The following is a 117,832-nucleotide window of genomic DNA, read 5'->3' on the forward strand; positions in this document are numbered from 1 at the left end:
TCTGTATTGCATTACTAAAAAAGGGTGGTGTCTTATTTTGGACACACTGGGATGCGTTGGCAACCCTTTTTTTTTTTTATTGGCTGCCTTAAGACAATGTAAGGTAAAGCGCAACATAACATTCATTAATGCAAGTGTGTTACTGCACTGAAAAAAAGTAAATGGGCCCTTAGGGCATAGTTAGGAAGAATGCAGGAATGCCTTAAAGGTACATAAAAGGAAAAGGCATTGTACATCACCTGCCAAACACTTGTTGACATAGTCAATGGGTGCCGCTTTACAGTGTATGGCTTGTAGTATAGAGGTACACACTACACGCCACATACAAGATTACCAGACTGTAGTGATTTTTTTTTTAAGAAGATAAGCTAGCAAAGGCCCTATAAAAAAATAATGAAGGTTTGAAGTTCGTTACACATCCAAATTGTCAGTAAGAAAGGAATAAGATGCAGCTCAACCAACCCATTAGGTGTGAATAACGGTCTCAGCCATCTGCCCACAGGGGCTTTGTCACCTCGATGACTAACTCCTAGTGGGCATGGTCAGTGGAGCAGTGCTGACTGAGGCCATCATTCACACCTAACATGGATCGGATTGGTTGAGCGGTGTTCAGTGTACTGCTGTTTCTCCTCCCCTAGCTCTTATGCAGCTGAGAACAGTGGGAATGTGATCACTTATCGAAAAGGAAAAAAGAGATTATATTTTTATTTATATCTATACACAAATGTTTTGCCTTTCATTTTTTTATTTTAAACTGAATTGGTAGCTTTACAAGCTGAGGATTTACATATACTTTGAGAAAGCAAGCTTAGGCAATGCAGGGTGCAGGGGTCAGAATTATGTAATACAGAGCTCAGGGGACATGAGCAAGTAATGCAGCGTTTAGGGATCAGAAGTAATACAGACTTCAGGGGTCAGGATTGGATAATGCAGAGTTCAGAGGTCAGGATTAGGCAATGCAGATGTCAGGGCCTGGACCCAAACCCGAGACCTCTGCTGTGTCTGGCAGTAATTCTTCTCGCTGAGCCACCTAAGATGCTGGACAGCCCCTTGGACACTTCCTTGACTGATTCTGCCTTGAACCTCATTTCTCTTGATCTTTCAACCTTTTGTTCCTCCCATGAACTTCCTCATTTAAGCCATATCTCTGCACTTCCCGTTGGCCAGATTATTATGCATTCTCCAGCCAATATCTCGCTCGTCACTCTTGCTGCCGTCTGTATCTTTGGCTTGTTCCTCAACTACACTTCTGCTTGATACCTACTTGCTATATCTGCTACTGGGTCCCCGGCTTGCTCACCTCCTGGTGGGGGGATCCTGAGGACCACAACCTGGTACTAACATGCAGTGAAACCCATCTCCACTATAAGGAGCTCTAGTGAATATGGTTAATACTTAGACCCTGCACCTTGGGTGAACCCACGTCATCCACAAGGGTGGCCTGCTTGTACACCTGTCCTTCTGGTCAGTGGGAGCTTCTCTTATGCTATAGCTATTGGACGCCGAGCCTGACTCCAGACCATGCCAGAATAATCTGGCCCAAACATGAAGGCCACTATAGCAAATGCTGTGGCTCCTTGCAGTCAGCAAGTTTGGTGTTATCCAACTCACAGTATATCTAAGATCTATAAAATACAATCTAGTTTTGACTCACCAGGTCTACCTTTGTACAGGGCAAAGTGGATGATGGAACTAGGTTGTTCAATGCAGGAAGAGGAATGGGATCAAACGTTTATCAATACCCATAAATTTTCAATGGCTTGCGATATTTAAGAACCCAATTTTAAATTGCTATCAAGATGGTACTGCAATCCAGTTAAGCTACACTGCATCTTTTCATCTCAGTCAGAATTGTGCTGGTGCTGTCATGTCTCTTTGGGTGATCTTTTTCATATTTGGTGGGCCTGTCCGCTTATTAATAAACTATGGGAACATGTAATTAATCGTTATAATTTAGTCACAGGTAAGTTATTTCCCAATTCTGTAGAAGTGACCCTTCTTTCTCTTTTACCTAAAGTTTTACCTGAGCTAAGACATCTCTTCTTTGTCTCAGCAGTTAGACAACTAATTCCTAGATATTGGAAGTCATTGACCACTCCTTCTGGAATGGTTTGAGACTCTAAATGGCATTATGCATATGGAAGAACTGGTAGCTGAAAATAATGATACTACTGAGAAGTTTAAAAGTGTGCGGTTGATTTGGCAAACACTTAAGGACTCATCAGTTATTGGATTACTTGGCTAAGCTTCATTGAGTCTCAAAACCTGTGAATAACGAAGAGATAAATCCCATTCCCTTTCTCTCCCCCCCCCCCCCTTTTTTTCCCTTTTTACCGCAATTATTTATTTCAGATCATTGATAGGTTCTGACATTGGTGTATCACTATATATTTGATTTTAGTATGTCACATAAAATCTGAACTAAGATATAATGATGAAGAACTGTAGATATTCTTCCATTTGTTATGAAGCTAAGCGGATTATATTAGTTAAATTCCTTTTTCTACATGTTTGTGAAACTATTTGAAAATTAATAAACCGATATATGACAAAAAAGAAAAGATGATTTATTCGTAGAGCTGGAGAATTTGGGGATTCATGACTTAACGGCAGAACTGGGTTCAAGGCTTGCCTTGGAGGCACAATAGGAATTTTGACTCACCTGTAAATTCCATATATTGGAGTAGATCACTGGACACAGGCTTAATATTCATAGACCCTGGGTTATATGCTGGTCCCTTGAGGTGACTGGATACTGGTAAAGTTTTGCCAGGCATGTCCCCTGGGTGTTCCCCTATAACCCTACCCCACCCTGTGAGTCCTCAGTTCTTTGAAAGCAATGCAGAGTAAACCAGGAACAGATGACGGGGCGGCCTGTATCTTGTACTATACTTCCAGATAGGAAAATTTGACTTGCCTGTAAATTCCATATTATCTTAGTTATACACTAAAGGACACAGGCTTGTATTTATAAACCCTGGGACATCCCCAACCAATAAAAAGGAAAGGGTTGGCAACAACAAGGCAAACAGAACTGTGCCAACAGGTCAAAGCAAAGGGTTAATGAACCCATCTCAGAGTGTGCAACAAGTACCTTGCAGTTGAAGGCTGCATCTGCAGAGACTTGAACGTCTACGTGATAGAATTTGGAGAAGGCATGAACTGAAGGCTAGGTGGCGGCTTTCCAAATTGGGGAACAGACGCTTGGCTTGATGTCTGAAAGCCCAGGAAACCCCTATCGACCTAGTGGAGTGAGCACAGAATAGTGCTGGTGGTGGCTTTATCCTTTTGAACGTAAGCTCTACAGATGAGTAGTCTTATCCACCTAGCACTGGTGGATCTTGAAGCAGCAATCCTTTTCCAAGGTCCTGGTGGAAGGACAAGGCGGGAGTCCATTTTTAATATAGAAGGAGTTGTCGTAAGGTAATAATAGCTCTGACCACATTCAGACAGAGAAGAGAAATATTTTTTGAGTGCTTAAGAGCAAGGCACAAGGTTGAAAGAACTATATCTTTATTTAGGTGAAAGGATAATATAACTTTTGAAAGAAAGAGGGCTGTGGACACAAGGCTACTTTATCCCTGTGAAGAATTAGAAATGGCTCCTGCCATGAGAGAGCTGTCAACTCAAGAGACACGTCTGACATGATAGCAATAAAGAAGGCAACTTAGCAGGAGAGATCAGTCAAGTTAAAACAAAGGCAGAGGCTCATGGAAAAGGCAAAAACCTGTCCCTTGAGGCCCCATTCACACTTTGTGATTTTGAGACACAGGCATAATTGGCGTAATTCTACCTGGGAATCCAAGTCATACTAAGATCACAGCAAAATGCACAACAGACATTTGGGTGCCATGCATTCTTAATGGCACTCCAAATGCAGTGCAATTTTGCCACAATTGTCACAGTACAGAAATGGGTAGGAAAAAAATGGAATGAAGACGTAATGATGAAACACGTCGGGGCGTGACCACGCGACCCTACAGCTTCACACACCAAGCGTCATCCCGGGACTCATCGAGGTGGGCGGTACGCCGGCACTCTGACCAGCGGTGAGCAGACGTGATTGTTGTGACAGGCTGATTTTAACCTTAAACACTGTAAGCACATTTTGTATGGGGGGGGGCAATGTTATTAAAATAAACAATATAACACTGTGGAGAGCCTCCCCTATTGTTTTTCATTATACAACGGTGCTAAGTGAATGTCGGGAGCATGACGGAGTGTGATTAGCTGCAGTTGTAGAGCGGATCATCACAGTGAAGGAGACTACAGGCTATATTAATCCACAGTTTTGGTAAGCATATATGCAAAAGGGGCTGACCACGAGGTGATATGGTGAAGGTTTATCATCCTAAGGACGGTACGCTATATTCATATTAGAAGCCCTCTCCCACTATTGTCAACTCACACATGCATGGGACTTATCACTCTTTGACGTGTGTGGATATATTTAACACGCTACACATCTAGTCTGGTCTATGGCACCTGGAACTGTTTATCATTTATTTTTTAATCTTTTATAATCTACTTTGCACCCATATTATTGCTGAATCTGTATAAGGATCAATATTTTATTATTGTTTCATATTTTCTTTCCAGGTTGATTGGTTTTGATAATATTATTATTCAACTATAGCTGTGTACCACGAGTTATAATGTTGAACAATGGATGGGTATAGCACTTAATGATACATCATTAGTATGAAAGAACATTCATTATAAGCACTGTTAATACTTCCTTCTTATAAGAAAGTATACATTTATTGGAAGCTGTAAACAAATTGTGCATTAGATCAGTTTGTAATATTATAAAACACCTTTCTGCGGGATTATGATACCCAGTCACATGGTCATCCTTTACTTCACACTGCACTGAGAACTGTGGGTAGAGCAGGCAGGCAAGCCGTGACAGTACCTGTAGACATCACACACAGTAGAAAGTTTAGATGCCATTTCTGTGGATGTACACTGCTGCTTGGTGCTGTTGTGGTCACGTTGATTTAAAAAAAAAAAAAAAAAAAAGTTAATTTTGAACTGGTGTGGATGGAGTTTCTGCAGATCTACACTTGCAGTCAGATCCTTGAGCCTGCACTGTTAGAGTTCCAGGGATGGGATGGGATGGGATGGGATGACTGTCAGTCTCTGCAGTACCCACCCTACAAGATGCAGAAGTTAATAACTTGGTGCTTCGTGCAGGACAAAGGAAGAATCTATCAATCACATATGCTGGAGTCACGTGGGGCAGCATTCAGAGGAGTAAGGGGGAAACGAGTGGGGCTTCCTCACAGAGAATAACTGGAGCATATGCACCAATTGTGGCAACGGAGATAGAAGATCTGCTCGGAGAGGGTTGCCACACAGGAAGAAGACTGGAGAGATGACAGAAACAACCAGGCATCTACAAGAACTGAATATAATAATGGAGGCAAGGTTAAAGACACAGGTAGAACAATTATCATTTGAAATGACCAAAAAAAAAAAATTGGGTTTAATGACAGCTGCAGGGGAAGCATCAACACTGATGTGGTTTGGGTGTTTTTGCAGGCTTTCAGGAGAGTGAACGTTAGGCTTGGGCTTTTGCCACAATTCCCTTGCACCTGGTTTCCGCCATTGCTATCAGTGAGGGTATTCCCCTGTGGGGTAACCACAGATATGGGGAGTAAAAATACAGTCTTGAGTATCTGTGAATGGGAACAGAGCAGCACAGTGTAGCCCCAGCCTGTAGCAAAGGTTATAATTCTGGGCGATATGAACATCCATGTTGACACCCCTTCTTGCCGTTTTGCAGCTGAATTTCTTCAACTACTGGATTGTTTTCATCTAAAACAACTTGTTGATGTCCCCACACACACCAGGGGGCATACCTTGGATCTGGTCATTACAAACTCTGCTCTTCCTACCAACTTGCAGGTGTATGACCTAGGTGTGTCTGCTCATAAGGCTATTTCCATGGATTTGCCATCCTCATCTAACCTTTGCAAGTCTAAGCGGAACATCAGTTTCAGGAGTCTAAAAAACATTAAATCAGGAACTCTTGGCAGTAGACTTTCAGTATCTTTCCACACTTTTTTCATCAGCTGACGTGCTGAGTGGATTACTACAATAGTCAACTTAGCCCCGTTAAAACTAGAACAGTCACCTTCACCCGCTCAGCTCCCTGGTTTACAGATGAGCTCCGTAAGATGAAGGCGGCAGGGAGGGTCCTTGAGCGGCGCTTTAAAGCATCTGGCCTTACTGGCCATAAACAAATTTACCGGGAGCAACAACAAAAATATGCACAGTACCTCAAAGAGACAAAGGTCACAGTTTTACTCCAATGCCATCAGAAGTAGCCCAGGAAATTCTAAGCAGCTTTTTTCCACTTTAAACCACCTTCTTAAACCAAAATCCCCTCCACTTACTGCCTCTACAGAAGAGCAGTGCAATAAATTTATGGATTTTTTTACATAAAAAAATGCACATATTCGCTCTTCCCTTTCTGGCCCTCCCACCGAAATTGACCCCCCCCCCCCCAACACATATCTTCTTCAAACCCTTAAACTGCCTTCCTGAGGTGTCGTTCGAAGAGGTGAAGATCATCATCAGGGAGATGAAACCCTGTCCCCTGGATCCTCTCCCAACGTCCCTGGTAAAAACTCATATCACTGTCCTAAGTCCCCTGATCACCGCTGTCATAAATCATTCCCTTCAAACTGGTCACGTTTCTTATGTTTTAAAAAATGCCATCATCAGACCATTGCTCAAAAAAACCCACTCTTGATCTGGAAGTACTGCTTAATTATACGCCTATTTCCAATCTCCCCTTCATATCAAAAGTACTTGAGAAAGCCGTTGCCTTTCATCTTCAGGATCACCCCAAACATAACAATCTTTTCGAAAAATTCCAGTCAGGTTTCCGCTTTGCTCATAGTACAGAGACTGCCCTCGTCAGAGTTACAAACGATCTCCTTATATCATCTGATACTGGCTTTCCTTCCCTTTTTATTCTCCTGGATCTTTCGGCTGCATTCAATATTGTTGATCATGGCATTCATTTAAACTGGCTCCATTGCACTGTTGGACTCAATGACACAGCTCTCGGTTGGTTCAAATCATACCTCACAAACAGGACAGAATACATCTCCCTGGGCCACTCCAAATCAAATCCGCATAGAGTCAACTGCGGTGTCCCCCAGGGCTCAGTTCTTAGCCCCATTCTTTTTATTCGCTACCTTACTCCCCTTGGCCAAATTATTAGCCGCCACAAAATTTCATTTCACTGTTATGCCGATGACACACAGCTATATGTAAATGCAACAGCTGAAACCCCATCTTCACAGTCAACCCTATCAGTACTCACCACCTGCCTGGAGGAGTTAAAAGGTATGGATGGAGCACAACTTTCTTCAATTAAATAGTTCCAAAACTGAAGGTATGATTGGCAATCCTTATCAGACCAAATCATCATTCATTACCAGCATTACTTTTTCTGGTTCTAATATCCCTCTTTCATCAACAGTTACAAATCTAGGTGTAAAAACGGACTCCTAACTCACTTTTGAAGCCCATATAAATCATCTATGTAAGACCTCTTTTTACCACCTTCGTAATATTTCAAAACTCTGTCCCATTCTTTCCTTCCCAGATGCTGAAAGGCTGGTTCATGCCTTTGTCTCCTCCAGACTGGACTACTGTAACTTACTCCTCATCGGGATTCCTAAAACGAGGCTGCAGAGGCTTCAGTACATCCAAAACTCTGCAGCAAGGTTCCTGATGGGAGTGCGGAAACATGAGCAGATTACTCCTATTCTCCATTGGATTCCTGTCTCCGCCAGGATTGAGTACAAGGTTTCCCTCCTTACGTACCAATGTATACATTGGACATGCCCCTTCTTACCTCAAAGAACTTCTTAGACCACAAAACACATCACATTCCCTCCGCTCCGTGCACTCGAACCTTCTTCAAACACCTAGAACTAGACTTAGGACAATGGGAGACAGGGCTTTTTGTGCAGCTGCCCCGCGCTTGTGGAATGCCCTACCTGACACTTTCAGGGCTCCTCAATCCATTGACTGTTTTAAAAAAGGTCTTAAGACATTTCTTTTTAGCAAAGTTTTTTGCTCTTCTTAGATGTTTGTTTCTTTATATAATTTTTTTTTTTTTTTAACTTGTAGCACTTTGAGATCTTTTGATGTAAAGCGCAATATAAATAAAATTTATTATTATTTATTATTAAGTCCTTGTTGTACCTTTTATAAGGGTTCTAGGCAGAAGTGGCGGTAAACTGTGCAACCTGTGGCTTGATGCAACACCTAGTCATCCACCTAAAGCTTTGAACAGTGAATTTTTGGTGTTACATTCGAAAAGTTTACACTGTATAAGTGAATAATTTTTAAACACGTATTCAGTATCCTGATCATATTCATTTATATGAAAAAAATCTCATTAGGATAAACAAGTGTAAAACACATAATACAGGTATCTTATATTTGGAATAGAGCCACAGTAGTCTAAAAATAGGGAGATCCTATTTATCCTTGTCTATGTCCCTGAGCTCCATATAGAGTCGGTGGGCATACACCTAAAGGGGTCTTCAGGTTTTGGGTTTCATAGGGATGGACCAAGGCCCTAGATTCTGTAGAGCACTACATATGTTGCACCAAGAGCCAAGGTGATTGCGTAATGCAGGATCTAGTGCCCAAAGCAACATTACAGGCCATCCCCACAGTGCAGAGTCTGGTTATGGCTCCCAAGGTTGCGCCTATCCAGATGCACGGTTTCCATTGTTGTATTAGAAAAAAAATACAGACTAAAGAATTCAAAGAAAAATAGCAAATTAAGCTAATTTCTCCAAGAAGGAGAGGAGCTCCATCTTTTTGAGACACTAGCAAAAAACGAAATACTCACAAAGAGTTACAAGACCAGGAGTTGTCCAATCACCTAAAGGTACCAAACTAACTCAGGATCTACAAATATCAAACCTGTGTCCTATACAGTACTATTAAGAAAGGAACTCTTCTTGGGCTGAAGGTGGTTTTTCCTTCTTTTCCTGGGTACTTTTACCACCATTGCTTTTGATAAAATGATCCGGGGATTTGCAAGTGGCATTCCACTTTAAAAAGACATACGCAAGAGTTTTTTTTTTTTTTTTTGCACTGAAACTCTGCAGACCAACATTTCAGCCAAAAGGGTTCTTCACACATGCACCCAAATGTCTCTTGCACACGGTACTGATGTTTGAGCATCTGCTTTTTGGATGTAATTTCAGGCATTTGTTTTGCGTGTATTCAAGTGCATAATACATTCCTAGGGAAAATGTATTAATAATAAATGCTCATATATGCACAATAGGAGCCTGCAAGTTAAGTATTTGCACAAGGGTTCCTCACGGGACACTGTTGTCTGAGTAGGAAGGACTAATGCCCTCTGTGACTAATCACTAGAGGCAGCAGGGAACCTGATCATGTTCTGGAGGATCAGAGTACTGGAGTAGCTGAGCAGATGGTCGAACAGCCGGTCAGCGTGCAAAGTCTAAAATGGCATGCGCAGTACAAAACAACCAGATGGAGGATGCACAGACTCAGTAAAGGTGGTTAGACTTCCTGCAGTCATCACCAGACAGGAAGGTAGGATCCAAGGAACATGCCCTAACCAGCGCTCCTAACCCTTCAAGTGGGCATGCTCCCTAAAAAGTCTTCAGGGACAGGGTTCCCCTGGATGGTTGGATAGCAGCCCTGGACCTGTAAAGGACAAGGATAACTGGCTAACTCAGCATGGTGCGCCAAGGATTCCTAGGTGAGTGCCTAAGGTACAGTCCAGTGCCCAGAGGGCACATTACTGACCAGCAGGATTCAGATACAGCTTTCAGGGCTAAGCTGAGGATTAGCCAATCCATAGGCTGCAAAAATGAGTCAGAGTAGCTCTGCAGCAACTTACTAGTAGAGAGAAAAAAAAAAAGTTAAAAAGAGGTTTGCTTCTCTCAGAGAAAAGGAGACATATGTTCCCCTAGTACACTAGCAAAAAAACGAGGCATGCCTAGAGTGGGAGGAAATATACTGGGCCTTCCTTACAGCTCATTTGCCAGGGTTACATATCCTGAGGCAGCAGTACCTGAATACTTCTCCTGTGTCCTGTAAAGTAAAATTAAGTAGTAAGGATTTGCTTTAATATACTTTTCAATTAAGGGCCAACAAATGGATACATAGATAGATTTTTTTTTTTTTTTTTTACTATAATTGCAACGCCCTCTGCAAGATGAAGCCATGTGTCATATTAAATGTCATAAATATTTTAAATGCTGACATAGTGGTCATACGATTGGGAACCAGAGTGACTAGTTCTCAATTGTTAGTGGGTCCCACACTGCCAGCGGCAGCATGGTTTGACATCTAGCAGCTGCGCAAAGTGTTGACTGGTAGCAGAGGCAATCTAATACCATATCCTCAGATTGGGGCTTCGTGTTGAGGAACGTTTATATAAAAAAACTTAAAGCAAAAGATGGTAATACTTTTTGAATCTGGACATAAATGTTTCCAGCAAACACATTTGTTGCTTTTTAACAACTGTAAATCTCACTGGTTCATACTGGATGCCAACACAATTGCTCTTTGAAACAACTGCATTAACATAAGTCCATTTACTAATCACCAATTTTGATCTCCAAACCTACTAATTTTATTAGAAATATATATTTATGATCTACATAAAATCCTGTGAAAAATATAATAAAATGGATAAAAAAAGTATATATTTAAAAATTATTTGTTTATAGTATGTCCGAATTTGCAGAAATTCTGAAAATCACACATACTACACTATGCATTGTATGTTGACCATATCATAGAAATGTGTGAATTTTACTTCTACTGGATTGTACATAGATGTGGCTTTCTAATGAGTTGCAGAGGGTGTTGGGATACAAAACTGGTGATTAGTATATGTGCTTGCTGTTTATTTCAAATCATCATATGGGTTGACTGTTACAGTCCTTTGAATTATACTTTCTTTGAAAACGATTTGAGTATTGAACCCTCAATACACTGCAAGCAACAAGAAACATCAGTACACTCCTTTGCTGTACAGTTTATTTTTTTTTTCTTTACGAATAAGAGGCCAAAAAACGTATGTACACAGAGAATCCAAAGAAACCCAAAGCAAATCTGCATGAAGCGCAGTGTTTACCCCTTCACCCGAGGCTTTGGTTGTAGCATTTTTCAGGGCGTATCTAAAGAATTTCTGTGAGGGTGGTTGCTTAATAGGAAACAAACCACACGCACTACTACTGCATGCACGCACCAGGCTGAAACCTCCTCACACAAATAAAGATGCAGCAAAAGCATTGATGTTATCCTAGACCAGTGATTTCGACCCTTGGTACCCCAAATGTTTTGAAACTAAATTTCCCATGATGCTCATGAAGTCTGCAGTGTATTTGAGTATCATGGGAAATGTAGTTCCAAAACATCTGGGGTGCCAAGGTTCACCATCACTGTTATAGATGCTTTTCCCTACGCCTAATCGTTTAAAGCCAAAATCAGCATTTTTATTTTTTTTTTAACAAGATGTGTTCTTTTGTTCCAGATAAATACACTTAGTATAGCAAACATTGCAATGTTTATTAAACAAGGCTACCCTGCTACATTCTCCATTTGCATGCTCTCATTTATAACTGCAGTCAAACATATTGCACCACGCCATCATGCATACTGCCACACTGAATTACCCAATCCCAGGTGACCTTTCTTCCAGCCACAGCGTTTATGGCACAATCCACATGTCATACTCCTACACAGTTGGCACAGGTAAGTAGTCATTCTGGTTGGCTAAAGATGCACACAAACCTGCAACATATGTTCTTGGTGGGTGTTAGAAATGCAATGTGTTTGCCAAAGCAATTATATATGACAATGAGGAAGATGTATGTCATGCTGAATTTGGTTTTCCAGGGTGAAGCAATAAATCACATTTGGCCTCATTGCCACTCTTCTCCTTAACATTTGAGAATACATAATGAGAGGCCAAACTTTCTGCAACCTCCCTGTGGGGTTTGAAGTAACATGGTATGTTCAAGGAAAAAATACTGTCTGCGTAAGGCTCTACATCAAGCCTAACATTTGTGAAGAACCACAAATGGATGTTTACAAAGCTACTTCCCATACTAGGACCAAAGTAGCTGCACTGCCTCAGCCCTGTAGCTATTTCCCTCTCTCTTTGAACATTGGTTACATGCATAAGCAGTGTACAGAATGGTGCCAACGAGTCAGCAGAATGTTCCATACAGATGACATAAGATGCTGCTTGTTTTCCCCAAACCTCCTCTTATGCAACTGCTAAAAACAGCAAAACACACTGCCAAGGAAAGCAAGAAAGCAGTTGAAGGGCATATATAATGACTATACACTCGTTTTTACATGAATCCCTCTGCATCAAGCTCCTCCACTCCACACTTTTAAAATACATAATGAACGCAGTATCAATCCATTCCTATTCACACCCCTCCCCTGCCCAATCCGCAATATGGAGTGGTACGTGCCACTCCATGGCATTAAAAATAAAAGCACTGCACTGTTGTATTTTATTGGTTGTTTCTGTTTGAATTCAAGGCATATTGTTGTTTTAAATCTAAAAGGTACCACCTATGCACAGATTAAATTTTGTGCTCAATCCCTCTGATAAGTTTATGTGCAAATATGCTGATGAAAACCAGAATTTTGTGGGTTATTTTTTCATTTTCTCTGCAAGCATGCCATGCATTGCATTAAAAAAAAAAATAGTAATAATAAGAGAAAAAAAAATATTAAGTACAAGTATACCATCTTATCCAAAACCCAGACTATTAGCTCTACACTCGCCCGAGATTCTACAGCCTCCTTTGTGTCAATGCACTTTTTTGCCCTGATACTGTGATAATGAGCAAGTCTCAATCCCGTGCTGATGCAACATGGAGAATTAGGGGTAAAGAAAATCCATCTTGCTCTATAAATGTGCAAGGGAGGGAAAGAACGAACATAAAAAGGTAGTTATGCATTCATTTTACCCACTGAGCTGCAGCAGGATTTGTGCAGCACCTGGGTTCTTCCTTCAGGGAAGGGGTTACACTTGGACTAAAACTTCAAATGCAATGGAATAAGGTGAAACTGTTCGGGGTAGAAGTGAGGACGTTGCTCGCAAAGTCCACGGGATGCTGAATACTCTCGCAGCAAGCGCTGGGTTTGGGCTCCTCCCTCCTCCCCACCCCTTTCCACTTCAGGGTTCTTGCTGCGTGGGTCTTTTCAGATCCCGGATCTGTTTCACTAGGTAGGTTTTCTCATCATTAAATTGCTCATCTTCAGTGCGGTCATTCTGAAATTTGCTGAGGAATTCAATAAGCTTACTCTGGTTTTTCAGGAGAATATCCAGGACAGGCTGTGTTTTGTTCGGGTTGGCTACAAATACCTGTAGATAGGAGAACAGTAAAGAAAATTAAAGTACAATTAAGCTTTCAAGATAGAGAAGTAAAAACAGATAGTACAGTAAGTAAACTAAAAAACAAAAGGGTGTGTATAAAATGTACCGCAATACAACAAAAGCCCTGAAAGATTTACCTGTTAAAACATCACATTCTTTTAATGCTCCATCCCATATTTGCTAGGGTATTGACCATGTGGTCAGAAAACACAGCCATCGTAACTGCCTGCCTTTAACCTCCCTGGCGGTATGATTATTTCAGATTTTAGGTGCTGAAAGCGGTACAATTATTTTGCACAGAAATTTGGCGTTTTATATTGTAGGCCTGTAATTCTTAGGAATAGTTCACTTAAATCTGTCCAAACAAGAGTCTAGTAGACATCCCGGGTATGATAAAGTTTGAAAAACGAAATAAAAAATTATAATATAATAAGTAACTATAAATAATTAAAACACATAATAATATAATAATAATAAAAATTATATAATAATGTAATCAAATCAAAAACACTGAAATTTGCACAGTTGCAGAATTTTAGCTTTTATTACTTTTAGTGTTTGATGACGGATCTCCCCACAAATCACTATCGCTCAATTCTGCAAGTGATTATAATTTATTATCGCTTTTTTCTAGCTGGTCTAAAACCACTTTTGATGTAAAGAGACAGTTTTGGTTGCTATGGACAATCTCCAGTTTCCTGGCAGAAAGAACAGTTTTATATATATAAAACTGCATGCAGGACACTGGGCAGACCACTAGGGACAAAGGGGATGTGTAGTTATTTGATACAGTACTGTAATCTGTAAGATTACAGTATGCTGTATCTATACTATGTGTTTCACTTTTGAATTTACCGCCGAACTCCATCCCTGTGCGTCGCAACGCTCGCAGGGAACGGAGCTCGGCACTGTGAATCGAGCGAGACACAGCGGCTCGCCGATCACAGCGGGGAGACATCGCAGGAACCAGGGGACAAGGTAAGTAATCTCTTCCTGGATCCTGCGATGCAAGCCCGAGTCTGGCTCGGGGATACCGCTTTTGGTATGTAAAATCCACCCCGAGCCAGACTCGGGAATACCGCCAGGGAGGTTAAGCATCAGTTGCTACAAGATTCTTTGCGACCATAGGGTTGGGACATATTTATTAATCTTTTTTACTCCTTAATGCCTTGTGAGAAGGCACACATATGCAATAATCAACCAGAAGTTGTAATAGCAATAGTAAACCTAGCCAGACTGCTTTTGCTCAGGAATGTAACCATCAGAATACGCCACCCAAACCCTCTTAGTGGAGATGAGCACTTCTGATGGTCTCCTGGCTTTCCCCGATTTACATACTCCTTTTAGGTCTGTTACTCAGAAAGTACTTAAACCAGTGGATTATACCAGTCAAGCACCTAACATTTTCAGGAAGTCAGCATCTAGAGGCTCCAGCTTTTTCTCCTAACAGATTTTCTTTATCTTCTCTGTCTACAATGGATGCAGATTTTCAGTTTAGCTATACCAATACCTGGTTTAAAATGATAAATAGCAGTATGCACAAATGTTAAAGTGATTCTAAACCTTTCGTTTTTTTCTTTCACATAAACAAACATAATTACCTGCTCTGTGCAATGGTTTTGCACAGTTGCCCCAATGCTCTTCTTTTGGGGTCTCTTGCCTACACTACTGGCCCCTGAGTAACCCCCTAGTAGGCCACTATGAGCCCCGCTGCTTGCATCTATAGACACAGGACTGAGAAGCAAGGCATTGTCCTGCGCTCGCCAACCCCCCCCCCCCCCCCCCCCCCATAGGATTTGATGGACAGCAGCAGGCATCAATTGCTCCTGCTGCTATCAATCTGGCCCTATGAGGAGGGAAAGATTGGAGAGCCGCTGCTCTCGTGCACTGTGCTGGATCGAGATCAGGCTTTGACAAGTATAAGGGGGGCTTGAAATCCTGAACACAGAAGGTTAAAAAAGGTAAGGTAAAAAACTTTAAGGTTTTAGAACCACTTTAAATGATTTATATAATTTTTAATTTGCATTAGCCTCTATTATATTGCCTACAACAGAGCCAGCTCTCTGAGGATAGCAGCCGCCTTTGAACAGCTACCATACTTGCTTAAACCCTTGAACTGCCAGTCACCTGTTTAACTCCTGAACTGCCAGTCTGATTGCTATGGACTAACTGCCTAACCATTTTACATCCTAAGTATTGTATGCACCTGTGTATTTGCGCTTATACAGTTACCTGTACTTTTTCTATCATATTGCACAGCCAGGAATGATTATATCTGGGATTAGCTTTTTTCAGTCACCTTCTGTTTTCACTGAAATAAAAAGGTGATGCTGACTTTTTTTTTAAAGTGCAGTCTGGAGATGGAGAGACGAGGAATACCTATATAGTTATGCACTGTAGCAGGGAGTAGCATTACAAGTATGCAGTAATAATTTTATTACCTTAAACACGTGGAAAGCTTCAAACTGAATGTTGCGGCTTTTGTCACGAAGTAGGTTCATCATCAGCTTGAGGTTTTCAGGTTTACTGATATACTTTGTCATGATGGTGAAGTTATGTCGGTCCAGGAGAAGTTCACCAAGTAGCTGCAAAAGTATGAGTAAATGGGGAGGGGGTGTAGAACAAAGACAAATAAGAGAAATAGGTAAAAAAAAGAAATTGTGGTATGGAGAGAATACCAATCACCGAAATTCCAGTGACACTTTGATACAAAGAGCAGTTAATAACCAATTATCCATGTTAGGTGATTCCTGTACAACATTTTTACATATGCTCTGTTGATTCAAAGATTTGTGGAAGATTTAACATAACAAATATTCCAGAGTGCAGCCAAATTTTCCCTATTGTATATTTGTGGACCCTGAAAATTTGAAGACATATGAATGATTTGTAGACATATGAATGCTGTACCCCATATACAAACAGGCAACAAGGAGCTACCATTTGTTTATGTTCCCTGGGTGGATAAACTGCAACATCACTGATACAGTACGATTGACTGATCATTGTGCAACTGCTGCTACAGAGTAGACCACCTTCCACAGAGAGGGCACTACCAGCTGGTCTGGTTAATAAAAAAAAAAAAAACTGAACATGATTAACCTAGTTATGCTAATCCCTATAGTACCTGCATCAAGACTTAGACCTAAAACAAATATCCACATGCTGGGTATTCTGTGGGTACATATGCCTCTACAGGCATCTACTATAAGACATCACTGGAGAACAAGAGTGTTTACACACACAAAAAAATAATATATATAATATAATACACACACTATGGGCAATACCCTCCGCACAGCTTCCCACCACACAATCCTTCTGTACATGATGCTGTTACACCCTTCATACTTCTTTCCTGCACATGCTGTCTTGCTTACATACCCTTTGCACTCGTCCTTCACATACTTCACATCCTCCTTCACATACTGCCCCGTCATACCTACCGCTGCACATACCACCCCTGTCATACTCACAAGACTCCTCTCCTACACATACTAGACCCAGTCACAACCCCTACACTCCATCGCTAAGACACTTTAGTGTTGTTTGCTATATTCCTAACCTGGAATGGGCACACTTTTGCTAGTCTAACTAAAAAAAAAAAAATCTTCTCTTGAAAATGCACATACCTTCAATGACTGCCTCTTTGTCACATAGTTTTCTGAGTGCAACAACTTTTCATATTCACTGAAGAACTAAAAAAATAAAAAAAACCATGGAGGCCATGAAAAACGTAGAATTGCACAGTATATAAAAAGCAGGAAACCTAAATCAAGAGTATGGCACAAAATATAAAAAGTGTTATATGGGAAAGCTGTAGAGCTGCCAAGGACTGTGGTTTTGGCAAAATTAAATATTTCATATATGTTTAGGTGTATGTCCACCCTGACAGCAAGGCTGCTAAAGAAGAGCTGATGTGAGGGTCTGATACGACTGAAGCGCAGTAGGACAATTTGGGACAGCTGTCAGTGTTGGCATGTGTCCTGTGTATGCCTGTCAATAAACCTGTTACTTTTGCATAGGAGGGAGGAGGAAGAAGAAAGAAGAAGAAAGAAGAAGAAAGAAGAAGAAAGAAGAAGAAAGAAGAAGAAGAAAGAAGAAGAAAGAAGAAGAAAGAAGAAGAAGAAAGAAGAAGAAAGAAGAAGAAGAAAGAAGAAGAAGAAGAAGAAGAAGAAAGAAGAAGAAAGAAGAAGAAAGAAGTTTTATCCACAGCTTACCTTGTCGTAATGATTTTCAAGAAATTCAGCACTCAGGAGCTTGTGTCTAGTCAATAGGTCCTGACAATAAAACAAAGGAAACCCATACTAAATAATAGAGACCACCAGTACCCACAATACATCTACAGCCTGCTAGATTTTGCTTGTATTCACCCAAGACCTTTCAGCACTGGTTTTCAGAACCACACATTCAGCATGCCTACGGTGTACAAAGTAACTGCTGACTGTAGCCTGATGCGCACAGATGTAAGTATGACTAGCTTGCATTAAATTGCTTAAAGCGGGTTGCATAGGTCAGAAAAAAAAAAAAAAAAAAAAAACACACCACCTATAAAAGGCAAAGGCATAATGAGCTAGTATGCACCGTATACTAGCTCATTATGAAACTTACCTTAGAACGAAGCCCCCCGCATCGTCTCCCGGTCACCCGCCGAGGTGGCTGACATTTTGCCCTAGGCGGTTTTGTGGCTCCGGTGCTGCGAGTAGCTGGAGCCGCTATGACATCACTCCCGCGCGTGGGAGCCCTCCGATCCGGCAAGTTCCTGCACGATACCCCGGACTTTCACTGCGCATGAGCAGCTGACGTCAGCGGCTGCACACAAGGCGAATATCTCCTAAACCGTACAGGTTTAGGAGATATTCATTTTTACCTACAGGTAAGCCTTATTACAGGCTTACCTGTATGTAAAAATGTGCTTAAAGTGGTATAAAACCACTTTAAGGTAGGTATGACAAACTCTGCAGGTAGTTTTTCAACTCTGCATAATGAATCAGTTATCTCAATTAACCTTAAGATCTTAATATTGACAGAGCTTGGGCATCCATGTATGCTAAGCCTTACCATCGTCTAAGTTTTCATTTGTTTGCGTTATGTAACGAAGAGTAGACCTCGATAACAGAAGAGACTTATAGCATTTCTCAGCCAAAAAAAGAAGCCGTGCAGAGCATTGGAACGCAATCAGCAGATCACAGGTGCAAATGTCAGGCTCCTGCAGACTGTCAGTACAGCTGCCTGTTCATACCCCCCATACGGGCAGTTACTGAAGACCAGGAAGATCAACGAACTATGAGAGCACTCACAGTGCCCTCTTATTTCATTAAGAATACAAGCCATCTGCCATAGTTGCAGACAGTACTTTTAGTTCATTCACAGAACTCTTTGAATGAATGACGCGGCTGTTTGTGCCAAGCCCTGCACGGCTACGCTGTTTTTGAATTGTGATCCCCTGCCCTTTGTCACAATGGGGGATCGGGTCGGGGTGCAGGCAGGTGCTTTAGTAACAGGTTACACCCTGACTACAGGTGTAACATGGAACGTGTTACTAAAGGTGAACTTATCCTTTAATCATGATCTACGAATGGCTATACAGAATGACCAATCTTGTAGCAGGTAAACCAGAAAATACATACGTGTTTTTGCTATGTATTTAAACTAGAGATTTTACTTACCATATAAACTAAAAACAGTTGTAAGTATACGCAGTAATGAATGTGTTGCCTAACAGGAAGGGATACTTTGGGGGAATAAGGACAACTGACACCCCAAACCTTAATTTAGCATAAACCCCCAAAAAAGGCTTACCTTAAAAGTTGCAAAGGCATCTGAGGCGATATCAAACGTTGACATCTCCACATATCGGAAGAAGTCATAAAACTGTTCAGAACCCAAAATTATTTTGGCAAGTGGTTCGTGCCTGATACATTCCCGTAGCATGATCCCACAATTCAAAGCAATTTCTGGGGATTCATACCTTCAAGAACAAAAACATCTAGTAACTAACCAGTAAGTAAACAAAGACAATAGATGGTCAGGGCCTTTCACTCTAGTTTTTACTAATTTTTTCTAAGAAGGAGAAAATACTGTGTATTTATTCAAGTTGGCCACATGCATTCTGATTTTGTGCAAAGAATGACAGTCAATGATAGCTGTGAAGGGTAAAGGTTTATAGGTGCCCATAGATATTTGTTGACAATTTTCAGATCCAGCCAAAGTTGTTTATGCGGCTACTGTAGACATCACTAGCTGAGGCTTTTCAGGAGAGGAATCAGTCACACATGCTAGAAAAACACTGCTCTATGTTTTTACAAATCAGCACAGGAACATTTAAAATTACACAGGGATCAGGAAATAGTGTAGACTTAAAATGAGAACATTATATTATATATATATATATATATATATATATATATATACACATATACACACACATACACACACATACACATACACACACACATACATACATACATACATACATTCGTTTTGATTCTAAACAAGTCAGTCTTCATCCGGGGGACGAGAAGCTGCTGTGGTTAAAATGGCCAATTGTTGGGGAAATTTCTCTGAGAAGCAACAGAGGTGACGATATTGGTGATTTGGTTTCCTATAATCAACTACATTGAACAAGTGGTGAGAGGACTAGAACCCCTGTTCTAGTTTGATCACTCTTGTAGCGACAGTACTCCCCGCTGCCCAACTCTCCCCTCTCCTTTGACCATCTAACTACTTATTTGCAATACGGCACATCAGGTTCTCTAACGTGCTTAATTTTAAAGCAATAATAAAAGACAAGTTTTTTTTTTGTTTTTTTTAAACAAACATGTTAAATTTAGTAGCTTGGGAGATAGATTAGGTTACATAGTAAGTGAGGTTGAAAAAAGACACAAGTTCATCAAGTCCAACCTATGTGTGTGATTATATGTCAGTATTACATTGTAATCCCTGTATGTTGTTATGATTATGGGATCACCAGTATGGCATTTATAAATTGAAATCACGTCCCCTCTAAATCGTTTTTTCTCCAGAGAGAATAAGTTCAGTGTTCGCAACCTTTCCTCATAACTAATATCCTCCAGACCCTTTATTAGCTTTGTTGCCCTTCTTTGTACTCGCTCCATTTCCAGTACATCCTTCCTGAGGACTGGTGCCCAGAACTGGACAGCATACTCTAGGTGTGGCCAGACCAGAGTCTTGTAGAGCAGGAGAATTATTGTTTTATCTCTGGAGTTGATCCCCTTTTTAATGCAAGCCAATATTCTGTTTGCTTGGCACTGCATGCCATTGCTGAGCCTATCATCTACTAGGACCCACCTATGGTATCCAGCATCTTGTCCCTGGTAAATAGAAAAATGGTGGCAACAAGGTAATTGGGGATTATAGTGGTGCCCAAAATAATGAAGAATACAAAAGTTATGTTAAACTTACCTGCTCTGTGCAGTGGTTCTGCACAAACCAGCCCAAATCCTCCTCTTCCCGAGTCCACCACCGGCGCATCTGGCCCCTGCCCCTTGCCCAGTGCCACCACAGCAAACAGCTTGCTATGGGGGCACCCAGGCAGGCTCACTCCCAGACTGCTGCTCTGGGTCTCCATTCAGACAGAGACACAACTGGGCCATGCCCCTCTCTCTTCTCATTGGCAGCCAATGAGGAGGGAGAGTGCCCAAAGAGCCGAGGTTCTCTTGCACATTGCCATCTGGCTCAGGTAAGTATTGGGGGGGGGCTGCTGCACACAGAAGGTTTTTTATGTTCATGCATAGAATGCATTAAGGTAAAAAGACCTTGAGCCTTTAGAACCAGTTAAGTGGTAAAACACTCAAATTTTTGTAGTTGATAGCACAGCAGGAAACTCAAGCCCCTGACCATTATTGTAGGCATTTCAGTGTTCTAATACTACTTACAGCTACTACTCTGCATTAGCTGTTCTGTAAGTCACACCTTTCCACATCTCCCTGTGGCTTAATGATATTAATCCTTTACTATACCATATGTCCAGTGGTTACTTTTGTGAAATCCACTATCCAATCAGCCCTAGAGAAGACAGAACCAGATATTTCTGGACCACAGGTTACACATGTTCACACTAGTATCTGCCACTGACAAACTACTACAGAGAACACACTGCTACATCACTTCATGTACATCAATTCTGAGCCTTGCCCAAAAACCTCCACAATGAAGGCATGACCTGCCAGACCCACACTTTGTAAAACACAGATATAATATCATCTACATTTTACAATTCTAAAAGCAATACACACCCTTTTAATAACATAAAGAGAATATTCTGCTGGGTGCATATATATTCCACAGTTGGGGTTCGCGTGCCAATTTGTCTTCGTAAAATGTTGTTGAAGATTTGAGCCACATCCTTTTTTCCCTGGAAAGAATGCAAAAAAAAAAAAAAAAAAAAAAACTTTTATTAAATTGCTGCATCTTAAAGTGGAACTTAAATCAGAAAATTAAGTCCTGCTAGATTACTTCAGACTGGCCCATTTTGCAGGCATAGCTATGCATAACATTAAAAATAAGTGCCTATACTGTTTAATATCCAGTAATAAACAGTTTCACCCTGCTCTGCACATACTCAGTTGCTCTCTATTTTTAGGCAGTGTGCCAAGCCTAAATATTTACTGCTGTTCAGGGGCTCTGGGCTTCAGCAAAATGGCAGCCTCCAGCAAGAGGAAACAGGAACAATGATGGAAGCAATGTACAGCACACACTCATTTTGGTAGCATAATTATTAATGTGGAATGTATGTTCCTAGCTAAAGAACATTCTTTTTTTATAAAGCCGTTTATGGGTAATTTACTAATGGATTGTACCAACAATTATAGTTTATTTTCTACCAAGGAGACACGCTTCAATGAAAGTGTTTTTTTCTACCATGTGTACAAAATGAACCTACTATGTTACTAGTATACTATACTATCATTAACACTGTTACATATGTCCTAATGTATCTGTTTTATTTTGTTTTTTTTTATGGTTTACATTGTGAACTTCCTATGTCACTATTTTACTATGTGAATGCTATTACTGCCATATATTTTATACAATAAATCAGTGATCGCCAAATACCCGTTTTACAATGTTATGTTCATGGTTTCAGTATTCCTAGTATTGTCCACTTTCATTTGCATCATGGTATCTCCAGGGATGCACGTTTCATATAAAGTCCCACCCTTTCTCTCATTTGTTTATGGTTAAAGTTTCACATTAGGAGGATAAATCAGATAAATTGACAGATACACTGCAGATCTCACCTATAGGCTGGGAAGCCTTTAAGAAAAAATGAAAAATGATCTCAGCTTCCCAGCTGAGGTGGCGCAATTTTTTTCAAATGCAGAGGCCGGGCGTGATGTCCTAACATCCAGTCCGCCAGAAATCTCTATCGTCAGCAACCAGCGCCTCCCTTCTCCGACTCACCGATGGCAGGGGTGAGTCGGTAGAAGCACCTATGGGCGGCGGGGGTGCCCTCTCGCTGCCTGTAAGAACGATCGTTCTTATAGTGCAGGGAATTGCTGGCACTAAAAGAAGATATCCGAGTGATGTCTGTAGCTGCAGGCATCAGATATCACTGCTCAAACCCGACAATGTCATATGACATGCGGCGGGCGGGAAGTGGTTAAAGCAGGGTTAGGATATTAAAAAATGAAAAATCCCAAGCATTGAACATCTCACGGAGCACTGTTCAATCCATCATCCGAAAATGGAAAAGGAGTATGGCACAACTGCAAACCTACCAAGATATGCCACCTAAACTGACAGGCAAGGGGAGCATTAATCAGAGAAGCAGCCAAGAGGCCCATGGTAATTCTGGAGGAGCTGCAAAGATCCACAGCTCAGGTGGGAGAATCTGTTCACAGGACAACTATTGGTCGTGCACTCCACAAATTTGACCTTTATGGAAGAGTGGCAGGAAGAAAGCCATTGTTGAAAGAAAGCCATAAGAAGTCCCATTTGCAGTTTGCGAGAGGCCATGTGGGGGAAACAGCAACCATGTGGAAGAAGTTGCTCTGGTCAAATGAGACCAAAATTGAACTTTTTGACCTATAAGCAAAACGCTATATGTGTCGGAAAACTAACACTGCGCATCTCCCTGAACACACCATCCCCACTGTGAAACATGGTGGTGGCAGCATCATGTTGTGTGGATGCTTTTCTTCAGCAGGGGCAGGGAAGCTAATCAGAGTTAATGGGAAGATGGATGGAGCCAAATACAGGGCAATCTTAGAAAAAAAACTGTGAGTCTGCAAAATACTTGACTGTGGCGGAGGTTCACCTTCCAGCAGGACAATGACCCTAAACATACAGCCAGAGCTACAATGGAATGGTTTATATCAAAGCATATCCATGTGTTAGAATGGCCCAGTCACAGCCCAGACCTAAATCCAATAGATATCTGTGGCAAGAAAATTGCTGTTCACAGACACTCTCCATTCAAACATACAGCTTGAGCTATTTTGCAAAAAAGAATGGGAAACATTTTTACTCTGTAGATGTGCAAAGCTGATAGAGACATCCCAAAAAAGACTTGCAGCTGTAATTGTAGTGAAAGGTGGTTCTACAAATTGACTCAGGGGGGCTGAATACAAATGCACTCCACACTTTTCAGATATTTGTAAAAAATGTGGGAAAATCATTTTCCTTCCACTTTGTGTTGGTCTAATGCATAAAATCCATTTACAATTTTGGTTGTAACATGACAAAATTTCAAGGGGCATGAATACTTTTTCAAGGCACTATAAGTTGCCATACACACACACTATAATATAAATATATATAAATATATATATATATATATATATATATATATATATATATATATATATATATACACATACATATATACACACACACACACACACACACATACATACATATTAGGGCTGAAACAACTAATCGATTATGAAAATAGTTGTCAACTATTTTCATAATCGATTAATCGGCCAGCCGATTATTTGGCCTGCATACAGAATGCATTATTTGTTTACATATCAGGAAATACAGTGCAGCACACATACAGCTCAGTACACCATCCATACATACATGTCAGCAAGTGCCTGAGAACTTGTGAATGTGTGAGGAGCAATGCCTCATGGAACATGTAGTCCTGGGCAGGAAGTGAGTGGGTCTAAAAGCAGAAGTTTTTTTACCTTGCTATAGGGGCACACTATACTATAATTTGCAGCTTGCCATTGGTGCACTCTAAAGGCAGGAGGAGCCAGAGGCATCGGTGGGGGACTCCAGAAGAGATGAATCGGGGCTGCTCTGTGCAAAACCATTACACAGAGCAGGTAAGTATACCATGTTTGCTTTAAAAAAAAAATTACTGTATTTATTGGCGTATAACACTCACTTTTTCACCATGAAAATCGGGTGCAAATAGCGTGTGCGTGTTATACACTAATACACTAATACTTCAATTTTAGCTGCCTCGGAGGCAACGGGGGGGGGGGGGGGGGGGGGGGGACGAGTGCCATCAGATTACATACAGTGAGAATCTCCTGTTCACTTGGCGGCCTCTGTAATAGGAAGTCAATAGATGGCAATGGCGAGGCTGCTGCATTGATGGCAATGGCGAGGCTGCTGCATTGATGGCAATGGCGAGGCTGCTGCATTGATGGCAATGGCGAGGCTGTATTGATGTGGACTAATAAGGCTGCATTGATGGCACTTGTGAGGCTGCAGGTGGGCATTAATCAGGCTGCATTGATGGCAATGGTGAGGCTGCAGATGGGCACTGACCCTTATTTTGCTTCAAAGTTCCTTATTTAAAATTTAAGTTTTTTCCTGAAACTTCCCTCTTAAAATGAATGTGCGTGTTATAAGCCGATAAATACGGTACTTTAAAGACTGTGCAGGGAAGATCAGCATCTGAACCCAGAGAAGGTGGAGGCTGATAGACTGGGGGTAATAGAAGGCATTACTATTACATTTAAAGTAAACTTTTACATGGAGGCAAGCCACATTACATGGGAGCAGGGCACATTTCAAGGAGGCAGGGCACATTACAAAGAGGCAGGGCACATTATGTGGGAGCAGGGCACATTTCACTGTGTTGTCGTGTCACCTCAAAGTCTATGAGCTGCAGGTCAGCCACCAGAGTTCCCAGGAGTCCACTGTTGTACAGTTCCTGAGCTAGCTGGGCCACAGCTTCAGTCTGAGGTTCCTTCTCATTTGTGCCATACAAGATCTCCTTCATAGCCACAAGATTTTTTGACACTTCTTCGGTTGCCTGTAAAATTAGGAGAAAAGTAAAAAAATATGTATGTGGTAAATGTGAGAATGTGCTGATGTTATAATTAGGGGAACTGTATTCATTTACATTCCTCAGTCCATGTTACAATGAGTTCTGTATTGAAGAGCATTCAAGTCCCCAGCACCACAGGATTCAGCTAAAAATACCTTCTGCAAACAAATCATGCAGACAGAGACACACAAACAAACATGATAATGTCTGGAGTGCTGACCTCCTGTGGTAGGTTAGGTTAAAGACCCTGTTAAAACTAAAATCAATATAATTTAAAAAGGAAGAAGGTTAGTGGGAAGAGAAACAACGTTATAAACCGTGACTAAAAACACAGACTCAGCAGCTTATAATCTATATAGTGCATAATGAACGTAGAACAATTTAAATACAATAGATATTTTGACTGCTTGATTTGCCACATATGGTTGACTGGACAACAAAATATTACTCTCCCTATTAAAGATACAAAAAAAAAAATTTTTTTTTTTTTTTAGCAATGGTGAGGATTAAAAAAAGCTGCATTGCTATACATATCTCTGGCCACTACCTAAACATGCTTCCCCTCCAATACCCACAATGGGAAGTGTCATCCCATGTTGGTTACCTGAGCAGCCAATCGCCATGCCTGAAAGTTATGTGGGAAATACAGGACAAAAGAGGAGCTGTCTGGGCTATGAGCAAGGTTTAAGTGACAAAGGTGGAAAAGACTTTCTAAATGGTTACCATGTAGCGTTAAGCACCAGTAAAAGCAGTGGTCAGGACATTTAATAGGTAATTTAAAACAGCAGTCAAACTGCAGCCCACTGGTTGCATAAGACTGCCACCTGCAATAAAATGGCCTTGAGCAGAACAGGACTTAGCGCCTAAAAGAAGGATCACACTAATATGTGCTGCCCTATTCGCATCAGCCTTCATAGGAAAAAAGAAAATGTTCTGGCTGGCCGCACAACTAAAAATCACCTTTATTGAAACATTTTTTTAAAAAGTCCATCTTAAGACTGGGAAATGCAGCTCATGCATTTCATGCCAAATCATTTAATCGCAAGGTTTTTTTTTTTTTTTGTTAACCCACAACACTACTGCTGGATATTCCTTTTATTAGCCTACTGACACCAATGCCAGGGTGTAGGAGTTCATTTATCAGCCCACTGACCACCAACATAGGGGGATTTATTCACTTTTAGGCTCCTTTCACACTGGGGCAGGAGGTGTGTCAGCGGTAAAGCGCCGCTATTTTTAGCAGCGCTTTACCGTCATTTTAGCGGCCGTATTCGGCAGCTAGCAGGGCGGTTTTACGGTTAAAAACCATCGCAAAAGCGACTCTTCGGAGGCGCTTTGCCGGCGGCATAGCCGTGGTGCCCCCATTGATTTCAATGGGCAGGAGCGGTATACACACCGCTCCAAAGATGCTGCTAAGCAGGACTTTTTTTCCCGTCCTGCCAGCGCACCGCTCCAGTGTGAAAGCCCTCGGGGCTTTCACATTGGAGACAAAGCAGCGGCACTTTCAGGGAGCTCTGCAGTTGCTATTTTTAGGGGGTATTGCATTTTACAGCACAAAGCCATGATTTTTTTTTTTTTTTTACAGCACACAGGAGGGAGGGCTTGCAACTCCATGACTACATAGGCACTGACCATTAGCAATGTTGTCCAGTCAAAAATGTGTACTTGATAGCAATTTTCCAGTTTGTGTTACGGTTGTATATTATTTCTGTGTTTTTAGTCACTGCATACCATGTTACAATGGGGGAAAGGGGGTTGCATAAATACTTGCAGATACACCCCTATGAAGTAGTGTTTCTCAAGTCCAGTTCCCCAGCATGGCAATGCATGTTTCCCCAATTTGTTCTGTTTGCTCAATTAAAAAATATCAATAAATTTGGTTAAACAATTACTAATTAACATACCAGTGCTCCTACAAAAAAAAAAAAAAAAAAAAAAAGTCTGAAAAGCATGCACTGCTAATGAAGAACTGGATTGGTAAACAATAAACCTATATATGTTCTAGGATTTCATTTCTCTTACAGTTGTGCTCACAGGTTTACATAACCTGGCAGAACTTATGATTTCTTGGGCATTTTTTCAGAGAATATGAATGAGAACACAAACATTTTTTACTCATGGTTAGTGTTTGGTTAAAGCCATTTATTATCAATCAACTGTGTTTACTCTTTTTAAATCATAATAACAGAAACTACCCAAATGACCCTGATCAAAAGTGTACATACCCTGGTGATTTTGGCCTGATAACATGCACACAAGTTGACACAAAGGGGTCTGAATGGATATTAAAAAGGTAACCATCCTCACCTGTGATCTCTGGACTCCTGACAAACCCTTGCATCCTTTATCCAGTGCTGCACTGACGTTTCTGCATTCTGAGTCATGGGGAAAGCAAAAGAATTGTCAAAGGATCTGCAGGAAAAGGTAGTTGAACTATATAAAACAGGAAAGGGATATAAAAAGCTATCCAAGGAATTGAGAATGCCAATCAGCAGTGTTCAAACTAATCAAGAAGTCAAAAATGAGGGGTTCTGTTAAAACCAAACCACGGTCAGGTAGACCAACTAAAATTTCAGCCACAACTGCCAGGAAAATTGTTGGGGATGCAAAGAAAAGCCCACAAGACTTCAGGTGAAATACAGGACTCTCTGAAAACATGTGGTGTGGCCGTTTCAAGATGCACAATAAAGAGGCACTTAAAGAAAGATGGGCTGCATGGTCGAGTCGCCAGAAGAAAGCCATTACTACACAAATGCCACAAAGTATCCTACTTACAATACACAAAACAGCACAGAGACAAGCCTCAAACCTTCGGGCACAAAGTCATTTGGAGTGATGAGACCAAAATTTAGCTTTTTGGCCACAATCATAAAAACGCTACATTTGGAGAGGAGTCAACAAGGCCTATGATGAAAGATATGGAGGTCGATCGCTGATGTTTTGGGGATGTGTGAGCTACAAAGGCACAGGAAATGTGGTCAAAATTGTTGGCAAGATGAATGCAGTAGGTTATCAAAAAATACTAGAGGAACATTTGCATTCATCAGCCAGGAAGCTGCGCATGGGACATACTTGGACATCCCAACATGACAATGATCCAAAACACAAGGCCAAGTCGACCTGTCATTGGCTACAGCAGAATAAAGTAAAGGTTCTGGAGTGGCCATCTCAGTCCCCTGCCCTCAATATCATTGAGCCACTCTGGGGAGATCTCAAACGTCCAGTTCATTCAAAGACAGCCCAATAATTTACAGGAACTGGAGGCTTTTTGCCAAGAGGAATGGGCAGCTTTACCATCTGAGAAGATAAAGAGCCTCATCCACAAATACCACAAAAGACTTCAAGCTGTCATTTATGTTAAAGGGGGCAATACATGATATTAAGAACTGGGGTATGTAAACTTTTGATCAGGGTCATTTGGGTAGTTTCTGTTGTGATTATGATTTAAAAAGAGTAAACACAGTTGATATTAAATGGCTTCAGCCAAACACTAACCATGAGTGAAAGAAAAATTTGTGTTATCATCCATGTTCTCTGAAAAATGGCCAAGAAATCAAATTCTGCCAGGGTATGTAAACTTATAAGCACAACTGTATGTCACATATGCATGTGGCATTAGTAGATTGTCCCATGGAGAGGTTAGTAACTCCATCACAGTGAACACGTCCTCCACCAGAAGGCCCTACAAAAAAAAAAAAAAAACACTGTGACAGAGGACACATATTAACCGATAAAACTGCAGTTCTGTCCATCTTCTGCTTCCCAAATGAGCTCCTTTTTGCTTTGGGCCAGGCCACTTTCTTTGGGTCCTTGTTCCTGCTGCTAATGTGCATGTCATCAGAAGCATACGTGGTAAGTGAGATGTTTGAACCAGAAGTGGGACGGGTTAGAGAATTGGATTGGAGGGTAGGGGAGCTGACCGAGTGAGGTACAAGTAGCTGCGAAACAAAACAGCATAAAAAGCGATATATATATATATATATATATATATATATATATACACACACAAATAGACACAAAAGCAGGATCATTCCATCCATGTTACATTGTCCAAGGGGGAGGTAGGTTAGGTGGGACACATCCAATGCTCCCCCAGCCACAATCTATTGAGTTGAAGGTTCCACAGAATATAGACACATTCTTTTCTCAAAAGACTGTTTCCCTATACACATGAATAGGGAAATCTGCTACCACATACCATGGACAGAAGTATGTGTCTATTGTGGGACTTTTAATTGAAGTAGATTGCAGCAGAATCTGGAGAGCAGAGGTAAACTTACTATGTGGTACACCTAAACCCCTCCATCAAATAAACGAATAATTAATAGCACTATTAAACTTGCCATAAGAGAGATATGGTAACTAACATCTAAAATTGCATTTACCTGGTTATTGTACTTGTTTTAATATTTTATAAGATGCTGCAAATTCAAACTTTTGACTTTTTTCTAACTTTGTTGACCTGGATGCTTGTTGTTGGTCTGCATCTCAGAAAATGTAGAAGCCAGAGACAACCAGGCTACAAGCCTTTTCACAAATGACAACCCCCACATTTCAATCATTGCAGGTTTATCTTAATAAGTAGAACTATAGGCAAAACTTTTTTTTTTTTTTATCTTGGATAGAGCAAAGGAGGGTTATAACCAATCAGATTTTTTTCCCCGCCATCTGTGTCCCATTGCGGAGATTTCTCTTTACTTCCTGTCCACAAGCCAAAGAGGAAGTGAGAGGAAATGCCTACCAATTAAGGGAATCCCTTGGGGACCCCCAGGTAACCATAACCAGTGTGCCCATTAGAAGATTTTCCCTCTATTACATTTCTGGGGACAACCCAAAATTTTGGATTTTTTTTACTTTCAATGATAATGGACAAATAGAGGGTGAATCTCCTTATAGGGAGCACACACAGCAATAAAAATTGACAAGCATTCTAATTCCTGTCCACTCTATCCAAAACTAAGAACAAGTTTTGCCTTTCGCTATACTGGTAGTTTCTCTGCCCCAAAGAAGCTGTACACGGGTAAAAGCAGGCACATATAGTTACCAGCACCACAGCCAGGCCGTCACTCAAAGCTTTTCAGAGCTAAAAATTTGGATTTTGTGTATTCTTAAATCATACCAAAAAAAAAAAAAAACCACAAAGGCCAGAAGATAAAAATCATCAACTAATCAAGCTCCTGTATATTTATTCAAGTGTGTATTCACGCTTCATGTTATCTTTCTGAGAAACACTAATAAAATGCTCATCCCAGTCCTCATACACACACGTTAAGGTTCTTGGAGTAGCACCAGAGGCACTCTACCTGTATTTCTGGTGTGCAGCACAGACATGTCTTGAAGTACATTTTCTCAGAAATTGCCTTTACCTTTGACATATATGATGTCATTGTTGAGTACTTAGAAATAAAAAAAAAATAAATAAAAAAAAAAGTAGAAATCTTAAATTTCACAAATAAACCCTAAGGCTTAAAAAAAATAATAATAATTAGGACCTGAAAAACAGTGAATGGGGACACACCAGACTCCTGCTGGGAGCCGGAGCGTGCTGCGGTGTGAACTCAGCCCTAAAGTGTTTGCAAAGGGGAACTTCACGTTAAAGAAAAACGTGTCTTCCCCTGCCTTCTCCCCCCTCCCTCTCTCACATTTGGATATTCTTCTTCTTTTTTTTTTTTTTGCATGTGCAGTGAAGGCGAGAACAATGTTCGCCCCCAATTCTGGGCATGCACATTTGTGAACACATCAGTATGGAAATTCCAATACTTGGCATGTCTTTGCATGCCCGAAAACGTGCCAGAAAAAAAAAAACATGGTGGTAGGCAAATGGGTCGAAAATTAAGACTGGAAAGTAGAACTATAGGCAAAACATTTTTTTTTCCCCCATTTTGGGTAAAAGGTTTATTTTTGCCAACTGTCTCATTGGGGAGATTTACCTTCACTTCCTGTCCCATAGCCAAACAGAAAGAGAGAGGCAATCCATGCAAATTAAGGGAATCTCTTGGGGACCCGAACTAGTGTCCCCATTAGAATATTTCCCCTCTATTAACTTTTCTAGGGACAATTCCAAAAATTTAGATTTTCTTTACTCTCACCTTCAATGATAATGATAAACAGGACAAATAGAGCGGGCAAATCTCCCTAACAGGGACACAAACAGCAAAAAAAAAAAAAAGTTTTGCCTTTAGTTATACTTGCTTATACTCACTCTTTAATTTCCATCTGTTTAGCAGGAACCTGAATGGAGTTGGGAGCCTTCACATAAGCACTGTAGCTTCCACATATAAACTATATTGTCTAGCTTTACATGCACATTAACTTTTTGGCAACCCAGTCTTGGACAGTAGGGTTAAATATTGAGCTGGCCTACCCTTTTCAGCTATAACAGCTTCAACTCCTCTGGGAAAGCTGTCTACGAGATTTAGGAGTGTGTCTATGGGAATGTTTGACCAGTCTTCCAGAAGCGCATTTGTGAGGTCAGGCACTGATGTAGACAAGAAGGCCTGGCTCAGGTCAGAACTCTGTGCAGGCCAGTAAAGTTCCTCCACCCCAAACTCACTCATTCATGTCTTTATGGGATTTGCGATGTGCAATGGTCCAAATCATTTGGGGGGGGGGGGGGGATGGGGTGTATGGTGTGGGGTTGTGTTTCAGGGGTTGGGCTTGACCCTTTAGTTCCAGTGAAGGGAACTCTTAAGGCGTCAGCATACCAAGACATTTTGGACGATGTTCCTAACTTCGTGGGAACAGTTTTGGGATGGCCCCTTCCTGTTTCAACATGATTGCACACCAGTGCACAAAGCAAGGTCCATAAAGACATGGATGAGAGCTTTTGGGGTGGAGGAACTTGACTGGCCTGCATAGAGTCCTGACCTCAACCCGATAGAACACCTTAGAGATGAATTAGTGTGGAGACTGCAAGCCAGGCCTTCTCAGCCACATCAATGCCCGACCTCACAAATGTGCTTCTGGAAGAATGGTTAAGCCTTCCCATAGACACACGCCAGAGGGCTTTCACACTGGAGCGGTGCGCTTGCAGGAGGGTAAAAAAAAATCCTAAAATCAGCATCTTTGCAGAGCTGTATACACCGCTCCTAAAGCGCCCTTGCCCATTGAAAACAATGGGGCAGCGCAGCCAAACCGCTGGCAAAGCGCCGCTTTGCGGGCAGTTTTAACCCTTTTTCACCCGCTAGCGGGGGGGGGGGGGGGTGTAAAACCGCCCTGCTAGCAGCCAAAAAGCGCCTCTAAAACAACGGTAAAGCGGCGCTAAAAATAGCACCGCCTGCCCGCCGACGCCTGAAAGTACATTCAAAGATGAAATGTCAGAACCTAATCTACTGCCACTGACGTTTTGGTATTTCACAATTGAATAACGAGGTTGGGGTCAATTCCAGACTTAGAGAAAAGTCAAGCCTGTGTGTACCTCTAGAATCTAGGGAAATTCCACAGGGCGAGTGATGGATGGATTGGTAAACTAACATGGGTACTTTAAGACACTACTGTTGCACTTCTATACTGTTTTTTTTTTTGGGACTAGTCAGGTTTACTTTGTACACACCACCAGTCAACCAAGTCACCTCTAATTATGATTAGCCTAGGCCTAGATCATAGGTTCATTAATGCCGGAAATTCAGTTCTATACTTCGCCTACTGAAGATCTCATACAGTAAAAGGGATCCTATAGTTTATCTACCCCATCCTCATCCATTCACAGAACATATAGGCACCCTGTGACTAGACAAGGGGAGAGGAGGGGTGGAAAAATTACTGAGTGGCTTCTGTGTAGGAGAGTCGCTGGTCTTATCACAGCTCTGAAAGTAGTGATGATCATAAATTAGATGAACTTTTTTTTTTTTTTTTTTGTATACATAAGTCAAACAATAAGTTCTGCTTAAAGGGGTTGTATGCATTAAAGTGAAAAACCTCCGGTCATGCGCAAGCCCCCCCCCCTTTACTTACCTGAGCCCTGTAATTCCTGTGACAGGAACGAGCACACCAGCTCCAGCCAGTGTCTCGTGTCCTGATCGGATAGATTGATAGCAGCGCAGCCATTGGCTCCCACTGCTGTCAATCAAATCCAATGATGCGGGCGCCGGGGCCCGAGTCCTGCTGTCTGTCAATAGGGTGTTCTGAAGGAGAGCGCTTCTTCGATGGGGCACTCAAAAAAAAAAAAAAAAAAAAAAGAGAAGAAGGAGCCACCAGCGCCACTGAGGGACCCCAGAAGGGGAGGATCGGGGCCACTCTGTAAAACCAACTGCACAGAGGAGGCAAGGGATGACATGTTTGTTATTAAAAAAATTAAATTAAAAAAAATAAATAAATAATAAAAAAAAACCCACACGTGAGGGTTTAGTAACCCTTTAAGCCAGAGTTTTTTTTAATGCTTTTCATTTGAGATGAATGAATGGTCATCTTGTGTGGCACCTCAGAACACCCTGTTCTTCCTCCAGAAATAACTAGTTTTAGAAGCACCTACATGAACAGGCAATCGTCAACATTGGTAGTCAATGGCCAACAAATCATGCAGGTGCTTAGTAACTGTCTGCAATTGGTACTTGAAAGGCAATACTGCAGACCGATAGTCACACATGTATTTGATACATAAATGTCATACATAAAAACAGGTTGAGGCAGGACAATTAAGATTGACGCATCTAGGTCAATATAAACAGCTGCAGAATCAGACATGAATCACTTCCCATGCTCACACCCATGTGGCAGGGAAGTCCAAACTCTCCTATTAAGTATGTTGCCATAATACAGGGGGATGATTACATTTACATATTCAAATATGGCAAAATGGAAACACCACAATTGTATGTAAAAACAACCAGACTACAAACTTACATATTCAAAATCCCAGGGCTCATATACCTTTTAAAAGGAAAAAAGTTCACTTACTGTAACATGTTACACCTTTATTTAAAGGTGTAACATGGAATATGCTATTATAAAGCCCCTGCCCACCCCCCCAATTTCCCCTTTGACAGCAGGTGGGGGGGGGGGTCCTCTCCCCTTACCTTTTGTCACAATTTAAAAAACTGCTCAGCTGTGCTTAACAAGTTAATTGATAACTAAGAGCTGTCTAATGCCATGGCAGAATGGACTTGTAGTTTATTCAGATAACTCTGTGTGGGCAGCGCCCCGTAAACTACAAGTCCAGTCTGCCATGGCAGTAGACAGCTTGTAGTTATCAATGAACTCTGAGGGCACTGGAGCTCCCACATAGTTCATGGATTCTTCCTTCACTTCAATAACTGTCTGCCTGGACAGGAAGACAGCTGTAATGAGTCTGCAAGAGCCTGGATATTGCACCCATCTGCTAATCGCAGATTCAATGTAATAATAATAATTATAAAAATAAATAAATAAAAATAAAAAAAAATGTTTTGCTATTAAAAGGTGAACTTATCCTTTAATACTGAAATGTATTTCATCAAGTAACATCTGACAAAACATGACCCTGTGATAGTAAGTAGCACATCAGATTTTATAGCTGTTAACACAAAACAGTATAACCAGTTGTAGATTGTTCAAATTTCTATAATAAAAAAGGAATTGATATTTATATTGCATGTATGATGTGTCTTAGTGGGGGAATACCTCTCTAAGATCTCTAATTACTCTTGTGATGCAAAAGTATATAATTAAATAAATACATTTTAAAATTGTTCTACAAAATTACCTAATCACAGAGATTTGCCTATACTGCACCACTTGCAATTTTACAGAAGGCAAGAATACAAATACCATTCTGGGACTTAAATAGTGTAGGAAAGGTTTACAAACCCTTGCAGGTCTTTTCTGCTGCCACAGTGCAGCACGTGTTGCAGTAAAATGATTAGAGATTGTAACCACGCCCACTTCACTAATGAAAATGTTTACTGCTATTGTGTTACATTAAAAAGCCATAGTTCACCTTTACCAAAAACTGCCTATGCAGATAAGGGACATCTGCCGGTGAAGGCAGCTTTCACCAAAGTTAAATAATGTCCTTGCTATAGGTGTAGGCCATTTATATACCTCATGAAGCCTGACTGAAATACTTCTAGGATGTTGCTAAGAGAAACCTAGTGTTACTGCCCATCTCCATCATCACAGGAGCACGCTCTGTGATTAATACCTCCTCACATGCGCTCTCTTTCTCACCCCTGATACAGTAGGTCTGAGCTCAGAGTTTTGGAGCCCACTCCTGTGATGGTGAAGGTGAGCGGTTAAAGTGAGTTCCACCCAAAAATTGAACTTCCGCTTTTCCGGTTCCTGTCCCCCTCCGGTGTCACATTTGGCACCTTTCAGGGGGGAGTGGGAGCAGATACCTGTCTAATACAGGTATTTTGCTCCCACTTCCGGGAATAGATATCCGAGCCACCCGCGGGCATCTACGGCACTTCCGGCACCTTCTCTGTCCCCCCGCTGTCTTCTGGGAGACACACAGGTCCCAAAAGACAGCAGGGACCAGTGGGATAGCGCAGTGCGATTTGCGCATGCGCAGTAGGGAACCAGGAAGTGAAGCCTTCACGAAGATGGTGGTGGCAGCACCCGACAGCCATGGGATAGATCGGCTTCAGTGCCAACATCGCAGGCGCCCTGAACAGGCAAGTGTCCTTATTTTAAAAGTCAGCAGCTGCAGTATTTGTAGCTGCTGACTTTTTTTTTTTTAATAAAATCGGCGGACCTGCGCTTTAACACTAGGGGTCTCTTAGCAATATTCTTAGCAACATCCTAGAATTGTTTGTCAAGCTTCATGGAGGTACGTAAATGGCCTACACCTATAGCAAGCGCATTATTTACCTTTGGTCAAAGCTGCCATTTGTTTTTATAGAAAGGTATGTAAACCCATCAAAATCTGGTTTTCTGCAGTAATTTGTCATTAAATGTGATCTGCTCATCTAAGTTACAACAAAAGAAAAAACATAACATGTTTAAGTTGATAACACAAACAACTTTAATGTATCAGGTCTTTATTGAACACACCTATTAAAAACATTCAGTGTTGGGGGGGCGGGGAGTAAGTGAACTCTTTGCGTTAATAGCTGGTCAAACCTCCTTTGGCAGCAATGGCTTCAAGCAAGCACTTTCAATAACTCTGGATCTGACCTGCACAACATTCAGGAGGAATTTTTGATCATGCTTCACTCAGACACATTTGTAGGATGTCTGCCGTGAACAGATCTCTTGAGATCTTTCTACAGCTTTTTTTTTTTTTATGGGGTTAAGGTCTGGGCCCTGCCTGGGCCACTCCAAAAGGAGCATTTTCTTCTGAAGTCAGTCTGTGGTAGATTTACTTTGATGCTTAGGGTTCGCTGTCCTGCTGATCACCCAACTTTTACTAAGCTTCAGCTGGCAGACAGCCACCCTGACATTATCCTGTAGGAAATTTTGGTAAACTCAGGAATTCACTTTCCCCTCGATGATGGCAAGCGGTCCAAGGCTCTGAGGCAGTGAAGCAAGGCCAACTCATGATGTTCCTTCCACCATACTTCACCGTTTTGATGTTGGCAAGCTGTGCCCTTTTTGCACCATATATAGTACTGAGTATTCTTTTAGAACAAATCAATTTTTGTTTCATCAGTCCACAAAAAAACATTTTCCCAGTAGTATTGTGGTTTGCTAAGGTGCCCTTTGGCAAACTTCAGGCACACAACAATGTTTTTTTGGAAAGCAGCAGCTTCCTCCGTGATGTTCTGCCATTGACACCCTGCTGGTTCAAAGACATATGTATGGTAGACTCATGAACAGGGATATTTGCCAGTTCCAGTGAGGTCTTCGGGCCTTTAGCTGTTAGAAGTGTGTTATCCTTTACCTCATTGAGAATTCTACGTTGAGCCTTTGGAGTCATGTTTGCTGGGCGTCCACTTCAAGAACAGTAGCCACAATACTAAAATACCATATGCAGATAAAAATACTCTTGATAATATGTCTTAGAGAGCCCTTTTTGTGAGGCATGGTTCACTTCAGCTGATGCTTCTTATAAAATCGCAATCTTAAACTGGGTATATCAAGGCAAGGATTGCATTAAGGTAAAAGACCTTTCATGTTCGGCTCCCCTCCAAACACTTACACAAATCCTATCTCTATCCAGCACTGCTGCTCTATATCTCCTCACAGGGACTTCGGTAGCAGTGTTCACTTAACTTTTTCCCCCATGAATGTTTAATGAGGGTGTTAAATAAAAGCATAAGAAATTAGAATTGTGTTTGTTGTACAGCTTGACGACCAGTCACATACCTGGTACATCACTGGACTTTAAGTGTATACCGGGATGATGTCTGCAGCCAGTCAGCTCTCTTATAAAAGCAACCCTATCGGCTAACTAACTAGCCGCTGGACTACTTTTACAAGCAGTGGGAGGGGGCGCCCCCTTGCTGCTTTACCGGGATTTACCGTGCCACCAGGAGTCTTAGTCAACCAGCTGGCACTTCTGGTGGGTTCGGCTCTGCTTTCACAAAGACCTGTTCGGCTCTGGGATATGGCAACCCAGAAGCGATAAACTTGACATCACTTCCAGTTTACCTCAATGTAAACGGCACCATTTTCAAAAATTAAAAGCCATTTGGTCTCACCGATCTTGGTGTGATAAAAAGCTTTTAGGGAAGATGAGGGATCTCTCCATAAAGAGTACCTGTCACATACCTATTGCTATCACAAGGGCTGATTATATATATTTTTATTATAATATATTTTGTGAGAGCAATAAAAAGGGGATTAAACAAAAAAAAACATTTTTGTAAGTGCTCCCGTCCCCCCACGCAAACAGTGATCATCCCACACGTGAGGTATCACCATGAACGTCAGATTATGGGCAGTAGTTCCAGCACCAGACCTTCTGTGTAAGTATAAAGTAGTAACCTTAAAATGCTTTTAAAAATCGTAGCCACTGCACAGGCGTGCGCAATTTTAAAGCGTGACATAAACTTGGTAGTTTTTGAAATTACTTTTCAAGTGATTTAGATGAGGATCAGATAACATTTTATGGCAAATTACTGTAGAAAACCAGCTAATTCCGAGGGGTTCACATAGTTCAACAGAATAGACAAAAACAAAAGTAAAATAACACTTTCCTGGTGAGTTTCTGTGTTCTGTGTACACTATACAGCGCATGATCTAAGCAGTATACAGCCCAGCTTACTCTCGGCATGAAAAGAACAGAGAGACAGGTCCTGGGGACAACCTAACTCATCGCCTGTTGCTGCAGAACTCCGAAGGAATAGCAGCAGCAGGGGTGAAGTACTGACAAGATCCCAGACTCATGTTTGCTGGAGGACAGCACAATAGCTGGTAGTTGTGGCTTAAGAAGGTTGGAGAGTAAACAGCATACTATGAAGAGAGCTCATCTCATCCAATTCAGGTTTAATTCCACTTTAAAGTGGTAGTAAACTCCGTTCTACCACTTATACCTACAGGTAAGCCTATAATTAGGCTTTCCTGTAGGAACTGTGAATATATCCTAAACTTGCACTGTTTAGGAGATATTCAGAGTGCATGCAGCCGGTGACATCACTGGCACATGCGCTCTGAAGGTCCAGCATACTGTGCCGGACCTTCAGAGCCCGTGCCATAAACGGCAGCTCTCGCACACATGCGCAGGTGTGATGTCATGTCCCCGGCCACTCATGTAGCCGGAGCTGCGAACCCCGTAGGAAGGCCGGGGAAGATGGAAGCCACGTTAGCAGTGACAGCGCAGCGCTGGAGGGCTTCATTTTAAGAAAAGTTTCTCATAATGTGCTAGTATGTAATGCATAGTAGCACAGCAGTTTACTACCACTTTAAGTGTGGGTTCACATATATGCAAATTGGATGCACTTTGAATCACATCCGATTCACATGACATGTGAATATCATTGGTTTCCTTTGAAGCTGTTCACATATATGCAGTGCGAATTGAAAGAAAAAAAAAAGTTAATGTGCATTTTAGGTGCAAATTCCAGGCTCATTGACTTCTATGGCAACTTCTATGGTTTCTCTATCACACATCAGTTTTGTTTTGGATTTTTTTTGGTTTTTTTCTGTTTTTGCCATGGGGTTCCCCTCAAAATCCATACCAGACCTAGGGGTCTGGTGTGGGTTTGGGTGGAAAACCCACGCCAATTTGTTTTTGTTTACATTCAGCTGCAAGCGGGCAAAACCGCTGACAGGTGACGACTCATCGGTTGCTAAGGATGTGGCGGCTGGCTTGCCGGCCCGCTTCTTAACCGGCTATTGTTAAGGACATCAGCGGCCACCTGGTCTTAAAATTTAGCATCAGAACTATCTAAATTGCAGCTGAACCACTGAACAGCTACTTTGGAAAATCACAGTGAAAACAGATCTGAAATTCGCACCGCACATGTGTTAACAAGGTCTAAGAAAAATTTCTTCTCCCTGCTTGTCCTGGTGACCAGGACAGGAAGTGAGGGTAAATCACCCGAGCAAGTTCGGCTTCAGTTCCAACTGTTCCCTAAACTTCTCAAAACCAAAAAAAGGGGAAAAAAAAAAAATAGCTAGAGAAACCACATGAAAAAAAAGTAATAAGTTAGGACTTCACTCCGCAATCACAGCAAGAATACCTCTTGTATTTTGCATTGTGGAGTCCTTATTTGTTCTTGACTAGTTGGGTAATGATACACGTATTTGAATGGGTTTATTTCTCTTAAGAAACATTGTATAACAAATTCAAACAAGTGTGGAATTCTAGGAATGTCTAAGTGTGTAAGAAAAGACAAAGAGTGTAAGGAAAATAATCATCCCATGTTTACTGATTACAGTAAACAATGCTATTCCAAGACTAATACAGTGGAGAAGACCATTCATCGACCAAGGCTTGTCTGACATCTGAGTGTTTTCCTTACAATGGAAAAAGAAAGAAGACGTAATTAAATTTATAAAGGAAGTTGGTCATTTTAAGATGCCTTTAAAACGAAGCAACAGAAAACAATGCGCACTTAGAAACGCCATACAGCAGATGATCAGTTCTATTTCATTAAATCTGAATTTGATTAGATTTTTCTGCAACTTTTTCTGCTTTAGGCTGCTTTCACATTGTTCTAATACAAAGATGCATATGCATTTTTGATGCTTTTTTTTTTTATGCGTTTCCAGTGTGTTTTCTAGGTTCCTATTTCCTAGCATCCACCTGTGCAACTTGGACATGCGACTCAAAAAACCCCCCAAAAATGCAACGCATGAGCCTTGATGACATTAGACTACCAGAGTGCAGGGGAGGAGAGGTTGCAGGGATAAGTCTAGTAATACAAGCAGAGGATGAGGTAAACTGTTTTACCTGGTTCATTGGACAGAACTGATTATTTAACTTTTGCAGCGTGGGCGCAGCAAGCAAAGGACTTTGTTTTCATGGCGTTCAGCTTTAACTTATGTGACATAAAATCATATTGATCCAATTTAAAATATACCAGGGTGGCTGTAGAGTTCTGACACTTCAAACAGAAGAGAACAACAATATATTACCTTTTCAGCTTTCTTGTCTGAAATGTCCTGTTTCTCCAATACAGCTATGCTTTCCTTTAGGTTCTTCACTATGTCTGCAGGAGACTTGTGGGACTTCCCAAAGGGGAATGGCATGTTTGCTAGTGCTAATGTAACACTGATTTATGGAATACCTGAAAAAAAGAGAAAACAAAACAAAAAAAAAAAAACAATTAACAGCTGCACTGGATACCATTTCATTGTCATTTCAACAATTTACCCCTCTGCTAGGCACTAGAAAAATCCCTTTAACTTTAAGATAGCAATAATGTGCAGACAAAAGTCCTTTTTATATCATATCATATCCTGGCATATAATGTTGTGTTGGAATTTGTCATATTTTTTTTACCAATTTATGTACAAAAGCGAGTTATTGGCTGCTACTTTAAAAATAAACGACATAACTAGACCCAAGACACACACACTAAGGATCCAGTCACTGGTGGCATCTTGCTGCTTTTATGATAATCCCTCTCTGACAAGACCATCAAGGTGCTGCTTTGCCACAGATCCCTTCATTGCCAGGGAATATTCCAGCCAGAGAGAGAGCAGTGCTGTAGAAGCATGTGGCTTATTTAGAGCGATTGTAAAGTCAGAATGTTTTCTTTATCTTAATGCATTCTACACATCAAGATAAAAAAACCTTGTGTGTATATTAGAGCTGCACGATTCTGGCCAAAATGAGAAACACGTTTTTTTTTTTTGCTTAGAATAAAAAGATCACAATTCTTTCACGATTCTCGCGACATAAAATCTTTCACATTATACAAAAAATGGGCTAACTTTACTGGTTAGTTTTTTTGTTTTTTTTAATTCATTAAAGTAATTTTTTACAAAAAAATTGCATTTGAAAGACCGCTGCGCAAATACAGTGTGACATAAAATATTACAACAACCACCATTTTATTCTCTAGGACAGTGATGGTGAACCTTGGCACCCCAGATGATTTGGAACTACAATTCCCATGATGCTCATGCACTCTGCAGTGTAGTTGAGCATCATGGGAAATGTAGTTCCAAATCATCTGGAGTGCCAAGGTTTGCCATCACTGCTCTAGGGTGTCTACTAAAAAAATATATATATATATATAACGTTTGGGGGTTCTAAGTAATTTTCTAGCAAAGAAAAAAAAAAAAAAAAAAAGAAGATTTTAACTTGAAATCAACAAAATGTCAGAAAAAGGTTTAGTGTTTAAGTGGTTAAACTTTTTTCACTTACACACAAAGTCTATTCCATTGACAAATTGTTACAATGTTTATACTTAAGTTCAACTGATAAAGAATGTTTTGATTCTTGGCAGACTGCCCAGTTTTTCTCTTCCTTTCTTTTGATGGCTGTGGCTTCAGAAGAGCAAAATTCTTTGCATAGAAAGAATTGAAAGAATTGTGAAACACTTTAGTAGAGATCGCGATAAAGATTTTTGGCGATTAATTGTGCAGCTCTAGTGTATATCTGTGTGCAGCATCCCCCTAATACTTACCTCAGCCCCATCTAGATCCGGCGATGGGGTAGGAGCGTCTCGGCTGCCCGGGACTTCCCTCCTGATTGGCTGAGACAGAAGTGTGGCGCCACTGGCTCCCACTGCTGTCAGCCAATGAGGAGAGAAAGGGAGCGGGGTCAGTCTTCCCCACAGGGAGCTGTGGCTCAGCTCGGGTGCCCCTATAGCAAGCTGCCTGCTGTGGGGGCACTCAACGGGAGGGAGGGGTCAGGAGCACCGAAGAGGGACCCGAGAAGGAGCATCAAGGCTGCTCTGTGCAAATCCACTGCACAGAGGAGGCAAGTATAACATTTTTTTACATTTTTTTTATAGTTAAAAAGTTGAGACTTTAGTATCACTTTAACAGCTAGCCGACCAGCCGCCACAGTTATACTGCAGCAGGTTGGCACGGCTGCGCAAATCGCCGTAGCTATACGTCGGCTATTCTAAACGCTATACCAGGCACACAGGCGCAGCGTGTCCCCGGAGCCATTACGTGTGCCCGGTGGGCGCGATGTCCGCCAGGCACCCACGATTGTTCCTGACAGAAGGAGAACTGGGGTGTGTGTGTGTGTGTGTCCAGACAAATCCCGGTTCTGTCAGGGGAGTAGAGACATAGTGTGTTCTTACTAAGTAAGAACAATAATATGTCTCCTTCCCAGTCAGTAACCTCCCCCCCAGTTAGAAACACACCCAGGGAACAAAGTTAACCCCCTCCCTGCCAGTGACATTTATACAGTAATCAGTGGCCATTTTTAGCTCTGATCACTGTATAAATGTCACTGGTGCCAAAAAAAAAAAAAAGTGTCAAGTGTCCGATCTGTCAGCCGCAATGTCACAGTCCCGATGAAAATTCCAGATCGCCGCCATTACTAGTAAAAAAATAAAATAAATCCATCCCCTATTTTGTAGACTATATAACTTTTGCGAAAACCAATATATGCTTATTGCGATTTCTTTTACCAAGAATATGTAGAAGAATACATATCGGCCTAAACTGAAGAAATTTGTTTTTTTTACTTTTATATTTTTTGGATATTTATTACAGAGAAGAAAAAAAAAAAAAACGCAGAGGTGATCACATACCACCAAAAGAAATCTCGATTTGTGGGGAAAAAAAGGACATCAATTTTGTTTGGGTGCAACATCGCATGACCACGCAATGGTCAGTTAAAGCAAGGCAGTGCCGTATTGCAAAAAAATGACCTGTCAGGAAGGGGGCAAAGCATTCCGGGGCTGAAGTGGTTAAGGATCCCATTGCTGGAAAGTTGCTGGCAGCAACAGAATTGCTAGTCTGACATAGGCCTTAAACAAATAATATTTAAGTTGTGAGTGCCTCCAAATGTACTCTAATCTGCTAGTTTCACTTGTTCTTTCTGGCTTGAAGCTACTCAAAAAAGTATGTTATGCATGTTAAACAAAATTTAGAGGTTTTCAATTATTTCCTACTCCATGCTTGCTGGATTATTAGGCCATATAGATACCACTTAAAGTGTACGCCCATTTTCAGCTTTTCTACATACAGGCTTTTTTTATGGCAGAACGTGCCATTGTTCTGTAGTGGCACCTTGTGGAACTGCTCCTTTACTCACTAACTTACCAGTGTCGACTGTAGACACAGAAGCCAGGAGAGGAGGTCAGGCACCGGAATGATCACACTAGTATGGCACAGTAGTGAATGAAAAAGTTTCAGCTGTACTTCGTAACAAGAATATTACAAAAAGTTTTGTTCCCTTTAGATAAGTGGTTCTCAACCTCAGTCCTCAAGTATCCCCAGCAGGCCATGTTTGCAGGTTTTCCTTTATCTTGCACAGGTGTTAAAGTGGTTGTACACCCTGTAAAAGCACTTTTACCTAAGGTAAGCCTATATTAAGGCTTACCTGTAGGTGCTGGAAATATCTCCTAAACCTCCACGGTTTACGAGATATTTACAATAAAGCCGTGCGCCGATGTCTACAGCGCATGCGCACTTTAGAAAGGGCAGACCGTGCCGTTTCTAAAGGGGGTCATGCCGTGACTGGCAGCTCCTGCGCGGGAGTGACGTCACGTGACTCCGGCCAGTCACAGAGCCAGAGTTCGCAGCCCCGGAAGGAAGAGGGGTGAAGATGGACGCTCGCTGCTAGTGGAGACAGCAGTGACATCGCAGGCTTCGTTTTCAGTTAAGTGACACATAATGGGCTACTATGCGGTGCATAGTAGCCCATTATGCTTTACCTTTGCAGGGAAATAAAGAGGAAGTAAAACCCACCAGGGTTTACTTCGTCTTTAAAACAGTCAATGGTTTGGTATTTTGGACAGCTATTTTATCTAAAGGAAATTCCCAAAACATGGTCGGAGGTTGAGAACCACTGCTTCAGATCACTCACTATTTCCCCGGTACCCTTCCCTACCCCTGCTTCCTTTTTTGTCTTTTCAGGAATGGTCTCACTCTTCCCTCCTATGCCTAGTAATCTGGCTGGATTATAAACCGAGGTCTAGATGGAGAATCTGAGCTATTGTGGATCTCAAAGGTTAAAGTGATATTAAAGGCAATTTGTGTTTACCTGCTCTGTGCAGCGGTTTTCCACAGAGCAGCCCCGTTCCTCCTCTTCTAGGGTCCCCTGCCTTCTGCCGAGTGCCCCCAGAGTAAGCAGCTTGTAATGGGGACACCCAAGCAGGCCCACTCCCAAGCCATTACTCTGCATGCCCATTTACACAGGGGGAGAACCGAGTGATCAGTGGGGTTTGATTACTCAGTTCTCAGTGCAGAGCCAAAGGGGACAGATGCAGCATCGAATCAATGCTGCATCCACCTAGGCGAGTACAAATGTTTATTTTTGGAAAGCCATACTTCTCTTTTAAAGAATACACCACTGAAACTGAAAAAGTCATGATGAGGTGATGTGTTTTCACCCTCTTATTTTTGGATTTGTCCTCAATTTCTGACCCAGTGACCTCTACAAAAGGTAAGATTTTTTTCCCTCAATTTGAAACCTGGTGACAACTGTCAGCAGGGAAAAAAAAACTGAGAGCGAATCTCCTCAGTGGGAAGACAAAAAAAAAAAAGAAGGAGGTTCCAACCCATCTCCACAATTCAGGCTTCAGAAGCACATTGAGGCCTCATGCACACTGGACATTTTGCTATCTCTCCTAGGTGCCGTTCCTCCAGGGAGTGGCGTTTTGGCAGAGAAAGGGGATTGACGCTTTTAAACACGGGTAACACATTTAGGAGCGTTAAGCAATTAGGCATTTGTTAAAATATTATTCTAGCCAATGAAATCAATTCACACTCAAGCACCAAATGCATCTAGCTTTAGTATGCATTTACAGGCGTCAAGCAGTTTTTCTGCCAAAACATCGCTGCTCCTGGATGTGCTGGCACTAGGGGTTTTTTACTGCCTCTAAATGCCCCTGCCTCAAAACTATCCTCAACACCTATGTATGCATGGACACATAGGCTATCATGCAGGGGGTGTTTGGAGGCAGAAAAAAAAAAAAATCCAGGCACCACTAGGAGCCCAGTCTGCAGGAGGGGCCATATTACTGGTGACCCCTGTATATTGTTCATATAAGTCAGTCACTAAGTGATTGATGTGATTTTATTACTACTTGAGGCATTCTAAATAAAATGTCATGATTGGATATACAGAAATGCTATATCAATTGTTTTTTTTGGTAGGCTCCAACACTAAACAGTACTCCAAAGGAGATTGTACAAGCAGACTGTAAAATGTGTCACCTGCTTTAGATTAACCAACAAGAGAGTTTAGCACACTATACAGTCATTGGTAAATCTGAAGGAAAGCACAGGATTAGACTGCAATGCGTGAAGCCAGCTTTACAGCTTGGGCAATTTATAGATCTCTAAAATCTTGCAGACATTTCAGCATTATAGGACCAGCAGCTTGCAGGAGAAATTACCTTTGCACTATTTACCTGTCAAGACCTTGCATCAGGTACACAAGGGATCTGAAAAAGGTCACTAAATAAATACAAATGTTTACTTATTACCCTTAACCACACCCATTGCTCAAAGGTCAGGCATTAAAGTGCCACCTAGAAACAAACAATTTGCATTCCTATCCACTATTCTGTTTTATCTAGATACCCTCCTACTTTAACAGATTTTTCAGGTCTTTTCAAACAATTTTGACAGCCAATGTCATCCTTTTTGTGCAGCATGTCCTTGGAACTAACTAAACAATATGGTTTCCTTACCCTTCTTTTAAGTACATCTGCAGAAAATAAAAACCCACACAAAACATTTCGGCCATAGGGGTTTTTAGTACTCCAAAAACAAAACAATAAATAAATAACTAAATAAATAAATAAACTAAAAAAACACACTGCCCACAGAAATGTCATGCAAGCCCCCTGAATCAAACACTGACCATTTCATGGTAGAATAAGTATCTCTCTCCCTCTCTCCCCAAGCCCTAACCTTAAGATGTGGGTGAACAAGACTGGGGGAACACTCCTGTTCTTCAAGCTGATCTCCAAGTTTCCTGTCACTTTAAAAATAGTCTGTTTGGTCCAAATTAACAATTTCATTCACTAAGTGCTGCACTGGCTCTAAGCACTGTATGTACAGTAGCTTCAGTTACATACAGTACACAGTGCTGGGTTCATGCTTTGAGACAGACTTCCCGTCTCACACCCGGAACAAAACAGGGTGGTGCTCAGCAATTTATAGGCAGCTGTGTATTCTGTGAATGAACACAAAGCTTCCTCCGATTGGCTGAGGTGGACAGGCAAGCTCATCATGTCACAATATCAGACTCATTAACAAAATACAAAGTTGCTTATGAATAGCTGAGCACCGTTCAGAAAAGCTCTGCATCGTTCAGAAAAGCTCTGCATCGTTCCGGGAGCGAGATGGAAACCAGCACCGTGTACTTATGTAGCTGAAGCTTCATACAGTGCTTAGAGCCAATGCAGCACTTTGTAAAGGAAATAGTTTTGACCAAGCTGGTTCACACCTAACTATTTAAAGTACAAGGAACATGGAGATTGGCTTTAATACCAGAAAGAACCACTTTGTGGGTGAGATTATCAGTGCTTTGGAGAGCAGATATAAAAGCCATTGTATCTTATGGGTATCCACTTGTATAAATGGAAGCTGGAAAACCATGAAGTAGAGGCCACTAATCCAGTGATCTCCACTTTCTTCCAGGTCCTGCCATGCAGCTGGCTCAATGCACTAATGCATTTGCAGTTAGTGCCTTGAAAAAGTATTCATACCCCTTGCAATTTTCCACGCTTTGTCATGTTACGACCAAAAACATAAATGTACTTTGTTGTAGACCAACACAAAGTGGCACATAATTGTGAAGTGGAAAGGAAATGATAACTGGTTTTCAAATTTTTTTACAAATAAACATGTGAAATATGTGGCATGCATTTGTATTCAGCCCCCCTGAGTCAATACTTTGGAGAACCACTTTTCACTGCAATTACAGCTGCAAGTCTTTCTGGGTATGTCTCTAAAAGCTTTGCACATCTAGAGTGAATTTTTTGCCAAATGGCTCAAGCTCTGAACAGCAATTTTCAAGTCTTGCCACAGATTCTTAATTGGATTTAGGTCTGGACTTTGACTGGGCCATTTAACACATGACTATGCTATGATCCAAACCATCACATTGCAGTTCTGGCTGTATGTTTAGGGTCATTGTTCTTCTGGAAGGTGAACCTCCACCCCAGTATCAAGTCTTTTGCAGACTAACAGGTTTTCTTCTAAGGATTGCCTGAATTTGGCTCCATACATCTTCCCATCAACTATGACCAGCTTCCCTGTCCCTGCTGAAGAAAAGCAACCCCACAGCATGATACTGCCACCACCAGGTTTCACGGTGGGGGATGGTGTGCGTTCAGGGTGATGTGCAGTATTAGTTTTCCGACACACATAGCGTTTTGCTTTTAGGTCAAAAAGTTCAATTTTGGTCTCATGTGACCAGAGCACCTTCTTTCACATGGCTTCTCGCAAACTGCAAATGGGACTTCTTACGACTTTCTTTCAACAATGTAAAATATAAATTGCTGTGCTAGGTGAGTAATAATGAAGTGTAAACACATTGAGTAACACACATGAGACCCAGGAAAAAAAGGCTTCCAAACATAGATAAAACATAAATAGCAAAAGTCTTTTAAACTGTATCCAGACAAAAAGGTAAACGACCAAAGTGCACCTTCCACAGTGAATAAGATGTGCTCTTACCAGATTTCTAGACTCCACATTATAGGAGTCTAAACACACATTCATTCCCAAATCTTAGCAGATCCACTGGAAAAAGAGGTAGAAATGGTATCATGGCCGACAACATTCTCATGGATGTCACATGAAGAAAGGAAAAAAAAAAAAAAAAAAAAAAAAAACTGTCCACAATCCACATAGCGTAAAAACCGTATGATGGTTTATTGGGAACAACATTACTAAAAACTTAAACACATCCAATAAAATATGGCATAGAGTTAAAAAATCCAAGCCTGGAATCCACTGGTCATTAGGGGTATGAGAGTAAAAGGGGCCAAATACAAATGCACGCCACACTTTTCAGATATTTGTAAAAAAAAAAAAAAAAAATGTAAACCATTTATAATTTTCCTTACACTTCACAATTATGTGCCACTTTGTGCTCATCTATAACAAAATCCCAATAAAATAACTAACTTTTTGGGTTGTAACATGACAAAAGCGTGGAAAACTTCTAGGGGTATGAATACTTTTTTCAAGGGACTGTATTTTCAGCTTCTAGGTGCATCAGCCACGTGTGGAATATACATATTTATACTGCTACAAACTAGACCAATGGAACTTTGTAAAAATATATCATGCCTGGAAATCTTTAACTACAGATTATATGCAATTGAGTATGCTAACAAGTGTAGCACTATAGCCAATGTTTATAGGATATAGCGCTACACTGTTTGGTTTGTAAGTTTTATGTACTTTGTATCTAAATATTGTGTTAGCTGCTTATTTTTTTTTTTAGCACATTTAGGCTCTAGCGCAAATTTTTTTCAAATGGGATAAGTCAACTCTTCTCGAAAGACCATACGTCAAACAGTAACACTCCTAATAACACATTTGCCCTAAAAGGAAACCTACACCAGAGACAAACTACAAAGAATTACAAGGGTGTAATCATAGCATTGCTCAGTATGTCCTAAACTGGTCATTACCCCTTCCCAATGAAGCGCTGCTGAAGCCCCTGAAAATCTGTTGCAGTTAGAATCCTAGTTCAGGCAAGAATGGGACAACATTCCTCTCCCTAAACTCTAGCAACTGGTCTTCTCAGTTTCCAGACATTTACAGAGTGTTGTAAAAAGAAGAGGGGGTGCTGCAGTGTGGTAAACATGGCCAGGTGCAAACTTTGAGACATGTTGCTGCCATCAAATTTCAAAATTATCATATTTTTCTTAAAGCAGAGTTCCACTCAATAGTGGAAATTCCGCTTATCCATCCCCCCCCCCCCCCACGGTGCCACATTTCGGGGAACGGGAACCTGTTTTTGACAGGTACCATTCCCCACTTATGGGAGATGGTGCAGCTGCCTTGTCTCTCGGAAGTTCGGCCCCCTCCTCCGCTGCCGCACCAATAAGAAAGTGCAGTGCACTTCGCACATGCGCAGTAGGGAACTGGCTGTGAAGCCAAAAGGCTTCACTGCCGGGTTCCCTTACCAGAAATGGAGGCAGCTGCACCAGACAGCCGGTCTGAAGATCAGCTGGTGTGCGGACACTGCAGGCTCCTTGTACAGGTAAGTGTCCATATAGTAAAAGTCCACAGCTGTATGGGGGGGAGGGTTGTCAACTCCTTTTTCATTATTCAGGGGAACTCGGCAGGGCTGCCCTCTCTCTCTCCGGCTCTGCTATTGCTATGGAGCAGTTGGCGGAGGCTTTGCGCACTTCCCCCAATATTAAGGGATTGCAGATTGGCTGGTTGGAAGAGAGGGTAGCTATATATATGCAGATGACCTTTTATTATTTTTAAATGACACTGGACCCTCGCTCCAAGGAGCCTTAGAGATATTGGATTCTTTTTCAACAGTTACAGGTCTGAAGATAAATTGGTCTAAGTCCTTGTTGTTCCCAATTGATATGGAGGCCTGTAGTACGGCTTCAAATGATATTCCATTGCAGTGGGTAGATAATTTCAAGTATTTAGGAGTTGTAATTTCCCGTCAAGGTTCTGAATTTATCTCCCTGAATTTGACTCAGATTTTAGGAGACATTGGGTCAACATTGAAAGCATGGAAGTCTCTACCACTGCCTTTATTGGAACGTATTAATCTCTTGAAAATTACACCAAAATGTATGTATTTATTCAGACATTCTCCTCCGTGACTCCCTGTATGCTTTTTTACAAGATTAAATCAGCTGTTTTCATCTTTTTTATGGGGATCAAAGAAACCCAGGTATAAATGAACTACTTTAAACAGAGAGGCTTAGCCTTTCCAGATTTATATAAATATTTCTTGGCCACTCAGCTGGTTACGGCCGCATATAACTCTTCCACTCGGCTGGAAGCAGCAGTGGTAGGTTCTATAGAAGCTCTTAAGGTACTCTTATTTAGGGGCCGTAGGACCCCCTACCAATTGACTGCTCCAATGCTTAATACTATTTGAGCTTGGGAGGCTGGCCTCAGGCTTCAAAAGATAAATAATGTGTGCTCTGCGGAGCATCTCGGGGGGGATTTCACACACATTTTTTGGACCTGTCCTTATATAGTGCATTAACACTCTTGGTAGTTAGTATATGATGAAGTAATGGATAGTACAGCTCTAGGAAAGAACCTATACTTGAATCAGTTTGTGTAATGAACAAGTCAAACTGCATTTCCACCCACTTCAGGCAAGAACAAAAGTTCTCTATAAGGCTCAGTGTCATACACCTTCGGCCATGGTTTCAAATTCAGCTAATCTTACACTGATGAAAAAGTGTAAGATTTTCTCTACATTACTAGACAACGCTCATTCATTCCAAGGCTTTTGTCAACATAATTCAAACTGCGGCCCTTTGCTTGCTTTTATCCAGCCCTTGAGGCACCAGTTCATTCGCCGATACCAACAATGGGACACAATTCCTCCCAATGACAACAATTGTGCACAATTACTCCCACTGAAACAAACGACAGTTTGCCACCCCCTAAAACCTGAAGGACAGTAAACTGGCCCTTTGTTTAGAAGGTTTGGAGACCCCTGATCTAAACTAATAAAAAAGCAAATATGACACAGGGGAAAAGTAAGTACACCCCCTTACGTTTACCAGCACTTTAAGTCCATCTTGTGTTCCAGATTAGAATTTAGGGAGTATGCAAAGTTAATTGGGACCAGCAAGATGTTCCTTAAAAAAAAAAAAAAAAAAGAGGAAGTACAGCCAAAGCTCGTCTGGCTATACTTCTATTCACAGGAGTGCATAGTCGGGATCCGCCCACATGCCTAGATTGGCACAAGGCTCAGCGTGCCGCTGAGAGCCTGAACTGGCCACTCCCACCCCCCTCCACAGCCCAATGCTCCAGTAAGCATGGGGCGGGGATGGGGGGCAGAGCAAAGAGCCTGTGACTGCTCAGGGAGCTCCGAGAACCAAGCGATCGGCAGTGTCTGATTGCTCGGTTCTCAGTCTTAGAACTGGTGGGTGACCGATGCTGCATCCACCTAGGTAAGAATGATTCTTGGAAAAAACAAATCCCATACTTAAGTAATACTTTATCCCTGGCATCTCTTAGGGTATGGCACAAATAATTAATGAGATAAAAGCTGAACTCTGGGTATGGATTTAATTGCATAGCTACGTTGGTCTTGTTCGGTCCAAGTATGCACATGCCATACCTGTGGGAGCTGTGAAAGCCAAGAATCACTGTGGTATTTGCCATTACCAGTCATCACTGCTGAGCAGCTGCCCTTCTGTATAGTAACCACAGGAGATCATTCACTCAGCATGGGTGCCATTCCCAGAACGCCTAGCATTTTGCTCAATGAAGGCAAGGCATTCTCTGACTGGATGAGGTGGAGCAGTGGCATCACAATTGCCATCTTATCCAATCAGAGAACGCCTTGCCTTCATTGAGCAAAAATGCAAGGCATTCTCTGAATGGCAAACGCTTGGCCTGAGGCCTGGAAGACCGAATGCACACATCCAATAGGCGATGTAGCTCAATGAACTAAAAATACATTTTTTTTTTCCTAACAAGCTCAGTTCACACCAAAGCATGGCATCGGGTGTGCACTTTGTGAAAATTGAATATGCCGCTTGCAAACATTACAAAACATGATAGCACGCTTCAGGGTTTTAATGTAGAAGAGACATACCATGTCTCATCTGCATTAAAATTGCTTACCTGCCTGCCCGCACTATACACTGCGCCCCCCCACGTGTGGGAGCAATGACATCTGGACCCAGCCAATTAAATGACTTGCTATTGATACCCGGATGTCCCGGGCTCAAGATGTCAGTTGCCTGATCTCCATCACAGCACTGGAGAGAAGGAGATTGTAACTCTGCTTTAAAAAATGGTCTGTGATCATGTTATAATAGTTTGTTTCAGCTGGGCAAATCCCAGAGGCCAGATAAGCAATATGTTTTATTTATCATATCTGCATACCAATATAGCAAGGGTACATTTAAAGCGGTTGTATACCCGCAATTTTTTTTTTTTTAACCCTGTAAAGCAAAAGGCATAATGAGCTAGTATGCACCGCATACTAGCTCATTATGAAATACTTACCTTGGAACGAGGCGTCAGTATCTTAGCTGTCATGTTGCCTCGGCGTGTCTTCCGGGTATCGCGGTTCCAGCGCTGTGAGTGGCTGGAGCCGCGATGTCATCACTCCCGCGCATGCGCGCGGGAGATTTCTTACTCGGCAAGGTCCGGCAGCTGCCGGGCTTCAGCCGAGAATCCCCTGTGCGCATGCGCCGCTGCAGTCAGCGGCGCATAGCAAGGGGAATATCTCCTAAACCGTAAAGGTTTAGGAGATTTTTTTTTACCTACAGGTAAGCCTTATTATAGGCTTACCTGTAGGTAAAAGTAAAAAAAAAGACTATACAACCGCTTTAAATATAGGCCTTTTAGAATGGAGGAGTCTTTACAGTAGGGGTCGGCAACCCACGGGCCGCACCCAGCCAGTCACCGCTAATTGTCTGGCCCGTCAGTGCCCGTGATTAATTCATGGGCACCTGGCCATGTTCGCTGCTGTTCTTTTCATTGGACAACAGCGAGCGGCTTGTATTACGGGGCTGGATGGAGGCAGGAATTACTGAAGTGAACTTTTTACATTAAACAGCAGGTGTTTGGTTGCCAGGCGATCCTAGCAAAAAAAAAAAAAAAAAATCACCAGCCTGTTAATGTAAAAAGTTAACTTCAGCAGTTCCCACCCCCATCCAGACCAGTGATACCAGCCGCTCTCTACACCTGTGTAAGGTAGGAGAGTGCTACTAATACATTGTGTGTTTTTGTGTCTCCGTGGGGTGGAGGGCAGAGGACACTACAGATGGTGGGGTGCAGGGACAGAGGACACTATAGGAGAGATTTGAAGGGGGACAGGGGACATTGCAATGGGGGGGACCCAATCTCCCCTGGGAACGAGGGCCCCCATCAGCCCTGGGGACAGGAACCCCATCTCCAGACCATGCTGGTTGGCGTCAGCCACCCTTGGGTGCCAGGATGGCACATGCTCCCTTAGGGGGAACTGGCTTTGTATTAGTGAATCACCTTAAAAGTGAGGTAAACCTGTACTACTGTTATTACTATGTTAGGATATTATCTTTATTAGTGGGCGAGTTCAGCCCCCATGCATTCACATACATTGAATCCGGCCCTTAAGTTGAAGAAGGTTGCTGACCCCTGCTTTACAGGAACTATAAACTGCAAAACACTTTAAAGTACTGTAATTCATAAGAAAACAAGATTCTTCTTTGTCTGATTTCAGTTAATTCAGTAATTCTAATCAGCTGGTGTAAAAAAAAAAACAGTAATCCAAAGCTTTTCTCTTCGCACTGCTTATTCAAAATATACCCCATAATGTGAAAGCCAAAGTATACTGAAAAAAAAAAAAAAAAAAAAAAAAAAACACAACATCTACCGATATTTGTTGAAGAGTCCCTGTGACAGCTCCATCACCTGCAGCCATCATCACTGGTGCTCCCCAGATTGATCTCCTCACCCCACACCAGGAGGAGTCTATCTCTCATAGGCTCCAGCACCCCCAATGTAACCATCTGGTTTTGTGGGGGTTAATGGTGCAAACAGAGCCCACTGGTTGAAAAAAAAAATGTAATGATGTATGGGCTGCCTTACCAATCAGTTATTACTGACTGTGCAATAAAATCCCTACTCTTTGCTACACAATACACACATGGTTGCAGTACCACAGATTAATATCATCTAGTGCAATCTGAGTAGTGTACAAAGAATAAAATGGACCAGTATTGGGTAGACAGGGCAAAGTACCACCATAGACTTTGGCTCTATGTGAATGCTGCTTGCTCTGGATAAAACAAAATTTAAAAAAAAAAAAAAAAAAAAAGTAGGCACAAAGCATTATAGAAAACACAGAGGGTCTGGTCTGCCACTACCAAGTCCTGTTTCTGTTGCCTTTCAGACTCCCAAGTGTTAGTGTCCAGGTAAGCTATCAGTCAGATCACTGTAAAGAAATATTACTTGTTGACCAAGAACAGGTGTTCTACAAAGCAGTACATACAGGTTAGCAGTAGGCACTAATAACATGTTGTGCAGCATAAATAAAGATTCTACAATTCACAAATACCTTCTGAAGTGTGAGGAGTATACAAAGCATGCCAAAAATGCAGTGCAGTATAGTCTGAACAGGTATCTGTACACTCATAACTTGCAGTTTTAAAGGTGATGGGGGACTTCTAGGTAAGAAAGAACCAGGACAGTAGTAGTGAGGTGATAAAGGAGGGGGTACACTACATGCCAGGGATCATAACACACATCAAGGCTGGTGGAGGATGATAAACAAGGAACAGAAAGGATGGTTACTGATAGAATAACAACCTGTAATGGAAGTGCTGATGAGTGTACAATGGGTAGCAGTATTATTAGCACACAGTTATACTGTGCAATTAAAGATAGATTTGGGATGGCAGCAAACAGTACAAATAAAACATTGGATGGCATAGATTATTGGTTAATAGCAACATCACGTACCAAGTACATTCAGGTATTGATGGAAGAACATTAAAGAGCATACAGTATATCAGCATTATAATACTAAGTAGTGATGTGTATAGGCAAGTGATGATAGCAGCACAGTGTGTGCAGTGAGCAAGCAGTAGCCCAAAATGGGTGTATGGTGGCTGTAATCAACAATACAATGCAGTGGAGGACAGGGAACAGACCCAGTGTATAGTAGTAGTGTGCACCAAGTATCAGCAAATGATGATGGATGTACATTGCAGGATGGATAACAGTATTATAATGTAGTAGGTACAGAAGGATGAAAATAGGTGTACATTGGATGGAAGGAATTAGAAAAAAATATATATGTGGACGGCAGGGCTCAGTGCAGCACACAGAGTGGTTGGTAGTGATGGGTACAGAGTGTATGGTAGGGATCAACAATACTAAATGAGTGGAAGGGATCACTGTAGAACACAGGATGGTGGTGATATTAAGTATAGAGTGGATGGGAGTGAAGAATAATAATAGCAGGCATTGCACAGTTGGTAGGAGGGATCAGTATAGCGGGCAGGGTAGTGGTAGTGATGAGTGTACTGTGGGGTGGGCACTAACAAATCAGTGATGACTAGTGAGCACTGACTGGATGGGCTTAGCGCAGTACACAGGATGAGAACGATGAGTGTATGATGGGTCTGAGGGATAACAGTACACTCCTTGCTAGATAGACATTCACAGGCTGTAATTAGGGTTGTCCCGATACCACTTTTTTAAGACCGAGTACAAGTACCAATACTTTTTTTCAAGTACTCGCTGATACCGATTACCGATACTTTTATTTTTAATGTCACGTGACAGTTTTTTTGTTTTTTTACAGTGCTTTCTTTTTTTATAGGGGGAGGGGGTTTTTATATAAATTTGTATTATTTTTTACAATATTTTTTTTTAATTATTTATTGCAATACTTTGTGTTTTTTTTTTTTTTTTTTAATCAGCCCCCTTGACCCCTGATAACTCCCCCTTGAGACAGAGAAAGAGACGGAGGATAGAGATTCCCCAGTTCCTTTCTCTGCAGCCTCAGCTGCACTGAAAATGAATGGAGAGAAGACAGCGGCTCCTCTCCATTCATAAACTGAGACATCATAAATCACAGGAGATTACAATGTTTCAGTTATGTGAATGGACAGAGTCAGCTGACTCTATCCATACAGAAAAGGAAGGAGGACGACATGGAGAGGGACAGCAGAGCAGATGGGGCATGGAGGAAGAAAGGAGAGGGACAGCAGAGCGGAAGGGGCATGGAGGAAGAAAGGAGAGGGACAGCAGAGCGGAAGGGGCATGGAGGAAGAAAGGAGAGGGACAGCAGAGCGGAAGGGGCATGGAGGAAGAAAGGAGAGGGACAGCAGAGCGGAAGGGGCATGGAGGAAGAAAGGAGAGGGACAGCAGAGCAGAAGGGGCATGGAGGAAGAAAGGAGGGGGACAGCAGAGCGGAAGGGGCATGGAGGAAGAAAGGAGAGGGACAGCAGAGCGGAAGGGGCATGGAGGGGGACTGGATGAGGATGTGGTGACAGCCAGCGGTGATCGCGTGTGGGGGAGTTACAAGCACGGATCACCGCTGTATAGATTTCACTAAAGCAGCTGAAAGCCGCTGGGGGAGAAGCTAGTAACTCCCCCACGCACCGATCACTGCTGACTGTCCAGGTATCGGAGGAATCATCGGGAGCATTTGCCCGAGTACAAGTACTTGGGCAAATGCTCGGTATCGGGACAACCCTAGCTGTAACAAGTACACAGTGAGTAAAGGCATAAGGAAAAAGTACAGATAATGAATGATGGCTGGCAGGGAATCGGGGTGGAAGGCAGAGTCATGGAGACAGGTGCACAGTGGATGACACTGAAAATTGTGGCCGAAATCGGAACTGACATGCGGGAGTGAAATTGTGCGAGTTTAGCTGAACTCGCATGGCTTCCTTCCAGCAGCTCACCGTGAACCTGGGCTGAAGGGAAAAAAGTCCACTGACAGCCCCTTAAAATAACAAACAATGGATAGTAGATGGCAAGGTTCAGTATAATATGCAGATTGCTAATAGTGGTGGATGCACAGTAGCCATCACTAATAACAGGCAGTGGACAGTGAAGACAAGGGATCAGCATAGCATTCAGGGAGGTGGTGATGGATACACAGTGGATGAGCGGGATCAGTAATTAGAAAACATGATGGAAGGAGTATGTGGAAGGTAGAGATCTGTATAGCAGGCAGTGTTATAGGTGTAGGGTGAATGATGGGGATAAGTATAGCAGGCAGGGTGAGGGTGGTGGTGGTGGTGAAAGGTGTACAGTGGATGGCAGGGATTAATATAACAGACAGGGTGGTGGTGGTGATAATGATCTGTGTATGGTGGATGGAGGGGTGGTGGTGATGGGTGTCTGGTGATTGGTAAGGATGAGTATAGAAGGCAGAATGGGGATATGGAGGATTGTAAAGATCAGAATAGCAGACAGGGTGGGTGGTGGCTGTACAGTGAATCGCAAAGATGAGTATAATGATGGGTGTACAGTAGGATCTAAATATCAGGCAGGATGGTAATGACTGGTATATGGTGGATTGTAAGGAGGAGTATGGCAGACAGGGTGGAGGTGCTAATAATGATGGGGGAACGGAAGAAAAGATGGTAGGGATTAGTATAGCAAGTAGGGAGGCGGTAATGGGTGTGCAATAAATGATGGTGATGAGTATAGCAGGCAGGGTGGTGATAATGATGGGTGAAATGGTGGGGATTAGTAGAGTAGGTAGTGTGGTGCTGGGTGTATAGTGGATGGTAGGGATATGAATAGCAGTCAGAGTGGTGGTGATGGGTGCACTATGTAATGTATAGAAGGCAGGGTAGTAATATGAATGGGTGTATGGTTTGTGGTAGGAATGTACATTAACAGGCAGGTAGTAATAATTGTGGGTGTTTGTGAATGGTAGGGACTGTATAGCCAGTGGGGCAGTACTAGTGTGGTGATGGGTGTACAGTAGGGATATGTATAGCAGAGGGGTAGTGATGGGTGTATAGTGGGTGGTAGGGATTAATATAATAGGAAGGCAATGGTGGTTATGATGGATGTACAGTGGGTAAAAGATATGTATAGCAGGGTGGTGGTGCTGGTAAATGGTGGATGGTAGAGTTGAATATCGCAGACAGGGTAGAAGTGTTGGGTGTAAGGTGGATGGTAGGGACATATAGAGCAGACAGAGTGGTGAGATTGATGGGTGTACGGTGGAAGGTAGGGATCTTTGTAGTAGGCAGTGGGGTGGTGCTGGATGGTAGGGATCTGTATAGCAGACAGAAGGGTGGTGTTGGATGGTAGGGATCTGTATAGCAGGCAGAAGGGTGGTGCTGGATGGTAGGGATCTGTATAGCAGACAGAAGGGTGGTGCTGGATGGTAGGGATCTGTATAGCAGACAGAAAGGTGGTGCTGGATGGTAGGGATCTGTATAGCAGACAGAAGGGTGGTGCTGGATGGTAGGGATCTGTATAGCAGACAGAAGGGTGGTGCTGGATGGTAGGGATCTCCATAGCAGGCAGAAGGGTGGTGCTGGATGGTAGGGATCTGCATAGCAGGCAGAAGGGTGGTGCTGGATGGTAGGGATCTGCATAGTAGGCAGTGTGGTGGTGCTGGATGGTAGGGATCTGTATAGTAGGCAGTGTGGTGGATGGTAGGGATCTGTATAGCAGGCAGTGTGGTGGATGGTAGGGATCTGTATAGCAGACAGAAGGGTGGTGCTGGATGATAGGGATCTGTATAGTAGGGATCTGTATAGCAGACAGAAGGGTGGTGCTGGATGATAGGGATCTGTATAGTAGGCAGTGTGGTGGATGGTAGGGATCTGTATAGTAGGCAGTGTGGTGCTGGATGGTAGGGATGTGTATAGCAGACAGAAGGGTGGTGCTGGATGGTAGGGATCTCCATAGCAGGCAGAAGGGTGGTGCTGGATGGTAGGGATCTCCATAGCAGGCAGAAGGGTGGTGCTGGATGGTAGGGATCTGCATAGTAGGCAGTGTGGTGGTGCTGGATGGTAGGGATCTGTATAGTAGGCAGTGTGGTGGATGGTAGGGATGTGTATAGCAGACAGAAGGGTGGTGCTGGATGATAGGGATCTGTATAGTAGGGATCTGTATAGCAGACAGAAGGGTGGTGCTGGATGATAGGGATCTGTATAGTAGGCAGTGTGGTGGATGGTAGGGATCTGTATAGTAGGCAGTGTGGTGCTGGATGGTAGGGATGTGTATAGCAGACAGAAGGGTGGTGCTGGATGGTAGGGATCTCCATAGCAGGCAGAAGGGTGGTGCTGGATGGTAGGGATCTGCATAGTAGGCAGTGTGGTGGTGCTGGATGGTAGGGATCTGTATAGTAGGCAGTGTGGTGGATGGTAGGGATCTGTATAGCAGGCAGTGTGGTGGATGGTAGGGATCTGTATAGCAGACAGAAGGGTGGTGCTGGATGATAGGGATCTGTATAGTAGGGATCTGTATAGCAGACAGAAGGGTGGTGCTGGATGATAGGGATCTGTATAGTAGGCAGTGTGGTGGATGGTAGGGATCTGTATAGTAGGCAGTGTGGTGCTGGATGGTAGGGATGTGTATAGCAGACAGAAGGGTGGTGCTGGATGATAGGGATCTGTATAGTAGGCAGTGTGGTGCTGGATGGTAGGGATGTGTATAGCAGACAGAAGGGTGGTGCTGGATGGTAGGGATGTGTATAGCAGACAGAAGGGTGGTGCTGGATGGTAGGGATGTGTATAGCAGACAGAAGGGTGGTGCTGGATGGTAGGGATGTGTATAGCAGACAGAAGGGTGGTGCTGGATGGTAGGGATCTGTATAGTAGGCAGTGTGGTGGATGGTAGGGATGTGTATAGCAGACAGAAGGGTGGTGCTGGATGATAGGGATCTGTATAGTAGGGATCTGTATAGCAGACAGAAGGGTGGTGCTGGATGATAGGGATCTGTATAGTAGGCAGTGTGGTGGATGGTAGGGATCTGTATAGTAGGCAGTGTGGTGCTGGATGGTAGGGATGTGTATAGCAGACAGAAGGGTGGTGCTGGATGGTAGGGATCTCCATAGCAGGCAGAAGGGTGGTGCTGGATGGTAGGGATCTGCATAGTAGGCAGTGTGGTGGTGCTGGATGGTAGGGATCTGTATAGTAGGCAGTGTGGTGGATGGTAGGGATCTGTATAGCAGGCAGTGTGGTGGATGGTAGGGATCTGTATAGCAGACAGAAGGGTGGTGCTGGATGATAGGGATCTGTATAGTAGGGATCTGTATAGCAGACAGAAGGGTGGTGCTGGATGATAGGGATCTGTATAGTAGGCAGTGTGGTGGATGGTAGGGATCTGTATAGTAGGCAGTGTGGTGCTGGATGGTAGGGATGTGTATAGCAGACAGAAGGGTGGTGCTGGATGATAGGGATCTGTATAGTAGGCAGTGTGGTGCTGGATGGTAGGGATGTGTATAGCAGACAGAAGGGTGGTGCTGGATGGTAGGGATGTGTATAGCAGACAGAAGGGTGGTGCTGGATGGTAGGGATGTGTATAGCAGACAGAAGGGTGGTGCTGGATGGTAGGGATGTGTATAGCAGACAGAAGGGTGGTGCTGGATGGTAGGGATGTGTATAGCAGACAGAAGGGTGGTGCTGGATGGTAGGGATGTGTATAGCAGACAGAAGGGTGGTGCTGGATGATAGGGATCTGTATAGCAGACAGAAGGGTGGTGCTGGATGATAGGGATCTGTATAGCAGACAGAAGGGTGGTGCTGGATGATAGGGATCTGTATAGTAGGCAGTGTGGTGGATGGTAGGGATCTGTATAGTAGGCAGTGTGGTGGATGGTAGGGATCTGTATAGTAGGCAGTGTGGTGCTGGATGGTAGGGATGTGTATAGCAGACAGAAGGGTGGTGCTGGATGATAGGGATCTGTATAGTAGGCAGTGTGGTGGTGTACGGTGGGACTGGGCAGTGAGCGTGGCTCCGGATACTCACAGGTGAGGTGTCGGTGCAGACACGGGCTCCCCCAGGCGCTACCAGTGTGTGTCCTGTCCCCGTGTGCAGCCTTTCCTGTGTAGGGCAGCGTACGGAGGGGGGATCCTTTCTTCTCCGCTCTCTTCCTGGGCTTTTGTCCTCTCTAGTCACTTCCGGGGTGTCTGAAAGCTGCTGACACGGCTGAAGCACCCCTCCTTTCCTTCCACTCCCGGGTGTCTCGGCAGAGGGGTCACTCCGGGGGGAGTCTCTCGCTCTTCTTTAGGGTCACTCCGGGCGGCTCCTCCCGTCTCTATGGTATTCTCGGTCCCAGAGGGATAGCTTCCGGCGCACTAGGTGACGTCACTTAAACAGCGACAGCGGAGCACTCGCTGTGGTAGAACTCTATGGTAAGGAGGGGTGGGAGCGGTCTTGTGGAGCGTGTGGTTAACTCAGGAGCTCCTCTGTGCGGTGTGGAATGGGATGAGGCGTTGTGTTATGGTGGGGGGAGGGGTGTATGTTTTGTTGAAGGACGGCGGTGACGAGTAGTTAGATATCCTGTGTGCTGGGGAGGCCTTGCACGAAACATGACGTGCTGCTGAGGTGTGAGGGCGGGTTGGAGGACTTCAGAGGATGTGTACGTGCGTGACCTACAAATAAGAAGTGAAAAGAGCCATGCTGGGGGAGGAAGGGGGGCATTCATGGGAGTTATTGAGTGGCGGCCATAGAATTTTTTTTTTCTTGTGCAAAAACTAAATACCAGACTGTACAAAAAAGTGCATGTGAACACACACACACACACAAAGGTGCAGTCCTACCACGTCTCACCCGCTTATTGCTGCTGTGGCAGCGTCCGGTGGTACTTTGGTTTACAGTTGCGGCGCTCTTGTCCAGCAGGGACATTAGGAGGTTAAAACCGGTAGTGAGGAGGCAAAACAAAGCTTTCTTGCACTTGTCTACTGTCTGAAGGTCAATCCATCAGGGTTTATTTCCTCTTTAAATATACTTATCTATGGCCACTAAGATCAAGTGTGCTATCTGCTCTTCTCAGTGTCCAGTCGTGGTGCTCCACCGTCATTCTGGCTGGATCTATAATATCCCTGCTGGTATAATGGTGGTCCTGAGGGATCCTCCCGTGGAAAAAGAAACTGGTGAACTCACTGGATGAGGTGGGGCATTCCCTGTGGAGGATCCCAAGGGGCCCTGTGCATCCTGATTCAAACTTGTCGGGGGCTGGGAAGGCAGAGAGCTTGCAGTGTCAAGTGCCCACTGGGAATAGCATCCTAGGGGTGCTGAATTTTCACTTTGAATTTGGGACCCCACTGTGTGAAACTACACTAGGCCACGTCACCTGCACCGCGCCTCATAGGCTAGGACTTTTGTCCCAGACCAGGGCAATTCTTATTACAAGGCCAAAAGGCCTAGCCAATGTACCTGCACAGGAGACTTTTTTTTTTAATTTATTTTTCTTCACGTTTGTGACATGCATTTATATATGTGTCTTTTTCACTTGGAATGTAGGGTGTGGGTCTTTGGGCCTAACCTAAAGTCTAGAGGGAGGATGTGGGGCCCTCAGGTCCCTTTCTCCACTGCCTTGCAGGGTCTATCTTTGGGAGAGCCCTAGGGCTGAAACAACTAATCGATTAATCGACAACTAATCGATTATGAAAATAATCGATTACTATTTTCATAATCGATTAATCGGCCAGTAACATAATGGGGTTAAAAAAATTAAATTGAGCCTTTTATAGTACAAAAAAGAGCAAATCGCTACTGTAAATGTTACTATCACCGTTCTACAGTAAAAAAAATTAACCCCTTACAATAGAGATTATTTGCTTTTTTTGTACTATAAAGGGCTAATTTTAGGGGTTTTTTTAACCCCATTATGTTACTAAACGTCTTAGACCTGGTTCACATCTATGTGTTTTTTGGTGCTTTTTGCAGAAACGGACTGCAGTTCATTTACATGGTTTCCTATGGGACACATTCACATCTATGCTTTTTTTCAGCCGCTGCGTATTTGGAAAGGGTCAGGGACTTTTTTTTATGCAAAACTGCTTTTTTTGGTTCAATACACTTCAATGGAAAAGCTGCAGAAAAGCATGTAATGCGTTTTTGTAGCAATTTGTGTTTTTTAATCTGCCCAACAACAAATTGGCCATAAAATGCAAAAAAATTGCAAATTGCAGCAAAATCACGTGAGCAAAAATCAAAATGCACAGCAAAAAGCACTACAGAAACATATCAAAAGCAAACTGCATAGGCGTGTAGCGAGCCTTATGCTGGCCACAGGGATCAATTTTCAGACAAGAATATTCAGACGAAAAATCTTTGTACATTCGCTGAATGAAAGAATGTTTGAAATTTTTACTTGTTTTTAACATTGTTTTTAAAATGAACGAAAACCACATACACCGTCTGAAAATTCCTTTGACCAAGAAGTTTTCTAACATTTCCAAATTGTCACTGTGGTTGAAAATGAACGTCAATTTGACCCCACTAACGATTAGAAAATCGAACAAACGTTCTTAAAATGCCATTTTTTTTTTTTGAAGGAAGACATTGTTTAAAAAAAAAAAATAAAAAAAAATTGATCTCTGAGTCTGATGATATTTACCAGATTCACCCCTTTTTTAATAGTATATATCCTCTAATAGCATATACAGTATATCTCTCCTCTAATAGTATATACAGTATATCTCTTCTGTCTGTTATTCTCAGAGTGGATTAGATATGTTGCTCCCTAACCATATAGTTATTTATATTTACCACTGCAAAGAGATATTTAAGAATACATTGCCTTTTTTTTTAAAACTTTACAAATTAACTAAATTATGCACAACACTTTTTTTTTAAGCTTATCAACCGATTAATCGATTAATCGAAACAATAATCGGCCAACTAATCGATTATGAAAATAATCGTTAGTTGCAGCCCTAGAGAGCCCCCCTCTTACTACTCGTTGCTTGTCTTTGGTTGATTATGAGGAGAGGAGTCTAGGTGGACCTGAGTGCGCCTTACCCCTATCAGGAGGCTTGCGCCTCAGTGGGGTCAGAGAGGGGTCCTTCCTCTTCAGGAGGGGACCATAGATACAACATAAGACCTTGTTAGACTTGCTTTGCTGTCTGAAGGGCAATCCACATTTGGGTTTTATTTCCTCTCTATTCCCCTGCAAAGCAAAAGCATAATGGGCTAGTATGCATTGCATACTAGCCCATTATTATGCACTTACCTGCAAACGAAGCCCAGGATGTCCCTGCTGGTGGCCGCATCCATCTTCACTCCTCTTTCTTCTGGGGCCGTGGGCTCAGTGACTGGCCAGAGTCGCGTGACGTCACTCTTGCACATGCACACGAGAGCCGATGGTCACGGCACGGGTCCTTTAGAAACAGCACGATCGTGCCCTTTCTTCAGTGCGCATGCGCCGATGACAGCACAAGTGTATATAGTAAATATCTCCTAAACTGTGCAGGTTTAGGAGATATTTCCAGTAGCTACATGTTAGCCTTATTATGGGCTTACCTGTAGGTGAAAGTGGTGTAACTAAGTTTACAACCACTTCAATACCGCACACCATCATATGACGTCCTTGACTTTGTGCAGCTGCAGGCATCATTCAGATATAATTATTTGCAGGCGGCAATTCTGTGCACGATAAGAATGATCATATCAGCAGTTCCGCCGCTTAATCGTTCTTATCAGCGACCGGATGGGACGTCCCCCCCCTACCGCCGCCATCCGGTGCTTCTCCGGGCTCTCCTGTGCCATCGGGGGCCCTGAGAAAGAATTGGATGCCGCCGGATGACAACCATAGAGATTTCCGGTGACCAGATGGGCACCAGACATCTCTGACCGTCAGAGGCCCGGGTGCGATGTTATGACGTCACGCTCGGACCCCGTATGTAAACAAAGCCATGATCGCGGCTGTCAGCATGAGATCAGTGAATTTTTTTTTTCCTATCTCATGCTTTACAGCATGGAGGAGAGATGCGGGGTATTATTGACCCCGCATCTCTCCATAAAAGAGGACCTGTCACGATAGATTCCTATTACAAGGGATATTTACATTCCTTGTAATAGGAATAAAAATGATCAAAAAAATTAAATGTAAAAAAAAGTGTAAAAATATAAAAAATAAAGTAAAGTAAAATAAAATTTAAAAAAAATAAAACACCCCTGACCCTGGTAGCTCGCGCTCAGAAGCGAACACACACATAAGTCCCGCCCACATATGTAAACGCCGTTCAAACCACACATGTGAGGTATCGCCGCGTGCGTTAGAGCGAAAGCAACAATTCTAGCATTACACCTCCTCTATAACTCTAAACTGGTAACCTGTAAAAAATAACCTGTAAAAAATTTTAAAGCGTCGCCTATGGAGATTTTTAAGTACCGAAGTTTGGCGCCATTCCATGAGTGTGCGCAATTTTTATTTACTCGGCATAACATTATCTTTCACGTTATACAAAAAAATTTGGCTAAATTTACTGTTTTGTTATTTTTTAATTCATGAAACTGTTTTTTTTTCCAAAAAAAGCGTCTGAAAAATTATTGCGCAAATACCGTGAGAGATAAAGTTTCAATGACCGCCATTTTATTCCCTAGGGTGTCTGCTAAAAAAAAAACATAGATAATGTTTGGGGGTTCTGAGTAATTTTCTAGCAAAAAAAAAAAATAGGACTTTTACATGTAGGAGAGGGGTGACAGAATAGGCCCGGTATTGAAGTGGTTAGAAGTGCACCATCATTCTGTGTGACCAATCCGCAATCCAGATCAGTGTCACCTTGGCATATCATGCAGTATGCTCATGCATGCTCCAAATTGCTGACACACAAATTATGCGTTGGTCATAATTCAAATACTATCTTACTGTTTTAACCACTTAAAGTCCACCCTTAACAGTTTTACTGCTACATGGCGGCACCTCTGCGCCAGATCACGTATATATATATATATATATATATATATATATATGATCCGTCTCCTCCGGGGTGCACATGCACTTCGACCACAGCTCATTCCCACTGTGATCACACACAGCGGGGGGCCCAACAGCTGTTCTGACAGGGGAGAAGGCATGGATCCTGTGTCTCTGCAAAGCCAGGGACTACGATCCATGTCTTCCCCTAGTAAAAGCACCTCCCACAGTTAGGCACACAATTAACCCTTTGATCGCTCCTGATGTTAACCCCTTCCCAGCCAGTGTCATTAGTATAGTGACAGTGCATATTTTTTAGCACTGATCATTGTATTAGTGTCACTTGTCCCAAAAAGTGACAGAATGTCCTCCGCAATATTGCAGTCCCGCTATAAGTCGCTGACCACTGCCATTACTAGTAAAAAAAAATAAAAATATTCCATAGTTTATAGACGCTATAACGCTTAAGCAAACCAATCAATATACGCTTACTGGGATTTCTTTTTACCAAAAACATGTAGCAGAATACACATTGGCCAAAATTTATGAAGAAATTAGATTTTTTTCCCATTTTTTATTGGATATGTTTTATAGCAGAAAGTAATTTTTTTTCCTAATGTTTATAGTGCAAAACATAACGCAGAGGTAATCAAATACCACCAAAAGAAAGCTCTATTCGTGGGGAAAAAAGAACATAAATTGTATTTGGGTACAGCATTGCATGACCGCCCAATTGTCAGTTAAGTAACACATTGCTGTGACCGAGGCTTATCGCCAAAACATGTCTGCCACCATCTGTATACTCACTGTTATGGCCTAATAAATACTTGAGAATTATGGAGTTGCTAGCTGTCTTTTTCTTATAAAGTAACACAGTTCCGTATCTCGAAAAATGGCCTGGTCATATGGGGGGGGGGGGGGGGGGTAAATCTGCCAGAGGTCAAGTGGTTAAAGGTAGAAGTAGGACCAAAGCTACTTTAAGCTTACTCCTGTGATCCAGATTTAGCCGACCGTCAGCTGATATCACAGAGCCAGTCCAGGCTCTGCAGGGATCCAGACAATAATGTCCAGCAGCTGGCTCGGCCTCTTAGCACGCCACTGAGAACCTGAGCCAGCTTCTCCCGCCCCCCTCCACAGCCAGGCGCTCCATTGAACAGAGAACAATTGAGCAATCAGTGGTCTTTGAGTGCTCAGGTAGTGGTGTAGAGTCGGATCGATGCTGCATGCACCTGCGTGAGTATGTATGAAATCCCACACTTTTTTTAAAGCTGAACTTCAGCTTTTGCTACACTTTACAGTTAGTTTGGGCCAAGCTGGCACAAACAAACTGCCTGTATGTCCCTCACTAACATGTGAGGCCGCTGGAAGTGCTGTATAAACTGTATGTAGCTAAGGCCACATACAGCATACAGCACTGTGTTTCGGGTGCGAGCCAAGACCTTCCTGTCTCATACTCGGCAGTGGTGTATTTAGGTTTTGTGCTGCCCTAGGCCTGACTAAGCTTGCGCACCCCCTAATTTAAATATGCCCCACCCCTTCCTGTCAAGGCCACACCCCTTTCTTTTAAAGATCCGCCCTGTCATCTTCATTGGAGGAGGACAGAGGGACGCCGCGGGAAGAGGACAGAGAGGCATGCGGCATCTTTTCATTTGGGGGGTAAGGGGATATGTGCTAGTTGCTTTGGGAGGGGAGGATCAGACCCCCCTCACTAGCACATATCCTCTCCCCTCCCAAAGCACCCAGCACATATCCCCTTACCCCCCTTCCCCTCATCCATGTGTGCATCTGTTATCTGCCCCCCTTCCCGGTTACTGTGTCCCCCTCCACTGTAAACTATACACAGACCTCAGACCGGCAGCGCGGCTCTTGCACTGAAGTCGTGTCCCTCCTCTGTGGCTCCTTCTCCTCCTGGCTGTGTACACTAGAACATTGGAGCCGAGAAGGAGGAGGAGCGAGGAGTGTGTGTGGCTGACAGTGGGGAGAGAGGTGGCGGCTGCTACGGAAAGCCGATCGCCGCTTGTGGGACCCCAGGTGGCAGATTTCCTGGGTGCCCACGCTAGCGCACTCTGGCTGCCAGTGACCGAAGCTCAGTGCCGGAACTATTTGTGGGCTCCGGGACAGTGGCGTCACTAGGTTTGGTGTCACCTGAAGCTGTAAAAATTGTGTCCCCCCCCTTAATTTTTGGACTGGAGGCAGTGCTGTGTCTTGGCCTAGGCCAACAAGGCCCAGGCCTAGGGCGGCACTGTGCGGGGGGGCGGCAAAAAGCCGCCCCCCCCCCCCCGAAAATGGCAGCGGCGCCCTCTTCCCACACAGCAGGGCCACCATCTGGGGAGTACAGCTTAGCAGTGCGGGTGCGGAGGGGGCTAGAAAGTAGTTAAAGTAAGAACTGTCAAGCCGCCCCTCCGTAAAGCTGTAAATCTGTCTCTGATTGGCCCTCTGCTGTGGCCAATCATGGGGAGGAAAACAGCGATCAGGAAGCTGGGCGGCGGCACAGCGAAACTTCGGCTGACAGAAAGGGGAGGGGGGGCGAGCGGGGGGAGTTCTCTGGCAAATGGATCAGCAGTGCTGTGACAGGGAGAGGAGAGATGCGGGCTGTCTGTGTATCTCCCCCGCTCGCCCCCCCTCCCCTTTCTGTCAGCTGAAGGGAGAAGAGAGAGAGAGCGGCTCTAATTGGTTTCACCATGCCGCCGCCCAGCTTCCTGACCGCTGTTTTCCTCCCCATGATTTGTCACAGCAGAGGGCCAATCAGAAGACTCTGGGGGGCATCATGGGAAAATAGTCCCTGAAGAATGGCGGCCCTGTGTGTCAACAGACATGCTACAGCCCCCAGCATGCATGCACTCTGCTGAGGGGGGGGGTGTTAGAGGAGAAAAAGAGGGAGCCACGCTGTACCCGCACCACCAGAGAGCCACGCTGTACCCGCACCACCAGAGAGCCACGCTGTACCCGCACCACCAGAGAGCCACGCTGTACCCGCACCACCAGAGGGCCACGCTGTACCCGCACCACCAGAGACACGCTGTACCCGCACCACCAGAGACACGCTGTACCCACACCACCAGAGAGCCACGCTGTACCCGCACCACCAGAGACACGCTGTACCCGCGCCACCAGAGAGCCACGAGGTACCCACACCACCACAGAGAGCCACGCTGTACCCGCACCACCAGAGAGAGCCACGCTGTACCCGCACCACCAGAGAGCCACGCTGTACCCGCACCACCAGAGAGCCACGCTGTACCCGCACCACCAGAGAGCCACGCTGTACCCGCACCACCAGAGAGCCACGCTGTACCCGCACCACCAGAGAGCCACGCTGTACCCGCACCACCAGAGAGCCACGCTGTACCCGCACCACCAGAGAGCCACGCTGTACCCGCACCACCAGAGAGGGAGCCACACTGTTCCCGCACCACCAAAGAGAGAGCCACGCTGTACCCGCACCACCAGAGGGGGAGAAAGATAAAGCCACTGCCAGGGTACAGACATGCTACACTACTGACCGCCTGGGCAACCCAGAGTGAGTGAACGTCCAGCTGGAGGGATCACTGTTGCGGTTTCATTGGGTCTGGTAAGAGAGCCTGTTGGCCATTATCCATTACTGTTCCCAGGGACTGAGCCATTAGGAAGTGCCTAACCTGATATCCTCTAGGCCTTGTTGACCGCCACAATGAGCTCCAACGCTGGGCCTCCAGTCCAAAAATTAAGGGGGGGGACACAATTTTTACAGCTTCAGGTGACACCAAACCTAGTGATGCCACTGTCCCGGAGCCCACAAATAGTTCCGGCACTGAGCTTCGGTAACTGGCAGCCAGAGTGCGCCAGCGTGGGCACCCAGGAAATCTGCCACCTGGGGTCCCACAAGCGGCGATCGGCTTTCCGTAGCAGCCGCCACCTCTCTCCCCACTGTCAGCCACACACACTCCTCGGCTCCTCCTCCTTCTCGGCTCCAATGTTCTAGTGTACACAGCCAGGAGGAGAAGGAGCCACAGAGGAGGGACACGACTTCAGTGCAAGAGCCGCGCTGCCGGTCTGAGGTCTGTGTATAGTTTACAGTGGAGGGGGACACAGTAACCGGGAAGGGGGGCAGATAACAGATGCACACATGGATGAAGGGAAGGGGGGTAAGGGGATATGTGCTGGGTGCTTCGGGAGGGGAGAGGATATGTGCTAGTGAGGGGGGTCTGATCCTCCCCTCCCAAAGCAACTAGCACATATCCCCTTACCCCCCAAATGAAAAGATGCCGCATGCCTCTCTGTCCTCTTCCCGCGGCGTCCCTCTGTCCTCCTCCAATGAAGATGACAGGGCGGATCTTTAAAAGAAAGGGGTGTGGCCTTGACAGGAAGGGGTGGGGCATATTTAAATTAGGGGGTGCGCAAGCTTAGTCAGGCCTAAGGCAGCACAAAACCTAAATACACCACTGACTGGAGGCCCAGCGTTGGAGCTCATTGTGGCGGTCAACAAGGCCTAGAGGATATCAGGTTAGGCACTTCCTAATGGCTCAGTCCCTGGGAACAGTAATGGATAATGGCCAACAGGCTCTCTTACCAGACCCAATGAAACCGCAACAGTGATCCCTCCAGCTGGACGTTCGCTCACTCTGGGTTGCCCAGGCGGTCAGTAGTGTAGCATGTCTGTACCCTGGCAGTGGCTTTATCTTTCTCCCCCTCTGGTGGTGCGGGTACAGCGTGGCTCTCTCTTTGGTGGTGCGGGAACAGTGTGGCTCCCTCTCTGGTGGTGCAGGTACAGCGTGGCTCTCTGGTGGTGCGGGTACAGCGTGGCTCTCTGGTGGTGCGGGTACAGCGTGGCTCTCTGGTGGTGCGGGTACAGCGTGGCTCTCTGGTGGTGCGGGTACAGCGTGGCTCTCTGGTGGTGCGGGTACAGCGTGGCTCTCTGGTGGTGCGGGTACAGCGTGGCTCTCTGGTGGTGCGGGTACAGCATGGCTCTCTGGTGGTGCGGGTACAGCGTGGCTCTCTCTGGTGGTGCGGGTACAGCGTGGCTCTCTCTGGTGGTGCGGGTACAGCGTGGCTCTCTCTGGTGGTGCGGGTACCTCGTGGCTCTCTGGTGGCGCGGGTACAGCGTGTCTCTGGTGGTGTGGGTACAGCGTGGCTCTCTGGTGGTGCGGGTACAGCGTGGCTCTCTGGTGGTGCGGGTACAGCGTGGCTCCCTCTTTTTCTCCTCTAACACCCCCCCCCCCCAGCAGAGTGCATGCATGCTGGGGGCTGTAGCATGTCTGTTGACACACAGGGCCGCCGTTCTTCAGGGACTATTTTCCCATGATGCCCCCCAGAGTCTTCTGATTGGCCCTCTGCTGTGACCAATCATGGGGAGGAAAACAGCGGTCAGGAAGCTGGGCGGCGGCATGGTGAAACCAATTAGAGCCGCTCTCTCTTCTCCCTTCAGCTGACAGAAAGGGGAGGGGGGGCGAGCGGGGGAGATACACAGACAGCCCGCATCTCTCCTCTCCCTGTCACAGCACTGCTGATCCATTTGCCAGAGAACTCCCCCCGCTCGCCCCCCCTCCCCTTTCTGTCAGCCGAAGTTTCGCTGTGCCGCCGCCCAGCTTCCTGATCGCTGTTTTCCTCCCCATGATTGGCCACAGCAGAGGGCCAATCAGAGACAGATTTACAGCTTTACGGAGGGGCGGCCTAGTTGTTGGCCTAGGCCAAGACACAGCACTGATACTCGGAACACAATAGAGTCTGTCTGATCAGAGCTCAGCCATTCAGAGAAAGCCATGTATTCTAGCAATGAATACAAAGCTTCCTCTGATTGGCTGAGTCAGAGGTTGTGACATCCTCAGCCCGCCTCTCGGACTCGGAGCCAATCAGAGGAAGCTTTGTATTAATTGCTAGAATACATCACTCTCTCTGAATGGCCAAGCACCGATCAGATAGACTCTATTGTGTTCTGGGTATACACAGCAGGGGAGCCGATGCGTGGGTCCAGCGGCCGCGATGTCCGCCTGCCACCCGTGAATGCTCCTCAGAGAGGCAGAACGGGGATCTGCCTATGTAAATAAAGCAGATCCCCATTCTGACAGGAGAGTACAGTGAGATCGTCTGTTCCTAGTGATCAGGAACAGCAATCTCTCTGTACTCCCAGTCAGTCCACTCCCCCCACAGTTAGAAATCACCTCCCTAGGACACACCTAACCCCTAGTGTTAACCCCTTCCCTACCAGTATCATTTATACAGTGATCAGTGCATATTTTTAGCTCTGATCACTGTAATAATGTCAATAGTCTCAAAAGTGTCCAATCTGTCTACTATACTAATACTAGTAAAAAAAAAAAATAAAAAGTCCATAAATCTATCTCCTATTTTGTTGACGCTATAACCTTTGTGCAAACCAATCAATATACGTTTAATGCAATTTTTTTACCAAAAATATATAGAAGAATACATATTGGGCTAATATGATGAATACATTTGTTTTTTTTATTTTTTTTTATTAGATATGTATTATAGTAATAAAGTAAAAAATATTGTTTGTTTTTTTCAAAATTGTCAGTCTTTTTTCGGTTACAGCGCAAAAAATAAAAACGGCAGAGGTGATCAAATACCACCAAAAGAAGCTCTATTTGTGGGAAAAAAATGACGTAAATTTTATTTGATAAATAAAGCAATAATGATCTTGCGCAACAGTACTGTATCATAAAAATCCAAAAATAAATGATAAGTGAATAATAATAATGAGTCAATGAAAAATTAACGATAAATTAAAGAATTAAGAAATTAAAAATTTTATTTGGGTACAGCGTCGCACGACTACTACTGGAAAGATCCAACACAAAGTAATGGAGTAGGCTTAGTGGGCAGTTTTATTGTTAATGAGGTCCCATCCAATCCCTTAAGGGTGTGCTTAGAAGGTGGCTGGAGAGAACATAAATAATCAGGCTGCATGAGTCAGAGCCTTGTCCAGTAGGAGAAGCACCCAGCCACTGCCACCCTCCTAGGCTACCCTGCACCTTCCCCAGGAGCCAGCAAGGCCCCTAATACCCTGAGGCAGGGGCCCTACCTGCAGAGAGAGTTAAAGCCACAGAAGGGGGATCCAGTCTGGTGAGTACACTTAACAGCTGTCTGACTCTAATGCCGCGTACACACGATCGGACTTTCTGGCATACTTGGTCCAGCACACTTTCCGACGGACTTTGTCCGCCAGGTGCGCCAGACTTTATAACGGACGGACTTGCCCACACACGACCAGACTTTCCGGCGGGCTATGTCCGCCCGTCTTTCCGACGGACTTCCGCCGGAGTTACGGCGGACTTTCAGAATGAACGGACTTGCCCACACACGGACAGGTCCGTTCATTTTGAACGTGACTCAGGTACGACGGGACTAGAAAAGGAAGTCAATCTTGCCGCTTTTATTGGCGAGATTGACACCTTGCGAGCCCCGTCGCGGGTCATCCCAGGCCCTTAGGTCTGGTATGGGTTATAAAGGGAACCCCCTACGCCGAAAAAAACGGCGTGGGGTCCCCCCTAAAATCCATACCAGACCCCGATCCGAGCATGCAGCCCGGCTGGTCAGGAAAGGGGGTGGGGACAAGCGAGCGCCCCCCCTCCTGAACCGTACCAGGCTGCATGCCCTCAACATGGGGGGGTGCTTTGGGGGAGGGGGGGCCCTGTGGGTCCCCCCACCCCAAAGCACCTTGTCCCATGATGAGGACAAGGGCCTCTTCCCGACAACCCTAGCCGTTGGTTGTCAGGGTCTGCGGGCGGGGGGCTTATCGGAATCCGGGAGCCCCCTATAATAAGAGGGCCCCCAGATCCCGGCCCCCCACCCTATGTGAATGAGTATGGGGTACATGGTACCCCTACCCATTCACCTAGGGAAAAAGCGTCAATAATAAAACACACTACACAAGTTTTTAAAATAATTTATTAAACAGCTCCGGGGGGGTCTTCCTCCGGCTTCGGGGGTCCCTCCAGTTCCTCTTCTCCCGGCGTCCGGTTGGTTCTTCTCCGCTCCCTCCGGCCTTTTCTCCCGGTGTTCCAGTTCTTCAGCCGGCTCCTCCACTGTCTTCAGGCCACTCTTTTGCCAGCGGAGGTCCGGACTTCTGGGCTTCTTGTCTTCTTCCCTCTTCTCTTCTCCAGATGTTGACACGACGCTCTCTCCGGCTGGACTGCTCTCTGAGGGCTCCGTTGTGACTTATATAGTTGGAGACCCCGCCCCCTTATGATGTCACAGTCCCTGGGCATGCTGGGACTGTGACGTTTTAGGGGTCACCGGGTGATGTTGACCACGCCGAAGAACTGGAACACCAGGAGAAGAGGCCAGAGGGAGCGGAGAAGAACCAACCGGACGCCGGGAGAAGAGGAACTGGAGGGACCCCCGAAGCCGGAAGAAGACCCCCGAAGCCGAAGGAAGACCCCCGAAGCCGGAGGAAGACCCCCCCGGAGCTGTTTAATAAATTATTTTAAAAACTTGTGTAGTGTGTTTTATTATTGACGCTTTTTCCCTAGGTGAATGGGTAGGGGTACCATGTACCCCATACTCATTCACATAGGGTGGGGGGCCGGGATCTGGGGGCCCTCTTATTATAGGGGCTCCCGGATTCCGATAAGCCCCCCGCCCGCAGACCCCGACAACCAATGGCCAGGGTTGTCGGGAAGAGGCCCTTGTCCTCATCAACATGGGGACAAGGTGCTCCCCCAAAGCACGCCCCCATGTTGAGGGCATGCGGCTTGGTACGGTTCAGGAGGGGGGGGGGTGCTCGCTCGTCCCCACCCCCTTTCCTGACCAGGCTGCGTGCTCGGATCGGGGTCTAGTATGGATTTTAGGGGGGACCCCACGCCGTTTTTCTTCGGCGTAGGGGGTTCCCTTTATAACCCATACCAGACCTAAGGGCCTGGGATGACCCGCGACGGGGCTCGCAAGGTGTCAATCTCACCGATAAAAGCGGCAAGATTGACTTCCTTTTCTAGTCCCGTCGTACCTGAGTCACATTTAAAATGAACGGACTTGTCCGTGTGTGGGCAAGTCCGTTCATTCTGAAAGTCCGCCGTAACTACGGCGGAAGTCCGTCGGAAAGACGGGCGGACATAGCCCGCCGGAAAGTCCGGTCGTGTGTGGGCAAGTCCGTCCGTTATAAATTGGATTTTAGGGGGGACCCCATGACGTTTTTTCGGCGTAGGGGGTTCCCTTTATAATCCATACCAGACCTAAGGGCCTGGTATGCCCCGCGCTCGCCACAATAGGAAAATTTGTTTTTCCTATTGCAGCGAGCGCGAAATGCAATACCCTGCCCTTCCGTCGTATCTGGTCCGTTTGACCAGTATACAGACGAGCGGGCTTTCCGTCAGACCAGCACACAGATGAGCGGACTTTCCGCCAGAAACTGAGTCCGACGGAAAGATTTAAAACATGTTTCAAATCTAGGTCCGGCGGGCTTTTGGGAAAAAGTCGGCCAGAAAAGTCCGCCGGAGCCTACACACGGTCGGATTGTGGACCAAGTATGCCGGAAAGTCCGCTCGTGTGTACGCGGCATAAGATAGACACCCACGCACCAAAGGACTAGTGAGTACAAACCTGAGAGCAGGATCTAGGTGAATCCTGTTCGGTAACCCCCCCAGTTGCACTGAGACTGATGTTCACCTGACCTGGAACATAGCTTTGATGCCCCAGTGCTGTCCATTTCCCAAGTACTGTTGCTAAGGGACTTTTCAAGAGGAAGTAGCTGCTCAGCTGTTCAACGTTCTGGAGTATACCACAGCTCTGGAATATGCAGTTAATTTTTGGGCACCAATTCTCAAAAAGGGTATCTGGGAACTAGAGAAAGCACAGAGAAGGGCAACCAAACTGATAAGAGGCATGAAGGAGCTCAGCTATGAGGAAAGATTGGAGGAAATTAATTTATTCTCTCTTGAGAAGAGGAGATCAACATGTACAAATACATAAGTGTTCCATATAGTGAACTTGGTGTTGAGTTATTCACTTTTAGGTCATCACAGAGGACAAGAGGGCACTCTTTACTTATGGAGGAAAAGAGATTTAATCTCCAAATGTGGAAAGGTTTCTTCACAGTAAGAGCTGTGAAAATGTGGAATAGACTTCCTCCAGAGGTGGTTCTGGCCAGCTCAGTAGATTGCTTTAAAAAAAGGCCTGGATTATTTCCTAAATGTACATAGTATAACTGGGTACTAACATTTATAGATAATGTTGATCCAGGTAAAATCCGATGCCTCTCGAGGGATCAGGAAGGAATTTTTTCCCCACTGTAGTTAATTGGATCATGCTTTGCTGGGGTTTTTCGCCTTCCTCTGGATCAACTGTGGGTATAGGATTGGGTATATGGGATTGTATGGTTGTTTTTTTTTATACTGGCTGAACTAGATGGACGTGTGTCTTTTTTTAACCTGACTAACTATGAAACTATACCCTAACCAAGTTACACATCATAACATTCAGAAAAGCAACCCCCAGACTACTTATTGAGCCAGAAGTGTGGATGCCACTGTGTGCCTGGCTGCTCTTACACTATGGGAAAAAAGCAGACCTGGGACAAGATAGCCGGACCAGCCAGAGGGTCTTTGCTGCACAAATATTTAATATATATAATGTGAGAGTGATACTGGGAAGGGGAATTGGAACCTATGAAAATGTCTATGCATTGTGTCATAAACTGGGGTTCAAGCAATTTCACCCACTATGTCTATGGGACAAATGTACAGCTCTACCTTGTAATTACTATATGGTAACATGTATTGTCACATATTTTTTTAGTGGCAAGCCCACTGAACGCTACACATGCAAGCAAATGGGGAAGAGCTGCAATTGTCCCGCAAGCAGGTGCAATGCACATGGTTGCAGCATGTTTGTCATCAAAAATGGAGTCAAAACAGGCAGTGAGGAGGCATTGCATTGATTCTTTACCACCTTTTCAGTAGCCTCTAAAGCACAATTCAAACATTGACTGGGCTTGAGCGGAAAGGGAAATTTAGGCGCACGTCTAAATATACCCTAAATGGACCACATGTTAAATATTTATAGTAGTGAATTGTTTGATATGCATTACAATAGTGCTACTATTGATAGATGTAATATAGTGATGTTAATGCCTCATTCTGAAACACGTTGAAAGAATAATAAAGACATTACCCAGTGTCTCGTAGATGTAATATCTTAGTGATGTTAATGCCTCATTCTGAAACACGTTGAAAGAATAATAAACACATTACCCAGCGTCTGCAAGGTACATGCCATGCTCAAGATATAATAATTAGTCACCCTAGATTATTGGATGTGGTTACAGACAGAAGACTTTAGTAATTATAGTCCTGGGTTTAAAGTCCATGCCCAGCCAATTTTTTTTCAAGTTTTGGATAAAGTTGGATAGGGTAAAGCGACAGAAGACTATCTCATTGCATAGTTAGCATACTTAGCATATTTGACACCCAGAGTGGATCATTTTTGTAACATCCCCTACTCTATAATGGGAAATAATTTTTAGTAATAATCTTGAAATTAAAGTAATAATGGACAGAATGGAAAAGCAAGACGGTGACAATTGTCTACATTGGTGGTCAGGGTAGTGCCCCTTAGATTAGTGGCTAATGTAGTGTCCCTCTTAGATGGGTGATCAGTGTAGTGACCCCTTAGATTAGTGGCCACTGTAGTGCTCGTTTAGATTTGTGAGCAGTGTGTTGCCCCCTTAAATTAGTGGCCATTGTAGTGCCCCCTTAGATTCGTGGCAAGTGTAGTGCCCCCTTAGATTGGTGATCATTGTAATGCCCCTTTAGATTGGGGATTAGTGTAGTGCCCTCTTAGATTATTGGCCAATGTAGTGCCCCCTTAGATTGGTGATCAGTGTAGTGCCCCTTTAGATTGGGGTTGAGTGTAGTGCTCCCTTAAATTATTGGCCTGTGTAGTGCCCCTTTAGATTGGTGATCATTGTAGTGCCCTTTTAGATTAGTGGCCAGTGTAGTGTATATTTAGATTTGTGATCAGTGTAGTGCCCCCTTTGATTAGTAGCCAGTGTATTGCCCCGTAGATTAGTGGTCATGGTAGTGTCCCCCTAGATTAGTGGTCATTGTAGTTCCCCCTTAGATTAGTGGCCAGTGTAGTGCCCCTTTAGATTGGTGGCCAGTGTAGTGCCCCTTTAGATTGGTAAACACCAGTATAGTGCCCCTTTAGATAAGTGGCCATTGTAGTGTGCATTTACATTCATGATCAGTGTAGTGCCCCCTTAGAATAATAGCCAGTGTATTGCCACTGTTAGTTTAGTGGCCAGTGTAGTGCCCCTTAAGATTGGTGATCAGTAGAGTGCCCTTTTAGATTTGTGATCAGTGTAGTGCCCCTTTAGATTGGTGATCAGTGTAGGGCCCCCTTAGATTGGTGATCAGTGTAGGGCCCCCTTAGATTAGTGGCCAGTGGGTAAAGGGCTCCCTTTGGCGGTCAGTAGGAGAAAGACCACCTTATATTGTGGTCAATGGGACAACAAAAAAAAAAAAATATTGGTGTCACTAGTGATATACCTGAGAGATAGGATAATCTTGCCCTGTTGGCTTACTAAGCAACCCACTGTTGCTCACTACACAAGGAATCCTTAAAAACCTCTGAAGGAACCATGAGGTTCCAGGAAATCTTGGCTCTGAACACTGTTTACAACTACTCAACTTATGTCGGAATAAAATACATTTTTTCACCAATAGAGGGAGTGCTTTGCAAATAAAGTTTCGAAAGAAGGTGTGCTGTTCTTGTTAAAGTGGTTGTATACTCTTTTTTTTTTTTCACCTACAGGTAGGCCTATAATAAGGCTTACCTATAGGTAAAATAAATATCTCCTAAACCTGTACTATATTATTTATATATATATATATACATATATATATATATATTTTTTTTTTTTTTTTTGTGCGGGTATACAACCGCTTTAAATACGTGTCTCATTATTGCTAGAATTTGTGCAGTATTAACCAGTAGTGGTAAATAATGTAAAATTCATATTTTTATATAGTGAAATATTAACATACATATATGACTGAATATATGTTTATACCAATTGTTAAAAGAGTAACATTAAACAACGCAAACAAAAGTAGTTATAGTGAGCATTTACTAATAGAATATCTAGTAAGGTATGATAGCCCCATTACGATCAACTTAGTAGAAAATATTTTCTTGACTTCCTGCTAGCAAAAGGGTGCCTGAGTACTGAACGGACTCAATGGGCCCGTGACTGCAGTGGTGAAAAGTACAGAAGTGCGCATTGGTACAGTGGCTAGCAGCGAGCACAGAAGCAGACGTCAGTGCAGTGTCAAATGAAGTGGGGGTATGTGAGAGAAAAGGATGGGGTTAGGATTGCTGGTGAGAGTGGTGTTAGCATGCAGGTGTGGTGTGGGGTAAAGAGGATAGGGGCCAGCTGCAGCATTGGGGGTAGGGTGTGAAGGCATGGTGATGGAGCAGTTTCAGCCATGGCGGTAAAAAGGAGGCCAACTATATTGGTAGGGTTTGCAGGCACAGTGGTGAGTGGTACCTCTGCAAGTAGCTCCAGATCCTGGCAGCAGTCTCCCTGGCCAGCAGCAGAGATAATGGTGTGACCTGAAGCAAAAGCCAGGGAGTAGGGTGGTGGTGCGAGCTGATGGTCAGAAATGAGAAGGCCGTGTCCTACAGCAATACAATCTGCAGGAACTTTCCTGAGTCCTGCTGGGTATGGCTGTTGTGGATCCCGCTGGTCTACATTTAAATGCTGATACTACTGTGCATGTGCAATATTGTCTTTGGAAAAAGCCAAGATGGCACCAGTACCAGGCACATGTGTAGTAGCGATATGGCATTGAAAACACTGCACTACCCTTAGGCTCAGTTCACATATATGCGATTTGGATGTGTTTCTAACCGCATCCAATTCGCATAACATGTGCCTGGAGCGGTTTTCAATGAAGCTGGTTCACACATGTCCGAGGTGGCAGCGGTCCGTCCGTTGGAAATATTTAGAACGTGTTCTATTTCTAGGTCCGTCAGAATTTTTGAAAAAAAAAAGTCCGATGAGGCATACACACGATTGGAATAGATGATGAAAAGCTTCCATCGGCGTTTTTATGACGGACATTCCGCTCGTGTGTACGCGGCTTTTGTGATAGTGCTTCTGATCTCTTCTAACCTGCAGAAAACTCCACATATATCAGCAATCATCTACAAGAATAGGAAGTCTCCTGTCAACAACTTATTTGCAACTTATACATTTTACATGATCTGATGAAAAGAGTTGTAAATAAGTTATTAGTGACAGCAGACTTCCTGTACCAGGAGCTGATTACCGATATGTGTGTGGAATCTGTGGATGACTGCAGGTTAGAGGAGATCAGCAGCACTAAATTCAGGGTCCCGCTGCCTGCACATTTGCAGTGGGACCCCACAGACTTCTACTGGGTAATGGATAGTAGTATATGGAACTTACATCTCAAAATATCTACTGTACCAGCATCCCCAGAAAGAACATTCTGAAGAATTCTGAACACAACAGTATTTTAACAACTTCCTATTGGACACCATTAAGATATTACATTTACTTTGTTATAAGTAAATGTATAATATTTCTGATATATACAGTATCTTACAAAAGTGAGTACACCCCTCACATTTTTATAAATAATTTTATTATATCTTTTCATGTGATAACACTGAAGAAATGACACTTTGCTACAAGTAGTGAGTGTATAGCTTGTATAACAGTGTAAATTTGCTGTCCCCTCAAAATAACTCAACACACAGCCATTAATGTCTAAACCGCTGGCAACAAAAGTGAGTACACCCCTAAGTGAAAATGTCCAAATTGTGCCCAATTAGCCATTTTTCCTCCCTGGTGTCATGTGACTCGTTAGTGTTACAAGATCTCAGGTGTGAATGTGGAGCAGGTGTGTTAAATTTGGTGTTATAACTCTCACTCTCTCATACTGGTCACTGGAAGTTCAACATAGAACCTCATGGCAAAGAACTCTGAGGATCTGCAAAAAAGAATTATTCCCATACAAAAAGATAGCCTATTCTATAAGAAGATTTCCAAGACCCTGAAACTGAGCTGCAGCACGGTGGCCAAGACAGCAGTTTAACAGGACAGGTTCCACTCAGAACAGGCCTCGACCAAAGAAGTTGAGTGCATGTGCTCAGCGTCATATCCAGAGGTTGTCTTTGGGAAATAGACTTATGAGTGCTACCAGCATTGCTGCAGAGGTTGAAGGGGTGGGGGGGTCAGCCTGTCAGTGCTCAGACCATACACCACACACTGCATCAAATTGGTCTGCATGGCTGTCGTCCCAGAAGTAAGCCTCTTCTAAAGATGATGCACAAGAAAGCTTAAAGAAAAGAGCAGTACAGCGCATAAAATAAATAAAAACTAAAAGTCCAATATACACAAATTGCAGGCAAATTCCAGTGATTCATCCAGTGACTCAAGTGACAAGAGAAAATTGCAGGGTGACTGTGGTGACACACGTGGACCTCCACCTTCAATGATACTAGCCGCTCACCTCAATAGATGGACCCCTGAGTGAATCAGTCAGGTCAAAACAGCGGTTCCCTTACAGGGATAATACCAGGAGGAGATGTGTACACAGTGAGGCATCAACAGCAACAGCTTTCAATAACAGCTTCCAGTAACCAGCATACAGGCAGTATTCACATGTAAAAGATTAAAGAGAATCTAGTGCTCTCTGAATGATACTCAAAATATTTTAATAAGATATGCAGAATAACTCACATTACGATACACTGTGCCCCAGTGCGAGGGATAAGAGCATGGATGGAGTGGATGTCCCATACAGGATGGACAAGCGGAGCGCGGGTGACGTCACGATCGGAGCACGTACACAATGCCGTACGCGTTACGTCCCTCAAAGTGGGCGGGACTTCCTCAGCGGCGACGGCTGAGCGTGATAACACCCATTTAAATAAATGTCCGCTCCTCCCCAGCAACCAATGAGCTCCAATGTATACCCATCACTATGGTAACCAGGTCGAAGTGCTTCAAACCAGGAAGTGACTATGTCCGCTCCTCCCAGGTAACCAATAAGCTGGAATGTATACCCATCACTATAGTAACCAAGGTCGAAGCACTTCAAACCAGGAAGTCACTGTGTCCATAGAATAACCATGTAGACCTCGGACAAAGAGGCTAATTAATGAATAGCCTATAATTAATGTGCCAAGGAGAACATATCTCTAAAACTTTAGGCATATAAAGTAGTGAGATAAAATATGAATAAAAATTGTAGATAAATACAAAAAAATTATAATAAAATATAAAAACAACAACGGCGTATACCCCGCACCCGCTCATCATCCTGGGTCATCCAATACCATAATCAAAAAATACATATAAAATTAACACTTAAAATAAAAAGATTACAGAGAGCAGTTCCTAGCGATCAGAGATAAAGCAGTTAACATCAAACTCGACGTTCAAGCCCCCTGGAACAAGGACCTTAGTCTCGTGAATCCAATGAGATTCTCTATGACTAAGTTGGCGTAGGAAATTACCCCCCCTCCAATGTTTATTAACTCTCTCTATACCCCAGAAGCTTAAACCCCTGGGGTTTTGATTGTGTACCAATTTAAAATGCTTTGAAACATTATGTGTTTTTATCCCTTTTTTAATGTTGTTGACGTGTTCCCCTAAACAAACATGCAAGGGGCGGGATGTCCTGCCAATGTATTGTAAGCCACACTCACACTGTAGCATATAGACAACCCCAATCTTGGTGCACGTAATGAGTTGTTCTATTTGATATTCTTTACCTGTGGAGGTGGCTCTAAAACAAGGAAGCTTGCAGTTTGCTGAAGACAAGCAGATTAAATACATGGATTACTGGAACCATGTCCTGTGGTCAGATGAGACGAAGATAAACTTATTTGGTTCAGATGGTGTCAAGCGTGTGTGGCGGCAACCAGGTGAGAAGTACAAAGACAAGTGTGTCTTGCCTACAGTCAAGCATGGTGGTGGGAGTGTCATGGTCTGGGGCTGCATGAGTGCTGCTGGAACTGGGAGCTACAGTTCATTGAGGGAGCCATGAAAGCCAACATGTACTGTGACTAGGGATGAGCCGAACACCCCCCTGTTCGGTTCGCACCAGAACATGCGAACAGGAAAAAAGTTCGTTCGAACACGCGAACACCGTTAAAGTCTATGGGACACGAACATGAATAATCAAAAGTGCTAATTTTAAAGGCTAATATGCAAGTTATTGTCATAAAAAGTGTTTGAGGACCTAGGTCCTGCCCCAGGGGACATGGATCAATGCAAAAAAAAGTTTTAAAAACGGCCGTTTTTTCAGGAGCAGTGATTTTAATAATGCTTAAAGTCAAACAATAAAAGTGTAATATCCCTTTAAATTTCGTACCTGGGGGGTGTCTATAGTATGCCTGTAAAGGGGCGCATGTTTCCTGTGTTTAGAACAGTCTGACAGCAAAATGACATTTTGAAGGAAAAAACTCATTTAAAACTACCCGCGGCTATTGCATTGCCGACAATACACATAGAAGTTCATTTATAAAAACGGCATGGGAATTCCCCAAAGGGGAACCCCGAACCAAAATTAAAAAAAAAAAATGACGTGGGAGTCCCCCTAAATTCCATACCAGGCCCTTCAGGTCTGGTATGGATATTAAGGGGAACCCCGGCCAAAATTTAAAAAAAAAAATGACGTGGGGTTCCCCCTAAATTCCATACCAGACCCTTCAGGTCTGGTATGGATTTTAAGGGGAACCCCGCGCCAAAAAAAAAAAAAAAACGGCGTGGGGTCCCCCCAAAAATCCATACCAGACCCTTATCCGAGCACGCAACCTGGCAGGCCGCAGGAAAAGAGGGGGGGACGAGAGTGCGCCCCCCCCCTCCTGAACCGTACCAGGCCACATGCCCTCAACATTGGGAGGGTGCTTTGGGGTAGCCCCCCAAAACACCTTGTCCCCATGTTGATGAGGACAAGGCCCTCATCCCCACAACCCTGGCCGGTGGTTGTGGGGGTCTGCGGGCGGGGGGCTTATCGGAATCTGGAAGCCCCCTTTAACAAGGGGACCCCCAGATCCCGGGCCCCCCCCCTGTGTGAAATGGTAAGGGGGTACAAAAGTACCCCTACCATTTCACTAAAAAACTGTCAAAAATGTTAAAAATGACAAGAGACAGTTTTTGACAATTACTTTATTTAAATACTTCTTCTTTCTTCTATCTTCCTTCATCTTCTGGTTCTTCTGGCTCTTCTGGTTCTTCCTCCGGCGTTCTCGTCCAGCATCTCCTCCGCGGCGTCTTCTATCTTCTTCTCCTCGGGCCGCTCCGCACCCATGGCATGGGGGGAGGCTCCCGCTCTTCTCTTCTTCTCTTCTTCATTTTCTTCTCCGGGCCGCTCCGCATCCATGCTGGCATGAAGGGAGGCTCCCGCTGTGTGACGGCGCTCCTCGTCTGACAGTTCTTAAATAACGGGGGCGGGGCCACCCGGTGACCCCGCCCCCCTCTGACGCACAAGACATGACGGGACTTCTCTGTGGTATTCCCCATGACGTCACAGGGAAGTCCCGTCAAGTCACCGTGCGTCAGAGGGGGGCGGGGTCACCGGGTGGCCCCGCCCCCCGTTATTTAAGAACTGTCAGACGAGGAGCGCCGTCACACAGCGGGAGCCTCCCGCCATGCTAGCATGTGTGAGGAGCGGCCCGGAGAAGAAAATGAAGAAGAGAAGAAAAGAAGAAGAGAAGAAGATGAAGAAGAAGAGAAGAGCGGGAGCCTCCCCCCATGCCATGGGTGCGGAGCGGCCCGAGGAGAAGAAGATAGAAGACGCCGCGGAGGAGATGCTGGACGAGAACGCCGGAGGAAGAACCAGAAGAACCAGAAGATGAAGGAAGATAGAAGAAAGAAGAAGTATTTAAATAAAGGAATTGTCAAAAACTGTCTCTTGTCATTTTTAACATTTTTGACAGTTTTTTAGTGAAATGGTAGGGGTACTTTTGTACCCCCTTACCATTTCACACAGGGGGGGGGCCCGGGATCTGGGGGTCCCCTTGTTAAAGGGGGCTTCCAGATTCCGATAAGCCCCCCGCCCGCAGACCCCCACAACCACCGGCCAGGGTTGTGGGGATGAGGCCCTTGTCCTCATCAACATGGGGACAAGGTGTTTTGGGGGGCTACCCCAAAGCACCCTCCCAATGTTGAGGGCATGTGGCCTGGTACGGTTCAGGAGGGGGGGGGGCCGCACTCTCGTCCCCCCCTCTTTTCCTGCGGCCTGCCAGGTTGCGTGCTCGGATAAGGGTCTGGTATGGATTTTTGGGGGGACCCCACGCCGTTGTTTTTTTTTTTTTTGGTGCGGGGTTCCCCTTAAAATCAGGTCTGGTATGGAATTTAGGGGAAACCCCACGTCATTTTTTTTTTTTAATTTTGGCCGGGGTTCCCCTTAATATCCATACCAGACCTGAAGGGCCTGGTATGGAATTTAGGGGGACTCCCACGTCATTTTTTTTTTTTAATTTTGGTTCGGGGTTCCCCTTTGGGGAATTCCCATGCCGTTTTTATCAATGAACTTCTATGTGTATTGTCGGCAATGCAATAGCCGCGGGTAGTTTTAAATGAGTTTTTTCCTTCAAAATGTCATTTTGCTGTCAGACTGTTCTAAACACAGGAAACATGCGCCCCTTTACAGGCATACTATAGACACCCCCCAGGTACGAAATTTAAAGGGATATTACACTTTTATTGTTTGACTTTAAGCATTATTAAAATCACTGCTTCTGAAAAAACGGCCGTTTTTAAAACTTTTTTTTGCATTGATCCATGTCCCCTGGGGCAGGACCTGGGTCCCCAAACACTTTTTATAACAATAACTTGCATATTAGCCTTTAAAATTAGCACTTTTGATTTCTCCCATAGACTTTTAAAGGGTGTTCCGCGGCATTCGAATTTGCCGCGAACACCCCAAATTGTTCGCTGTTCGGCGAACTTGCGAACAGCCAATGTTCGAGTCGAACATGAGTTCGACTCGAACTCGAAGCTCATCCCTAACTGTGACATACTGAAGCAGAGCATGATCCCTTCCTTCGGGGACTGGGCCGCAGGGCAGTATTCCAGCATGATAATGACCTCAAACACACCTCACCTCCAAGACTACCATTGCCTTACTAAAGAAGCTGAGGGTAAAGGTGATGGACTGGCCAAGCATGTCTCCAGACCTAAACCCTATTGAGCATCTGTGGGGCATCCTCAAATGGAAGGTGGAAGAGAGCAAGGTCTCTAACATCCACCAGCTCCGTGATGTCCTCATGGAGGAGTGGAAGAGGACTCCAGTGGCAACCTGTGAAGCTCTGGTGAACTCCATGCCCAAGAGGGTTAAGGCAGTGCTGGAAAATAATGGTGGCCACACAAAATATTGACACTTTGGGCCCAATTTGGACATTTTCACTTAGGGGTCTTCTCACTTTTGTTGCCAGCGGTTTAGACATTAATGGCTGTGTGTTGAGTTATTTTGAGGGGACAGCAAATTTACACTGTTATACAAGCTGTACACTCACTACTTTACATTGTAGCAAAGTGTCATTTCTTCAGTGCAGTCACATGAAAAGATATAATAAAATATTTACAAAAATGTGAGGGGTGTACTCACTTTTGTGAGATACTGTACAATGTTTCAAATGATCGACATAAAATTCACACATTCACGCATTGGGATGTCCAGTTCTCTTGAGAGAAATGGAGATGAAAAGATATTCTGTGTGTACTATTGTATGATGACACTTAAAAACAGTACAAACAGTATGCTAAGTATCAGAGAGAACTGCAGGGGGTCATTATTAAAGAATAATCATCATAATAAACCATAAATATGGCCCACATAAGTATAGAAATCCAATTATCATTTATACAATGTATAGTAGATCCACAATCTCGTCACAAGAATAAAAAAAAAAAAAAAAATGACTCGATTTCCCCATCCAAACACTCGATGTGGATGGGAGGTATTGTATTCTAATAGCGGGCAGATTTCTCTACCATCAGAATGCACTGATCAGCACCGCTGGCTATTGCTGGCAGTGCTATTTGTGCAGAGATTTTGCAACAGACATTGATCAGTAGATTGACTTTTGTACAACCAGCCTGCTCATACATGGATCGAAATTCACCCAGTTTCTGCTGAACAGGCTGAATTAGGATCCATGTATGGTCAGCCTAAATAATGGTACTGACTAGGGATTTTTTTAATATTTTGCTTTCATTACAGACAATAATTGAGGACCACCCGGTGACCCTCTGTCTTTGACTATGATCAGAGCAGCCAAAATGGGGGTTGGTTCTAGGGTTGCCACCTGTCTAGGATTTACATGGACAGTCCATGTTCTGAATCATGTTTCTGGGTTTCAGACTGCCCGAAACCTGGACACAAATAGGCATGTGTATAGGGGTGTGCCCCTACTAGGCATGCACACGGGGTGTGCCGCACAACAGAATCACCTTGTGAAGCGCAGGTTCCCCTTCTGTGGCTGTAGGCTGCCTAAAATCCTTCTGTCTTTTTATGTGCTCCCAGGCAGACTTAGGCCTCGTACACACGGTCTGATTGTTGGACGACCGAGCGTCTGATTTTTGTCAAAAGGCCGTGTGTAGGATTTTGTCTTGCATACTAACTATCTGCAAATTGTCGTTTGACAGACACAAATGTAGTGACGTACTATGAGAGTATAAAGAAGAAGTTCATTTCTCAAGCGCCACCCTTTGGACCCCTTCTGCTAATTTCATGTTAGTAGAAGTTTGGTGAGCGTTGATTCGTGATTTTTAGATTGTACAAAACAAATGCCTTTTAAAATACATTTGGCATAACTACATGCAAAGCAGCTTATTATCCCATTAAAGAAGATGAGAATTTTGACATTTCATCGATTGCTGCGTCACGAATGTTAATTCTAGATTAAGAATGGTAGTTTACAAGACCAAACTCTTCCCAGTCGTTCCTTGATTCTGAGCATGCGTGTTTGTACTTTTGACTTTTGTGTGACTGATTTCTGTACTGACCATATGAAAATCAGACGCTGAGTTCACATCAGACAAAAATTTTATAGCCTGCACATCCAGCTTTTGTCTGATGTAAACGTCAAATTGTCTGTCGATAGCACCGTACTAACGATCCGAAGACAGCTCGTCTTCAGACTTTTCCCTTCTGATTTTCGAACCGTTTACGAGGCCTTAACCCTTTCCCGACCAGCCGCAACAGTTGTACTGCAGCAGGTTGGCTCCCCTGGGTGAAACGACGTTACCTTATGTCACTTCGCCTTTTGCCCGTGGCTCGAAGCCGATGCAAGTGCCCGGCGGGTGTGATGACCGCCGGGTACCCGCGATCACTCCTGACAGAGCGAGGACCGGGATCTGTGTGTGTAGGGGGGGGTGGGAGGGGGGTGCAGGTATGGTGGTGACACAGGGGGGGGGGGACCAGGTATGGTGGTGAAACGGGGAGGAGGGGGGTGCAGGTATGGTGGTGACACAGGGGGAGGGGGGGAACCAGGTATGGTGGTGATATGGGGGGAGGGGGTGCAGGTATAGTGGCGACATGGGGGGAACAGGTATGGTGATGACATGGGGGAGGAGGGGCAGGTATGGTGGGAGGGGGCTGCAGGTTATGGTGGTGACATGGGGGGAGGGGGGTGCAGGTATGGTGGTGACACAGGGGGAGGGGGGGAAGCAGGTATGGTGGTGACACAGGGGGGGGACAGGTATGGTGGGGACATGGGGGGAGGTGGGTGCAGGTATGGTGGTGACACGGGGGAGGGGGGTGCAGGTATGGTGGTGACACAGGGGAGAGGGGGGTGCAGGTATGGTGGTAACACAGGGGGGAGGGGGGTGCAGGTATGGTGGTAACACAGGGGGGAGGGGGGTGCAGGTATGGTGGTGACACGGGGGGGAGGGGGGTGCAGGTATGGTGGTGACACGGGGGGGAGGGGGGGTGCAGGTATGGTGGTGAAACGGGGAGGAGGGGGGTGCAGGTATGGTGGTGACACGGGGAGGAGGGGGGTGCAGGTATGGTGGTGACACGGGGAGGAGGGGGGTGCAGGTATGGTGGTGACACGGGGAGGAGGGGGGAACCAGGTTGGGTGGTGACATGGGGGGGGTGCAGGTATGGTGGTGACACGGGGGGAGGGAGGTGCAGGTATGGTGGTGACATGGGGGGAGGGGGTGCAGGTATGGTGGTGACACGCGGGGAGGGGGGTGCAGGCATGGTCGTGACACAGGAGAAGGGGGGGAAACAGGTATGGTGGTGACACGGGGGGAGGGGGGAAACAGGTATGGTGGTGACATGGGGGGAGGGGGGTGCAGGTATGGTGGTGACATGGGGGGAGGGGGGTGCAGGTATGGTAGTGACATGGGGGGAGGGGGGTGCAGGTATGGTGGTGACACGGGGGGAGGGGGGGTGCAGGTATGGTGGTGACATGGGGGGAAGCAGGTATGGTGGTGACACAGGGGAGGGGGGAAACAGGTATGGTGGTGACATGGGGGAGGTGGGTGCAGGTATGGTGGTGACATGGGGGGACAGGGTGCAAGGGGGAGCCAAGACCATCAGTGCACTGTCCCCAGCCAGCGGAGCCCCGGTCCTTCCATCAGCGTGTGGAGACTGAACATTTCCTTGTGTTCAGTGGAGAGAGGGGAGGGGTCGCCAATCCCTGCAGCCAATAGGCTTTAGTGTACAATAGAATTTTCTATTTGTACACTGAAGAGAGAAGCCAATTGGCTGCCCCTCTCCTCTGCACTGAACACAAGGGGGAAATACACTAGTGGAAGCGACGGCGGCCATTTTTGTGTAGCTGTTGCCGTTTTTTTCCAAAAACATTCCCGACTTTCTCAGGACAAAGCCAAAATCCCAGGAAAACAATCGGGACAAGCTTTAATCGGGACGAGGGTCCCAAAATCGTGATTGTCCCGGGAAAATTGGGACTGTTGGCAACTATGCATATTGCAGGTGCATTTTACGCTTTTCAATACACATCTTTAAACCATTGAAGTCTATGGAACCAAAAAACAGAAAAAAAACCCTGGCCCTTTCCATAAAGTGCACAGATGTGAACTACATCCATAGGAAAACATGTTAAATGAACTGTAGTGTGTTTCTGCAAAACTGAAAATGCACACAAAAATGCATAGGTGTGAACCAGGTCTAAAACTGGTGCACACAGAATTTGGTGCAGCTGTGCTTTGTAACCAGTCAGCTTACGGGTTTTGTTGTCAAAGCTTAATTGAACAATTAATTAATTAATTAATTAATTGAAAAAGAAGCTGATTTGTTGCTATGCACAGCTGCACCAGATTGCGTGTGCTCCAGTTTTAGGCTACTTTCACACTGAGGCGCTTTACAGGTGCTACAGCACTAAAAATAGCGCCTGTAAAGAGCCTCTCCTGTATCTCCAGGGTGAAAGCCCGAGGGCTTTCACCCTGGAGCGCTGCACTTGCAGGACGGTCAAAAAAGTCCTGCAAGCCGCATCTTTGCAGCGCTATTTGCAGCGTATTCACTGCTCCTAAAGCGCACCTTCCCATTGAAAACAATGGGGCAGCGCCGCAAACCCGCCAGCAAAGCGCCGCTGGGTTTGCGGTTTTAACCCTTTTTCGCCTGCCAGCGGGGGTTAGAACCGCCCCGCTAGCGGCCCAATAGCGCCGCTAAACTACGGTAAATAGCGCCACTTTACCGCCGGTGCCTGCCCGCCCCAGTGTGAAAGTAGCCTTAGTAAATCTCCCCTCTGTTGGTCATATATGGAGGTCATGCATACCAGAGCATATGTTTCTGCAGTGTCATTGAGATTTTATGTCATTTTGTACCAATAAAAATTCTTTTTATATCCATTTATGATTTAGTTTGAACTTTTCTGTTACCTAAATGCCCCTGGGAGCATCTGCCCTTATGTCTACCCTGAGCAAAGTAGGACTGAAAGCAACTGTTTGTTTTGCATGAAGAGGGACTGGAACACCTGTCAGGTTTTCATTGCTGTCTGTGTTCCCGTTGGGCCTCTTTCACTTGGATGACCATGAATGCCAGACAGAGGTTGCTTTGCCAGCATTTGAAAAGAGATCCATTTCACTTTTTCCCTCAAAACTCCTCTTCCCCTTCATTATAATTTTTCTTTTTTTTTCCTCTCCCTTCCTTCTTCCTACCCCTCACATCTCAGACAATTTTAATGAAAACAAGGGAAACAAGAGCTACAGATTTCCAATCTTCATCCGGAACTTCAGAACCTCCATGGGTATTAATTCCCATAGCAAATAATTATTATATAATGTGTGGGTGATAGTGGGAAGGGGAATGGGAACCTATGAATACTACTGTCTATGCATTGTGTCATAAACTGGGATTCTATTCCCATATGATCAAAATCTTTCAGAAAGCGATAGATGTATTCACCCCCCCACTTGGTCTATGGGACAAATGTACAGCTCTGCCCTGGGATCACTATGTGGTCACATGTGTTACACAGATATTTTACTTGAAATAATAAAAAAAAAGCAAAAAAACCTTTGTGAGAAAGAAGTTCACATGCTTTTTACTACACTCCGCAAAATAGTCAAGCACAAGTATATTTTTCAGTAACTTTGCTTGTAGAGTTTGGTAAATCCTAAGAGCAGTATGTGGAAAGCTGGTGCAGCTATTCAAGCTGTGGTGAGCACGAGCAGATCCAGAAGTCTACACCAAACCTTAAACCCCTTTCACACTGGGGCGGGTTTCAGGCTCTTTAGCACTAGAAATAGCCTCTGCTAAGCACCTGAAAACCACCTCTCATTCATTCCGGTGTGTGCGGGACAGGAAAAAAAGTCCTGCAAGCATCATCTCAGCATCTTTGGGGTGGGTTGGGAGTGCTTTATACAGCACTCCCAAAATGCCCCTGCCCATTGGAATGAATTGGCAGCGCTTTCAAATAGCCTTAAAAGCTCTTTGGAAGCGCCACAAACTGAGGTTTTGGGGTTAAAAGTGCCCCGCTAGCGGCCAAAAAGCGTTGCAAAACAGCGGTAAAGTGCCGCTAAAATGAGCAGCGCTTTACCACAAACGTGGCCGCAGCCACAGTGGGAAAGGGGTCTTACAGTGCCTCTAATGGGAGAGGTATGGGGGTGCTACCATTGCAGATATCCTTCTAGAAATGCTAGATGCTTATCTCTAGGCAGTCAAATATCAGAATGACAGCCAAGGAACTAGCATTCATAGAGAGGTAATGGTATCCTCCATCAATCACTCATAAAATGAGCCCTGTCTCTGGAGATCATTAACGATCAGCTGGGAAAATCCATCCAAGACAATCATTTAGCACAGAAATGCCTGCACAGTTAACTGGCTTGACCAGGGGGTGGTAATCTTGTCTTTAGGTACTATAAGGCTGGCCATAGATGAGTCAGGTTTTTTTTCATTAAATCCACTGACCCGATTCCCCCATCCACACACTTGATGTGGAAGCAGGAATCCTCCTGCTGTGTTTTTGTATTCTGACAGCGAGGAGACTCCCTGCACTCACAAAACATAAATCACTGCTGCAGCACTAATTGAATGTTTTCTTCCAACAGGGCGGTTGAACAGAAGTCGATTGCAGGGGCGGCTCCAGACAATTTTTTTTGGGGGTGCTATGTGGGTGCTGTAAGAAAAAGTGGTGGAGCTAATGCAGAGCACGCAGTGCATCACAGTCTCGTGGGTGTGTCCAGAAGTGGGTGTGGCCAAAGGTAGGCATGACTGAAAATTGGGTGTTTCTTCACAACCCTTCCCCTTTATATAGACAAAATAGTGCCTTTGGACACACAGAATTGATTGTTGGAGTAAAACAAGCCCAAATGGGAATAACAATGATACCCCCCAGCAAGTGTCAAGGTCAGCAATAGCTCCCCAGTAAGTATAAGGGCCATATAATCTCCAGTACATGTCAGGGCCAGCCATAACAACCAGCAAAACATAATAACTAACCCCAGACACAGAACAAAAATAAACCCCCAGCATAGCACAAAAATGAACCACAAGCATGACACAATATTGAACCACAAGCATGGCACAATAAACCTCCAATATTGCACAATAATTAGCCCCTTAGCATGGCAGAACAATTAAATCCCAGCATGGCACAATAATGTAGCACATCAATGAACCCCCAGGAATATGCATTAATAACTACCAGAACTACACAATTAACCCCCAACACTGTACAATAATTAACCTCCAGGATAATAGCAGTCAGTGAGCCCCCTTTATTGTAAAACTTACAACAGAGAATATACAGTGACGAGGTCAGCACTATATGTGGTCACTATAAGTGCCTAGATTAGGAGTGACACCCTAGGATGCCCAGAGCAGGAATGCCCCTTTAGACTGCCCAGAGCAGGAATCACAGTGCCCATATAGATCAGGCTTGCTCCTTAGAATGCCCAGAAGTGCCCCCTCAGTGTACAGAGCAGAAAAAGCGTCCCCTCAGAGTACCCAGAGCAGCAGAATGTCCTCTTCAAATGCCCAGAGCAGGAGTGTCCCATCAGAGTTCCTAGAGCAGGAGTGACCCCTTAGATCAGTGCCCATATAGACCATGCGTCCCTCTTAAAAGTGCCACAATTAGGAGTGCCCCTTTAGAGCTTCCCCCATAGACTGTCAAGATCAGAGTGCCCAGAGCAGGAAAGTGACCTCCTAAGTGTACCCAGAGCAAGAGAGTGACCCCCTAAGTGTACCCAGAGTAGGAGAGTGACCCCCTCAGAGTGCCCGGAGCAGGAGAGGGAGGGACCCCCTAAGTGTACCTAGAGCAGGAGAGTGACCCCCTAAATGTACCCAGAGCAGGAGAGCGACCCCCTAAGTGTACCCAGAGCAGGAGAGTGACCCCCTAAGTGTACCAAGAGAAGGAGAGTGACCCCCTCAGATTTCCCAGAGCAGGGGAGTGACCCCCTCAGAGTTCCCAGAGCAAGAGAGTGACCCCCTAAGTGTACCCAGAGCAAGAGAGTGACCCCCTAAGTGTACCCAGAGTAGGAGAGTGACCCCCTCAGAGTGCCCAGAGCAGGAGAGGGAGGGACCCCTTAAGTGTACCTAGAGCAGGAGAGTGACCCCCTAAATGTACCCAGAGCAGGAGAGCGACCCCCTAAGTGTACCCAGAGCTGGAGAGCGACCCCCTCAGAGTACCCAGAGCAGGAGAGTGACCCCCTAGGTGTACCCAGAGCAGGAGAGTGACCCCCTAAGTGTATCCAGAGCAGGAGAGTGACCCCCTAAGTGTATCCAGAGCAGGAGAGTGACCCCATCAAAGTACTCAGAGCAGGAGAGTGACCCCCTAAGTGTACCCAGAGCAGGAGAGTGACCCCCACCATCCCTCCCTACAATGTATCCCCATCCCCGCCCAGCATCATCCATCCCTCTCCAGGATTCTGGCGGGGATGGGGAGTTCCCAGAGCAGGAGAGTGACCCCCTCAGAGTTCCCAGAGCAGGAGAGTGACCCCCTAAGTGTACCCAGAGCAGGAGAGTGACCCCCTAAGTGTACCCAGAGCAGGAGAGTGACCCCCTCAAAGTACCCAGAGCAGGAGAGTGACCCCCTCAGAGTACCCAGAGCAGGAGAGTGACCTCCTTAGAGTTCCCAGAGCAGGTGAGTGACCTCCTCAGAGTACCCAGAGCAGGAGAGTGACCTCCTCCATCCCTCCCTACAATGTATCGCCGTCCCCGCCCAGCATCATCCATCCCTCTCAAGGATTCTGGCGGGGATGGGCATACATTGTAGAGAGGGATGGATAATTTTGGGCAGGGATGGGGATACATTGTGGAAAGGGATGGATGATGCTGGGCGGGGATGTGGATACATTTATTTTTGAGGTGGGGGGTGAAATCTTGGGTGAGTTCCCACACTTTTTTCCCCAGGACTTGACCCCTGGGTATGCCCCTAGATCAGTGTCTGCCACCACCATAGAGGAGATTAGGAGCCCCCCCCCCAGACCCCCCTTGTCTCAGCTCAGGTGCTCCATAAGGAACAGGCACTGCCTGGTGTGGGGAGGGTTGGCACTGCCTGGTGTGGGGAGGGGCTGGCAGTGCCTGGTGTGGGGAGGGGCTGGCAGTGCCTGGTGTGGGAAGGGGCTGGCACAGCCTGGTGTGGGGAGGGTTAGCACTGCCTGGTGTGGGAAGTGGCTGGCACAGCCTGGTGTGGGGAGGGCTGGCACTGCCTGGTGTGGAGAGGGGCTGGCACTGCCTGGTGTGGGGAGGGGCTGGCACTGCCTGGTGTGGGGAGGGGCTGGCACTGCCTGGTGTGGGAAGGGGCTGGCACAGCCTGGTGTGGGGAGGGTTGGCACTGCCTGGTGTGGGAAGGGGCTGGCACAGCCTGGTGTGGGGAGGGTTGGCACTGCCTGGTGTGGGGAGGGGCTGGCACTGCCTGGTGTGGGGAGGGGCTGGCACTGCCTGGTGTGGGGAGGGGTTGGCACTGCCTGGTGTGGGGAGGGGCTGGCACTGCCTGGTGTGGGAAGGGGCTGGCACTGCCTGGTGTGGGGAGGGTTGGCACTGCCTGGTGTGGGGAGGGTTGGCACTGCCTGGTGTGGAGGGTTGGCACAGCTTACTGACAGAAAAACAATCCTTATCCTTCCTCCATTGATTAGGACTGGAGTCCCACTGCCTGTCCCTCTCCCCTCCCAGCTCAGTAGCTCTATAATAAGGATCAGGGCCAGACAGGTGATAATGTGATGGTGAGGGGGAAGGTGCAGCCTACTTACATTTGCAGAAAAAATCCTTCTTCCTCTGGGGCTGGAATAGGAAACTTCCCTCTTGTCCTGATCTTGGCTCAGCCCACAGCAGCTCCATAGAAGCTCCATAGAAGCACACACAGCTCCTGTGTGCCTGATTGTGACAAAGAGGAGGGGTGGGCGTTGCTTCCATACAAGGAGAGAGAGACTAATTCCTTCCTCCACAGCTCGGCTGGGCTGAGAGCCTCTCCTTCCTTTCCTTAGTGCGGCTGGAAAGCACAGAGGCGCCACATGTCCCAGTGCTTTCAAAACCTGGCGCCTCTGTACAGTACTCAGATCAATCCGCCACTAATGATGCCGGGACTCACTGAAGATTAGCGGCTTATGCGGCCAGAGCTGCAGTATCCCTCCTCTATATGAAAGAGTCCCCAGACTTTTTTGTCACACAGAGCACACAGGTAAAAATTTATTTTAAAAAATTCCGTGACATATATTGGAAATTCAAGTGTGTACATTTTGGGGGTGCTATGAGGGTGCTTAAACAATTTTTGAGGGTGCTTTAGCACACCCAAGCACCTACCTGGCGCCGCCCCTGGTCGATTGATAGATTGATTTATGTTCAACCACAGTGGCCATACATGGATCGAAATTCAGCCGGTCTATAATAACAAACATTATACTTTCCTTGCACTGTGCACTGGTTTTGCACAGAGCAACCCCAATATTCTTCTTCTGCGGTTCTCTGCTGGTGTTATTTTCTCCTCCTCTCCTCCAAGTGCCCCCACAGGAAGCCGTTTGCTATGGGGGCACTTAACTTTTCAGTGCAGCTCAACCCCACCCCCTGCTCTCTGCTTACAGCATTTAAAGCGTAACTCCACTTTTGTTGAGAAAAAAAAACATTCCCCTCTGGGTGATCTATATACATTGCAAGGATTTTAACAAACTTTGTTGCAGATTCCCACCTTTTGTTATTCTGAAGAAATCCCTGTGCCCCTGTGCTCAGTGAGTCTAATGGGAGTAGTTTCATAATTATCAACCAGCTGCTGCAGAATCAGGGCTCTAATGAGGAAAATTGCAGCGTCTGCATCCCTTTAGACGTTATTTCCTATTGGCAGTATCTTACCAAAAATGACATTTTTGTTGCAGGGGATGCCAAAAATCTGACTTGTATCTTAGTGCAGACTTCTGGGAAAATCAGTGAGACAATCACACAAGCAGGAAATGATATCTTTGGGGGGCTTAATGTACACATTCTGTGTACAAAACACCTCCAGGTTGCCATATTGCATTGCACTTTACAGAAAATTACAGAGTTTGAAACGAAAGGTAATTTTTAATAACATTTGTAGCGCTGGTAGATTTTCATCTACCGCTTACAGGTAAATTTAGTGGGTTATCTGTTTTATACATAGTCAGATTTAGCCTCTGTTCCAGTTTGGCTGTGTTGCATGTAGTTTCACACTGTGCCTGTGGGTGTCGTTGTCGCCATGGGTCAGTGTTGGAAAGGCAACGCGCTGAAGCGTATGAGTGCTCTTCTGTCCCGGAGATAACTCGGTGGAGGTGGTCCTCCGAGTTGCATTCTGGGAGAGGGTATTTATGGGACAGACGCCATGTTTTAGGGTTCGTTCCACCTGCTGGCTCTCCTGGCCGACAGGTATGTGTTAGGAGTTCTACCGCGTGGTCCTCTGACCGGGAGGACCACGTTGCTGCAGCGTGTGGGTGAGCCCAGAAGCCTGTCTGGGGCCTACCACAGCGGCGAGGGAATGGTCCTGTGCTGTCTGTCCTGTGGGAAGAAGCTGGACAACTGAGAAGATCCCAGGAGAGGACCCGTCATGGAAGGATCATGAAGAGTGCTGGTCTGGAGAGGGGCCTGGTGACTCAGTTGGAGGACGCATCCTAAAGTTAACCTACCACATAGTACTGCCGGGTTGGCTTAAAGGTTCTAGTGCTGTGTTTGCTGTCCATTGTAAACCATTACATCCTGTGGCAGAGGATCGTACGGGTTTCTATTCCATTCAAGTCTGTGGCAGAGACTTTTGTTCGTGCTACGTGACGTTTGCTAGGTTAGTGAGAGAAACCTATCCGGACGGGCAAAGATTTAGCTCTAAAAGGAGAGTACATTCATCTACAAGATTCCAATCCATAATACTACATCAGGGAAAGGTATTTGAACTTCCCTGCAACTCTTCTCCTACCTCTTTCCTGCTACTTCCTTCAGTTACTCTTTATTAAAGCATTTAAAAAGATACTCAAGTGTCTGGTGTCTACACTGTCTGGCATTAAACTCAACGGGACCCTAGACCCGGTTCTGGTGAAATTGAGGTAACAAAGGTGACGGTAACAGCCCGCTTTAAACCAGTAGCTCCACCGTGAGTTAGTGCTACACATTCAATTACAATATGACTTGTGTCGCAATTGTATACGCTCTATATATGTATACATGATAGTGGAGTTACCCTTTAAGGTAAAATGAACATTTTACCTTTACAACCACTTTATGTCACTGTGCAAAGCCAGATCAACCACCTAAAGTTGGCCATAGATGAGTCAGTTTTTATCTATCTATCTATCTATCTATCTATCTATCTATCTATCTATCTATCTATCTATCTATCTATCTATCTATCTATCTATCTATCTATCTATCTATCTATCATAGGCGTGCCTGGGCACACCCTAATCACCCCATGTGCATTAGCGTTATCACTCTGTGTGCCAGCAGGAAGATGGGAAGGATCTCCCTCTTACCGGCTCTGCAATAAGAGAAGTGTTTATGCACTTCTCTTTCACTGTGCCGGCTGGGAGATCAATGTGCCGGATCAATGTCCTGGGGTCATATATATGTAGACATATAAACACGCACGTAGATTTGAGCTTTAGGGTGCACACCCTAATGCAATAGGCTGCGCACACCTATGCCATCTATCTATCCGCCTGTCTATCTACCTGTCTGTAGGTCCAATACGGGCAAGCAACGGGGGGGTGTGATGGATATGGGGCTGGTTGGGGCTTCGTTTGCTCCCCCCCAAAAAAATGGAGCACCAGCCGCCAGTGTTACTCACCTGTCCCAGGATTCAGTGATATGGCTGCCCGAACTCTTGGTTCCTTCCCGGTCCTCAGCGCTGATACTACAAGTGTGGGTACCCGGCTGTGACAGCTTGCGGCTTCACAGCCGGGTGCGCACTGCACATGCGCAAGTCCCAGAAGATTGCAGGGAGGAAGGAGGAGAGCTTCTGCTTGGATCACCTAGGCGGCCCAGCGGAAGTGGGAGCGGGTACCTATCAAAATTAGGTACCCACTCCCCCCCAAAAAAACAACATGCCGCATGTGGCAAAGGAGGGGGTGGAAGAGTGCTTAAAGCGGAACTTCCCCTTTTGGGTGGAGCCCTGATTTAAAAGTGGAGTCAGCCTAGTATTTGCTGGGGTTAACTTAACGTAAGCCCATCCTTGCTGGGCATTTTTTTCTGTGACTGGCTCAATTAGCCACATAGACTCCAGAGACCCCACACAGCCACCAGAGACCCCGCATATCCACCTGGAAGTCCTCACAGTTGACCAGAGACACCACATAGTTGGAGCTCAGAGGTGGAGCCTAAAGAGGAAGGGTGTCAGAAACCATGAATCAGACCGAGACAGAAGTACAGTTAAATCACACTTGTTTAATAATAAAAGTAAATAGAACAAATGTAGTCAAAACATAGCCAAAATTCGGTAACCGGAACAGGTAGTCAGACAAGTCAGAAAGTCAAGAAGCCAAGAATCAGCATAGTGGAACAGCAAGCAGGATCTGGAGCCAGAAGGAACGTCAGCCAAGCAAGTCTTTAACAGGCACGCAGGAGAGAAACTCTGTGATGTTGACCAGGAGAAGGCAGAGATCATCTAGGCTGGATGGCTTAAGTAAGCAGGACTGACGAGCAGGATATCATCAACAGGTGAGTCACTGTGGAGAGATAGGAGCTGGCAATTAACCGACAGCTGAGCGGCCAGCTCAGAGAAGGAAGGGTTGAGCCCAGCCCTGACAGAGGAGTGAAGTTTACAAATGAAGGGGTGTATCTTAAACAGGAAGGGGTGGGACAAATTTAGATGGGGAGGGGGAGCGCACATGGATTAAAATTCATCTGCTTTCTGTTGAACCGGCCAAATTTCAGTCCATGTATGGCCAGCTTAAAGAATTGCCCTAATTCAGGGGTCATCAACCCCCGGTCCCCGGCCCACTATCGGGCCGTGGCCCTTCTGCAGCCGGGCTGCGGGTGCAGGCAGCCGGCAAGAGACATGCTGGGCTGCCGGCATGAGAGCGCTGGGTGGATGGAAGAAGCAGGCAGGCGGGCAAGCAGAGATGATATCATCTCTCTCCGCCCCCCGCATCACCTCTCTTCTGTCTGTATCTGAGGTGCGGCGGGGAGCAGAGAGATGACATCATCTCATACTGCCCACCCCGCATCACTGCTCTCCTGCGGCTCCTCGCTGTGTGAAAACTTAGATTCCTTGTTCAACGGCGCAGATTGCCTGCCCCCCGGACAGCTAATCAGGAATGGCAGAGGGGTGGCGCCAAAGACTGACAGCTGAAGGAGTCCCGGACCCTCCCTCTGCCAGGTGAGACCGGCTGCAGCATGAGGAGGGAGACACCCTGCAACATCCAGAGGGGCGATCCCACAGAGATGTGGCGTCATCAGTGACAGGTGAGCTGTGTGTGGGCATACAGGTGAGGTGTGCTGGGACTTGTAGTTCAGCACCTCAGCTGTCTACCAGACATACCACCAAGGGGCGCTCCACTCACTCCGCATCTGGTGACAGGCAACGTGGCAGGTGGCAATCCACATCTTGTGGCAGTAAGCGTGGCAGGTGATGTGGAAAGTGACATTCTGCATCTGGTGACAGGCAGCATGGCAAGTGACTATCCACATCTGGTAGCAGGCGACAGTGGCAAGTGACACACTCAGGGCTCCCACTGATTCTACATTATGGTGAGTTGAACTATTTCATTTATTACTACAATGTAATAATAGAAATAATGTGGTTCAATCACCCTGACTCCATATCAAGCATGGTGCCGTGATGATTGAAGCGCTAACACCAGCCATTGCCGGCAAAAAATCGCGACCCCCCCCCCCCGGTCCTCGGCACAATTTTCTTCCACACAGCCGGTCCCCGGTGCCAAAAAGGTTGGGGACCACTGCCTTAATTGATACTGCCTTTGGATGGCTAGAGGTTATAAATGTGAATCAAATAAATCCCAAAAAATGCAAATTCTTCAGAAATTATAGATCATAGGTTTTTTAGATATTTGATCATTGCTATTAGAAACAATGTTATAGGAAATGTAGCATTAAGGCCCCTTTCAAACTTGTGCGACCTGAAAGTCGTGCGATTTGCCGCGATTTTTGCAGCGACTTTGATGCAAATTTGCCACGACTTGAAGCAATGCCTGAGTAATCTTGAGGTCTATGGACCACAAGTCGCATCAATGTTGGAACAAAGTAGTGCAGGAACTACTTTGAAGTCGCTGCGACTTGAAGTCACACAGATATGAATGATATTCATTGGAAATCAGGGGGTACGACTTGTCATGCGACTTTGCAGTCTAAAGTCGCAGGATAAGTTGCACAAATGGGAAGTTTAACTATCACATTCTGTGAAGGATCTTTCTGCATTTCTACTTATAGTCAGGGCTTTTTTTTCAGCGGGAACGCGGGGGAACGCAGTTCCGGCACCTCCACAACTGAATGTATTTTTGGCAAGGATTGCTGGGGTGTGCTGGAGGGTCTATTGATGCTGGCTGATGGGGATCTGTTGTCATTGTTGGGAGTCTATTTTTGTGTGGGGGTCTATTGTTATTGGGCACGTTTATTGTTGTTGGCAGGGGGTCTACTGTTGCTGGGAAAGATCTACTATTGAGGGAGAGGTCTACTGTTGCTGGCTGCTGGAGGATCTGTTATTGCTGGTGGGGTCTGTTGTTTTTGGGGTGGTATTTTGTTGCGGGAGGGCCCATTGTTGCTGGGGGGAAGGTCTGTTGTTGTGTGGGGGATCTATTGTTGCTGGAGGGTCTACTGTTCCTGGGGTGGGGTCTATCAAATTCCATACAAATTACTTAGTAGCACAAAATGATACTTGGTTTTGTATTCTCTAAAAGGGACGATTTGGGGAAGTGGGTAGGGGTTGGAGCCAAGAGACAGTGCTCAGAGGTGGGTAGGGGGCAGAGACGAAGGGTGACTCAGGAGGAGGGAGTTCCTGCATCTATTTTCTGAGAAAAAAAGCCCTGCTTATAGTTCTACATATTCTATAAAGCACCCCCAAATTGCTTGGCTCTATTTAAATGAGACACATTAGTATATTCATTTAAATACTTTTGTCTGTTGCTGAGAACTGTACTTTATTTTGGCCTGCTGCAATGTTCTCATTTGTGTCTATTATTGGGCTTGTAATTACTTTTATGCCTTTATTATTTGGTTCCCACACTACTTTTTAAAGGCACCACACAGCTCTCTAATTTGCTGGCTATTGTAAATCTAGCAGTTATGCGGGAATTGCAGCGGCAGAGGCATACTGTGTACAGGATTCGTCTCATTAGGCCTGCAGCCTATTCAAGCATTTAGCCTTTTTATCCAGCAGGTGTTGCTGTACATTTCTTGGCAGAATGGCTGTTAATTGTATGTATTTTTTCAAGCAGTTTGACAGAGATTGTCAAAATTTTGGTTGAATTATCTGAGATACATGTGATAATTTACTATAACATTTTAATAAAATAACGAACTTCGTTTTTACTTATTTATTTAATTCCCCAGTGTACTGATTGTATATAGCAGGGGACCAAATACACTCAGAGCTTTGGCTCTGTGTAAAGTATCTGCCCTGTGTATGTACAAGCAACCACAGAGTTTTACCACAATTACTGTGTATGTTCAAGCTTTACCACAATTACTAAGCTCTGGAGTATCTGCACTTACAGAGTGCCAGAGGCTCCAATGGGCTTCAATATCTCGGGTCGCAGAAAGTCCACTGAGGATCAGTGTTGTAACACCGATCCTCCTCCCGGCCAATCAGGAAGCGAGTTTTGACACCCAATTAGCTGAAAGGATAGGCGATCCTACTGGACGCCTAGGAGGGGAGGAGCTGGAAAGCCGCCATGGAGGAGAGGACACGGAAGCCGCTGCACCATGCTGCCTGTTGCCTGCCACCCGCCGCCGATGAGGTAAGTCCCGGACCGACAGGCAAACAGCAGGGAGTGGGTGGTTGTTTGCCGCCCCCCCCCAAAAAAAAAAACACCAACCGCCACTGGCGATGTTGGGCCAGCGCCATGTAACACAGCATGTAACATAACACAGCCCAATATTGCTGATCACTTATTCATAAAACTGAACGCTAACAGAGCACTGCAGAGCTGTGTCATCCATCGGCCGGCCCCTGCTCTTTCCAGAGCTGTCCATTACAAATCTATCTACTTCCTATCAGCGTTGTCTGGGGTGGGGGGGACTGTCCGACCATGTACAGCGCTACCCCTGTAGGACCCGCTGATTATGATGGGTCCTCTGTTCTTTGCCTCAACGTTTTCCAAAGAAACCTCAGCCCCTCTAACACACCAGGTTGAGTGTACAAACATACAATATCATAGGAAATCACTGAATGTAATACTTAGTACCCAGTGGTAGCGCTATATCCAAGAAAACAGTCAATAAAACAGATAGTAAGGCTGCATTCTCACTGGTGCGAACACAGACATTGCATGTAATTCACACCGCATTGTTGTGCAGATCACATGCGATGTCTGTGCGATGCAAACCAAAAGGGTACAAGACCCTTTTTTTGGTCTGCGTTGGAATTGAATCGCATGGGTGTTCACACCCATGCGATCTGATTTCTGTACCATTTGACAGTTTGCACTGCGATCTGCGAACCAATCTGGGGGTGTCATTAACTTTACATTGACACCCGCATTAGTTCGCAAAGGGCAGTGTGAACTGCCTGCGAGTGACATGTGATGCAGGACCCTGTACTGGAATCGCACTGGTTCCCGCATCACACAAGTGTGAACCCAGCGTGAAGACAAACTTAAAAACTTAAGGACTGGAAGATTTTCCCCCTTAAAGTGGAGGTCCGTCCAAAAAATATAAAAGTTAAAAGCCAGCAGCTACACATACTGCATCTGCTGGCTTTTAATAATAGGACACTTACCTGTCCTGGAGTCCAGCGATGTCAGTACCACAGCTGATGTTTCCATCAGCTGTCGGGTGCTGCCGCCGGCATTGCGGGTAAAGGAACCTGGCAGTGTAGCCTTACGGCCTCATACCGGGAACCCTACTGCACATGCGCAAGGCCCCGCTCCTCTCTCCTATTGGCCCGGCGACAGGGAGAGGAGGAGGGAGCCCCGCGGTGACGTCATGGGCCGCGGCGCAGACTCCCGGAAGTGAGAACAGGATACTTGTCAAAGACAGATATCCTGTCCCCCCTCCCTACCCCCAAAAGGTGCCAATTGTGGCACAGGAGGGGGAGAGGAGACAAATAACCGGAAGTTTCACTTTTGAGTGGAACTCAGCTTTATTGACCAGGCCATTTTTTGCGATACGGCACTGCATCATTTTAACTGACAATTGCGTGGTCATACAATGTACCTAAACAAATTTTTTTAGCCCACAAATAGAGCTTTCTTTTGGTGGTATTTGATCACCTCTGCAGTTTTTATTTTTTGCGCTATAAACAAAAAAAGACCGATAATTTTGAAAAAAATAATAATTTTTTTACTTTTTGCTATAGTAAATATCCCCCCCAAAAATGTAAAAAAACGAATTAATTTCTCAGTTTCTACATATTTTTGGTAAAAAAAATCCCAATTAGCGTATATTGATTGGTTTGCGCAAAAGTTATCGCGTCTACAAAATAGGGGATAGATTTATGGCATTTTTATTATTATATATTTTTTTTTTACTAGTAATGGTGGTGATTTGCGATTTTTAGTGGGACTGAGACATTGCGGCGGACAGATCGGACACTTTTGACACTTTTTTGGGACCATTGACATTTATACAGCGATCAGTGCTATAAAAATGCACTGATTAATGTATAAATGACACTGGCAGGGAAGGAGTTAACACCAGGGGCGATCAAAGGGTTAAATGTTCCCTAGGGAGCTGCTTTCCAACTGTGGGGGGAGGGGACTGACAGCGAGTAGAGAGAGATTGCTGTTCCTGATCACTAGGAACAGACAATCTCACTGTACTCCACTGACAGAACAGGGATCTGTTTGTTTACACTGGCAGATCCCCGTTCTGCCTCTCTGCAGAGCGACCCACTGATTGGCTCCCCCGCTAGTGAATGCGCCCGATGTACAATGGCCGCGATTTGCGCAGAAGAGCCAATCTGCCACAGTACAACTGTGGCGGCTGATCATTAAGTAGTTAATATACTGTCGTGCAATATGGTTGGTAACTAGGCAAGCATATCATGGATTAACAAACACAATTTAGCATACAAAGTGATTAACAGTAGGGACTAGGTATAAGATGATATTTGGAACTCAGATCAGCACAAACAGTAGCAAGGCCACCTCAAGTGCAGCAGTGAGCAGTAGTAAAGTTGAATCTACCAAATGCTGGAACTATACTGCCATAGCACATTTATAGTGGTGATGTTAGTCTCAGATTGGCATCTGGGTGCAGTATGGATTGAGTACACTTGGTGTCCTGCTCTCAGTGGCTCAGTCCCTGCTAGCTGTAGCAGCAATGGGCTAATAGACCTCTCACCAGCCCCCAGAATACTGCAGTGACTTCTCCCTGTAGAATGGGAGGCCCCCTCGGTCTCTCCCCAAGGGCCTCTGGTGATCAGTGGTAGGAGGCAAAAGGTGAGTGAACACTCCAGTCTCTCTGCGGCAGCGGTGTAGGTGCTGTGATGTGGGTGTGCGGCGCTGCCACTGGGAGTCCTCACTCCCCATCTGTGGCTCGGATCAGGGAAACCCTGTACCTAAACTGTGAGATCTCATGATCTCATGGCAAATATTGGATCTCATGGCGAATATTTGGACAGAGAGCACATCTGTCTGAATATTCACCATGAGATCATGAGATCTCACGGTTTATGTACATGGTTTCCTTGAAGGCAATGGTGACATTGCCTTCTCAAGGGGCATCTGCTTTCAGAGCAGTGGTGACATTGTGGTGATATGAAATTTATACCCAAAGGCCCCAAAGCTGGAAAGCAATGGTGCCAACGTATTAACTGTACAAAAAAAGTGACAACCACTCCAACCATTAACTATGGTTTACAGTAAGGTACACATGAAAAGGCAATGCACATCACAAACAAACAGAAGTTTTCCCATCAAACTTACCAGCCAGCCTACAAAACAACCAAATTGACCCTGTCTAATAATTTACCTGTAGAGCCCTTGCACACTGGGGCGGTTTGCAGGCGCTATTGCGCTAATAATAGCGCCTGCAAACCGCCCCGAAAGTGCCGCTGCTTTCATTCCAGTGTGCAAGCCCCGAGGGCTTGCACACTGGAGCGATGCGCTGGCAGGACGGTAAAAAAAGTCCTGCTAGCAGCATCTTCGGAGCGGTGAAGGAGCGGTGTGTATACCGCTCCTTTACCGCTCCTGCCCATTGAAATCAATGGGACGGCGCGGCTATACCGCCGGCAAAGCGCCTCTGCAGAGGCGCTTTGCGGTGGTATTTAACCCTTTCTCGGCCGCTAGCGGGGGGTAAAACTGCCCCGCTAGCGGCCGCATACCGATGGTAAAACGCCGCTAATAATACCGGCATTTTACCGCCGACGCCGCCCCCCGCCCCAGTGTGCAAGGGCTCGTAGACTGGGGCGGGGGGCGGCATCGGCGGTAAAACGCCGCTATTATTAGTGGCGTTTTACCGTCGGTATGCGGCCGCTAGCGGCCGAGAAAGGGTTAAATACCACCGCAAAGCGCCTCTGCAGAGGCGCTTTGCCGGCGGTATAGCCGCGCCGTCCCATTGATTTCAATGGGCAGGAGCGGTAAAGGAGCGGTATACACACCGCTCCTTCACCGCTCCGAAGATGCTGCTAGCAGGACTTTTTTTACCGTCCTGCCAGCGCATCGCTCCAGTGTGCAAGCCCTCAGGGCTTGCACACTGGAATGAAAGTAGCGGCACTTTCGGGGCGGTTTGCAGGCGCTATTATTAGCGCAATAGCGCCTGCAAACCGCCCCAGTGTGCAAGGGCTCTAAAGCGAAGGTTCCGCCCACCATTGCAAAAATTAAAAGCCAGCAGCTACACATACTGCAGCTGCTGGCTTTTAATAATAGGACACTTACCTGTCCTGGAGTCCAGTGATATCGACACTGCAGCTGATTTTTCCATCAGCTGTCGGGTCGGGTGCTGCCGCCGCCATTGCACGTGAGGGAACCCGGCAGTGTAGCCTTACGGCTTCACGCCAGGAACTCTACTGCGCATGTGTGAGGCTCCGCTCCTCTCTCCTACTGACCCGGTGGCAGGGGAAGGAGGAGAGAGCCATGTGGTGACGTCAACGGCTGCGGCTGTGGCTCCCGGAAGTGGGAACAGGATACCTGTCAAAGACAGATATACGCCCCCCCCCTCGAAAGGTGCCAAATGTGACACCGGAAGGGGGGAGGTGACAAATAAGTGGAAGTTCCACTTGTGGGTGGAACTCCGCTTTAAAAACACAGGGTTTTGTTTAAACCTATTTGCAAATATGCTCCTATCAGCACTCCTCTGTAAACAGCAAGTCTAACTTTATAGTTTCCAGAGTCTCCTGAATATGAGCACATATAGCAGTGGATGGATTAGAGGCAGGTATGCCTGGAGAGAGCTGACTTTTTTAACAGTTGGTGGAATTGGGTGAGGGGATGCATTGGATGCCTTCGCTGTCATTGTGCCCTTGCTGGGCATCACATGCGTCCCTATGTTTTTAAGGAGGGGTTAGCTCCCTTCGAGCATGCGTCATAAACAATTTTATTATAATTATACCCAGGCCATTTTTTGCGATACGGCACTGCATCATTTTAACTGACAATTGCGTGGTCATACAATGTACCTAAACAAATTTTTTTAGCCCACAAATAGAGCTTTCTTTTGGTGGTATTTGATCACCTCTGCAGTTTTTATTTTTTGCGCTATAAACAAAAAAAGACCGATAATTTTGAAAAAAATAATAATTTTTTTACTTTTTGCTATAGTAAATATCCCCCCCAAAAATGTAAAAAAACGAATTAATTTCTCAGTTTCTACATATTTTTGGTAAAAAAAATCCCAATTAGCGTATATTGATTGGTTTGCGCAAAAGTTATCGCGTCTACAAAATAGGGGATAGATTTATGGCATTTTTATTATTATATATTTTTTTTTTACTAGTAATGGTGGTGATTTGCGATTTTTAGTGGGACTGAGACATTGCGGCGGACAGATCGGACACTTTTGACACTTTTTTGGGACCATTGACATTTATACAGCGATCAGTGCTATAAAAATGCACTGATTAATGTATAAATGACACTGGCAGGGAAGGAGTTAACACCAGGGGCGATCAAAGGGTTAAATGTTCCCTAGGGAGCTGCTTTCCAACTGTGGGGGGAGGGGACTGACAGCTGTCGGGTCGGGTGCTGCCGCCGCCATTGCACGTGAGGGAACCCGGCAGTGTAGCCTTACGGCTTCACGCCAGGAACTCTACTGCGCATGTGTGAGGCTCCGCTCCTCTCTCCTACTGACCTGGTGGCAGGGGAAGGAGGAGAGAGCCATGTGGTGACGTCAACGGCTGCGGCTGTGGCTCCCGGAAGTGGGAACAGGATACCTGTCAAAGACAGATATACGCCCCCCCCCTCGAAAGGTGCCAAATGTGACACCGGAAGGGGGGAGGTGACAAATAAGTGGAAGTTCCACTTGTGGGTGGAACTCCGCTTTAAAAACACAGGGTTTTGTTTAAACGTATTTGCAAATATGCTCCTATCAGCACTCCTCTGTAAACAGCAAGTCTAACTTTATAGTTTCCAGAGTCTCCTGAATATGAGCACATATAGCAGTGGATGGATTAGAGGCAGGTATGCCTGGAGAGAGCTGACTTTTTTAACAGTTGGTGGAATTGGGTGAGGGGATGCATTGGATGCCTTCGCTGTCATTGTGCCCTTGCTGGGCATCACATGCGTCCCTATGTTTTTAAGGAGGGGTTAGCTCCCTTCGAGCATGCGTCATAAACAATTTTATTATAATTATAATAATAATGAAAATAATAATAAATAGTTATATGTATATCATAAAATTAAAAAAACAAATTCAATAAAAAACTTTTTTTCACTAAAATACTTGTCTTTACCCTTTTTTTTCTATTTTTTTTTCTTTTTTGGCATGTCAGTGATTAAGATCTCCTATGACTTATTTTCAGTCGCTTACTCTCTACAAGCATGCACTCCACTGATCGCTGAATGGCAATTCCCAGAGAAGTTTTCATGTGTTCATTTTCTGACGGTGCCAGTGAGCCTTACCTGTGTAATGTGTGCTGAAACAACCATTTTAAAGTGTAAATAAAGGCAAACTTTTTTTAACTTTTGGTAGAGCAGAGAGGGATTAGAACACCTGTCAGTTTTTATTGCTGATGACTGTGCCCTGTCTAGTCCTGTTTAACTTTTAATTATAATGGTAAAGTAAATGAAAATCCCCACATTTTCCACTGGGGACACTAGCTCTGGTGACACACCAGGATTCCCTCACTTTGGAGTGGCTGCCTCTCACTTCCTGTTCTGTCTGTGAAACAGGAAGTGAAGGGAAATCTCCCTCATACGGCAAAAAAAAAAAAAGAAAACTGACGGGGGCTAGTTTGGCAACACTGGAACACAATAAGGAGATAGGAGCAAAGTGCTGTCACTCTATAACAGGAAGTGTCTGAGCAAGGGTCTTCATGGTACAATTACCAGTTTTTACCTTAATAGTTGGTGGACCGTCTCTTTTTTCTGTTTCAATATTTTCTATTAAGGTTTTCACAAAAGAGAATACAAACTTGTTTGCAAAGAACATGTATAGAATGTATGCTAAATCGGTAGATATCCAAACATTTTGTAAACATGTAAATACACCTAAAATGTGTGTTCTTTTAAGTATAGATCTTTACTGTCTTTATGGGGTAGCCCCAATTGGATGGTCTCTTTTGTTATTGCACACCCCTTGTTAGGCTAGCATCCCACATATGCATGTAGGCAGGTTGCCTATCTAGCGGTACCCCCGTTGGGGCTGCTGAGTATTGTGGTCCACCTGTCACCCTGCCCAGTCTGGCATTCACCTCTCAGACACTCCAAGACATAAAACAATCCATGTACTTTGTTTTTGTATTTTTATTGAGGGGATTGAACCTGGATGGGGTAAGGCAAGGATGGGATGCCCAGTAGAATTTGTATAACTTGCTTGGGACAACAAATATACACTCCAGTACATACACTGCAGTCTCCACTCCAGCACAACCCTTGCTGCAGACTATCACTCCTCAGCTCCTCCAGCACTACGCTTGTTTGAACTTTCAGGCACAGCTAGCACAAAGTGGTTAGGCCTAACACTGGCACAGCCAGGCCTTAGAAATTGCCCTTTGCAGGGAGGGACCACGGGCCCCTATAGTGTAGCAAAAATAGTAAGTTCCTGGTGCTAGCTGTCCTACACGTGGCTACTGAGCTCAGACCCGTCTGCAGGCCCTGCCAGCCCTCCAGTCTTCTCAGGCGTGCCTCCCCAGTCCTCTCCTGCCTGTGCATGTCACTCACCAGCCCTCTCCTGGCTGCGACCAGTTGTTCCTCTACCTGGAGACTTGCCCGGCAGTGCTCTCTCCTGCTGTCCTCTCTTGCTTCTCCTGTGTCTCCTATCCAGGATACCTCCGTATGTTTTAGAAGGGTCCTGTCCGCACCCTAGCCCAGGCCCAAGGTCACACCCCCCCCCAGACTGGGGAGCTCCCTCAAAGACCCCGACAGCCTAGCACACCATCTCTAGCTCTTCCACCCAAACAACTCCTCCCCAGCTGGGTTGACCCTGGGTATTTAAGGAGGACTGCTCCCTGTCAATCCAAGTCGGGGATTTGTCAGGGCTCCTTAGAACACCCCAGGTGGCTCCACCTCCCCTCCAGCCTCTCTTTCTAGAAAACACTGGAACATTCTAGAAAGAAATAGGAGGTCCCAGTGATGCCACCTGTGAATCACCCCAGTCCTACTCTGAGCCACTCCCAGCCCAGATCACAATACCACACCCAGACTTGGCTGCCAGCCAAGCCTGGAAATGTACCTGTCCAAAAAAACAACTCGCTAGCACACTAGAGGATGCTACACCTACAATATGGGTTTTTGCATTAGTAAGTTACTTAGCCTGCCCAGACCGGGAAGGGATTAACTGGGTTTGGACTCCCTTTTCCGCTCTTTCTTGTGCCCCGCCTTCCTACCTGTGATATAAAAAAGGGGGAAGGCTGGGCCCCAGGCTCCCGGCCACAACTGCACATGGGATACTAAGGAGGGATCTAACAAGTGTCTGGAGAACGCAAATCATGGACTTTACCTTATAAAGGTATGCCTGGGCAGCCTCAGTGTAGGAAGTTAGGATTGAAAATGTTTTGCACTGTTATGCCTCTTTGCCACGAGAGCTCTCAGAAAAAGTTTAAAAACATTCTAAGCCTGGTATGAAGTTATTCAAGGGGTGCACAATATAATATGGCGTATCTAAAGAACTGGACCTGTAAAGCACACATGGGGTATGAAGTAAGGCCACTATGAAAGGTTAACGCGACAGAAAAGTTGGAGATGGAGAGCAGTTGCTATGGGGAAAAAAGAACTGGTAGAAAGTGTCTAGCAGCCAGTCACGAAGCCTAGTACCTGGCGAAGGTGATAGGTCCTCCGGTGGCGAATGGGTCGGTGATCTGGCTCCCTTCCTAGCAGTCGGTTCCCTTAAGTAACAGGGACAGAACCCGCAGCATGGAGACCCTGCGAACCTAGCTGCATGGTATGGGAGAGTGATGGAGTTAAGTGAGAGCATGCATGAGGTCCACGCTAGGTGCTTGGCGGGACCCCATTATGTTACCCGGTGTGAGGTGACAGAGGTACGCTGGACTGGTGGAGGCTACAAGGACTTAGCAGTGTCCCTTTTAAATGCAACACACAATGAGGAAGGTGTGTAGTGACAGAGAACAGAATGCTTCACAGAGGGACATTGTACTTTTAACTACTGCACACAGTGTATGGCTCATCTCTAAGCTGGGGCATCACAAAAATGTTTGACTTTCACACGAATGCGGCCCAGCCTGGTCCCGGGCATTGATGAACGCGTAGAGGAGAGGAGAGGTACCCCCATGTGCTGGGCATGTAGGCCCTGCAAATATGCAACATCTTCCCAGAGGATTGAAATACAAACTCTTGTATCCTCTGCCATAAACAGCAATGCACTATTGCGTGCTTTGGTGAGCTGTGCTGCTAATTGGCGAATGCATCTTTTAGTGCATTTTGGTGCGTTAGGAAGGCCAGTCAAATGAATAGGCTGCCCTTGCACAATGTATGAAATACGGGTATGCGTTAAACGCAACACTCAAGTGTAAATGGCCCCTTAGAGCTTTTACTAACGAGAACTCTATGGAATTTAGTGTGTGAAATTGTACTGAGTAAAGCAGGTCAATACAGATATGCACATTAAGCATTTGCTTTGTGCTAAATCATGGTAAAATAAACACAGGCAAACATGCAACACCTAGTGCATTGGCATTTTTTTAACCTCATACTGTTTTTTTTGGCATTGCTCTGCCATAAAACTCATTGATGTGAACGTGTCCTATTGAAACAACAAGGTAGATTTAAAAAATGAAATAGAGCCTGTTTACTTAGCAGAGTGATTGTCAGTAATGTGTACCTGTGTTCACTTTGAATACCTGGTCATGTGCGAGGTTGACTTAAAATATCAGGATTTTTGCTAAGACATGAATGTTTGATTCATGTGAATGCAGCGTCACTTTATCTAAAATATTTCTAAATGCAAAATTTTATTTTTTTTCGATTTGGATAAAGTGGTGTGGGGTTGAAATCACTGTCAGGTTTTTTTCCATAAAGAATTTTGGAGGTCTTTTTACAAGCAACCAAAAATCACAGGTCTTTCTTGATATATAGAACACATTAGGTAAGTACCGTATACATATAAACATGTAGGAGCCCAGATCCCTCTATGGAACCGGCTGGTCAATGAACAGGTATCAACAAGCATTTATAAAATCTTGGTGAGGTAGAAAAAAAACAATGCTGGAGGAATATAGTATCCCAGAATACACTGCTAATGATAGAGAAGATCATAGATTGCACAACAGTCAGTTCCTGTATGCAGGGTGATAAGTAAGGCTGACACAATGGTGGCTTTTCTTATTCAGGAGATTGAAAACCACCCAGAGTTGTATGACCCCACTGTACCAAGCTATTGCAACGCTTATAAAAAGGGGGAGAAAATAAGTAAGTGCGTATCAGTCCTGGAATAAATTCTGTGGAGGCCCCTAGGCATTTGAAAACCTTGCAGGTTTCTGGAGGTCTCTTGTGAGCGAGCTCTAGTAGGATAACATTGAACATTAAGTAGTGCGCATGACAGCCACTAGATGGAGATGACCATCACTACTGTATATGACACCGACGTAAGTTGCACCCAAATTTTTTACAAACTGACAACTGAAAGAAGATGAACTTAAAGAGACAAACTGTAATGTGATATAAGTATATAAAGAGTGCTGCGCAAATAAATGTCCTTAAACAGACATACAAAGGGTAAAAGTATAATGGCAGGATAGGAGGACAGGAACCACCGGTGACAGTATAGATATCTGGATGGTGACTTTTTCCCTCCACCGTTCTTAGATGGCCCCTCACCTCAGATATTCGACCTGAAACAGGTCACACCACTTGTATGATTGATTATATACTTATATGCTTTTGAGGTATTTTTTTGAATTGACCTTAGTGCCTGCTTGCATTTATCTTGATTCGTCCATTTAATTAGTCAGCGCTGAATTTAATTACACTGTTTTTAAACTGTAATGTGAACCTAATGTCTATGGTTTATGTACTTTAAGTTGTTATTGGGTACATTACATTCATAGAGTGTTTTCTACATAGAGTCTTTAATATAAAGTTTTTGTTTCTTTAAGTGAATTCAATTTTTCTATCATTTGTAAAAAAAAAAAAAAAAGTAAGAAAGCTTCATTGTCATTTTTTTTCAAGATCAAATCAATATTATGTTGCTCCATTGTCGCAGGGCCCTTAAACAGTGTGCAGCCCATAGGCCAGTGTCTACTCTGCCTATTTGATAATCTGGCACTGGTGCGTATTTTCCCAGGAAATGGGAGAGCATGTTTGCAAAGAGGCAAGATGAGTACTGATCACTTTGATTCTATAAACGCTTATGACATAATATGCTGTACCCGTTTAATTATTTAACCACTTGCTTACTGGGCACTTAAACCCCCCTCCTGTCCAGACCAATTTTCAGCTTTCAGCGCTGACACACTTTGAATGACAATTGCGCGGTCATACAAAACTACCCAAATGAAATTTTTATCATTTTTTTCCCACAAATAGAGCTTTCTTTTGGTGGTATTTGATCACCTTTGCGGTTTTTATTTTTTGTTAAAAAAATGTAAAAAGACCGAATTTAAAAAAAAAAATTTTTTTTTTATATTTTGTTATAAAATTTTAAAAAAGGTAATTTTTCTCCTTCATTGATGTACGCTGATGAGGCGGCACTGATGGGCACCGATAGGTGGCAGTGATGGGCACTGATGGGTGGCAGTGATGGACACTCATGGGTGGCAATAATGAGCACTGATCTGTTACACCGATAGGCAGCACTACTAGGTGGCACTGATTGGCACCACTGGTGGGCATTGATAGGTGGCACTTGTAGGCATTAATAGGTGGCACTCATGGGCATTGATAGGTGGCACTGGTGGGCACTGTGGGCACTGTCAGGTGGCAATGGCAGGTGGCACTGGCAGGGGGTACTGGTGGCACATATAAGGCATTATTGCCTCTTCCTCTTCGGGACCGATGTCCCTTGCTGATGAGTCAGTGATCGGCAAAAAAACGATCACAGAACTTTTGTTTTGATCATGTGATCAGCTGTCATTGGATGACAGCTGATCACATGGTAAGGGGTCGGGACTTGGATCGGTGATCATCGGTGATCACCCGAGTCTCAGTGACTTGGTGATCACAGCGCGCTCCACACACGCCCTGTAGGAGCGTGCACAGGGGAAAGCGTCATATGACGGCCTCCTGGGAATTCAGGTCCGTGCTGTAGCCATCATTTTTTTTTTTTTTTTTTTTTTAGTTTTGGATAGAGTGGAGATAGATTGGAAGGCCAGTCAGTTTTTATTGCTGTCTGTGCCCCCGTTAGGGAGATTCACCCTCTCTATTTGTCCTGTTTACCATTATAATTCAAAGTAGGGTTGCCAATTTTTCTTCAACCCAAACCCGAACACTATAGAGGCACACAGTAAATTTTTTTTTTTTTAGTATACACTAAAGGATTGTAACAGACCTGGGACACCTTTGGGCACTCCAAAGAGAATAGTAATGCGGCGTGCATAGTGCTCCCGCCCTCACCCTCCTCAAGCCCTGTTCCGAGCCATGTTCCTGTTTGAATAATGTGTCTGGGTGTCAGGTGGACTGAAACCCGGACACATGATTCAAAACCCAGACTGTCCGGGTGAATCCCAGACAGGTGGCAACCCTAATTGTAAGTGAAAGTAAAATAAAAGCCCAAATTTTGTGTTTTCCCCAGAAAAGTAATAGAGGGGAAATCTTCCAATGGGGACACTAGTTCTGGTGACCTGGGGGTGACCTACAGGGATTTCCTCTTACTTCCTGTTTTGGCTATGGGACAGGAAGTGAGGGTAAATCTCTGCAATGGGACACAGATGGCAAAAAATAAACTGACTGGGGTTATGACCCTCCCTTACTGTATCGACATTGAAAAAAAATATAGTTTTGCCTATAGTTCTACTTTAATGTAACAGAATCTAGTTTGCAGAATCTAGAAAAGCCATTTATTTTCTTTATGTCTAAAGTTATTTCTTCTATGTCACTTCCCCCTTAAATCAAAAGACATAACATCTAGGGTGCTTTGTTTGACTCGCGTTAAACGCATCAAATAAGAACTTCTGCTGGTTTGCGGTAATGTCAGCAATAGTATTTTTAACTAGTGTGAACTTAGCTTAAGAGAGGACATGTTCTTTTGCCAAGAAAAGCTTCATTATTTAAATTTTTCACACAGACTAGGGAAAAAGAAAATTAAACTACTGAATAATCATAAAGAAAAAAAACATTAAATTAAGAAAAAAGGGAATAAAACAAAAGAACACTAGATGTAATAAACCATACTAGCCTAAATACACCTAAATCACCACAAAACAAAAGAGTAGGTTTTTTTTCAAACAAATTTTGTCTTAGCAATTCAGTAAGACCCCAGTCACACCTGCATTTCGTTTCTGCCTGAGTTCCCAGAAACGCTTGAAAAATGTGCCAAAACGTGCATTGTGCTTGCAGTGCCAATATGTCTTAATGTCACTGCAAGCGTAATGCAAGCTTTGGCACTTTTTTCACACGTATCTGGTATTGTGGGCAAAATGCCATTTTTGCACCATTAATTCTTAAGGGCACCCCAAATGTAAGTAGTCAAGTGTTTTGTCATGTGAAAAATGCACCAGAATGCTAATTTCCAAAATGCACGAAAAAGAAGGTGCAGGAGCTATGTTGGCGTGTTTGTCGCAAATAAGGGCATCCTGTCCAAGTGTCTGGGCTACCCTATGCAACTAACACACAAAAAAAAAAAAAACAGGAAAAACACCGCACAGGTGTGAATAGGGCCTGAGTGAACCTTGAGGAGATTTGGTAATTTTGTGGTAAAATAAATCAAATAAACCAAAATCACTCTACCCATCCCTACTTGTAATAAGTAGGCCTTATGAGCCCCTTCACATAGGTAACATTAAACTTTTGCATCTAACAGTTTATGACGACCCTGGTGAGACAAGCTACTACCACAACAACTAAGGAGCAACAACCTCTGTAGTAAAGAGCACAACAAATGCTCAGCTAGAAGTTAGGTGTCTGGCACAGAAATAAGTATACCCTACTAATTTGTTCATGGACCACATGCTAAGAATAGACCCAGTCACCGTATGTGCTGGTTTTTGGTCCTCCAAAGCTGGCCATACATTAATCTTTTTTTTTTCGTTCAACCTGCGGGTTGAATAAAAAAAACAACCTGATTTCCCCATCCACACATTTAAAGTGGATGTGAGAATCACTCCCGCTCTGCTATTGCATTCTGACAATGGAGAGACTTCCCTGCCATTAGAACACATTGATCAGTGTTGCTGGCTATAGCTGGCAACACTGATCGTTTGGGAAAAACTTGATAGGCTGGTTGCACAGAAGTCAATTGGTAGATCAACTTCTGTACAATCCACCTGCCCATACATGGATTTAAATTTGGCCAAATCTTGCTAAACTGGCCAAATTTCGATCCATGTATGACCACTTTAAGTCAAGATACATGTCTTTCTAAAGGGTGTAATTGTTGCTGCTTTGAAGTCATACTGAGGAGGTCACATTTTTCAATT

At 44.7% G+C, this 117,832-nt stretch overlaps 1 protein-coding gene across 2 annotated transcripts; it reads right to left on the reverse strand.

Annotated features, from left to right (window-relative positions):
- Positions 1–11,042: 11,042 nt before the first annotated feature.
- On the reverse strand, positions 11,043–62,131 carry LOC141139582 (calcium-binding protein 39). Of its 2 annotated transcripts, XM_073625856.1 has the most exons (10): positions 61,750–62,131; positions 41,118–41,269; positions 29,408–29,617; positions 25,500–25,664; positions 21,685–21,803; positions 19,229–19,397; positions 17,647–17,706; positions 17,059–17,124; positions 15,868–16,011; positions 11,043–13,414 (listed from the first exon to the last, which is right to left on the reverse strand). In XM_073625856.1, exons 2-10 carry the CDS (start codon positions 41,229–41,231, stop codon positions 13,226–13,228), a joined length of 1,236 nt encoding a protein of 411 aa, XP_073481957.1. In that variant the 5' UTR covers positions 41,232–41,269; positions 61,750–62,131; the 3' UTR covers positions 11,043–13,225. The 2 variants fall into 2 exon arrangements, with proteins under 2 accessions (XP_073481957.1, XP_073481958.1); XM_073625857.1 differs by lacking the exon at positions 29,408–29,617 and having other exon boundaries at positions 61,750–62,121.
- Between the last annotated feature and the right edge of the window lie 55,701 nt (positions 62,132–117,832).

This window comes from Aquarana catesbeiana, linkage group LG04, assembly GCF_042186555.1.
Source record: "Aquarana catesbeiana isolate 2022-GZ linkage group LG04, ASM4218655v1, whole genome shotgun sequence".
NCBI lineage: Eukaryota > Metazoa > Chordata > Amphibia > Anura > Ranidae > Aquarana > Aquarana catesbeiana.

Bases quoted from the DNA above. Each gene is read 5' to 3' on its own strand.
- LOC141139582 (XM_073625856.1), bottom strand. From the start codon at position 41,231: ATGCCATTCCCCTTTGGGAAGTCCCACAAGTCTCCTGCAGACATAGTG. The intron at 17,125-17,646 runs GTAAGCTGTGGA...TTATTTTTTTAG, and splicing joins TTGAAAATCATTACGACAAG to TTCTTCAGTGAATATGAAAA. The intron at 16,012-17,058 runs GTATGTGCATTT...ATACTTTTGCAG, and splicing joins CAAAGAGGCAGTCATTGAAG to CTACTTGGTGAACTTCTCCT.